At 42.1% G+C, this 121,430-nt stretch overlaps 1 protein-coding gene, 1 long non-coding RNA gene, 1 other non-coding gene and 1 pseudogene across 9 annotated transcripts; 2 read left to right on the top strand and 2 right to left on the bottom strand.

Annotated features, from left to right (window-relative positions):
* Positions 1-11,976: 11,976 nt before the first annotated feature.
* LOC129627055 (TP53-regulated inhibitor of apoptosis 1-like) lies at positions 11,977-12,456 on the bottom strand (annotated as a pseudogene).
* Positions 12,457-23,381: 10,925 nt separating this feature from the next.
* NDUFAF6 (NADH:ubiquinone oxidoreductase complex assembly factor 6) lies at positions 23,382-59,614 on the top strand. 7 transcript variants are annotated; one of them, XM_055546620.1, is made up of 9 exons: positions 23,385-23,652; positions 30,709-30,808; positions 40,753-40,875; positions 44,931-44,987; positions 46,091-46,193; positions 47,873-48,006; positions 48,866-48,967; positions 52,336-52,392; positions 57,125-59,614. In XM_055546620.1, the coding sequence occupies exons 1-9, from the start codon at positions 23,456-23,458 to the stop codon at positions 57,251-57,253; spliced, it is 1,002 nt and encodes a 333-aa protein (XP_055402595.1). In that variant the 5' UTR covers positions 23,385-23,455; the 3' UTR covers positions 57,254-59,614. The 7 variants fall into 7 exon arrangements, with proteins under 7 accessions (XP_055402596.1, XP_055402595.1, XP_055402602.1 ...); XM_055546627.1 differs by having other exon boundaries at positions 23,401-23,677; XM_055546623.1 differs by having other exon boundaries at positions 23,482-23,621; positions 30,709-30,812.
* On the top strand, positions 49,576-49,710 carry LOC129627489 (small nucleolar RNA SNORA14). Its single transcript, XR_008702628.1, has one exon. It is a non-coding gene; the product is annotated as a small nucleolar RNA SNORA14 (small nucleolar RNA).
* A 23,988-nt stretch (positions 59,615-83,602) lies between the features above and the next one.
* LOC129627147 (uncharacterized) lies at positions 83,603-93,111 on the bottom strand. Its single transcript, XR_008702446.1, has 3 exons — positions 92,990-93,111; positions 92,766-92,820; positions 83,603-83,789 (listed from the first exon to the last, which is right to left on the bottom strand). It is a non-coding gene; the product is annotated as an uncharacterized LOC129627147 (long non-coding RNA).
* Positions 93,112-121,430: the final 28,319 nt, after the last annotated feature.

Here is a 121,430-nt window from a genome sequence, read left to right as displayed (position 1 = left end):
TGCGACCCCATAGATGGCAGCCCACCAGGCTCCCCCGTCCCTGGGATTCTCCAGGCAAGAACACTGGAGTGGGTTGCCATTTCCTTCTCCAATGCATGAAAGTGAAAAGTCAAAGTGAAGTCTCTTAGTCATGTCCGACTCTTAACGACCCCGTGGACTGCGGCCCACCAGAGCCCTCCGTCCATGGGATTTTCCAGGCAAGAGTACTGGAGTGGGGTGCCATTGCCTTCTCTGGAGCAACTACTTACTCTACTACAAATCCAGGCAGTAAAAACAAGTAAGACTGAGACTTGTTTCCTTTACTCAAGGTGCTCCCGATCTAGTAGAGTGGGAGCAGACAAGGAGACACCAGGGAAGAAGATGTGTGGGAGTGGAAAAGAATTTAGATCCCTCAACTGAGTGACTAAGAACTGCCCAGATCCCACACACGGGTAAAGATGCTCATTAAATATAAATTGTATTGAACTGATCTTGGAAGTTGTGGTTGCAAAACCTAATGCAAGTGTCAAAAGAGAAGAGAAGAAGAAACAGGAGGAGATGGAGAATGAAGGCCAGAAGAGAAAGAAGGGACATCATAAGCTCTTGGGCTCCTAACTATTCACCTCTATGGCACACTCCATGGGCATTGTTCACAGAGACATCTTCCCCCACCCCTCACCCTTCAAGGGCACTTTATTTAGGGGCTGTGGCTCAGGAAGGAATTGGTAGTCTTTGGTACAAAACTGAAACTCCATTCTTTTCTCTCCCACGTTGGAATACCTTTATCTTATCTGCCAGGATATCTTATCTTATCTTATCTGCCAGGATAACCTGGCATCATCCCTAAATATATTGAAAAGCAAGATATTTTCAAAGTTTGGTTCTTTAATTCTGATTCAAAATACTTTGTGCAGAGACAATCCACCTTAACCACATGGCAACTATAACAGGTCTTGTCTGTGACTTGTGGAGGGGCCACCGCCTATTTTCTTTCTTTGCAGACATGACTTTGTGAAGCATTCAGCAGGTATTATCCCTAAAATGGTTGATGATCTATTTGTGGTAGGTGGGTGAGAACAGAGAGAGAAGCAAACAAACCAGTAGCTTCTGCACTGAAAACTTGGCAATACACAGCCGCAGTGGAAACTGAAGAGCGTAATGGATAAAGCCACAACTGCACTAACACAGTGACAGCTCAGTTCAGTCGCTCAGTCGTGTCCGGCTCTGAGGCCCCATGAACCGCAGCGCGCCAGGCCTCCCTGTCCATCACCAACTCCGGAGTCCAGCCAAACCCATGTCCATTGAATCGGTGATGCCATCCAACCATCATGAGATGGCTGTCGTCCCCTTCTCCTCCTGCCCTCAATCTTTCCCAGCATCAGGGGCTTTTCAAATGAGTCAGCTCTTCGCATCAGGTGACCAAAGTATTGGAGCTTCATCTTCAAAATCAGTCCTTCCAATGAACACCCAGGACTGATCTCCTTTAGGATGGACTGTTTGGATCTCCTTGTAGTCCAAGGGACTCTCAAGAGTCTTCTCCAACATCACAGTTCAAAAGCATCAATTCTTTGGCACTCAGCTTTCTTTATAGTCCAATTCTCATGTCCATACATGACTTCTGGAAAAACCATAGCTGACAAATTTGCCTCTAATTGTTTCTTTTTTGTTTGTTTTCTACTTTTTTGTTTTGGTTGCACCTCTCAACATGTGAGACCCTACTTCCCTGTGCTGCGCTGTGCTAAGTCACTCAGTTGTGTCCTTCTCTTTGCGACCCTATGGATGGTAGCCTGCCAGGCTCCCTGCCACATCTCTTATGTCTCTGGCCTTGGCAGGCGGGTTCTTCACCACCAGCGCCACCTGGGAAGCCCCCTAGTTACCTGACCACAGGTCAAACTGCACCCCCTGCAGTGGAATAGACCCCTACAGTGTCTTAAGGCCCCCAGGAAATCTCTCCTCTTATTGTTTCTGATTGAAATGTATAATAGACACCTTTTTACCAAATGAGAAACTTGCCACCAATGAGGTGTTTGACGCTGGCCAATTTTATTAAAATTTCTAGTGTCTAGTCCATAGTAAGCTATAGCCAGAATTAAAAGCTCAGGAAAAGAACATCAATAGACAACATTTTTTCAGGACTAAACCTGTATACTTGTGTATTTAGAAAAACAGTAATTGAAGATAAGTACACTACACTGAAAAGCATGATGCATTTTGGGCTTCTCTGGTGGTTCAGATGGTAAAGGATCCACCTGCAATGCAAGAGACCCAGGTTCAAAACCTGGGTTGAAAAGATCCCCTAGAGAATGGAATACCTACCCACTCCAGCTTGCCTAGAGAATTCCATGGACAGAGGAGCCTGGTGGGCTAGAGTCCATGGGGTCACAAAGAGTCAGACATGACTGAGAAACTAACACTTTCAACACTTTCTCCAAAATCAGGTAACTGGAAGGTTTAGTGAAATGAGTTGTGGAAACTTTTCACAAGGGGAGCTATTCTTTTCAAGCTCGAATTTCTTCACATTCTGCCATTCTTAAAGTGATTGGTTAGGTCTTCGAACAGAGAATGCAATGGCAACCCACTCCAATACTCTTGCCTGGAAAATCCCATGGACGGAGGGGCCTGGTGGGTTGCAGTCCATGGGGTCGCTAGGAGTAGGACACGACTGAGCAACTTCACTTTATTTTTTCACTTTCATGCATTGGAGAAGAAAATGGCAACTCACTTCAGTGTTATTGCCTGGAGAATCCCAGGGACGGAGGAGCCTGGTGCCTGCCGTCAATGGGGTCACGCAGAGTCGGACACGACTGAAGCGACTTAGCAGTAGCAGCAGGTCTTCCAATAGCAAAAAGTGCAAGTCTATACAGCGTCTTGGTGCAAATTCAGAGGAGGCCCCCCTTGAGGCTCATGCAGCCCTGCCAACTTGTGCCTCTGGGTGAGAGGAAGGAGCCCTTCACACTTGGCAGCCTGAGACCACCACTTACCCCCATGCCCAGGCACGTTTGTGCAGTGCACAAACTGTACAACCAGGTGCCTTGATTTCAGTGCCAAAAAACATCGCTTCAGAACAATGCACTGAACACCTCCCAATGCTGGGCATTCAGCCAGGCACTGGAAATAAAAAAAGGAATAAAACAGAGTCTACTCTTGGAGCCTGGGAAGAGGGCCATGTAAACAGATTACCACAATAAGACCGAATAATGTGATCAAAGAGAAACGTACACACATCGCTACTGAATCACAAATTAAGGAAGCACTCATTTCTCTTGGATGCGGCTGTGGTCAAGGAAAGTTCAGAAAGGAACAGGCATTTGAATGAAGGTTCAGTGGGTGATGAGTGGAAGTCTATGAGGTGGGAAAAGGGGATTGGGAAGCTTGAGTTTCTTATGCTACCCCAAACTCAGGAAAGCCTCAGTTCCAGCTTTATCTCTTGACCTAGGACTTGAATCTCACTACTTCTGTTGGGTTTGTCTATGTCTTTTTTTGGCCTCTGAGGTGATCCAGACAGCTCAGCAGTGGGGCTTATATAAACAGAGTAATAGACAGTGTTTTTTGCCAGCATAGCTCTGTCGGACATCTGAGGAGGCAGGAGGTGACTGGTCAAAGGCTGAATTTGGGAGCATGGCCAAATGGCCTCCTTGTAGACGTAGCACACAAGGACATTCCAGGAAGAGGGAGCACTGTGATCCCACAGTATTTTGTTTGCCAGATGGAAATCTCCTTAGTGACAAACATTTAATTTGCCTGTAGATGTGACCTTTGGTTATACAACAGAGTTGTGAATTAGCTAGAATATCATGTTTGAAAGACCTAGACTGCTTATTTCCCTAGAAGGATCAGTTTGTTTGGCCCAGAAAAGCTGTTCCAAGACCACAGATGACATTTCTAACTCTAGTGAACTTTTCCCCTTGTTGGCACATTGCTGCTGGTTGCTAGAAGACATGGCTCCTCACAAGCCATCGTCACTGTCAGAGAAGCAAGTGTGTGTGTGTGTGTGTGTTCTTTTGGCAGGAAGTCAGAGGCGTCTTTTCTGGGTTGTTAAGGGGGAGAGTCATATGCAGGCATCAGATAGTATTGGGGTACAAGGGTCAGAGGCAGGGAGCTTTATTTCTTCCCCTGGAGTTAGGCACTGTGACTTTGCTGTGATGCTCTGAAACAACCTTGTCCTCCGAACCTGTTTGTGCAGTTCAAGGCGGACAGGAAGCTTCACTGGGCACTGGTCTGTGCAATTGCAACATAATAATAAACTTGCTGACGCTTTTTCTACTGATTAGTTCCAAACTAGCTATTCCAGGCCACATAAACCAAGTTCTCCTTTCATGACCCTAATGTTGAGATAAAAGGTGGTGGTGAGTTATACAGCACCAGCCCTCAGTAAGTGCCCGAGGGCCCTCCTTGCAACAATCTGATAACCACAGAAAGCACCGAGGAGTGCTTCCCCGCCTGTGTGTGATCCCCTGGTGCCCAAAACTCTGCTTCTGAAGCTCCCAGTGACTGAGAAATGGAAAACTAGCCCACATTTGCACCTAGGAAGAAGTCATCAAAGAGAACATGTAGTCAAGCGTACTTTATAAACACAAAGAGAACGTTCCTTCAAAGTAGGCAGGCACATTAAAACATGGCAGGTCAGAGAATGAAGACAAAGGGCTGTGCCAGCCCATATTCAAGGATCCTGTTGAAGGGGGATCCTGTGGTGATGAATATCATTGGGAAAGTATCATATACCAAAATTCCTCAATCACCCTGTAAAGAATTTATATTTTTTAATTCAGGAATGTGAAGATACCTCCATTCCATCAGCTGCTTATGTAAAAAATCTAGGTCATTATTTATTTCTCTCTTTTCTCCATTACCTTCCCCCCACCCATGAACCTGTCTATAAGTCAGCTTCCAAATTACATGTTGATCTGTCCACCTCTGTTTATCTCTAAGCCATGATCCCAGTCCATGCCACAATAATCTGATGCCCAGACGATCTCAAGAGGTTTCTCTGTACTTACTCTGCCTGCCTCCACCTCTGATTTCTGTGTGGGAAGGTCTTTCTAAGTATAAACAAATGGAAGAAATTAACAAATGAAAAGTTCTGTAGATTTGATAAAAAGCTTAAAATTTTAAATGTCAAAAAATGACCACACATACCTTTAGCAGTATGAGAAGGCTCAGTACATATATTTAGTATATATGTTTAAATATATTTATATGTATATATGGTTCTGTATTATTCAGTGAATATATAACTTTTAACATAAAAAATTACATGCAATAATAAATAAAAAATTACATACAATAATACATGTTATACACAACTAAAATTAAGTAACAAACTGGAAAAGTATTTGACAAAAAGATGATAAACACTTAAAATAGATTTGATAGACAATATATATAAGCTCATATAGCTCATTTCGACTTAGAAAAGACCCTGATGCTGGGAAAGATTGAGGGCAGGAGGAGAAGGGGATGACAGAAGATGAGATGGTTGGATGGCATCACTGACTCAATGGACATGAGTCTGAGTAGGATCTGGGAGTTGGTGATGGACAGGGAGGCCTGACATGCTGCAGTCCATGGGGTCACAAAGAGTCGGACACGACTGCGTGATCGAACAACAACAACAACAACAACATATAGCTCAAAAAACCATTTAGGACCATTAGCATTAAAATGGATAAGGAGGACTTCCCTGGTGGCGCAGTGGATAAGAATCCGCCTGCCAGTGCAGTGGACACGGGTTTGACCCCTGGTCCAGGAAGAGCCCACATGCCGTGGAGCAACTAAGCCTGTGCGCCACAACTGAGCCTGGGCTCTAGAGTCTGCGAGCTGCAACCACCAAGCCCACAGAAGCCTAGAGTCGATGCCCTGCAACAGGAGAACTCAGCACAACGAGAAGCCCACGCACTGGAACGAAGAGTAGCCCCCCTCGCTGCAACTAGAGAAAGCCCATGCGCAGCAATGAAGATCCAGAGCAGCCAAAAATACATAAATAAAAATTTTAAAGTGCTCAATAAGTGCTTCTTAAAAAAAATAAATAAAATAACGAGAAAAAAGTATTTTGAAATAAGCTACCAGATTTTTTAACCAAAAATGGATAACGATGCTAATGGTGAATTACTGAAAATTAAATACAAATAAGCAAACAAAAAATTCTGTCTCACTAATAATCAGATAAGTGAAAATTAAAAGTTGAGATGTTACATTTTGGCTATTTGAGTAGCAAGACTTTTTTAAAAATTTAATAAATCTATCATTTTCATCCAGTTTGTAGGAGTATAAATTTCTTTGGTAAGAATTCTGGCAATGACCGCTATCTCAAAAGCTCACATTTTATTTCTAGGAATTTATCATAAGGCAATAATCACAGCTACGGGAAAAGATTCAATTATAATGTAATTGTAGCCATGAAATTAAAAAGATGCTTACTCCTTGGAAGGAAAGTTATGACCAACCTAGATAGCATATTAAAAAGCAGAGACATTACTTTGCCAGCAAAGGTTCGTCTAGTCAAGGCTATGGTTTTCCAGTGGTCATGTATGGATGTGAGAGTTGGACTGTGAAGAAAGCTGAGCACCGAAGAATTGATGCTTTTGAACTGTGGTGTTGGAGAAGACTCTTGAGAGTCCCTTGGACTGCAAGGAGATCCAACCAGTCCATTCTAAAGCAGATCAGTCCTGGGTGTTCATTGGAAGGACTGATGCTAAAGCTGAAACTCAGTACTTTGGCCACCTCATGCGAAGAGTTGACTCATTGGAAAAGACTCTGATGCTGGGAGGGATTGGGGGCAGGAGGAGAAGGGGACGACAGAGGATGAGATGGCTGGATGGCATCACCAACTCGATGCACATGAGTTTGACTGAACTCCAGGAGCTGGTGATGGACAGGGAGGCCTGGTGTGCTTCGATTCATGGGGTTGCAAAGAGTCAGACACGACTGAGTGACTGAACTGAACAACTGAAGAATTATTTATAAAATCAAAAATTGGAGAAAATGTATGTCAGCTATAAGTTTAACATAATTCCAATAAAAACACCCTCAGAATCTTTTTAGTAGAAAAAAACTGATCCAAAAAGTCGAATGAAAAATAAACAGGAATGGCCAGGAAAACTCTGAGAAGAGATAAGAGCAACAAGGACTAACAGTACCAGACACATATGAAAAATATTTTAAATCCTCAATGATTAAAAGAATGTAGCACTAGAATGCTAATAGTGACAAATGGAACAGTATAGACACAAAACACATACATGAATTTATTCTGTGAAAAAGGAAGCATTTCAAATCAGAGGAAAAGGTGGGCTACTGAATAAATGATGGTAAGACAACTAGACAGGTATAAGGAAAAAAGTTGGATCCATGCCTTTGTAACACTTACTCCATCTAAACAAACATATATATATATATATATATACACAAATATAAATATAAACATATATATATGTGTATATATATATAGGACCTGTAGAAGTGCTGCTCAGTTCAGTTCAGTCACTCAGTTGTGTCCGACTGTTTGTGACCCAATGAACTGCAGCACACCAGGCCTCCCTGTCCATCACCAACTCCCGGAGTCCACCCAAACCCATGTCCATTGAATTGGTGATTCAACCCTCTCATCCTCTGTTGTCCCCTTCTCATCCTGCCCTCAATCTTTCCCAGCCATCAGGGTCTTTTCAAATGAGTCAGCTCTTTACATCAGGTGGCCAAAGTATTGGAGCTTCATCTTCAAAATCAGTCCTTCCAATGAACACCCAGGACTGATCTCCTTTAGGATGGACTGCTTGGATCTCCTTGCAGTCCAAGGGACTCTAAAGAGTCTTCTCCAACACCACAGATCAAAAGCATCAATACTTCAGTGCTCAGCTTTCTTTATAGTCCAACTCTCACATCCATACATGACCACTGGAAAAACCATAGCCTTGACTAGATGGACCCTTGTTGACAAAGTAACGTCTTCGCTTTTTAATATGCTATCTAGGTTGGTCATAGCTTTCCTTCCAAGGAGTAAGCGTCTTTTAATTTCATGGCTGCAATCACCATCTGCAGTGATTTTGGAGCCCAGAAAAATAAAGTCAGCCATTGTTTCCACTGTTTCCCTGTCTATTTTCCATGAAGTGATGGGACCGGATGCCATGATCTTAGCTTTCTGAATGTTGAGCTTTAAGCCAACTTTTTCGCTCTCCTCTTTCACTTTCATCAAGAGCCTTTTTAGTTCCTCTTCACTTTCTGCCATAAGGGTGGTATCATCTGCATATGTGAGGTTATTGATATTTCTCCTGGCAATCTTGATTCCAGCTTGTGCTTCCTCCAGCCCAGCGTTTCTCATGATGTACTCTGCATATAAGTTAAATAAGCAGGGTGACAATATATATAGCCTTGACGTACTCCTTTTCCTATTTGGAACCAGTCTGTTGTTCCATATCCAGTTCTAACTGTTTCTTCCTGACCTGCATACAGGTTTCTCAAGAGGCAGGTTAGGTGGTCCAGTATTCCCATCTCTTTCAGAATTTCCCACAGTTTAGAAGGAACCAAAGTACTAGAAGAAAACAGGGGGAAAAAATTAAAACATTTTTAAATCAGAAGGGCCTTTCTAATAATGACACAAAAGGAGCCACAAGAGCAAATACTGATGTTTGAGTATACAAAAATGTATTACAAAATTTCTACACAGCAAGGTTCCACAAGAGAAGTCAAAACCGAAAACAAGCTGGGAAAAAGTTGTGATCCGTCTTGACCATTTCAAGCATACAGGTCTGTAGCATTAAGTCCATGCACGCTGCTGTGAGACCTTCACCACCATCCATTCCCAGATTTCTTTTCATTTTGCAAAACAAACTCTGTTCTCATGAAACAGTAGGGCCCCACCCCTTCCTCTGCAGTCTACTTTCTCTCTCAATGAATCTGATGACTCCAGGTACCTGATGTAAGAGGAATCATGTTGTAAGTGTCCTTTCGTGAACTGGCTTATTTCACTTAACACCATGTCTTCATGGTACATCCATGTTGCAGCATGTGTCAGAATGTCCCCCCTCCTTTTTTAAGGCTGAATAACATTACCCTGTATGTATTTCTCACATTTTCAATCCATTCATCAGTCTATGAACATGTGAATTGCTTGGCAATTTTGAAAAACACTGCTCTGAACTTGGGTGTACAAATACCTCAAGTCCTCACTTGTATACTTTTGTACTTCAAATTTTTTTTGCATCTTGGAAATTGCATTAGTAATCAACTGCTGTATAACACACCCAAAACAGGATGATTTAACAATAATGATTTATTATTTCTCCTGGTTCTGTGGGTTGGCTGGGTTGTTCTTCAATTTGTTTACTTGGCCTCAGTCACACGGTGGAATTCAGATGGGCAGTCTGGTGGGCACAAAGGTCCAAACTGACTTCTTTCGCATGTTTTGCAGTTGGTCTTGGCTTCTCCTGTCTGGTTTTCTTCCATATAACTTTGTATCCTCTAATAGGTTAAACCACTTTCCTTAATGGCACTCAGAGAACTGTTCAAGAGGGGAAAGCAGAAACTGCAAGGTTTCTGAAGTGCAGGCTCCGGCACTTGCACAATGTCACTTCTTCTACCTTCCGCTGGTCAAAGCAAATATCAAAGACAGCTCAGATTCAAGGAGTGGGAAACAGACTGTATCTTTTAGTGAGAATAGCTGCAAAGAATCTGTGGTCATATTTAACCTACCACAGGAATAGATTACCTAATCAAACATATTAAATTAAAATGTTTATAAATAAATCATAATGATATGGGAAAATTCGTGTTATAATATTTTAAGATGCAGAGGGGAAACTTGTATGTAAATTAATAATTTATATTGGTAACACCACTGTCTCCTGGCTTCCCTGCTGCCTCCTTAAATACTCTATTTTCAATCTTTTTTGTTTCTACTAGAGATCATGGCTCAATTCAAAATGGCTTTAATAGTAAGGAATATGGATTATTTCACATAACAAACACTTCTGAAGAAGGGTAACTCCAGTGGTTGAAAATGCATCTGCTTCCTAATGTCAGCAGGGACCCGTGTCAGCATTTCCGCTTGATCCTCAGACAAGTCTCCCTCGTGGCTGAAAGATGGCTGCTTCAGTAACAGGTGTCCCATCCACCCATCCAAAGGAAGAAGAGGTGTTATATTGAAAAACCGTAAACATATTGAAAAGTTGAGAGTGGTGCAACCTAGATTTAACTATTGATAACACTTTGCCACAGGCTTTACAGGTGGCTCCATGGTAAAGAATCTGTCTGCCAATGCAGGAGATGCAGGTTGGATCCCTGGGTTGGGAAGATGCCTTGGAGAAAGAAATGGCAACCCACTCCAGTATTCTCGCCTGGGAAATCCCATGGACGGAGGAGCCTGGTGGGCTACAGTCCATGGGGTTGCAAAAGAGTTGGGCATGACTTAGTGACTAAACATTTTGCAACGTGCCATAATTGCTTAACCTCTCTCTTTCACTCTGTGACTGATACATGTCTACATGTCTACATGTTTAAGTTTTGTTTCCTGTGTCATTTGAAAATCAGGTGCAAATATCACAACTCCACCCCTACATAATTCAGCCTGTATTTCCTAAGAATAAAGATGTCTTCTGTAGAATGACAGTCTCCCACTGAAGAAAAATTAACGGTAATCCTTTAACGTCACTTAATGTTCAGTCCCAAGTTCAACTTTCCTCAGTTATCCCTAAAATGTGTTTTGTACCTTATGTAATTCAAGCCAGAATCCAATCGAGTTGCATATATGGCACTTGGTTTTATGTTTCTTTGGTCCTTTTAAATTCAGGACATTCTCCCAATTTGTTTTTCTTTTTTTTTAATGACAGAAACTAAATGTTACAATTTATTCTGTTTTCATGATTACAGGCGTTACAGGGCAGGGTGAGTAAACAAGGCGAGTCAAGTGACCTTTTTTCTCTCCCCACTCCCCATTTAATCATATGCAGCATTTTGGCATTTTTATGATAAACAGGTGGACTTAATTCATTGACTTAAGTTGAAAGCTGGCAGCAGTAAATCTTTGTAATTTAGGATCTTCTTCCAGAGCCACTCCAAGGATTTTAATTCCTGAAGTACACCATGCGTTCTGAAATGGTGTTCACTGCAGCATTCACGGGAGAAGGCAATGGCACCCCACTCCAGTGCTCTTGCCTGGAAAATCCCATGGATGGAGGAGTCAGATAAGCTGCAGTCCATGGGGTCGCTAAGAGTTGGACATGACTGAGCGACTTCACTTTCACTTTTCACTTTCATGCATTGGAGAAGGAAATGGCAACCCACTCCAGTGTTCTTGCATGGAGAATCTCAGGGACGGAGGAGCCTGGTGGGCTGCCGTCTATGGGGTCACACAGAGTAGGACACGACTGAAGTAACTTAGCAGCAGCAGCAGCAGCATTCATGAAGCTTTCATGTCTTAATAGGAAATCTGACACCACTAGTTAAGGTAGGGAACTGTTGAAAGCCATCTTCCTCTTGGCTAACTCAGTCCACCAGCAATCATAGTAAAATGACTATATAAAAATAAAACTGTGCTCCCAAGCATCGACTGGAACTGTTGTGCTGGGGACCCTTTCTGGAGTATTAGCTTCCTCAGAGAAAAGAGATCTTAACCAGTTGCTTCCATGAACAAATAACCCCTAGAGTGTATGTAATGTCCTTCAAAGAATGACTCAGGGTCAGGCAACCTTAGTCATCCTGACAAGCTTATGCATGTTCTCCTACAAGATATATTTAAAACTGATCCCAGACCAAGTATTGCAACCCTAATCCCAAATAATCCCATTATTTAGAACATGGAGTTCCTACTGAGATGTCAAAGCCAGAAATCTCAAAGCAAAGTGATGGTTCATTATCTTTTAAAAATGAGAGAAAAATAGCAAGGAAGAAAGGAAACTCCTCCCTCCTAAATTCATCAAATCAATGCTCTCTTCAGTTTTAATTGACACGATCCAGAGACCTCAATTTCCTGATTTGAGGAGTCCGCTCTCAAGGTGACAGTCAAGGTCAAGAAGAGCTTTCAGGCTTTTCTTTGCCATGGCCCATGAACTCCAGTCCTTCAATAGGAATCTCCTTCTCCTTTATTGCTTTCTGGATACACTGCCGGTAGTGCATGAAGAGGTTGGGCAAACCCAGTGATTGAAGCACTGGATGTACTTGAGCTTTGTGTAGGTGCAAGCCTCCCCTCGGAGAAGGCCATGGCACCCCTCTCCAGTACTCTTGCCTGGAAAATCCCATGGCAGAGGAGCCTGGTAGGCTGCAGTCCATGGGGTCGCTACCAGTCGGACACGACTGAGCGACTTCACTTTCACTTTTCCCTTTCATGCGTTGGAGAAGGCAATGGCAACCCACTCCAGTGTTCTTGCCTGGAGAATCCCAGGGATGGGGAAGCCTGGTGGGCAGCCGTCTATGGGGTCGCAGAGAGTTGGACACGACTGAAGCGACTTAGCAGCAGCAGCAGCAGCAAGCCTCCCCTATGCTGCTCATGGTGTCAACGTCCTCCCAATTTGTTTTTTTCACTGAGTTTTTCTTTTGAATTATTCTGATATGCTTCCTCATTATGTCATTTATATTGCTCCTCTTATCTCTGCATTTCTTATAAACTTCAAAATTGGATTTAGAAGTTTAAAGAGATTCATGTTAAATCTCTTTGGCAAGAATGTTTCATAAGTAGTATATTTTACCTTATGTCTCCTTTTATCATTGTTGTCCAGTTGCTAAGTTGTGTCCGACTATCTGTGACCCCATGGACTGCAGCACGCCAGGCCTCCCTGTCCTTAAGTATCTCCCAGAGTATGATCAAACTCATGTCCATCGAGTCCATGATGCCATTCAACCATCTCATCCTCTGTCATCCCCTTCTTCTCTTGCCTTCAATCTTTCCCAGCATCAGGGTCTTTTACAATGAATCAGCTCTTCACATTAGGTGGCCAAAGTATTGGAGTTTCAGCTTCAACATCAGTCCTTCCAATGAATATTCAGGACTGATCTCTTTTGGGATTGACCGGGTGGATCTCCTTGCAGTCCAAGGGAATATCAAGAGTCTTCTCCAATACCACAGTTCAAAATCATCAATTCTTTGGTGCTCAACCTTCTTTACGGTCCAACTCTCACATCCATACATGACTACTGGAAAAACCATAGCCTTGACTAAATGGATCTTTGTTGGCAAAGTAGTATCTCTGCTTTTTATACACTGTCTGGATTTGTCATAGCTTTTCTTCAAAGAAGCATCTGTCTTTTAATTCCATGGCTACAGTCACCGTCTACAGTGATTTTGGACCCCAAGAAAATAAAATCTGTCATTGTTTCCACTTTTTCCCCATCTATTTGCCATGAAGTGATGGAACCATATGCCATGACCTTAGTTCTTTGAATGTTGAGTTTCAAGACAGCTTTTCCACTCTCCTTTCACCTTCATCAAGAGCCTGAGGGATCAGAGGGATTTAATCTGCATATCTGAGGTTGTTGATATTTCTCCTGGCAATCTTGATTTCAGCTTGTGCTTCATCCAGCCCAGCATTTTGCATGATGTACTCTGCATATAAGTTAAATAAGCAGAGTGACAATATACAGCCTTGACGCACTCCTTTCCCAATTTGGAACCATTCCATTGTTCCATGTCCAGTTCTAACAGTTGCTTCTTGACCTGCATACAGGTTTCTCAGGAGGCTGGTAAGGTGGTCTGGTTTTCCCATCTCTTTAAGAATTTTCCACGGTTTGTTGTGATCTATACAGTCACAGGCTTTAGAATAGTCAAAAACAATAGATGTTTTTATGGAATTCTCTTGCCTTTTCTATGATCCAACGGATGTAGACAATTTGATCTCTGGTTCCTCTGCCTTTTCTAAATCCAGCTTGAACATCTGGAAGTGCTCGGTTCATGTACTGTTGAAGCCTAGCTTGAAGGATTTGGAGCATTACCTTCCTAGCATGTGAAATGAGCATAATTGTATGGTAATTTGAACATTCCTTGGAATTGTCTTTCTTTGGATTTGGAATGAAAGCTGACCTTTTCCAGTTCTGTGGCCGTTGCTGAGTTTTCCAAATTTGCTGGCATATTGACTGCAGCACTTTAACAACATCATCTTTTAGGATTTGAAATAGCTCAGCTGGAATTCCATCACCTCCACTAGCCTTGTTCATAGTAATGCTTCCTATGGCCCACTTGACTTCCCACTCCAGGATGTCTGGCTCTAGGTGAGTGACCACACCATCATGGTTATCTGGGTCATTAAGACCTTTTTTGAATAGTTCTTTTGTGTATTCCTGCTGCCTCTTCTTAATCTCTTCTGCTTCTGTTTTGTCCATACTGTTTCTGTCCTTTATTGTGCCCATCTTTGCATGAAATGTTCCTTTGATAGCTCCAGTTTTATTGAAGAGATCTCTGGTCTTTCCCATTCTGTTGTTTTCTTCTTTCTTTGCATTCTTCATGTAAGGCTTTCTTATCTCTCCTTGCTATTCTCTGAAACTCTGCATTCAGTTAGGTATATCTTCTGCTTTTGCTTATCTTTTCTCAGCTATTTGTATGGCCTCCTCAGACAACTGTTTTGCCTTCCTGCAATTCTTTTTCTTTGGGATGGTTTTGATCACCAACTCTTGTACAATGTTTCAAACCTCCATGAATAGTTCTTCAGGCACTCTTGCTACCAGATCTAATCCCTTGAATCCATTTGTCACTTCCACCATATAATCATAAGGAATTTGATTTAGGTATACCTGAATGGTCTAGTGGTTTTCCCTACTTTCTTCAATTTATGGCTGAATTTGGCAACAAGGAGCTAATGATCTGAGCCACAGTCAGCTCCTGGTCTTGTTTTTGCTGACTTTATAGAGCTTTGCCATCTTCAGTTGCAAAGAATATAATCAATCTGACTTCAATATTGACCATCTGGTGATGTCTGTGTGTAGTCTTCTCTTGTGTTGTTGGAAGAGGGTGTTTGCCATGACCAGTGTGTTCTCTTGGCAAAACTCTGTTAGCCTTTGCCCTGCTTCATTTTGTACTCCAAGGTCAAACTTGTCTGTTACTCCAGGAATCTCTTAACTTTCTGCTTTTGGATTGCAGTCCCCTAATGAAAGGGATATCTTTTTTTGGTGTTAATTCTAGAAGATCTTGTAGGTCTCCATAGAACCGGTCAACTTCAGCTTCTTTGGCATTAGTGGTTGGGGCATACACTTGGGTAACTGTGATGATGAATGGTTTGCCTTGGAAACAAAATGAGATCATTCTGTCATTTTCGAGACTGAACCCAAGTACTGCATTTCGGACTCTTTCATTGACTATGATGGCTACTCCATTTCTTCTAAGGGATTCTTGCCCATAGTAGTAGCTACAATGGTCATCTGAATTAAATTCGCCCATTCCTGTCCATTTTAGTTTGCTGATTCCTAAAATGTTGATGTTCACTCTTGCCATCTCTTGTTTGACCACTTCCAATTTACCTTGATTCACAGACCTAACATTCCAGGTTCCTATGTAATATTGTTCTTTACAGCACTAGACTTTACTTTCACCACCAGACATATCCACAACAGCCTTGTTTGTGCTTTGACCAGCGTCCTTTTATTAGGGAGGCTTCTTTTTTATTCTCAGAGACGCCATAGTGGACTTTCCCATAAGTGTCCTTGTCCAGAGGAGGTAGACATGCATGGTCCTGGGCCAGTCCCTGGGGATGTACCTGTGCAGACTGAGGACGGTACCTGGCCCCTTTGACACCTGTACAAAGAGGTTTGTCTGGTGGAGGAAGCAGACAGTGCTTTCTCCTGCCCCCTTCTGTGTTCCACTGGTACCATCTTCACCTCATGTCTGACATCCACCGCTTCTCTCGACTTCCACTACTACACCTGTCCAAGTCGCCAACAGCTCTGGCCCGGTTTGCAGCCATGAACTCCTAACCCATCCCACTGTTTCAAATCTATTCACCACAGAGTCATCAGAGTTGTCTTTTAAAACCCAAGTCCCGTTATGTCAACTCCCTGTCGTTCCTTAAATGGCTCCATTATGTCATTCCTTAAATGGCTTCCCAGCACACTTATGATAAAATCCTCCACTCTCAACCTAGCCTACAAAACATCACATCATTTGGCTCCTGCTCACCTCTCCAGTCTCAAACGGTCCACCCTCTTGCACACTCAATGCCAGCTACACAGGCATTTACTCTGTTCTTCGTGTGTGCTTTACTGATTCAGGACTTCTGTACATGAAGGTACACCTTATGGGATGCTACCCCACCCCTCCTTCCTTTGGCAGTAGAATATAGCAGTTGTTACAGCTCAGTTATGCCCTCCTGCCCTCTCATTCATATGTTGAAGTCCAAACCTCCAGTACTTCAGAATCTGACTTTTAGAGACAGGGTCTTGAACAAGGTGATTCCAGGTAAAATGAGATCATCAGGGTGAACCCTAATCTAATATAACTGGTGCATTCATAAAAGATGAGATTAGGACACAGACACACCCAGAGGGAAGACCCTGTGAAGATACAGGCAGGAGGCGGCCATCCAGAAGCCAAGGAGAAAGGCCTCAAAAGACATCAGCTCTGCTAGTACCCTGATTAGGATAGCTAGCCTCCATAAAGGTGAGAAAATAAATTTCTGTTGTTTAAGCCCACCCTGTCTGGGGTATATTGTTAGGCAGTCCTAGGAAACCAACATAGTAGTTAAGCAGTTGAGTTCTAGAGTAACCTTCCCAAGTGTAAATCCTGCCTCTGCCAATTTCTAGCAAATGGTTCAAACTTTTCTTGTCTTAGTTTCTTTTTCTGTAAAATAGGGATGATAACAAGAGTACCAATAGAGTGACAATCATCTAGTATGCTCCAGAGCAAGGGGTTTCCTGGGATGCAGGATTCTCAGTGCTTAAACCTGAATCAAGAGCATACAAGCTCAGTTGTGTCCAACTCTTTGCAACCCCAGGAACTGTAGCCCACCAGGTTCCTCTGTCCATGGAATTCTCCAGGCAAGGATACTAGAGTGGGGTGCCATTCCCTAAAACCTGAATGATCACCCTAAACTAAATATGGCTGTTGTGAGATTGAATGAATATCTAGGAGAATGTCTAATATCTGGTAAGCACTCAATAAGTAACAGGTATTGTTATTATCATTAACTATATTTCAAATCTCAGTTTAACTATCACTTTCTCTTCCTGTAGTCATGTATGGATATGAGAGTTGGAATGTGAAGAAGGCTGAGCGCCGAAGAATTGATGCTTTTGAACTGTGGTGTTGGAGTAGACTCTTGAGAGTCCCTTGGACTGCAAGGAGATCCAACCAGTCCATTCTGAAGGAGATCAGCCCTGGGATTTCTTTGGAAGGAATGATGCTAAAGCTGAAACTGCAGTACTTTGGCCACCTCATGTGAAGAGTTGACTCATTGGAAAAGACTCTGATGCTGGGAGGGATTGGGGGCAGGAGGAGAAGGGGATGACAGAGGATGAGATGGCTGGATGGCATCACTGACTCGAAGGACGTGAGTCTGAGTGATCTCTGGGAGTTGGTGATGGACAGGGAGGCCTGGCGTGCTGTGATTCATGGGGTCGCAAAGAGTCGGACACGACTGAGCGACTGATCTGATCTGATCTGATCACTTTCTCAGAAATACTTTTCTTGACCACATAATCTAGGTTAGGCTCCTAGTTAAATTCTTCCATAGTATATGGTTCTTATTAATTAGGGGTTCTGAATATCCATTTTCTTCATTTTCAATAATAATGGGACCCCTGATTTCTAATGGCACATGTCTGCAGAAATAAAGACTATTTCCAGCTTTTGTTGTAGAAAATTACATTCTAATCAATGGGATATGAGTAGATGGGATATGTGCAAATGTTAGGTTGTGCCATTAAAGCAGAGGGTTCTTAACCCAAGGAAGCTGTGGATAGAATTCACAGTGGTCTATAACCTTGAGTAGGACAAAACCCAAAAAATCTATATCTGTATTTTTACTAACTGCTAACTAAAATTTATCATTGGTTTCAATTACAAATATAGGCAACAAAGTGCAAAAGTATTGGAAGTAATCATGATCTTGTCACCAAATGAAATTGCAAATAGTCTTTTGTGTTGTTTATGTTCATCATGACTATGACACTTGAAATCAGACTCACTGCTAAATATCATTTAATGTTGAGGAAGCACATCTATTGTTACATGCCATGGCACAAAAATGACTAAGGAACTCCCAGAAGAGAAGGGCGTTGTGCCCTTTCCCCTTTGACTCTTACTGCTGACTGGTACATAGACTAGCAAGAGGCCATCTTGGACATGGAGGTAGGAACTGTACCCTTCGGATGATGGAACAACCAGACTGAAAAAGCCAAGGTGTCTGGGATCCTGGAATCTCCGTGCAACCCTAGATTGCTTATACCGGAACTGGTACTTGAAAGAAGAATAAATGTCTACTTTGTTTACAGCCGTGTTATTTTGTATCTTCATCTGAGCAGTGGAATCTATATTATTAGTACAACAGTTACCACATTTTCTAATTGCATATTTAGTTGTGATGATATTTGTTTGTGTAAGTGTTTTTACCACTAAGAATAAGTTCTTGGAGGACGTGGAGCACATTTATTCATTCTGGAATCCTAGCAACTAGTACACTGTAGACACAGAGTAGATTCTCAATAAATGTTTCAAAATGAATGAAACAATAGCATAAGAAAATGCGCATCAGCATGTGAGGCTACTCAAATAACACTGCACAGGCAGTATGTAAAAACAAGTAAAAAGCCTATGCAGAAAGAAAGAGATTGGAAGAAAATACAAAATGTGGATAGTAACTGTTTGAATCATAGGTTTTAGCATGATTTTTTTCTCCTACATTTGCCTATATTTTCCAAATCTCCCTTAATGAGATTTTTTTAAAAAGAAAAAATACATATAATCAAAAATATGTAACAGAACAAAGTGGACTGAGGAGAAGTTAGTTGATCCCTGAGAGCCATGGAGAAGCTGGAGGAGATGGGTGCCGTATTGTCGTCTGGGGAGATTTAACCAAGTGTGGTCTGGCGCCGACCATTCACTATACACTCAAGGTGTCATATAAAAGCCAATAAGTGGGCTTCCCTGGTGGTACAGTGGATAGGAATCTGTCTCCAATGCACCCCTGCACCACAGGTTCGATCCCTGGTCCAGGAAGATTCCACATGCTGCGGAGCAGCTCAGCCCATGCACCTGAACTACTGGAGCCCTCGCTCTAGAGCTCATGCTTTGCAACAAGAGAAGCCACTGCAGTGAGGATCCCCGCTCACCGCAACCAGAGAAAGCTCTAGGGCAGCAACGGAGACCCTAGCGCAACCATAATAAATAAAAGAAAGACTTCAGTAAAAAAATAAAAGCCAGTAAGTCAGCCTGACTCTTATTATAAAAAGTGAAACTCACTTCTTAACAGAGGCCATGTAAAAAATAAGAAGTGATGTAATATTCTGGAACAATGATGCACAGCTCTTTACAATGTAGCAATAACCACAGGACAATCTTTATTGAGCTGAAGCTTGGAAATAAATGCTACTATATTTCATTCACAGCTACACAGATGGATCAGTTATAACCACCAGGGAGAGAGTCATAAACTCAAAGATGACAAAGTAAGCAACTGTCACTGCTAAAGGCCAAGTTAACAAATTGTGCTTCTGTGATCATTTATTTTTTAATGTTAATTTTTGGGTTAAGCACTGAGCTTCTGCCTTGATATAACCTTAAATGAAGAAAAATGCATGCATATTTCAAATATATTGACTTTAATATCAAGAAATTACACTATGGAAATATTTTCATGTACTCACAATTCTAAAAAAATTAACTTCATTATTAGTAATAGATGTTCAATAAATGTTAGTGACAATGTGTTATCCACAGAATAATTTTAAAACGTCTTAATTTTCCTCTATCCCGTTAACTGAAATTGTGCTTTCAGGTTTAAATATCTACAGGCTCAAAAAAAAAAAAAGTCTACAGGCTCATAACATTTATGAGAAATGGTTATATTTTTTGATATAGTTTGATCTGCCTGGAGACAGGAAAAGAAACGGGTCCATCATAAAGATGTGAAACTGGGTACTGGAAACAAAACAAAAGAGAAGTTAATGATAACAAATGATAACTGTTAAAAAATAATTTTTAACAAAACTTTATAGTCTTGATTCTCACACAGATATAAAATCAACACATGTTAAAAATTTCAGGACTTCTCTGGTTGTCCTGTGGTTAAGAATCTGCCTGCCAATGTAGGGGACACTGGTTTGAATCCTGGTTGGGGAAGATTCCCCATGCCTTGGGGCAACTAAGCCCACACGCCGCAACTACTGAAGCCCAGCACACCATAGGGCCCACACTCTGCGACAAGATAAGCCACCACAATGAGACGCCCAGGTGTATCAACTAGACAATAGTCCCAACTCCCTGCAACTAGAGAAAGCCTGCATGCAGCAACCGTGACCCATCATAGCCAAAAATTAAAAAAAAAAATTAAAAATTAAAAATTTAACTTCATTAATTTGTGGGAGAACCAGTAAGATCTTAAAACCAATTCGAAGAAGTATTCAAACTACCAGACATATATAGGCAGTCAGGAAGCTTAAGTCAATCTGTTTAATAGATGAGAAACGGGTAAAATCAGACAATAACCACAGAACACTAATCGACTCAATCTCCTACGGATATAATCTGCATAAGTCACAGACAAGAATTATTTGCATTCTCAATATTCTGCCACTTACAGAATTATGAAACAGTTCAAAGACAGTGAAAAGCACAAAGAACCCATAAAATCAGGCAACCTGGACAGTGTCTAACTTTCCATTAAGACACCCAGAAATCTTTTTGGTCGTTTTAAAGTCTTTCTTAATGTTTTCCCTACATAGATGGCTTGTTTTGAGTGCTATTTATGGGCCAGGCATTGCCCTGGATGCCTTAAAGGTATTAACTTATTTAATTCTCACAAGAACTTTGGCTTCTATTACTATTACCATTTCACAGTGGAGGAATCTGAAGCACAAGAAAAGGTCATTCAAAGTCACAGAGATAACAGGAAGTAGAGCCAGGATCTGATTCCAGGTAGTTTTGGTGTCATGGATGTGAATATATGAAGAAAAAAGAATTGATAAGACCTGACCAGTTAGATTACATTAGTTATACAAGAAAGACTAGGTAACAATGATTCCAAAGTGTTTCCCCTGGTTGTGAGAAGGTGCACACTCTCCAGACAAAAAGACTATCAGTTGAGATTGAAAAGTCCAGCTAGGCAGGAGACCAGAATTGCAGGTGGAGATAAGTGATTTTTTTTTTTTTTTAATTGAGCAGGTTTAAACTTAGTGCTAAAGCACAGAAGCCCAAAGAGAAAAGAGAACATTATGCAGGAGGGACTGAGATCCTGTATAGGCTGAAGACAGACTGTGTCAGGGAAGAAAACCAAAGCAGAGTGAATTGGCTGGAGTTCTTGGGTCCACACAAGCTGGAATCAAGATTGCCGGGAGAAATATCAATAATCTCAGATATGCAGATGACACCACCCTTATGGCAGAGAGTGAAGAGGAACTAAAAAGCCTCTTGATGAAAGTGAAAGTGGAGAGTGAAAAAGTTGGCTTAAAGCTCAACATTCAGAAAACGAAGATCATGGCATCCGGTCCCACCACTTCATGGGAAATAGATGGGGAAACAGTGGAAACAGTGTCAGATTTTATTTTTCTGGGCTCCAGAATCACTGCAGATGGTGACTGCAGCCATGAAATTAAAAGACGCTTACTCTTTGGAAGGAAAGTTATGACCAACCTAGATAGCATATTCAAGAGCAGAGACATTACTTTGCCAGCAAAGGTTCCTCTAGTCAAGGCTATGGTTTTTCCTGTGGTCACGTATGGATGTGAGAGTTGGACTGTGAAGAAAGCTGAGCACCAAAGAATTGATGCTTTTGAACTGTGGTGTTGGAGTAGACTCTTGAGAGTCCCTTGGACTGCAAGGAGATCCAACCAGTCCATTCGGAAGGAGATCAGCCCTGGGATTTCTTTGGAAGGAATGATGCTAAAGCTGAAACTGCAGTACTTTGGCCACCTCATGCGAAGAGTTGACTCATTGGAAAAGACTCTGATGCTGGGAGGGATTGGGGTCAGGAGGAGAAGGGGATGATAGAGGATGAGATGGCTGGATGGCATCACTGACTCGATGGACGTGAGTCTGGGTGAACTCCGGGAGTTGGTGATGGACAGGGAGGCCTGGCATGCTGTGATTCATGGGGTTGCAAAGAGTCGGATACGACTGAGCGATTGATCTGATCTGATCTGATCTTGGGTCCACAAAAGCAGAACTCTCTCCCTTGGATTTAAGGAGAATCATTAAGCTGGAGTTACAAATGCTTGGGTTGAGGCTGAAAGGTAAACAGAGGCTATTGTCATGGAGGAGCTTTATCCAACACTCAGCAAAGTTTGTCAGTCAGGAAAGGATCATGATCAGAAGTACATTTTAGAAAGAGCTAGTGTGGCTCCTTGGAAGAAAAGCTATGACCAACCTAGACAGCATGTTAAAAAGCAGAGACATTACTTTGCTGACAAAGGTTTGTCTAATCAAAGCTATGGTTTTTCTGAAAGTAGTCTTGTGTGGATGCGAGAGTTGGACCCTAAAGAAAGCTAAGCGCTCAAGAATTGATGCTTTTGAACTGTGGCGTTGAAGAAGACTCCTGAGAGTCCCTTGGACTGAAAGGAGATCCAACCAGTCAATCCTAAAGGAAATCAGACCTGAATATTCATTGGAAGGACTGATGCTGAAACTGAAACTCCAGTACTTTGGCCACCTGTTGTGAAGAGAGGACTCATTGGAAAAGACCTCGATGCTGGGGAAGAATTATGGCAGGAGGAGAAGGGGACGACAGAGGATGAGATGGTTGGATGGCATCACAGTCTCGATGGACATGAGTTTGAACAAGCTCCGGGGAGATGGTGATGGACAGGGAGGCCTGGCGTGCTGCAGTCCATGGGGTCGCAAAGAGTCGGACACTAACTGAGCGACTGAACTGAACTGAAGAGTGTGGCGGCATCAGGAAACGTCTGGTCAAACCTGGACGCAGGAGGTGTTACTTGGATCCAGATGTAAGCAGCTTGGACCAGGTCTCAGGTCCTGGCAACTAGACTCAACCGTAACATTTGACCGGCCTGAGGTTAAGAGGGCCTAAGGAGGCTCACATGCCATGTGAATAATTGTTTAAAAGATATAAATCAAGCTAGTAAACTGTCAAATTATTCTCCATTCTCTTATCTCGATAAACACATCTTCAGGAGGGCCTGGAAGGGAAGGGGAGAGCCTGGGCGGAATCCCTGGGACTCAGGCGCGGCTTTCCCTGAGGAGCGCGGCGGCGGACTACAGCGACACCTGGCTCCTCTCCGAGCGGCGCCCAGAGGTCGCCTTCCCGCCGCCTCGCCGCGCTGCGTGACCTGCCGGGGGCGTGGCCGAGCGTAGCCGCGCGCCGAGAACGCGGGTCGAAGGGCAGGCGGCGTCGGTGTCATGGCGGCCTCCACGTTGGGCTCGGCATGGGGACCTCTGCGGCTCGGCGTCCCCGGCCTGTGTCGCCGCCGACCACCCCGGGGCCTGTGGGCGCGCGCACGGCGGCTTTCGGAGCCCGTGGCGTCCGGGAGGAGCGTGGCCGCGGGTAGTGGACTTGGCGCCTCGGGTACTGACCGCTACTGCTTGGAGCTGCTGCGGTGAGAGAACCCGGCCTGCCCCGAGGTCGGGGAGCAAGGCCGGAAGGGACCCTCGTGGGCGCGGCGGGCCTCGAGGCCGAGCTGCCCCTTGGCATTCCAACGCGTGTGCCCTGGGGTCATCCCCGGGTGTGTGGTGGGAGTGAAGCCACAGGAACTTTCACATCGCTCCCAAAACTCTGGCAAAATTACTTCGTCTGTCATGTTGCTTGAGTCTTAACGTTAAGCTTTTTACATGAGTGTTTTTTTTTTTAATGTGAAAGATGACTAGTAATTAATTTTAAGTAAGCAGTGGCTAACTTTGAGTTCTTCTTGTGTGTCAGTCAGGCATTATGCAAAGTATTAGTTTACAAGTAATTTATGTAATCTTCGCCACGAAGTATGACGGACAGTTGTACACTCCGAGTTTTATGAATTAAAGCATTTAGAACAATGTCTGGCACAAAGCCAGGGGTACAGTGAGTACAGTATAAACCGTATTATTTTATCTAGTAGATATGGAAACAGATTTAGAGAGAATTCACGGGATTTACCCGAGTTCAGTGGAATCTAAGCCTCATAAAGTCAGAGGCTTAATGACGATTTTGTTCAGGTAACACGTGAAAAGCACAGAGGAGTGAATTGGATGTTTCAGGTTACCTGATACATCTCGGCAGGGGCCTGTCTTGGATTCCAGGTCTGACTTCAGGGATGAATGGTTTAAAGTACACTGTTCCCCTCCCCGACTCTGCTGCCTTTGATTAATAAAAGCGGCAGAAGGTCTCAAAATATCTGGTCTCAAGGGTTTCTGAGAAGTGCTAGAGTAGTTAACCACCCTGGATGTGATTGGCCTAGTAAATCCCAATTTTTTTGAATTCCATTATAGCAAAATGTAGTATAGTGACAGAATTCCCATGCATTTCAGTGTTTTGTTTTTAATCGCTTTTAAAAATAGTGTACCTATCCCCCCTTGTTTACTTGATTACTTTTGGAGAAACAAGATAGCATTAGTGGAAATCAGGGCATTAACAACTGTAAAAGCCAAAAAAGTTATATTCATTTTTATATAGTTTAAAATGACCACTTTTTGATAATAAGCAGTTTAGGTTACCAAGATGTATACCATCCACATTCGCTTGTTCAGCGCGGTTTTTCTTTGATACCAGTAGTGTCCTCTGACTTTCCTATCCAGGGTTGAGTCGCTCTTACAGATTTCTTATATGTTCTTCTAGTAAGAGTCTGTAGATATCACATAACAGCTTTTCTCAAATACATATTTACAAATGGGGAGACACTTGATCTGTCCATAGTGGTAATTAAGTGGAATGGAGGCTGTTGACTCGAGTGATTTAAAGCAGGCAGACCTTATCTGAGCTTATTAATGCTAGTTGTGTCACTTGGGAAAGTTAACGAAGATTCACCTATTTCCTCATTTGTAGATTTATACTTTTGGAGAAGGCAGTGGCACCCCACTCCAGTACTCTTGCCTGGGAAATCCCATGGAGAGAGGGGCCTGGTAGGCTGCAGTCCGTGAGGTCGCTAAGAGTCAGACACGACTGAGCGACTTCACTTTCACTTTTCACTTTCATGCATTGGAGAAGGACATGGCAACCCACTCCAGTGTTCTTGCCTGGAGAATCCCAGGGACGGGGGAGCCTCGTGGGCTGCCGTCTATGGGGTTGCACAGAGTCGGACATGACTAAAGTGACTTAGCAGCAGATTTATACTTCCACTTTATAAGGTGGTTGTGAGGATTAAATTGCATGATGGGTGTAAAAATTCAGACACATAATGACACTTGAACAGAGGACTAGAAGTTTAAAACAAACTGAAACTTGAACACAAGATAACTTTTAGCTTCTAATTGTCCATTAATCTTTGCAAGATTTGGACTCTGAAATTGTGTGTGCAGGATTGTTTTGGACATGTGTCTTATGCAAAGCTTCCAAATATCAGAAGAGATACCGTATAACTTCAGGTTAGCCCACCGGGGTTCTTCTGGGAATCAAGGTTCTTGGGAAAATTTCAAACCTAATTTATTATATGTAGGCTTCTTGGGGTCTGGTTTTGAGAAACAGTTCTTTAGGCCTTGCCTGTGTGTTAAGTCAGTTCAGTCCTGTCTGACTCTTTTGTGACCCTTTGGACTGTAGCCCGCCAGGCTTCTCTGATGGTGGGATTCTCCAGGCAAGAAGAGTCATGTGGGTTGCCATGCCCTCCTCCAGGGGATCTTCCTGACCCAGGGATGGAACCTGCATCTTTTGTCTTCTGCATTGGCAGGCGTGTTCTTTACCACTAGCCCCACCTGGGAAGCCTCTAGACCTGGGAATTAATGCTCTAATAAGGAGATGAGGTTGCTACTGGTGATATCTGGAAGTGCTCCAGCCTCACTGAGGAACCACTTCTTCCTTTGTGCTTCAGCCGCACAGGTCATTGGAATTAGCATAGCAGTCTTAGCGCTAGATATGCTTGTTTCTCATATGTCTGTCTCTCCCTGCTAGATGAAGTCTGTACCATCTTCAGTGTCTAGCACAGTGCTTGGCACGTTGTAGGCACTGAATGAATGTTTGCATGAATAAATGAAAAGTTATTGACTGTGTTGCTGTATAAAGCTATCACAGTACAGGATTTCTCACGATCTGGTACAGTTCTGAGGTATCTGGACCTTGGTTTGCCACCTACAGGATACCCTTGTATACTAGTAATCTATGTTTATAACAGTGATCCTGAGTGGTGAAGAAATGGGTCAATAGTCAGTGTATTCTATTTAATGTGAAGAAGTGGGTAATATTGTTTAGAAAAATTTCCAACCAAAATATTAGAAAAAAGTTATTAACAGGGCAAATCCTTAGCTGTGTAGAATATCTTTATTTCCCAAGGACTGTTATAGTTCTGTTATGTCATCCTTTTATTTTTCATTTTCCTGTAAGAAGCTTGAAAATACTTCACATATTGGTTATTTTTTAGGAGATATGAAACAGGTAGGTTATCAAGCTTCATTTTATAAGTTAGGAAATAGACATGACTGATATCATTTCTGTCAATAACTAGTTGAATGATGGAAATTAAGATTGTAGTTTTGATTCCTATTCAGTATTTTCTCACTGTTCCATATTAACTTTCAGGTGTTTTAAACACTTTTGATGTTTACAGACTTTTTATAATGAAATTTCAAAATATTTACATCTATATATATTTAAAAGTGTAAGCTATAAAGCTGTTTTGCCCAAACCCTCCATATTATAGCTGAAACTGCAACTGGTGGGATTTTTTAATAGAGCTGTCTTGTGATAGCTAGGTTGCTACTATTCATGGCCTCTCCCTTTAGTCTGTGTGGAAGTTGAGTGGGGATTGTGAAGTTCTCTGTTAGCCACACAGCAAAATGTGAACCACCTGAAAAGTGGGAGTAGTCCGAGTTTCAGAACCTAAACTCTGTGGAATGAGGTTGGACCCATTTAAGGTTGAGTACTGTATTTATAGGAAGTACTGTTAGAGTCAGGTTCCAGTGTATTACAATGAAAGGAGCTTTGTCAGTAGGCAGTCTAGTACTTTAGACTTACATTATCCTAGAATGAATATAGTAAGGACTATATTTTTTTTAACTTTTCAGTTTAAAGTAATTGCAAATTCACATAAAAATTACAGAAACAGCACACAGAGCTTCAATACACTCTTCACTGCAGTTCTCTCACTGTTGACGTTCTGAACCACCTGAGAATAGGATGTAGATGACCCATTATCTCCTTTATTATTTATTGGTGTGTATTTCTTAATACACAAGGATTCTTTCCCATATTATCATTGTACAGCCATCAAAATCAAGATGTTAAAATTGGTCCAATATTACCATCTAATCCAGACTCTGTTCAACTTTTGCTAGTTATTCTGTTATGACTTTCATGCATCCAGGATTATGTGCTACATTTAGTTGTCAAGTCTTTAGTCTTCTCTAATCTGGAACAGTTTTTCATCTTCCATGAACTTAATTTTTTTTTTTTAAGGAGAATCGGCTGGGTTCTCTCAATTTGGGTTTATACTGTTTTTGCAAGAATATTGGAGAACTCACTCTGGTTTTCTCAGTATCTTATCAGGAAGCACAGCATGTTGATTTATCCTATTACTATGGGGTGAACTTTCTGTTACTTGGTTGAGAGGGTGTCTTTCAAGGTTTCTGCCTTTTAAATTTAATTAATAAAAAAGTTAGTAAATAATACTTATTTGGTGAGTAGATACTTTCAGTTCAGTTCAGTTGCTCAGTCATGTCCGACTCCCCACGACCCCATGAATTGCAGCATGCCAGGCCTCCCTGTCCATCACCAACTCCCGAAGTTCACCCAAACTCATGTCCATCGAGTCGGTGATGCCATCCAGCCATCTCATCCTCTGTCGTCCCCTTCTCCTCCTGCCCCCAATCCCTCCCAGCATCAGAGTCTTTTCCAGTGAGTCAGCTCTTTGCATGAGGTGGCCTAAGTATTGGAGCTTCAGCTTTAGCATCATTCCTTCCAAAGAACACCCAGAACTGATCTCCTTTAGAATGGACTGGTTGGATCTCCTTACAGTCCAAGGGACTCTCAAGAGTCTTCTCCAACACCACAGTTCAAAAGCATCAATGCTTTGGCGCTCAGCTTTCTTCACAGTTCAACTCTCACATCCATACATGACTACTGGAAAAACCATAGCCTTGACTAGATGGACCTTTGTTGGCAAAGTAATGTCTCTGCTTTTGAATATGCTATCTAGGTTGGTCATAATTTTCCTTCCAAGGAGTAAACATCTTTTAATTTCATGGCTGCAGTCACCACCTGCAGTGATTCTGGAGCCCCAAAAAATAAAGTCTGACACTGTTTGCACTGTTTCCCCATTTATTTGCCATGAAGTGATGGGACCAGATGCCATGATCTTCGTTTTCTGAATGTTGAGCTTTAAGCCAACTTTTTCACTCTCCTTTTTCACTTTCATCAAGAGGCTTTTCAGTTCTTCACTTTCTGCCAGAAGGGTGGTGTCATCTGCATATCTGAGGTTATTGATATTTCTCCTAGCAGTATTGATTCCAGCTTGTGCTTCTTCCAGCCTAGCGTTTCTCATGATATACTCTGCATGTAAGTTAAATAAGCAGGGTGACAATATACAGCCTTGACGTATTCCTTTTCCTATTTGGAACCAGTCGGTTGTTCCATGTCCAGTTCTAACTGTTGCTTCCTGACCTGCATATAGGTTTCTCAAAGAGGCAGGTCAGGTGGTCTGGTATTCCCATCTCTTTCAGAATTTTCCGCAGTTTATTGTGATCCACACAGTCAAAGGCTTTGGCATAGTCAGTAAAGCAGAAATAGATGTTTTTCTGGAACTCTCTTGCTTTTTCCATGATCCAGCGGATGTTGGCAATTTGATCTCTAGTTCCTTTGCTTTTCTAAAACCAGCTTGAACATCTGGAAGTTCACGGTTCACGTATTGCTGAAGCCTGGCTTGGAGAATTTTGAGCATTACTTTACTAGCGTGTGAGATGAGTGCAGTTGTGCGGTAGTTTGAGCATTCTTTGGCATTGCCTTTCTTTGGGATTGGAATGAAAACTGACCTTTTCCAGTCCTGTAGCCACTGCTGAGTTTTCCAAATTTGCTGGCATATTGAGTGCAGCACTTTCACAGCATCATCTTTCAGGATTTGAAATAGCTCAACTGGAATTCCATCACTTCCACTAGCTTTGTTCGTAGTGATGTTTTCTAAGGCCCACTTGACTTCATATTCCAGGATGTCTGGCTCTAGGTGAGTGATCACACCATCGTGATTATCTTGGTCATGAAGATCTTTTTTGTACAGTTCTGTGTATTCTTGCCACCTCTTCTTAATATCTTCTGCTTCTGTTAGGTCCATACCATTTCTGTCCTTTATTGAGCCCATATTTGCATGAAATGTTCCCTTGGTATGTCTAATTTTCTTGAAGAGATCTCTAGTCTTTCCCATTCTGTTGTTTTCCTCTATTTCTTTGCATTGATCGCTAAGGAAGGCTTTCTTATCTTTTCTTGCTATTCTTTGGAACTCTACATTCAGATGCTTATATCTTTCCTTTTCTCCTTTGCTTTTAGCTTCTCTTCTTTTCACAGTCATACTTTAATACTATGTAAATATCCTTTTCCTGTCAAACTTTCACTTGTTTAACATTTTCAGACACTGATATTTGCCTGAATCAGTGGTTACCTTGGTAGTTAAGAGCTCTCAAATGGTGATGTTAAAAAATTCAGTCATGTCTTCTAGATTTCTCAGTTTCCATGTACTGGTTGTCAAGTTTTTCCTTCTCTTTGTGTTTGTTTACTTACTCATGTGTGTTGGTCTGGGCTCATGGGGTCCTGTTCCAGTCTTTACTCTCAGTGTTTTTTTGGTGCTCAAATGGTGCCCCACTCGGCCAGTGAGAACTTCATCAAGCCAGTTTCTCTGGCCTCTGACAGGGCCCTCCATTCTTTGAATGGTTGTTTACTTTCTACTCAGGAAGATGCTCCAGGCTTATCTTGTATTTTCCGTGCACCAGTCCTGGAATCGCTCATTGCTTCAAGGAGCCTACGTTTCTTGCAGTGGAGAGATCAAGGTGTCAGTTACCGGGTGGAGGGGCGGATGTCATTGTTTCTAGGCTTCTCAACAGATGCTGTAGGGAACCGCGAGTGAGTGTGTGTGCGTACACGTTGGCGCACTCTCCCCGACGGCGCCTGTGTTGTTCTCTGTCTTTATGTCTTACCTATATATAAATATGTGTGTATTCATACCAGGACTTATTGGAACTGTTTTCTAGATTTCTATATCTGTAGCTCATTTGAATTCTTATTACTAAAACCAAAGTGATTCTGAAATAGTTAAAATTATATATATTATATGTCAAAATAAATTAATAGAGATTGATTATTTTAACTGCTCTGAAATTGGAGGCAGATACATTTTTTTTTTTTTTTTTGTAATTGTAGAGAAACAGATGTAAAATATAGGAAACTTAAGGCCCATTTTGAATTGAAGCCATGTTTCCAGTTCATTTTGGTCAGTATTTTTTGTGTGCAACTTGGAAAGTGCAAAATAATTACCTTTTTCTGCTTTTTGTTACAGGAAACGAGATTATGAAGGCTATTTATGTTCCCTGTTACTCCCTGCCGAATCCAGAAGCTCTGCTTTTGCACTGAGAGCCTTCAATGTGGAACTGGCTCAGGCTGGTATTAAAATACCTTATAAATTATTTGCAAAAAATTATGATATAATGTGTTTAATGCTGAATAATAAAGAACTGTAGTTGTAACTTATATGTTGGACATGCTTAAGGTCTCTGCTGGGGACTTCTTTCTCCTGCTTAACAATTCAATTCTAAAAATAAAGGTAGCTAATGAACTTAATTTAATGTTTCTGGAAAGACCATCCTGGAATTTCTTTTTCTAAGGATATTTTAAACTATGCAAGTAACTTTGCACTTTTGTCTATTCATTGAATAGGTTAATCAGAGTATTACTGCTTATTCTCTACAATATTTGCATAATTTGCATGAATATAGCAGTTCTTCAGAGCACTTTTTGAAATGAGTTTTTAACTTTAAAGGGAAATGGAAATTGAAGTAATTATAGCAAACCCAAATCTTATATCATACTAACTCTTGTCTGAAAAATAACAAAGGAAGGAGAGAGTCTTCCTTTTATTAGAATGGAAAGAATGTGTGCTTAGGTATAAGATAAATTGAAATGGAGAGTATCATTGAGGGAGTTGAGATAGAATGGCCTTAATTTTCTCAGTAAATTAAATGGAGACATCAGATATTGAGAGTGAGGGAGCGTGGGAGGGTTGGGGGTCTTGAAGAGTGTGGCCAGTTTTGACGCAGCCTCTGGTGAATACGATAGGAGGTGAGCTAGGAGCGAATGGAAGGCTGTGATTGTAGCACTGAGGCGTGACGAAGCTTAGACTTGATGAATGTGCAGAGTAATTGAGTCCAGCTGTTGTCCTTGGTGTATTTCTAGAAGTCATGGTTCTGTATTTTTTCACTTTTTCCTTTTTCAGGTATAAACTATACTTCAGCATCTTAAGTCAGTCACAGTTTAAAAATAAATAATCTCCATTGTGATCTTCCATTATAACTTTAAAATAATACAAAATTCCATTTTTAATAGATAAGTCCTCCATATTGTCCCTAATTGTCTGCCATCTTATAAGAGTGTCTTGCTGCATTTTTTAATTGAGTGAATTCGATTATGCTGGCGTTTTTGCTCCTGCACTCCAGGCAGCGTGCCCCTGGTTGCCCCTGGTCCTGTGGTCCCTTCACAAGGCTTCCATCTCCCAGCAGCTGTCTGTCTTACTGTTTGTTTTTGCACACACAGACTTGTTCATTCATTCATTCAACAGGTATTGCCCAAAATATGCTAGGCATTATTTTAGGTACTGGCTTATATAGCACTGAGTAAAACATGCAAAGTCCTTGCACTCAAGGAGCAAATAAATTCTGTATAGAAAAGTTAAGGAGGTTAGGGAAGGTTTGGTGTAGCAGGGGTTTCCATAAGAAAAAACCTCTCTAAGGTAGCATTTGAGCAAAGATTAGAAGGAGGCAAAGGAGTGTGAAATATGTGGCTGAATAGTATTCCAGACAAAAGGAGCAGCAAATACAAAGGTCCTGAGGTATGTGTGCCTGACACATTCAAAGAAAAGAAGGCCAGTGTGACACAGCAGAGAGGGAGGGATAGTTTGGGAGATTAGGTTAGAGGCATCTGGGCCAGAAAGGTAAGGTGTTGGAGACCACTGCAGCCACTTTGGCATTTACTCTGAGTGAGACGGGAAACCGCTGGAGGATTCTGAGCAAAGAAAGAGACCATCTCTTGGTCATGTTTTAAAAGGATTACCCTTTAAAAATTTTTTGTAGTAAAATACAGTTGGTTTATAATATTATATTAGTTTCAAGTGTTCAACATAGTGATTTGATATTTTTATAGGTCATACTCCATTTAACATTATCATGAAGTATTGGTTATATTCCCTGTGTTGTATAGTATATCCTTGTATCTTTCTTACTTGAGACATGGTAGTTTGTAGTTCTTACTCCCCTATCGCTATCTTGCTCCTCCCCTCATCCCTCTCCCCACTAGTAGCCACTGCTTTATTCTCTATATGTGTGAGTCTGTTTCTCTTCTTTTCTTGTTGTTATGTTTATTCATTTGTGTTACCTTTTAGACTCTACATGTAAGTGATAACATACAGTATTTGCCTTTCTCTCATTTATTTCACTAAGCATCATATCCTATGGGCCTTTCTTGTTGCAAATGGCAAAATTTTATTCTTTTTTATGGCTGAGTAATATTTCATCGTGTGTGTGTGTGTGTGTGTGTGTGTGTATGTAAACCATATTTTCTCTGTCCATTTATCTGTTGATGGTCACTTAGGTTGCTTCCATATCTTGACTATTGTAAATAATGCTGCTATGAACACTGGGGTGCATATATCTTTTCAAATTAGTGGTTTTGATTTATTTGGATTTATTATATTGGTGCAAAAGTAATTGTAATTTTGCATTGTTGAACTTTGTTCTTTGATACTGGAATACACTCTTAAGTGTGGTTATGTTATACATCAGTTTAATGCATGTTTATCTCTATTTATTTTTTTTTTGCTAATTATTACTTGCTATTTATTTTATATTGATTTCAAACTAGGGAAATGATGTTAGACAAAAAGCAAATTTGAGCAATTTTCTTATTTGAGTTCAAAATGGGTTGTAAAGCAGCAGAGACAATTTGCAACATCAACAATGCATTTGCCCCGAACTGATAATATACAGTGTAGTGATGGTTCAAAAAGTTTTGCAAAGGAGACAGGAACCTTGAAGATGAGGAGCACAGTGGCCAGCTAGCAGAAGTTGACAACTACCAACTGAGAGGATCACTGAAGCTGATCTTTTTATAGCTATACGAGAAATTGCTGAAGAACTCAACATCAATCGTTCTGTGGTTGTTGGCATTTGAAGCAAATTGGAAAGGTGAAAAAGTTCAATAAGTGTGTGCCACATGCTGCTGCTGCTGCTGCTAAGTCACTTCAGTCGTGTCCGACTCTATGTGACCCCACAGACGGCAGCCCACCAGGCTCCCCTGTCCCTGGGATTCTCCAGGCAAGAACACTGGAGTGGGTTGCCATTTCCTTCTCCAGTGCATGAAAGTGAAAAGTGAAAGTGAAGCCGCTCAGTTGTGTCCGACTCTAGCGACCCCATGGACTGCAGCCTACCAGGCTCCTCCGTCCATGGGATTTTCCAGGCAAGAGTACTGGAGTGGGTTGCCATTTCCTTCTCCAGTGCATGAAAGTGAAAAGTGAAAGTGAAGTCTCTCAGTCATGTCCTACTCTTCGCGACCCCATGGACTGCAGCCTACCAGGCTCCTCCGTCCATGGGATTTTCTAGGCAAAAGTACTGGAGTGGGGTGCCATTGCCTTCTCCACATGAGCTGCCTTCAAATCCAAAATTGTTTTTTTGAAGTGTCCTCTTGGTCTGTACAAGAAACCATTTCTTAATTGGATTGTGACATGCAATGAAAAGTGGATTTTATACGACAGCTGGCTATGATCAGCTCAGTGGTTGCACCAACAGTATTTGTGGTCTTTTTGATGATAACCATTCTGCAGATGTGAAATGATATCTCCCTGGTGCTCAGTGGTGTTTTAGCACCTTTTTATGGACCTCTTGGCCATCTATATATCTTTTTGGTAAAGTGTCTATTTAGGTCGTTTGTTTGTTCTTTTGATATCAAGTTGTATGAACTGCTTTTGAATTTTGGCTATTAACTCCTCAAAGGATTATCATTTGCAAATATTTTCTCCCATTCAGTAGGTGGTGCAAATGTAATTATTGATAGGTGTGTACTACTGGACTTCCTGACTTTATTACTTGTTTTCCAGTTGTTTTTGTAGTTTTTCTCTGTTTCATTTCTTCATTTTGTTTCTTCCATTGTGGTTGTGTAATTTTCTTTTATACTATGTTTGGGTTGCTTTCTTACTGGTTTTTGTGTATCATAGGTTTTTATTTTGTGATTACCACGGGATTTGTGTATGTTTTATATGGTAATTATATCTACTGGACTTAAACTAGTCTTTTAAGTTCAAATACATTCTAGACAATTTTTACTTCCACCCCTCATATTTTTATGTTTTTGTTGTTAAACTTTTCATCTGCATGGCTGTCTCTTTACCATTTACTGTATTTATGGTTGCTTTTCCAATTTTAAAAAAAATCTTCATACTAGCTTATTTAAAGTGGTCGATCCACCTTCTTTACTGTAAGATTTGTCTTTACCAGTGGGATTTTTTTTTTTCTCTATGAATTCTTGCTTCTTATAATCTTTTGTTTTCCACTTGAAAAAGACCCTTGATACTTCTTTTAAGGTTGCTTTAGTACTGGTAAACTCAATTTTTGCTCGTCTGAGAAGTTATCTCCTTCAGTTTTGAAAGATAACGTTTCTGGGTAGAGTATCCTAGGCTGTAGGTTTTTTCCTTTTAGCTGTTTAAATATATCATGCTACTCCCTTCTGGCTTTTATAGCTTCTGCAGAAAGTATCAGCTGATAGATAGCCTTACAGGGATTCCCCTGTGTTTGACTGTCTGTTTTTCTCTTGCTGCCTTTAAGTTCTCTTTAACTTTTGCCATTTTAATTATGATGTATTTTGGTGTGGGTCTCATTGGGTTCATCTTGTTTGGGGCTCTTTGTGCTTCCTATAGAAATCTGTCTCCTTCTTCAACTTCAAAAAGTTTTCAGCTATAATTTTATCAAATACATTTTCTACTCTTTTCTCACCCTCTTCTCCTGGGATCCATACAAAGTGAGTGCTAGTACCCTTGATGTTGTCTTAGAGGTCCCTTAAATTATCCTCGTTTTTAAAATTTTGTTTTCTTTTTGCTCTTCTGATGGGTGATTTCCATTTCCCGCCCCCGCTCGTCATGCTAGTCTGCTGTGCATTCCTTCCTGTGCACTTTTCATCTTTAATTGTATTCTTCAGCTCTGACTGGTTCTTTTTAATATTTTCTGGTTCCTTGTTTAAATTCTTAGTGTGTTCATGGATTCTTTTTGCAAATTTAGTTAGCATTCCTTTTACTGTTACTGTGAAACTCTATGGGGTAAATTATTTATCTCAGTATCACCAGAGGTTTTTCTCAGTTTTTTCCCCTTATTCTTTCACTTGAAACATATTCCTTTGTCTTTTCATTTTGTATAACTTTGTATGAAATTAGATGAAGTGGTTACCTGTCCCAGTCTTGAAGGGGCGTCCTTTTGTGGGGCTGTCCCTACGCAGTCTGTTTGTGCCCAGTTATTTTGGTGGGAGAGCTGGATCTGAAGTGAGCGTAGGTCACATCTTCTCTTGGGGTGTGCTGGCAGCTACCACTGTGGTGGGAGGTAGGGCTAAAGATGAAGGGGCTATAGCTAGGCCAGGTGTGAGCTGGGGCTTTTCCTGGGCTCCTCCAGTGGCGGTCATCCCCTTGTCTGGGTGCGATCAGAGCGCAGGGTCCTAGACACAAGCTCTAAGGGTTGGCCTGAGCTCTCAGTGTGTGCACTCCTCTGGCAGGGCACCTCAGCCCTAGTGGAGAGCCAGAGGGGCTCCAGCAGGCAGCTGGGTGGGCTGGGGTGCATGCGGGAACAGTCCCGGGAGCCACGCAGAGCCCCGGGCAGTTTTCAGCCTGCAGCGTGGCGTGCGTGCTAGCTCGGGTCCAGGCTGGCTTCCTTTTCTCTCAGTGTGTGCACACTCCTTGGCAGTGACAGCCTTTGTCTTAGTGGAGGGCAGTGCTGGACAAAAGGGGCTGGAGCAGGCAGCTGGTCAGAGCTGCAGGCACTTTTCCGTCTGCAGCCTTGATGCAAATCCTGGGAGTAAGTAAGCTTGTGCAGAGTCTCTGTTTCTTACAGCCCTCCAGTAAGTCCCACTGGTTTTCATACCAGTGAAGGGTGATTGTCTTCCCAGGGTGGATCCCTGAGCCTATGTGTGATATTCCACTCCTCTTCTGTGTCCCCTGCTAAGGGCCCAGGTCCCAACCTCATATGTGTCCCTACCTTCCTGCCAACTCCTGTGCATTTTTCTTTACAGCCTTGGTTGCAGAAGAGCCTCTCTTTGCCTGTTTCCAGGTTGTTTTCAGCGATGTAGATGTATTTTTGATGGGTTCACTGGGGGAGAAGTGAGCTCAGTGTCCTCCTGAAATGATTAGTCTTTTAAAAAAGTTTTTTTAACTTATTTTTTCTTCTCCATTATGTTTTTTATAGGGTATTGAGTATAGTTCCCTGTGCTATACGACAGGACCTTGTTGTCTGTCCATCCGATACGCTTGCATCTGCTAGTCCCAGATTCCCAATCCATCCTTCCCCCTTGGCAACTACAGGTCTGTTCTCTGTGTGTGCCTGTTTCAGTTTTGTAGATAAGTTTATTTGTGTCGTATTTTAGATTCCACAAATAAGTGGTGTCACATGGTATTTTCTTTGTTTTTCTGACTTCACTTAATCTGATAGTCTCTAGGTTCATCCATGTTGCTGCATATGACATTATTTCATTCTTTTTTATGTCTGAGTAACATTCCATTGTATGTATGTGCCCACATCTTTAAAGGATTACTCTTGATGCTGTATTTAGAATAGATCATATGCCATGGGATCTGAACACTAAACATTGAGAGAGACCCACCCAGCACCAAGACCATTAAAAAATTTTTTTTTTATTTGGAAATACTTTCATGCGCACAGGAGTAAGAATAGTACAAAGAATACCGATACGTCCTTTTGTTAATATTTGGCCACATTTGCTCTATCAAGTTGTTCTCCTTCTCTCTGTCTTCCTTCCTTTCTCTCTCCCTCTCTTTTTCTCTCTCTTTGTATACACGCACATTCATGCACTGTGTTTCTTTTTATGAATCATTTTATTGTAACTATACCATGCCCCTTTACTCATAAACTTGAGCGATATTTCATTAGCATAAGAATATTCTCTTTCATAACACTTACCAGTTTGAGTAAATTTGAGACAGATACACTAGTTTTATTTAATCTGCCTTCTGGTTTCCAGTTTTGTCAAACGATTGAATGATGTTTTTTATGGCATCTTTAAACCCTTCTGTACAGAATCCAAACTAAGATCACATATTACATTTAAGCTTTCATGTCTCTTTTGCCTCCTTTTATCTGGAGCATTTCCACAGCTTTTCTTTGTCTTCTATTAAACACTGACATTAAAAAAAAACGTATTGTTCCTTTTAAGATCTTGAATATTTCTCATTTGGAGTTTTTGTCACACTTATATTATACATTTCTAATCTAATACTTAATGTCTTAATGGTGTATGTCCTTCTCAGGGAATCACAATGAGGCAATACATGGCTGTGTGCCTCTTATTTGTGATAGCAATTTTGGCCACTGGTCAAGATGTTAATATTTTTTTCCTGTTGAATGTGAGGAGGCATTCTAAGACCATGGTCCTCATGAAAATTTACCTCATATACGGCTAATAGGTACATGAGAATGTGTTCAGCGGCACTTTGAGGGAAGCGTGAATCAGAACCACGGTGAGGTCACCGCACACCTGTTAGAATAGCTGTCATCAAAAAGACGAGAGACAGCAAACGCTGAGGCTGTGGAGTAAAGGGAACCCTTTGCACTGTTGGTGGGAGCGCAAATTGGTGCAGCTGCTGTGGAAAATGGTATGAGATTCCTCAAAAGATTAGAACTACTACAAAATCGAGTAATTCCATTTCTGGGTATTTAGCCAAAGGAAATGAAAACACTAATTTGAAAAAAATAGTTGCACCTCCTTGTTCATCACGGCATTATTTACAATAGCCAAGGCATGGAAGCCACCCAAGTATCCGTTGGTGGATGACTGGATAAAGATGTGGTTTATCAGGACTTCCCTCGTGGTACAGTGGATAAGAATCTGCAGTACAGGGGACAGATTGAACCCGTGTTCAATCCCTGGTCCAGGCAGATTCTCCATGCCGTGGGCAACTGAAGCCTATGTGCCACAGCTGTTGAGCCCACGAGCTGCAGCTCCTGAAGCCTGAGCGCCCTAGAGCCTGCCCACGGCAACCCCTGAGTCCACCTGCTGCATCTACTGAAACCCGGCCACCTTGGAGCGTGTGCTCCACCACGGAAGCCACCGCAGTGAGAAGCCTGTGCACTGCACCGGAGAGTCACCCCAGCTCACTGCAACTCGGGAACGCCCGTGGGCAGCAACGAAGACCCAGTGCAGCCGAAAATATAAATATGTAAATGTATTTTTAAAAAGATGAGGTATATCTACACAATGAGTTATTACTTACCATAAAGAAGAAGGAAATCTTGCCATTTGTGACAACACAGATGGACCTTGAGGGCTTCATGCTACGTGAAATGAGTTTGACAAAGACAAATACCATATGATCTCACTTATATGTGGAATCTAAAGCAAAAGCAAAACAAACAAAAAATTCGCAAGCCAATAGATACAGAGAACAGATTGGTGGTCGCCAGAGGCAGGGTTAGGAGATGGGTGAGAGGAGTGATTGTGGTTAAAAAGTAGAAACTTGCCATTGTAAATAAATAAGGCGTGGGCATGTAATGCACAGCTAATACTGTTACTATGCATTTGAAAGTTACTAATAGAGCAGACCTTAAAAGCTCTTGACATACACAGATTTCTAATTTTGTGTGGTGATAATAGATATTCTATGGTGATCTTTCACAATATATAGGTAGGTAGGTAGGTAGGTTTAGTCACTCAGTCATGTCCGACTTTTTGTGACCCCATGGACTGTAGCCCACCACGCTCATATCAAATCATATTGTATACTTAAAACATTGAAACTGTTATGTGTCAATTATAGCTCAGTTAGAAAGAAAAAATTTTCCTTCTAGATTTAGCATGCATTGATGATTCTTGCCAGAACTTAACAAGGCCATTCTTAATCAGTAGTAAGTTAGGGAGAGAGTCTAACAGTCTTTTAAAAAGTTAGTGAATAAACGAGTGAGTTTATTTAAATGTACCACAGTAAAATTCACTTTTTGTGGTACATAGACCCATAGGTTTTGAAAACTGCTTCAAGTCCTGTAGGTACCATCAGAGTCATGATACAGAACAGTTCCATCAGCCTGAGAGATTCCCATACGTGTCCCTTTGCAGTCAGCCCCTGCCCTGGCCACAGTCTTCTCCATGTGCATGAGATAAGCTTCTACCTTTTTGAGCCATAATTTCTGTACTTGTAGAATGAATGTGTTGATAAGGACCCTGTGAGTTTGCTCTGATGATTGTGATCAGGTAACATCTGGTACAGTACCTGCACAGGGCCTGGAACTTGTAGACATTTGATAAATAATATTTCCTAATATTTCCTTCTCTGCTTCCTCTGAAAAGCCTCTGGTTCTATTTACTAGGTTTATCATCAGAGTTAAAAAATATTTTTGCTATCACTAACCAAATTAAGATTGTTTTTCTTCGCTTCCACTTATTTTTTTAAAACTCCACTGGAAAATTTCAATCATATATAGAATGAAGTATGTCCATATACAGAGAGAGAAATATAATGAACCCTCATGTACCCCCTCACCCACCTCCAGCTGTTACCTGCTCAAGGCCAATCTTGTTTTTCATCTTTACTCCTCAGCCACATCATCCCCACCTCCAGGTTATTTTGAAGTTAAGTTTCAGATGAATTTTTCCATCTGCAGATATTTCAATTTGAATCTCTAAAAGAATTCACTTTAAAAAAATAACACTACTATTATTATATATTAAAAATTTAAAATAATTCCTTAATATCATTAAACATCTGGTGTTCAGATTTTCCTAGTTGTCTCTCTCTTTAAATCCGGATTCAAATAGGTCTATATGTGACTGGTTGATCTTTCTTAAATTTTTTTAAAACAAAATGTCCCCCCTACTTTGTTTTTCCTTATAACTTTTTTAGAAGAATTGCTGGTATTTTTGAGTGCAGACCTTGAGGATATTTTTGAATAAGCACCAAGTAATCTGTGGCTTTTACTTAGGTAACTCATAATGGTGACAATTTAACCGATATATAACTTCAAGGAAAACTTAAATGCAGAGAAGACTGAATTACCTGATTTTATGGTTATAAATAGTGATTTCTGAGAGACTGAGTAGTGCAGTTGTTAATGTTTTTAAACCCTGTTTATAGATTAAAGACTCTGTCTCTGAGAAAACAATTGGACTGATGCGAATGCAGTTTTGGAAGAAAACTGTGGATGATATATACGGTGACAATCCACCACATCAGCCTGTGGCCATTGAACTGTGGAAGGTAAAACAGAAACAGCTACTTTTCACTTGTAAGAATGTTATTTAAGCATACATTTTGTTACATACAAGTTGGATAGTGGCAATGGGGAATCTATCCTGAAAATATTCTTGGGCTCATGTAATGTTCAGATATATATTAGTTTTGACAGAATTTAAAATCATTAACAAGTAATTTGCACACATCTTTAGTGTGTTTATTAAAAGAAGAAAGAGGAATTTGGTCTGTTTATGTTATAAATTATTTTCCACCTGTTTGGTTGCAGAATTTAAGCCCTACAAATTTTGAAACAATGACAGGTAAATTTTCTATTCTATCTGCCAAGTAGCTCCTTATTCCAGTGCTTTAGTTCATACTCTGGACTGTAGAAAATGATGCATTGATCTTTTGTGCTCTTATCATTCCTAAAGCTGCCTTGTCTAGTTTCATAGAATTGCCTCTTTGTTGATCAAGTTTAGGTATCTGAGAATGGAAGCCTATGGGCGAGGTTGTTATTTGTACACTAAGATGTATTTGGTAGTTAGTTTTACATTTAAGCTCTATGGATTCCTCATTCACAACTAGCCTTACACAGTTTAAAAATACGTTGAACTAGCAGCAGAGGACAGGGTTTAGGCTCCTTTTGTCATTGATCTGTGTCCCTGTTGTCATATCGTGAGTGCCAGAAGACAGTGTCTATCCCAGGAGCCTCTGACAGACCTGACTGGTACACTCCTTCTCAGGTCTGTGCCCTAACAGAGGCAGGCCCCTTTTCTTGGCCCCAGATTGGCTTCACAGAACCTCAGTAATTGGAGAGCCAGGCCCCTCCATCAGGGACTGGGAAGGAAAAGTGGATGGGAAGCTCTTGAGTATCGGATTAGCTGTTTCCCTTTGGTCATCCTACTTCAAGAACCTCATCCTGGCTGACTCAGTTTAGAGGAAAGTTTCTCTAAAATCCAGAAACTACTTATTTTATATAAAAACTTGACGGCGTTAGAAATTTATGCTAAGGCTTGTATCAAAGATTCTGGCCTTTGTCAGGAAATAACTTGAAAGATCAGAGATTTATTTAACATAACTTTATCTTGTTTTAGCTTCATTTAAATACCAGAAGACATATCTGATTTACAGAATGTTTACATGTATGCCAATTTGTCCGGTTTTAAAAGCTGCTTAAATTTTGATGATTAATGTTGGCCAGCTCTCTGATATGACAGGTATTGCAGATTAACGTGAACATTTGAAAGAAGCAGGTAGTGTTCAGAGCAGTTGTCCTGATTGTGTGTTTTTTTACTTCTTCCCATTCTTCTGGAGCACATGCTTATTGTGCCACTGTCCAGTCAGACTTTCCATTGATTGCTTAAAGAGCTTCAGGTTCTTTAGAAGATTAAATAGGGGAACAGAGAGTACATTCCTGCTGTGCTGTTTCATTGGTGCTTTTAGAGCACAGAATAGATGAATTCCTATAATTTCTAATAATTATAGCCATGATTTTTATTCCATTTGGCTTCTATTTGCAAAGTTTTGATACCTTTATTTAACAGGTTTTCAGCTTATGTGTTTTTTTATCTTGATCTCTGATGTCCTTCAGAATCAGACACTCTGTTTTGTGGTCAAGGAACTGCAGCTGTTGCAGCGTCAGACTTGAGTAAATAGGAGTCTGACTTTTCAGTGGTTTAGTATCTGCTGAGTACTTTATGTGCCAGGAATGGTGCTTGATGGTGTGGTTACAAAGATCAAACAAGCCCTGCCCTACTCAGACATGTACAAAACAAAATGAGAGCAAGACTGAAGTGACTGCGGTATCCCAGGCTGATTCTTGGAACTGGGGAGAGAGGCCTGTGGGAGTGCTGCTGTGTAATTGTAGCAATGCCGAGAGCACTTCCAAACCAGCTCTTTGCAGCTCTCATAGCTTCTGCTGCTTTCCTGTCCGGCAAAGGGGGGTCCATTCTGCACACTTCCATCCTTTGCCACTTGCATGTGTATTGATGAGCCTGTCAGCCTTTACATTAATATCAGTGACATCTTAGAGTCTCAGTTGAAGTGTAGGATATCCTGGAGATTTTATGTTTCACTACTGTATTTCTTGTGAAAATATATTATACTTAGTGTTGACTTGGCAAAAAAGCAGTGTTTACCTTATTTGGAAATAGCTTCAAAATTTTAGGAAGGTTACAAAATTAAAAATCTTGTAAGAACACTTCTATGTCGTTCACTCATATTTACCTGTTGTTAACATTTTATCCTATTTGTTAATCATTTGTGTGTGCCCACTCGTGTGTGTGTGTGTGCTGGCATGATCTCTGTATATTTTCACACATAATTTTTTTAAATCATTTGAATATAAGTTGCATACATCATGTCCCTTTATTTCTCAATACTTAGTATTTCCTAAGAATACAAACAGTCTCTTATTTAACCAGAATAGTTACTGACTTTAGTAAATTTAACTTTGAAATAACTTTCACCTGATTTTCCATTCATATTCCAATTTTGTCAGTTGACCTAATAATATACATTAATGTATTTTTCCCCTCCAGTGTAGGATCCAGTCAGGTATTTTTCAGTCATATCTGTTTAGCCTACTTTAATCTGGAACATTTCCATAGGTTTTCTTTGTCTTCTATGACGTTAACATTTTTGAAGTGTATAACATCTTTTTTTTTTGTAGTAGAACATTCCTCATTTTGGATTTGTCTAATGTTTTCTCCTGCTTAGATGGTTCAGGTTATGCGCTCTTGGCCAGAATACTGCATCAGTGATGTATTCTTGGAGTGTCACATCTGGAGACACATTCTGTCCATCTGTCCTTTATTGCATTGTTCATTTTCATTAACATTCAAGATGTTGTCCGGTTCTCCCAATGTGTAGTCTACTGTATAATTAGAATTTCCCTTGCAACTAATCAACTTTAAGACAGTGCAAATATCCTGCTCCTCATCAGTTTCCTGTGAAACGTAACATTCACTGATGGTTCTTATCCAGTCTTTACTGTTATGATTATGGAATGATAACGTCCCAACTCTAATGCTCTGTTCACATTTACCACTTGGCACGCTACTGTAAGCAACTGCTCTCACTCTCCTGTATTATTTATTTGTTTATTAATTATTGGTATAAACTGCATTTTTTTCCAGTACTTTATAAATCATTGCTTGCATGCATGCTTATTTGCTTAGTTGTGTCCAACTCTTTGAGACCCTATGGACTGTGGCCCACCAAGTTCCTGTCTATAGAATTTCCCAAGCAAGAATACTGGAGCGGGTTGCCATTTCCTCCTCCAAGGGATCTTCCCAACCCAGGGAATGAACCCTTGTCTCTTATGTCTCCTACACTGGCAGGCAGATTATACCTCATTACTGTACTTAATTATTTGGTATTCATATAGTCCCATATTTGGACAAGGAGAGTGCCTTCAGACTGGCTCCTGTGTCCTAAGATGCCTCCTATCTTTTTTTTTTTTTTGCACTTTCTATTTTATGGCACAATAAAATGGTTTGGGATCCTCTCGAATCTCCCTTGTTCCAGCTCTGGAATCCCCTTTTTTAGAGTCTGTTTCCTTTGATGGAAATGGTATTAGAGCCCAAGATCTAAGCACCAAGTGTGCTCTTTCTTAATGGAGTGTCTTTACTTGTAAGATAACACTGTACCCTGCAGATTGTTTTCTTTGGAGCTGTATTAGCCTTTTCTTTTTTATAAAGTGGTTATTTTCATTAAATAGGGTCTTCATTTTATGGAAAAAAGTTTGTAATAAGCATGGAAGTCGAGGCATACCACGTAGAGAAGCTTGCTCTGCTTAATTCTTGTGTTTTTATTTCTTTTGAAAGTGGATTCACTAATTACTAATAGTATAAGGAAAAGAGTAGTGAAAAGTTTTGGATATATTATCTTTACTTGGAAATGTTTTAAAATGTTTTCTAGGGACATTTTCTTTTTCCCTAGGTTTTTAACATAGCTGTCTGGTGATGAGTTATTACAGATGTTCCCTGGCCTGGTTTTGTATTTGGTTTGTTTATGTTATTCAGGTCTACAGAAGTCATTTGTAGTACTTTCCAAAAACTTAAAACTTTTTTTTTTAGGCTGTCAGAAGACATAATCTGACTAAAAGATGGCTTATGAAAATCATTGATGAAAGAGTAAGTTGCAATTGCTCAAGTCTTGTTTTTTCTCCTCTTTTAATCCTTATGCTAATTCTTCAGGGAAGAAGTGTTTTAATATGTATATTCATATTTTGGAGGAAGGAGACTTCTAGAGAACTGTGCCGTTTTATCTATTCTCCATCACTGCATGCCACCTACCTCAGCTCCTACCCGGTACCTGGAGACAGACAGGTGAACGGGCGTCCAGGCAGAGGCATGCATGTGCATATCGTACTCTACTATTTTGGTGTTTTTGTAAAAATAGAAAATGTTCAGACTTATATAAAAGTAGAGAAAATAGTGTAATATACTTTCATGTATCTGCACCCAGCTTTAATAGTTATAAACCCATGTCCAGTGTTATTTCGTTTTTCTTCTACCAACTTCCCTCACTAAACTGTATTTGATTATTTTAAAGTAAACCCCAGACATGTTATCATTTGATCTGTAAATAAAACATGTATAAAACAGATAATCAACAAGGACCTATTGTATAGCACGGGAAACCCAGTTCCGTAATGACTGGATGACTGAACAACAACACAGTCTAAAGTGGGGGCTTCCCTGATGGCTCAGTGGTGAAGAACCTGCGTGCCAATGAAAAAGTCACAGGTTCGATCCCTGGGTCGGGAAGATTCCCTGAAGGCCTCCCTGTCCCTCATCATCTCCCAAAGTTTGCCCAAGTTCATGTCCATTGCATCAGTGATGCCATCCAACCATCTCATCCCCTAAGGCCCCTTCTGTCCTCAGTCTTTCCCAGCATCAGGGACTTTTCCAGTGAGTCAGCTGGAGGAGGAAATGGCAAACCACCACAGTATACTTGCTGTGAGAACCTCATGAACTGTATAAAAAGACCTTAGACTTGAGAAGCAAGTAAAAATTAAGCCAACCCCACGTTCATGGTGATTTGTGCATTTAGATTATTCCTGAGGTATTCTGAGGGGTGATTTGTAAGTAGTGAACATGTAGGATCTTATTTTATTGTGTAATAAACAGTTCATACCAATAGCTTTAATTATTTAATAGTCATTTCTTTAGGGGAAAAATTGTGCATTTTTAAAATAAGTTATTAACCATCAAACAAAATATTTTGTATGTAGGAAAAAAATTTGGATGACAAAGCATATCGTAATATCCAGGAACTAGAAAATTATGCTGAAAATACACAGAGTTCTCTTCTTTATCTAACACTAGAAATATTGGGTAAGTTTTTTTTTTTTTTTCTATTTTATACTTCTCTTTCTTAAAGAAAATACTTTTTTATAATTGAAGTATAGTTGATCTACATTATGTTAATTTCAGGTATATAGGAAGGTGATTCAGTTATATATATACTTTTTTTTTCAGATTCTTTTTCGTTGTAGTTATAAGATCTGAATATAGTTCCCTGTGCTAAACCCTTGTTTATACTATATAATGATGAGCATCTGGCAGTCCCACGCTCCTACTTTGCCCCTCCCACTCCTTCCCCTTTGGTAACCGCCAGTTTGTTTTCTAAGTCTGTAAGTCTGTTTCTGTTTTGTAAATAAGTTCATTTGTATTATTTTTTAGATTCCACATATAAGTGGAATTATATAATATTTGTCTTTGTCTGATTTACTTTACTCAGTATGATAATCCCTAGTCCATCCATGTTGCTGCAAATGGCAGTGTTTCATTCTTCTTTTATGGCTGAGTCGTATTCCATTGTGTGTATGCACCACATTTTCTTATTCTGTTCATCTGCTGATGGACAGTTAGGTTGTTTCTATGTCTTGGCTATTGTAATAGTGTTGCTATGAATATTGGGGTGCATATATCTTTTCAAATGAGAGTTTTTATCTTTTCTGGATATATGCCCAGGCATAAACTTGCTGGATCATATGGTAACTCTGTTATTAGTTTTTTAAGGAACCTCCATACTGTTAACATACAATTTGACAGTCTAACCAGTTTAACGTTAAAATTTTTCTTTGCACCAACTATAAAGGACTAGCTTTTCTGTTTCTTTCAAGGTAGATTGGAAATATAATAAATATATACCTTTCTTTGGAATGGAATGCAGACTAATGAAAATACCCAGATTCTCATAAAAGTACTTTAGCTGCCTCATGCTGTAATTAATAATCTGGTAATTGCAGATGATTTTACTTTTTTATGCAACCCTTACAGTTTGGAAGCCCTATGACCTGACTCCTTTCTTCTTTGTCAATAATACTTTCCCATGTTTAAGACAAAGGTTGAAGAAATAAAACTCTGTAAGTTTTTATGAGATTTTTCTTAAAAAAAAACCCAAAACCCCAAACTATGGAGTTTAGATATTTTTGCTCCTTTGACTCTATTCTAAGTTGGTGAGGGCTTATTGTCATGAGGATTGTAATGGAATTATTTGGGGCAAGGACAATACCATCCATTTGAAGAAAACAATATGTCTTTATGTCAGCCTAAAAGAATAATACAAGTCCTTACCCATTTTCCCAGGCCTGTTCTGCCTGCCCATTCAGTGACATGTTTGCCAACGCAGTGAAAGGAGGGAGCAAAGAGCAGAAAGTTTGTTACGCATATACTTAAAATGAGGTCATATGGAAATTGCACTGAGGAGAAGAAATGCAAGACTTGCAGTGTTTTCCACAAGAGCTGATTAAAATTCCAAATGTGCTCTTGGTATGCTGTCGTCTGAGGAAACCTTCTATTTAAAAGTTGACATTCAGAAACCTGTTACTGGTAAATGATCAGCTTGTCTTTGTGCCCAGTTTTGCTCACATAAATCCTGTTTTTCAGATATGAAACACAGGATAAACACCTTTTACATGTTAAGGTGATTTCCCTATGCTGCTTTGTATTCACTTGTTAGCATTTGAAGAGAAAAGAGCGGCCTAATTGTTAGATTTCTGAAATCACAGGCATAAAGGATCTTCATGCAGACCATGCCGCCAGTCACATCGGAAAAGCACAAGGCATCGTCACTTGCTTGAGAGCCACCCCCTATCACGGGAGCAGAAGAAGGGTGTTCCTTCCCATGGATATCTGTATGCTGGTAAGGCCGTTACTTGGACTCCTAATTATTTACCTTAAGAATATGGGGAGGGACATTCTCTTCTTGTTCTTTAGTCTGTTCTAGAGAAGGCAATGGCAACCCACTCCAGTACTCTTGCCTGGAAAATCCCATGGGCAGAGGAGCCTGGTAGGCAGCAGTCCATGGGGTCGCAAAGAGTCAGACACGACTGAGCGACTTCCCTTTCCCTTTTCACTTTCATGCATTGGAGAAGGAAATGGCAACCCACTCCAGTGTTCTTGCCTGGAGAATCCTAGGGACGGGGGAGCCTGGTGGGCTGCTGTCTGTGGGGTCGCACAGAGTCGGACACGACTGAAGCAACTTAGCAGCAGTAACTTCTTTGAAACACATGCTTCTTGCATTTTTGCTCCAGAGTTACCAAGTCAGAGTTTTATCAGTCAGGCATTTTAGGTCGTGGTGGAGCTGTGCGTAAGAAGGTCCAGAGAACCTCACTTGGTGTAGCCTCATTCCCTTCCAAGCAATTTCATAATTATTCCTAGTGTTCACCTTAGCCTGTTCTTTTATTTTAAAGGAGGAAATAATCCTTAAGAAAAATTACTGTGTATGAGAACCTTTGTTTTCTGGATGAGGTTCATTATTGTCTGTTCTTTTAAATTTCTTATCCGTTTGTTTATTTTGTTCCAGGTACTACTGTTGCTACTTAGCATCTTGTTGCATGTTCTTCTAGGAGAGACAGTGTGTTTGTGTGTGCATATAGCTGTATTTTAAAAACCAAAAGAGCATTTTACTGTACATATTGTTCTATCACCTGTTGTCTTGAGCTGAGTTAGTTTTAAGTGTGCTCTTTGATTCCTAACGTAATGCGCATTTTCCTACGTAGCACGGTGTTTCACAAGAGGATTTTCTACGGAAGAGTCAAGATAGAAATGTGCGAGACGTGGTGTATGACGTGGCCAGCCAGGCACACTTGCATCTAAAGCACGTGAGTAGCCTTCTTTAGCCGAATCGTTTAGGAAACTCGTTTCTAGCTGTGGCTACTCCTGAGGCTTGGTTGTAGCGTTTTCTGTTTAACAGTGTGTATCCATTGCTCAGTGAAATCCCAGCAGATGTATCTCAGGGACTGTTGTAAACTTTTTCCACTCTTTAAGAATCCCCCTTTCTCCTCCTCAGCTTCCTCAGTGAGGCTCCCCTGGGACCTGTCTGCTCACTGTTTCTCTGTCTCTCAGGGGAGAGTGTGTCTTCCTGCCTGGTCAAGGCTGATGCCTCTCCTCTTCTGCCCTTCCAGAACTTTACATCCTCAGCAGTTCCCAGCTGGTGTTTTCAGCTGGCCTCTCTGACAGCTTGCCCCGTTTATCTTCTAGTTTGTTGATACTGTTTTTAGTGAGCAGCCCGTGGGACCCTTCTGTCTCTTACTTTTTCCTCCCAGTTAACCTTTTTTGAATACATGTTCTATGTGTATTTTTACTTCAAGGCCCTCACCACTGTGACCCTGTTCACCGGGCTGTAATTTGGCTTCCATCCTGCATGCTCTTAATAATCATCTCTAGTAAATCATTTCCTATTGCCACATTTGAAAGAGTATCTGATTTATTGCATTCTTAAACCCTCTTGGTAGCTTCAGCCTGATTGCTTCCAGGATATGAGTGAATGCCATAGGAATTGCAGGGGAGTCCAAAGGGCTGTGCCTCTCCTGTGGCTCAGTCTTATTTCGTACCTGCGACATCTCCTGAGAGAGATTTGTAAGGGGGAAATTGTGTCACTGAAACCATGGTGGTCTTTGAATCTTGCAGGTATACTCATTCTCAGTATACAATGTAAGAGCAAATTTGTTGGAGCAAGTATTTTTGTAACTTATCTAGTTTGCTCAGTCAAAATAGTTTCTGAAATTAAAATTTCCACTGAAGTTATTAAAGCCCAGAAAGTACAAAGACGTGATTCTCATATTTAATACTTTGTGATTGTTCAGTTGCTCAGTCGCATCCAACTCTGCAACCCTGTGGACTGCAGCACGCCAGGCTTCCCTGTCCTTCATTATCTCCTGGGGATTGCTCAGACTCATGTCCATTGAGTCGGTGATGCCATCCAACTATCTCATCCTCTGCCATCCCCTTCTCTCGTCTTCAATCTTTCCCAGCTTCAGGGTCTTTTCAATAGTCAGTTCTTTGCGTCAGATGGCCAAAGTATTGGAGTTTCAGCTTCAGCATCAGTTCTTCAAGTGAATATTCAGGGTTAATTTCCTTTAGGATTGACTCGTTTGATCTCCTTGCAGTCCAAGGGACTCTCAAGAGTCTTCTCCAACACCACAGTTCAAAAGCATCAATTCTCTGTCTTGGTCCAATTCTCACATCCGTACATGACTACTGGAAAAACCACAACTTTGATTATATGGATCTTTGTTGGCAAAGTAATGTCTCTGCTTTTTAATATGCTCTCTAGGTTTAATACTTACCAAGTAATTTAATACTTACCAACTAATTCAGCCCTAATAAGTCATTAAAAAATAAAGAGTGTCTGATTTAGGGAGGGTAGATATTTTACATGTATGTATATGAATGTATATACATACATATATACATATAATGAGCTTCCCCAGTGGCTCAGCAGTAAAGAATTCATCTGTGATGCAGGAGATGCGGATTCCATCCCTGGCTGGGGAAATCCCCTAGAGGAGGGCATGGCAACCCACTCTGGTATTCTTGCCTGAAAAATCCTGTGGACAGAGGAGCCTGGTGGGTACAGTCCATGGAGTCGCAAAGAGCTGGACACGACTGCAGCGACTGAGCGCAGCACCAAGCACACACATAACAGAGGAAGAAGCGACTAGACTTGATAACTGATTGGATTGTAGCAGGGTCAGGGAGCAGGAAGGGGAAGGTTTCATGAAGTTCAAATATAGATTGTGCTGGTGCCAGTCAGAGACTGCAGTAGAAAAGCAGTGGTGTGCTGGCTGCTGATCAGTAGTCTTCTGGGCATCACTGAATTTAAGGGGATTCGAGGGCATCTAAGGAAGTGGGCCAAAATGCAGATTGCAGGATGACGACTATAAGAGGAGGTCAGAACTGGAGATACAGCCTGGGGAGTCATTCAGGTGGAAGGCTTAGGGTTAAAGCTCCAGGTGTGGATACGCTGTTGTCCAAAGAGAGTGTATATTTAGACAAGAAGGCCAAAGGCTGAACCTTGAACCCACCTCCAGTTCTCAGGTAGGAAGGAGAACTCGAAGTCAGCGTGTTGGAAACCTAAGGGAGGAGCAGATTCCAAGAACGGGAAATACTAAAGTCCTGCATTCCTCAGAGAGATTGAAGAGAAAAGAGGGATATGCTGATCAGTAAATTGTGAATGATCTCGAAGAGAGCAGTTTTAGTAGATGGAGTAAAACCGGAGTACAGTGGGTTGAGAAGTGAGTCAGGGAGTAGAAGCAGTTTCTGACGATGTAAACAAAGGCCTGTAGACATAAGTGGGCTTGGGGAGGGTGGAGGGTGGGCGTTACTCCGGGTGGGTCGAGGCTTTGTAGTCCAGGGCATTAGGGAGATGGGTTGGATAGGTAAGATTAGATTCAAGATGCGGAGGCCTTTGAATTCTAAGATGAGTAGTTGAGACATGATCTATCAGGGAGTTAAGTTAAACAATGACTTTATGACATTAATTTGGCTAATTGTGTGACATGAATTAACGGTAGGGGAACACAGACGCAGGAAGCGTGGCTGGGAGGGTCTTATAGTCATCTAGGCGAGAGAGGCTGACATCCATGCTGGGGAGGTGCTGGGACTGATGTGCAAATACAGTCGACCCTTGCACAACCACAGGGCTTAGGGTGCCAGCCTTCCACGCAGTTGAAAATCCACACGTCATTTACAGGTGGCCTTCTGTATCCAGGGTTCCTTTGTGTGTGGCGGGGGGCAATGGTGGTCAAAGTGGTGGCAGCTGGAAATGCCAAAACCAAATGTCAGAAAGAGTAGAATTCTTGGGACTTGCCTGGTGGTCCAGTGACTAAAACTACATGTTCCCAACGCAAGGGGCCTGGGTTTGGTCCCTAGTCAGGGAACTAGATCCCATGTGCTGCAACTGAAAATGCTGCATGCCACAATTAAAACCTGGCAGAGTCAAATAAAATAAATAATTTTTTTTTAAAGAAGAATAGAATTCTTAATATAGTACCTTTTCCTGATTTCTTTAGGTTTGGCAAGTTAATCTCAACCAGCAGGAGATAACTGTTTTCTTGTTTTCAAGAAAGGCCCTAGCGATGCTGTTTGAAACTGCTGGTGTTGCTTTGTGTGCACTTTCAGAGGGAGAGGGTTAATTTCCAGAAATACTTGTCTTTCAAACCAGTTTTCTTTTGTTTTCCCTTTTTAGGCTAGGTCCTTCCACAGAAGTGTTCCTGTGAAAGCATTTCCTGCTTTTCTTCAGACTGTAAGTAGATTAACAGAATAAGTTGTTTAATTATTAAAGCAGATGTGTATAGCCTTTTTTTTTTAATAAGGTTTCCAGTACAGTTCTTTAGTCTGTAGTATTTGTTTTTGTTTTCGTCCCTCAGGGTAGGTTTTGTTAGTTAACATTCTGCTCTTGGTGAAGGTCATGCCTGTGTCCCCAGAGGCAGGTGAGTGGAATTGTCATTAGTGCTGACCGCAGCCAGACCACATGGGTTTGAATTTGCTTTGTCACTTACTGTGGAACAAGGTCCTTAATCATTATGTTCCTCAGTTTACTCATAGGTAAAATGGGAATCACAGGAGGAACCACCTCACAGGAGTGTTAGGCTGCTTCTAGCCATATAAGTATGACCTAATGGTGCACTTATTAATTTTTTTCTCAACGGTGACCATATTGTAGCACTGGTTCCTGAAAGTGCAGCTGAGCTGGCTGCATTAGGATCATCTTGGAAAGCCTCTTCAAAAAGACTGATTCCTCGGGTCTTCTTACTAAGACTCAGACTCTTGGGGTTGTGGGGGGTACATTCCTAAGAGGATCTGTGATGGTTTTTATTTTTTTAATTACCCAGGTGATTCTGATGTATAGCCAGGTTCAGGAACCATTGTTGTAAAATACAGTAAAAAATGAGAACAACTTCTGGTTATTAGCACCTAATATGGGAAACAGATTCTGAGCTAGATCATCTTATACATTATTCTTCAATGTGGTTTACTTCATTTTGTAGACCAAGGTTCAAAGATTTGTGATGTTTGAAAATGGAAAACTCAAGCATTTTCTGCAGTACCAAACATCTTCTACCTTTCTCCCTAAAATATGTTCAAAGATGCACTTCTGTTCCTTGACATCTTTTGTCCTAGGTCTCAGATCTGAGTGTTTGAAATCATTTTGTTTCTTTACTGAATTTACTTATTATGAAACTAATACATTAATATTTTAGATGTTCATATAACAAGAGGCAAAAGAAGAAATTGGAATCTTTTCTCAATTCCATCCTTTCCAGAGATAATGTCTGTTCATCTTTTCGGACTTTTTATATTCATATAATTATATATGTGTTTTTGGTATAAATGAGACGTCAAGCCTCGCTTTCTGTGTCAACACGTTCTAAATCACCATTTTTAATTGTTATTTATTTGATCATTTGGTGATGTACCATCACCTATTTTGACTTATAAGCCCCAAGAAGATTAAATACTGTTTTGTTCACTTTTGTGAAAGAAAAGGTTGTTCTCAACTCTGGTTGTCCGTCAGAATCACTTGGGGGAACTTTTAAAACAAAATAATATTGGACTTAACTCTAAACCAACTAAATCACAGTATCTAAGAGGTGGGGTCTAGGCACTGATACCACTTACAAGTTCCCTCAGAAATCATGAAGTGCAGCTAGGCCAACAACCAGTCTCTTGGGCTGGTGGCGTGGTCCCTGGGCTGACAGTATCTGCCTGGGGTCCTATTGGAAATACAGATTTGGGGGTCCGCCGCAGACCTAATGGATCAGAGACTCCTGGGGCTGGAGCTCAGTTCTCAGTTTCCGGACTGTGTGAGGAGAAAGTGGCGGGACTGCATGACAATCCCGGGGAGCTGCTGCTGTCCTACTCCTCATCCCAGCTGGGGCACGCATCACCCCATGTGCTGTGTGTGGGGGGGCATCTGTTAATTACTTTCTTCAAAGAAAAGGTTCTGCTGTTTGAAAATGACTTGAAAATGATTTGTCCGGGGTAGCATATGTTGTTGTCTATAGATGAGGTTTTCAGAAAAGTGAAGTGCTAGTGAAAGTCGCTCAGTCGTGTCCGACTCTTTGCGACCCCATGGACAATACAGTCCATGGAATTCTCCAGACTAGAATACTGGAGTGGGTAGCCTTTCCCTTCTCCAGGGGATCTTCCCAACCCAGGGATCAAAACCAGGTCTCCCGCTTTGCAGGCGGATTCTTTACCAGCTGAGCCACAAGGGAAGCCCAAGAATACTGGAGTGGGTAAGCCTATCCCTTCTCCAGCAGATCTTTCCAACCCAGGAATTGAACTAGGGTCTCCTGCGTTGCAGGCGGATTCTTTACCAGCTGAGCTACCAGAGAAGCCCATGGTTTTCAGAAGCTATATTCAGAAATTATAACATCTTTGAAAATTTCACAATGAATTTGTTACCTTGAACAATTTATTTGCCATTAGCCAGACTTTGCTTGGTGAAGGAAATGGCAGCCCACTCCAGTATTCTTGCCTGGAGAATCCCATTGACAGAGGTGCCTGGTGGGCTGCAGTCCATGGGGTCGCAAAGAGTCAAACATGACTGAGTGACTCAACTCACTCAGACTTTGAACCAAATCCTGATTTGTGAATGCTTAGTTGAGCTCTAATTTTGAGGTCTGTTTCATTTGTATTTCAATGAATTCTTCTCCTGATTATAAAAGCAATATATTCTCATAATAGAGATTTGGATAATATAAAAAGAATATTAGAAGAAAATAACTATCATACCATAAATAGCACAGTTCCTGGACCCAGAGATAAAAGCTATTTACTCTGTTCTTTTTTTTTTAATGAATTTCTGTGTGTATTTAAAAATCACACTTTATATGGTAGTGTCCTATTTATCAAGCATTTAACCACATCATTAAAAATATTTATTAATATTTAATGGCTGTATAATTCTTTATTATGTGCTTACACCTTAATTTCAGTAACTTTTCCTATAATTGGATATTATAAAACTATTAAAATGTACATAATAAAATTCTTAGAAATGAAAAGTTAATCACAATATATTGAGTGATTCAAAAAAGCAGGTTACAGTAGAGTCCAGTGGTTGAGAGTCCTCCTTCCAGTTCAGGGGACACGCAGGTTTGATCCCCGGTCTAGGAAGATTCAACATGCCGCAGGGCAGCTAAGCCGGTCACCACAGCTAGATAAGCCTGCATGCCACACTGACGATCTCACACAGCCGAAGAATGAGTTACAGAACATTATGAATAATATGAGCTTTTTTCCCCCCAAAAACAAAGAGAACATGTGAGAGCCCACTAAAATACCTTCAAAGGTTTTTCTTTTATTCTTCTTTAAAGTGTTTTTTATTTGATATCTACAAATGAATATATCTATATGTATGCACGTATTGTGAAACATAACATAATGAACACCCATGAACTCACTGCTCCATCCAGGACCTAAAATGTTGCTGTTGCATTGCGCTCACATGTTTTCCACATCTCATCCCCTTACTTCTGCCTTCCTCCTCCAGGTAGCTGTCCTGGACTTGGTATTTATTATTCTAAAAATGCTTTTCCCATTTTATATATTCCTAACCAGTATGTTGCTTAGTTTTGTTTTTGAGCTTTATAATAATGGATCATTTTCTGTTTATTTCTTATAGGTTACACACACACACACACATATATAATGTTGCTAAGATTTATCCATATTATTCTATCTAAATACATTTTAATTTCACTGCAGCTTAATATTTCATCATGTGAACATTTTATTTATTTGTTTCTGTCAAAGAACTTCTGGACTGTTTCCAGGTCTTTTGCAGCTGTGTGCGTTCATGCACATACCTGATACGTGTATATAAGTTGAGAGATTCAGAAGTAGAGACTGAATTGATATGTAAACTTATTCATAGTGTATGGGAGAAAACCCAGTCCTGTAGAGGAGCCCCAGCCAGCTGTGGACACCCAGGTTGTGCCGCAGAACTCCAGGGGGCGCTGTGCGCGCGGGTTAGAGGGCGGTGGGGCCGCTTTGCGTTGTGCAGTGCCACCTAGGTGCATCTCTGTGTAATAAGAAGTTATTGCAATATGTTAAAAATTTAAAGATTAGTAACATTGAAAACCATGAAGAGCACTGCCCATCGGCAGTGTTTTCCAACCTGCCCCCCTACCCCCAATCCCAGAGAAAACTTTGCCAAGTTTTGTGTGATGGGGGAGCATGGCGTGACCTCTGAGGGACCTGGGATTGTTCTCCCTGGTTGCAGATTTTCTTCTAACAAGAATATGGAGACTCTGAACTTTTTCACAAAATACTGTTTTAAGCAACTTGGGCTCCCGCTCATGGCACAGTGCATTTCTGTGGAGGGTTGGGCTTGGGGGGCGGTGGTCCTTTTCCTTAATTGAAACACCCCTTTTGTATCGCAGAAGGCGATGGCACCCCACTCCAGTACTTTTGCCTTGAAAATCCCATGGACGGAGGAGCCCGGTAGGCTGCAGTCCATGGGGTCGCTCAGAGTCTGACACGACTGAGCGACTTCACTTTCACTTTTCACCTTCATGCATTGGAGAAGGAAATGGCAACCCACTCCAGTGTTCTCACCTGGAGAATCCCAGGGATGGGGGAGCCTGGTGGGCTGCTGTCTATGGGGTCGTACAGAGTCGGACACGACTGACGGGACTTAGCAGTAGCAGTAGCAGTTTTGTATTCTACAGAATCTAGTAATAAGATAGGGAAAATCATTTCTTTTTTATATTTTGACCAGAACAGTATAAATTATGATCTGAATTGGCTTGATAGTCCTAGCTCTGTGATACAGTTGGCTTCATAACTTCCAAATTTCTTAGAAGATGTCTTTATTTTCTCTCTTTTAAAAATTCTCGTTTACAGTCTTAGCATGCAGAAGACCATCTCAGGAATACTAAAGTAGCCTTAATACCTGCTGGTTTTATTTTTGTTTCTTTAAAAAACTTAATCTATATGATCTGGTGACCATTATTCTCTTTTTCTAGGTTGCTCTGGAGGACTATTTAAAGAAAATTCAACAAGTGGATTTTGATCTATTCCACCCATCTTTACAGCGGAAGAATACTTTGCTCCCATTATCTTTGTATATTCAGTCATGGAGAAAAAGATACTAAAATAATGTCATGGCACTGATATTTATTAGTTTTACGGAAGTGTCCTTAGTTTAGGGTTCTTGTTTACACACAACAGGATCTACTTAAGGAGAAAATGAAATTATCGGGGGAGTGTGTAGGTCACAGAACGGATGAGAAGTTGCTGTGGGGCCAGGGGGCCAGAATTCTGCCCCGCCCGGCCCTTGTGGGCAGCAGCGCAGACCTTCCGGGGAGCGGAGCCCGTCCCAGCTGCACTGAGGCTGCAGGCCGTGCTTCTGCCGCCAGAGGGCAGGGGAGTGGCAGCTCCCCTCCCTCTTTTGCTGTCGAAGAGGAACCGGGAAGGGGCTGAAGTAGGACTGGGTTTGTATGCTGAGCAGCCAGACCCCAGGCATCCAGTACAGCTGGGAAATGCGTTTATTTAGGGATCACGAAGAGTGAAGTGATCATCAGTGTTTGAGGCCTTTATATCTCTTAACATTTATTCTTTCCCACCCTGTGAAAATTTGTCCATGATGATACAATAACTTCTTTAGGGTGGCTGGCTGTCAAGGGCTCCAATCCTAATGTAATTTTAGGTCTGACTTGAAGGCTTTTACTTTTTTGTTTACCTTTTTGCTTCACTCTCTGTCATCGAGTATTATCATCATGAACAAAACTCTTCTTAACAAAATGTGTGTTAATGTAAATTAACAAAATTGTGTTAAAAATTGATTAAGGGGATACTCCATTTTTAAAAACTAGTGGACTAGTTGAGCTTCCCAGTTAAAAAGCTCTGTGCCATGTACTTTGACCAGTGTTCTCATCTGATCTTCAAAACAATGAAACAAGAAACGTTTGGGGATTAAAAGTTTTAATTATAAAATACATACTAATTGCAAAAAGCAGAATTATTTGCATCACTCATAGTTGGCAGATCTGGATTCTGAATGAGTCTCTAGCTCCCAGCACTGGATTCCACCCTGGTTTCCTTTTCTTGTGTTTTTAGTGGTCTTGTCTCCTGCCCACTCCGCCTCCCTTGTACCGTTTCTCTGTCCCATCTCAAGTCTTTGGTTTCAGCTATGAATAAGTGCCTTGGAGAAGGCGATGGCACCCCACTCCAGTACTCTTGCCTGGAAAATCCCATGGACGGAGGAGCCTGGTAGGCTGCAGTCCATGGGGTCACGAAGAGTCAGACACGACTGAGCGACTTCACTTTGACTTTTCACTTTCATGCATTGGAGAAGGAAATGGCAACCCACTCCAGTGTTCTTGCCTGGAGAATCCCAGGGACAGGGGAGCCTGGTGGGCTGCCGTCTATGGGGTCGCACAGAGTTGGACACAACTGAAGCGACTTAGCAGCAGCAGCAGCAGCATGAGTAAGTACCTACTTCAATTGTGAATTAATGATGGCTTAAAATATTACATTTTTGCAAATAAAACTCAACACTGAGAGCTGCTCAAGAGCAGGAATACTTTGTTTTATTCTTCTTGGGATCCCCAGTTCTTAGTATGGCTTCTGATTTAGAGCAAGTGGAGGTTAATAAATGTATAAATGAATTAAGATACAATGCAGTTGTTTATATTATTGTACTTGTGGATTATACTGATGGTGAAAGAAGATCTTCTTACTTAATCCTGAGGCTTTAGAGAGCTAAAAGAGGAAAACCCATGGAAATGGGACACATTTCGTCTTGGAATTCCGAATGGTCCAGAGTTGAAGAGTTCATTAGAGACGGGCTATTACTAAGCATTGTCTTTGGGTCTCAGGTTAAACTTGGCAGCAGTTGGCCACTAAGCATCTTAGTTCCTGTGGAAGAAGGGTTTAAACACTCAACTGGATTACTGGGTTTTTTACTGGCTCAGAAGCCAATTTACTGTTACGCAAATAATTTCAAAATACTTTCTAAGTCCTTTTAAATTTGATGCTTAGAGATTTGGATGAAGTTTCCAGTCTCCTAGAGATTGAGATAGCTTATTCATTCATGTTTACTGTACTATTAATTTCCTGGCATTAAAGATACTCCGCTAGATGGTGCCAACATTGCTTTTTATTTTTCAGATCTGTTTTTTATTAGAGCATTTAAAGGAGTCAGATACATTTTCAAACCATTTAAGACACATTTTGATATTGAATAGGTGGAGAACAACAGATAACAAATGTTAAGTGTTAATCTCAATGTAGGTAATGTTTCTTATCATAAAATACATTGAATAGTTCCCCAATCAACTAGCATTATTGTTTCTGTCCTTTTGGTTAAATCTCTCCTTTTGATGAAAGTTAAATGTCTCCTGAGAAATAAAGCAGCAGTTAACACTTAGCACGAACTTGCACAGGTGATGTGCTCTGCGCCCCTGTGCTTTAATCTTGACAGCGAAGTAGGTCTTTATTTTCCAAAGGATAAAACTGCCTCAGTTCAAGGTCACACAGCCATTAGAACTAGAGTTGGATGCCAAACCCACATTAGTTCAGTGCCAAAGCTCACAACCCATATATATATATTTTACCATTCTAGAAATTGTAAAATAAACAGCCAAGTTTAAAGCTCAAGGGCACAACTTTTTTTTTCCCCAGAAATAAGTATTACTGAATAAATTTAGGTACAAATTGGGCTAAAAAGTATATCTACGTATATTCTTAACTACAGATCAGAGAAGTAAATAGGCAACTGAAATAGATATTACGTGCTGGTTCTGGGTACACACAGGAGGGACACATAACCACCTTGGAGGTCAAAGGTTTCCCAGAGGAGGGGACACGTGAGGAATTTCAGGAAGTTGGGGTAGGAGGCAGGCTTTGGGAAGGGGGTGCAGGTGTTGTGGGGAGGTCCCGGCTGAGGAAGCAGCAGGAACAAAGGCAGGAGGCAGAACTGATGCAGCCTCTAGCAAGAATCTTAAATTTTTTGGCTTCAGCTTACTTAAGTGAAAAGAATATAATGTTCAGAGTTCTTAGGAAAGTTCATGACTAAAAAGTGACTACATCTCCTGATCTAGTGAAATGTTTTAAATTAAGATCACCACCTCAGGAGTTTATATCTTGCCTGTTTCACCAAATGCCTCCATGTCCTTGGATTTGTTTTAGCTGGTATTAATAGGACTTTTCTGAAGACACTGGCCTGATGGATTGCCTTGTCCATAAAGATCCACAGAGGTGTAAACATGCTGACAGTTACTGAAAATCAAATGTTATCCTGCTGTTTGGAGGACTAATAATAAACCACATGCATCCAGAATTGGGAAGGGTATTGGAGATGGACTGGAAGGAAGGGAGGAGGTGGGGAGTGGTTGTGAGAATACCATGAATACCTTAAACACTTCACTCTCGCCACTTTCTCCTGTAGCGAACATGCATTTTTTGGGTATAGCTACAAAGTTCGTTCTAAAGAATTGAATGAAAGTCGCTCAGTCGTGTCTGACTCTTTGTGATCCCATGGACTATACAGTCCATGGAATTCTCCAGGCCAGAATACTGGAGTGGGTAGCCATTCCCTTCTCCAGGGGATCTTCCCGACCCAGGGATTGAACCCAGGTCTCCCGCATTGCAGGCGGCTTCTTTACCAGCTGAGCTACCAGGAGTGGTTGTGAGAATACCATGAATACCTTAAACACTTCACTCTCCACTTTCTCTTGTAGTGAACATGTATATTTTGGGGTAGAACCTTCAAATGAGAAAAATGATTGTAAGCAAGGAATGTGATGAAATTTATCAAACAGTGAACAGATGGACAGATTTTTTTTTGCATTAAGTCTGTATATACCGATTAAAAAGAGTTTGTTCAACAACAAAAAGGAGTGATATTTGGCACATTATTAAATATGTAACTCATTATGTAGTATAAGCTGAATAAAGAAATTTTGAAAGTTTAGATACAGCAGTATAATGCTGTGAAGTACTGCTCCGAAGGAGCCTGACTGCGTTCAATCTCCAGTTTCACCACCCTAACAGCCGTGTAACCTCAGCAAGTTATGAGAATCCTCTGGTGCCTCAGTTGTTCCACTTGTAAAATGGGTAGAATCACAGTATCGGCTTCAACATGTAAAATGCCTAGAAGAGGGACAGGGGCCTACATGGAGTAAACACTAAATGATGTTAACCTTAGTATATAGAAGACAGGCACATTTTGATTTTCAGGCATGGCATTTAAAGAAGAAGAAATTTAATGCCTTTAGATCGGACAGTTATCAGTGTGAACTATTATCTCACTCCCAGCCTGATAAATTTATGTTACCTGCTTGCTCTGTAAGACTTGAGTTCGCAAACAGTGGTTTAGGAGAATTTGTGAATGATGGATTAATAACAAGTGATTACAAATAACTGGAGGCTGGGTCCACTAAGCGTAGCTTTGAGTTCTCCCTGCAAGCAGACTGCATTTTAACTATTGTTTACCTGTCTGTCCCTCACTCATCCAAAGTTCTTGAGTGCAAGACCATGTTCCATTCATCTTTGTATCCCCAGAACCTATTATAGATCCTGTTGCTGCTCCATAAATCCTTATGGTCTGGATGAACGTGCCACAGTATAAGGTGGGGTGGTGGGCTCCAAGGAAGTGTTAATAGATCGGGGCTTATATGTAAGGGATGAACTGGAAGTTCATGTCAGAAGGTGGTGAGTGGACAGTGTATATGGCGTTCAAACGTCTGGACTGTGGGGTAAAATTGAAAAGCAGGGTGTAAGGAAAGAGTAAGGCTGGAAAGATAAATTATGGACACATTAAGATGTTTGGGTTTGAAAAATGACATGAAGTTTGAAAATACTGCGCCATTCACAAATGGTCCATAATACATGTATTTTGTATATATGCTTATGAATATTATTTGCATTATTTCTGGTGTAATCATAGATTTAATAAGCATACCTTTTGAATCAGATTTGAAATAGAATATCAACCCACTCCAGTGTTCTTGCCTGGAGAATCCCAGGGACAGGGGAACCTGGTGGGCTGCTGTCTCTGGGGTCGCAGAGTCAGACACGACTGAAGCAACTTAGCAGCAGCAGTAGCAGCTACTAACAGTCTGGAGAAGGAAATGGCAACCCACTCCAGTGTTCTTGCCTGGAGAATCCCAGGGACGGGGGAACCTGGTGGGCTGCTGTCTCTGGGGTCGCAGAGTCAGACACGACTGAAGCAACTTAGCAGCAGTAGCAGCAGCATCTTTATTCTTACTGGATAAGTCTGTGGATTGACTTTTTATTACCCAGTATAGATACTGTTTTCCTTTGAGTCACCCTTCTCTCATTAAACAGTCCTGCCTTGGTGTGCTGTGTCTTTTCCCTTTTATTTTTAATCACGATTAATCTTCACAGCTGCTTAGTTATATAATAATATCCTGTGTGTTTAAACACAGGCCTACAGATTGAATTTCTCAGAGAGCAAGTTCAAGATCTTTTTAAAACCACAAGATCTCTTTTATGGGTGCTACAAAGATTCTTTAGGAGCGCAACATTAATGATTTGAGAAGCTATTTCATCTATTTTACATTTGTTGCTTGTTTCAGTGGTTTTCATCCTGTGTTAATCTTGTAAGTGGGCTAATAAGCTGAGAAAGTTCTCATTTAACATACAGACACCTGCTCTCTTCCTTTCTTGAAAGCTGTTTAATGTTGTTAGATCTGCTTGAATCTCAGTTTGGAGGAGTGTATAATACTCTCTTTACTGAGCGATCATTTTCTAAATTAATGTATTTATTTTCTTTTTATGCAAGTAACCTACATGTGTTCATTACAGAAATCTTGGGGGGTGGAAATAATGCAAAAGCATAAAGGAAAAACATTTTTAAAATCAACTCGAGGGCTCCCCTGGTGTCTCAGTGGTAGAGTCCACCTGCTGATGCAGGAGACAAGGGTTCGATCCCTGATCTGGGCAGATCCCACGTGCTGCAGAGGAACTAAACTGGTATACCGCGAGTACTGAGCCTGTGCCCTGGACACCAGGAGCTGCAGCTGCTGAGCCCATATGCCACGACTGCTGAAGCCTGTGCACCCTAGAGCCGGTGCTTTGCAACAAGAAAAGCTACCACAGTGAGCAGCCCACACACTGCAACTGGAGAAAGCCCAAGTGGCAGTGAAGATCCAGCACAGCCAAAAACAAATCATAAAATCAATTCTGATTGTACCAGGTAAGAGATAACTACCATTAACATAGTGTTTATGTCTTTCCAATTTTTCCTTGGCACATATATGATATACAAAATTGGTGTATTGTGTATAGTATAGTCTGCATTTTAGCTGAGTAACACAATTTGAAATAGCAATATTCTTTTTATTCATTAGAACACCATTTTAATTCAGTGGTAAAATATTCTCTCTCTTATTTTGCAGTTGTAGTCCAAATGTATCGAAGGCCTCTGAAGTCAAACTTTCCTTTAATAAAGTTTAAGCCACCATCCCACGTAATGTTCTGTGAAAAGCCAGCATGATAGCTTTTTCCAGTATTCATAAGGTTTTCCTGGGTAGAACAGAACACGGGGTTTATGTCCTTACTTCTTGGAACAGCTTCATTTGCCTTTGTTTCATTATGGATGAGTTTGAACATCTTTGCATATATGTAAAAGCCATTTGAAAATATTTTTCTCCCATGATTTTTTTAGTATTTTTTGTGTTTTGATTTCTTACAGTTAGGTCCAAGTGTGTGCTCAGTTGGTCAGTCATGTCTGACTCTCTGTGACCCCATGGACTGTACCCTGCAAGGCTTCTCTGTTTGTGGAATATTCCAGACAAGAATACTGGAGTAGGTTGTCATTTCCTACTCCAGGGGATCTTCCTGACCCAGGGATCAAACCCATGTCTCTTATGCCTCCTGCATCTCCTGCATTGGTAGGAGGATTCTTTACACTGAGCCACCTGGGAAGCCTCACATTTAGGTTCACGTGGAATGAATTTGAAGCAGGATGTGAGGAACAGATCCAAGTGAACTGATAGCATCAGCCGTCTTGAGCATATACTTAATTTCTGTTTTGAATCTGAAGGGTTATTTTAAATGTTAGAGGAGGTCACTTTTTGAAGATGTTCTCATAACTCCTATTATTAAAAATAAAAGGCTCTTGAGGAGTGAGTAGTCACACTTGGCTTGGTCAGTTTTCATGAATCTTTTTTTTTTTTTTAATTGCTGTTTGTCCAAAATGACATATTTTGGAGTATCAGTCAAATTTTAGTCCACCCATCAGCTTTCTCTTTCAACCATCTTGCTTTTCCCCTCCTCAAATAGTGGAAAGGCAAGAGAATAGAGGAGAATAAACTAGAAGCCGGTAAACCACAGTTCACGTTAGCATGTCTCTAAGCAAAAACTTGGAACATAGTTCTAAGTCATCTTGACTCTAAAAGGTTTCCATTTTTTTTTTTCTGATTGGTTAGCTCAGATATGAACCATAATAAACAAAAATGGGCACTGTACTCAACCAAGGAATATGAGGTAGACTAATAATTTAGCCAATCCAAACTAATATTCATTTAAATAAATTTTCAAGATTCATTTAGTTTGGGTGGAGCTGGTGCTGGTAAGGACTATTTTCTCCACTTCTGTGGATGTGGGACAGTTCGTATCTACTGGTTATGTGAGGAGTTGTTTGTGGGACCTGAGTTAATGAAACGTACTTTAGAGTTCATTCTAGTGATGTTTCATGTCCTGTATGCATTGATGCCGCACACAGCTGCTCAGCTCGCCTAGTGAACTTGCTCTGGGGAGTTAGTTGTTATTCTCCCTGACTTTTTCATGTCTGTGCTGGTGAGTGAGAGACGATGGATGAGCAATAGATGTAATTATGTTGTGTCTCCTGAATGTCAGAGGAAAAATTAAACCAGTGTGTGCCTCAGGGTGTATGGGTTCTGATGGACCAATCCAGCTGGGTCCTGGTGAGAAACTGGAGGTCAGAGATACGTATTTTGCTCTCACCAGAGAAGATTTACTACTGCGACTAATCCCCAGCGCAGCTGTCCTGGTCATAGAACGGTTCCTAGAAAAGACATTGAGTAGGATGGAGAAACAGAAGGGCAGGAAATTGGCAGGTGTGCTCTGAGGGATGACTGCTTGGCTGACAGGCCACTCTCCTGTCTTCTCCACGGAGCGCTCCATAGGCCGCTCGGAGGCCTGAGCTTGCATCTGCAGCTGCCCGGAGCATGTTGGTGTTGGGACCTGTCATCTGGGACAGAGGGCATCTTCTTGTCCTTGGGAAGTTTTCTCCCACTATTAAAAAATCCCTTAGCTCTTCCTTTATCTTTTCCCCTCTTTGTTCAAGAGAGAACGCGGAAGGGCCCTTTTTTTTTTTGGTTTTTACATTTTTTAAGTTTAATACAAACTCCCAAGATGGGAAGTAACTCCTTCCCATTACTGGGATACAACTCCTCAGTTATTCAGTAGTGATTTACATCACTATGTAGGTTGACATGGCACTTCCTGTTTGGAGTTTTCTCTGTCCCAAACCAAGGAAGCCACCCTAGGGAGTTAAGAATACAATTAAATGGTAAGTGTGACCCTATCCTGGGGCAGGCCTTTTCATTCTTCTGGCAAACGTCCACAATTTCTTCTGCTATTGTGGTCACTCCATGCACATTGGTGAGCAAATTGATGGTTACAACTGCTCAATGTCTACACCTAGAATGAGTTGCCAGTAAGTTTTGTTAGAATCCTTAGCAACCTGACTACCCTGCTAGGAGCTGGGGAAGCAAAAATGTCTATGAAACTAGGGTCTAGTAGAAAGAGAGCTGCTTCCCAAGTGGCGCTAGTGTTAAAGAACTCGCTGGCCAATGCAGGAGATGTAAGAGACACGAGTTTGATCCCTGGGTGGGGAAGATCTGGAGAAGAGCATGGCAGCCCACTCCAGTGTTCTTGCCTGAAGGGTCCCGTGGACAGAGGAGCCTGGCAGGCGCTACTGTCCATGGGGTCACAAAGTCAGACATGACAGAAGCAACTTATGCATGCAGAAAGAAATGTAAACAAATAAGCAAAATAAAGCATCATTAGATCCATGATACAGGTATATGGAGGAATGTGGGGATCTGAAGAACAGTGTTAAACTCTATTATGAGAACATACTAGGAAAAAATTCTTAGAGGAAATGATGCTTAAATGGAACCTGTAATGTAAAGTAGGCATTCATCAGGAGGATGAGGATTTGAAAAGGTGTTTGTGGTGGATGGAACCATGTGACTATAGCAGATCTACCATGCTGTTTTATGAACCAGCATCACTCTCATTCCTGAAATTATTTGAGCTGGAGCTGGGGACACACGGATGACAAGAGTCATGAGTCTCAGGAACCACTGGTGGCCATGTTTTCAGTCTCGTGGAAATCTGAGAAATGAAATTCCTATTGAGAAGTAGAAATCAAGAAAAGAGAGTGGAAGACATCTAATCATGGTTCCATGTCTTTGATTTCCACTAACTCCTTGTCCAGCCAATAGTTTGGTTTTATGAGTCTTCCAGGAAATTCTTCCCTTTTGCTTAAGTGAGTTTGTCATTATGTCATGTCCCTCTGAATCTCTGGTAAATGTCTTTGCTCTAAAGAAATAATAAATAATATCCATTTCTTTTTGCGTGCTCAGTCACTTCAGCCATGTCCCGCCTCTCTGCGACCCCGTGGACTGTAGCCTGCCAGGCTCCTCTGTCCATGGGATTCTCCAGGCAAGAGTACTGGAGTGGGTTGCCATTTTCTTTACAATTACTTTACTTTCTTTTGATTAATGAATGTTTGGATGATACATCTTTTTCTATCCTTTTACTTGCAACCTACCTATAAAGTCACATTTAGATGAGTTTCTTATAGGAATATTCAGTTGGGTCATGTTTCCTAACCCATTTTGCCAATCTCTGTCTTTCAGTTGGGGTATGTATGTATGTATTTTTTCATTTGGTGTATTTAGGTCACTTACGTTTAATGTAATTATTGACGTTAGAACTTAAACCTGCCGTTTTATTGTTTTCTGCTCTATTTCTTATGCTTCTGTCTTATTTTTCTTGCCTTTTTATGGATCACTTGAACTTTTTTTTGAATTCTATTTTTTATGATCTATACAGTTTTATGGCTATAGGGTTTCTGCGTGTATCTCTTTGTAGCTTTTTTAGTAATTGCTCCAGGTATTACTTTACATATGTACAATTTATTACAGTCTGATGGTGTTAGTATTTTATCAGTTCAAGTGTAGAAACCTTACCTCCCTTTATAGCTCTTTGCCTTTCCCAGGTTATAGTTGTCTTAAATATTTCCTCTACTCATATTTATAACTATAGCATGCAGTTATAATTTATGTTTCAATCATCAAATAATTTAGAAACTTAGAAGGAAGTGTTTTTACTCATAGTTTTTACTCTGTGTGTGGTTTCTTCCTTTTTCATATTCCTAGATTCCTTCCTTTTCCTTTTCATTTCTGTTTAGAGAACTTCCTTTAGCCATTTTCTTAAGATAATTCTGCTGCTGATGAACTGAACTTTCTTAGTTTTTCTTTAGCTGATGTCTTGATTTTCTTTCATTCTTGAAGGATAGTTTCACTGGATATAGGATTATAGGTTGACAGTTACTTCATTTCAGCACTTCACAAATGTTATGCCACCCCCTTCTTGCTTCTGTGATTTGTGATGAGAAATCTGCCATTATTCAAGCTGTTTTTCTTCTTTATGTAAGGTGTTGCTTCTCTCAGCTTTCAAGATCCTTTGTTTTTAGGGTTGGTTTGTTGTTCAAATTTTTTATTATATTCAGCAGCATAAAATTACACTTCAATAAATATAAGAAGAATACTGTGTTTATTTTTGTAAAGTTTAACTTGATATGGGGTTTCTTTAGGCTTATCCTGTTTGTGATTTACTTAACTTGTCATGATTTACTTAATCTATAGGCTTATGTTTTTTTTTTTGCCAAATTTGGAAAGTTTTCAGTCATTATTTACTCGAGTAATTTTTCAGCCTTGCTCTCTTTCTCCTCTCCTATTGGGATTCAGACAACATAAAGTTAGATTTTTGCTGTGGGTCTATAAATCACTGAGGCTCTGTTCATTCCCCCACCCCACCCCATTCTGTTTTCTCTGTATTGTGCAGATTGGGCAATTACTATTGCTCTATATTCCAAGTCACAGATTTTTTTCCCTCCGACCCCTCCATTCCACTGTTGAGCTCATCCACTGAATCTTCAGTTTTATATTTTTCAGTTCTTAAATTTCCACTTTTTTCTTTTTTATATCTCCTCTATGCTGAGAGTTCCCACTTATTTGCTCAAACTTTTCTATTTTATCATGTTTCAAGCACATTCATAATTGCTTTTTGAAGCGCTGAGATGGCTGCTTTAGAATCTGTCTCAGTTAATTGTGATATCTCTGTCATTTTAGAGTTGGCACCTATTGATGATCTTTTCTCTTTCAAGTTTAGATTTTCCTGATTCTTGGTGTGATGTGTAATTTTCAGTTGAAATGTGGACATTTTGGGTATTACATTATGAGACTCTGGATCTTACTTAAACTTTCTGTTATAACTGGTTCTTCTAATTCCTGGTAGAGGAAGGGAAGGGCACTGCCTTGTTGCTTCCAGGTTGGGGTAGAAGTCCAGTTCACGTGACCTCTGCTGACACTGGAGAGGAAAGGGGCTCCTATGAACTGCTTGGCAGGGGTGGGAGGTTTGGATCCCACGAGGCAGCCACCAATACCTTAGGAATTGGTACCAATTCCACCATTGGGAATTCCTTGTTACTGCTCCCCATGGGGCCACTACTGACCTTTAGAAGGTAGTGATCAGCCTCATTATCTCTGGGTGGTGGTGAAAATCCTGACTCTTTACTCTGCCTCCTTTGACGCCACCCCAGCTGGGATGGAGAGGCATACCTTGTTACTGTTGTAAATGGAGTTCAGATGCCCCAAGTGGTCTCCTGACAGCACAGGGGCAGGGCCCACTACTGTCCTGTGGGGATGAAAGTCTGGCTCCCTGCAGACTTCTCTGATACCATCTCAGTGTGTGTAGGGCGGGGGGTGGGGGTACAGTTGGGGTCCTTTGATATACCCCACTAGCAGGAAGTCTAGGGTTCCACTCCTTTGATGGTTTGGGTGGGAATGGAGTCACCATTTTTATCTGTGGTTTTTAGCTGGAGTAAGTTGGTTAAAAGTTCTTTGTCTTGTTAGACTTCTCCTTTCTTGTTATTTTGACTTTTGTTGGGGACTTTTTGCTTGTTTATTTGCTCCTTTTGGCATTTCTAGGATGCCAGCTTCTTCAGCTCCAGGTCTGGGAACCATGAAGCTAAAAGAAAGCACAGGCAACTCATCACCAGATTGTGCCTCAGATCTCAAAGTCCCTAGCCTGTCTGCATTTTTCTCTCTTCTCATGTCTTATATATAATGTCTAGGGTTTTTGTTGTTGTTGTCCAGTCGCTCAGTTGTGTCTGACTCTTTGTGACCCCATGGACTGCAGCACACCAGGCCTCCCTCCTCCCCTACCTTCCAGAGTTTGCTCGAGTTCATGTCCATTGAGTCAATGATGCCATCCAACCATCTCATCCTCTGTTACCCCCGCCCCCCTTCTCATCATGCCCTCAATCTTTCACAACATCAGAGTCTTTTAAAATGAGTCAGCTCTTTGTATCAGGTAGCCAAAATATTGGAGCTTCAGCTTCAGTATCAGTCCTTCCAATGAATATTAAGGACTGATTTCCTTCAGGATGGACTGGTTTGATCTCCTTGCTGTCCAAGGGACCCTCAAGAGCCTTCTCCAGCACCACAATTTGAAAGCATCAGTTCTTCATTGCTCAGTCTTCTTTATGGTCCAGCTCTCACATCCATACATGACTACTGGAAAAACCATAGCTTTGAGTAGACGGACCTTTGTTAGCAAAGTGATATCTTTGTTAGCAAAGTGATATCTTTGCTTTTTAATAGCTGTCTAGGTTTGTCATCTGTCAGATATGCAGATGACACCACCCTAATGGCAGAAAGTGAAAGGAACTAGAGAGCCTATTGATGAAGGTGAAAGAGGAGAGTGAAAAATCTGGCTTAAAACTAAACATTCAAAAAACTAGGGCTTCCCTCGTGGCTCACAGGTTAAAGTGTCTGCCTGCAATGTGGGAGACCCAGGTTCGATCCCTGGGTTGGGAAGATCCCCTGGAGAAGGAAATGGCAACCCACTCCAGTACTCTTGCCTGGAGAATCCCATGGAGGGAGGAGCCTGGTAGGCTACAGTCCATGGGGTCGCAAAGAGCTGGACATGACTGAGTGAGTTCACTATACTATACTAGGTTTGTCATAGCTTTTCTTCCAAGGAGCAAGCGTCTTTTAATTTCGTGGTTGCAGTCAGCATCTGCAGTGAATTTGGAGCCCAAGAAAATAAAGTCTGAAAACAAAAGAAAAAAAAAAGCTAAAAGAAAAAGGAATAGAACAGCAACAACAACAACAAATAAAGTCTGTCCCTGTTTCCATTTTTTCCTCATCTATTTGCCTTGAAGTGATGGGACTGGATGCCATGATCTTAGTTTTTTGAATGTTTAGTTTTAAACCAGCTTTTTCACTCTCCTCTTTCACCTTCATCAAGAGGCTCTCTAGTTCCTTTCACTTTCTGCCGTTAGGGTGGTGTCATCTGCATATCTGAGTTTATTGACATTTTTCCTGGCAATCTTGATTCCCGCTTGTGCTTCATCCAGCCCAGCATTTTGCATGATGTACTCTGCATATAAGTTAAATAATCAGGCTGACAATATACAGCCCTGACTTACTCCTTTCCCAATTTTGAACCAGTTCGTTGTTCCATGTCCGGTTCTAACTGTTGCTTCTTGACCTGCATACAGGTTTCTCCGGAGGCAGGTCAGGTGGTCTGGTATTCCCATCTCTTTCAGAATTTTCCACAGTTTATTGTGATCCACACAGTCAAAGGCTTTGGTGTAATCAGTAAAGCAGAAGTAGATGTTTTTCTGGAATTCCCTTGCTTTTTGAACCTTGATCTCTGGTTCCTCTTACCTTTTCTGAATCCAGCTTGTACATCAGGAAGTTCTTAGTGCACATACTGTGTAGTTGTGCAGTAGTTTGAACATTCTTTGGCATTGCCCTTCCTTGGGATTGGAATGAAAGCTGACCTTTTCCAGTCCCGTGGCCATTGCCGAGTTTTCCAAATTTGCTGGCATATTGAGTGCAGCACTTTAATAGCATCATCTTTTAGGATTTGAAATAGCTCAACTGGCATTCCATCACTTCCACTAGCTTTGTTTGTAATAATGCTTCCTAAGGTCCACTTGACTTCACATTCCAGGATGTCTGGCTCAAGATGAGTGACCACACCATTGTAGTTATTCAGGTCAGCAAGAACTTTTTTGTACAGTTTTGTGTATTTTTGCCACCTCTTCTTAATCTCTTCTGCTTCCATTAGGTCCATACCATTTCTGTCCTTTATTGAGCCCATCTTTGCATGAAATGTTCCCTTGGCATCTCTAATTTTCTTGAGATCTCTAGTCTTTGCCATTCTATTGTTTTCTTCTATTTCTTTGCACTGTTCATTTAAGAAGACTTTCTTATCTCTTCTTGCAATTCTTTGGAACTCTGCATTCAGATGGGTATATCTTTCCTTTTTTCCCTTGCCTTTTGTGCTCTTCTTTTCAGAGAACCATTTTGCCTTCTTGCATTTCTTTTTCTTGGGGATGGTTTTGGTCATCACCTCCTATACAGAGTTTCAAAGCTCCATCCATAGTTCTTTAAGCACTCTGTCTTTTAGATCTAATCCCTTGAATCTATTTGTCACTTCCACTATACAATCGTAAAGGATTTGATTTAGGTCATATCTGAATGACCTAGTGGTTTTTCCTACTTTCTTCAATTTAAGCCTGAATTTTGCAATAACAAGCTCATGATCTGAGCCACAGTCAGCTCCCAGCCTTTTTTTGCTGACTGTATAGATAGAGCTTCTCCATCTTTGACTGCAAAGAATATAATCAGTCTGATTCCTGTATTGATCATCTGGTGATGTCCATGTGTAGAGTTGTCTCTTGTGTTGTTAGAAGAGAGTGTTTGGTACAACCAGTGCATTTTGTTGGCAAAACTCTGTTGGTCTTCACCCTGCTTCATTTTGTACTCCAAGGCCAAACTTGCCTGTTACTCCAGGTATTTCTTAACTTCCTACTTTTGCATTCCAGTCCCCTATGATGAAAAGGACATTTTTTTTTTTGCTGTTAGTTCTAGAAGGTCTTGTAGGTCTTCGTAGAACCATTCAACTTCCATCTTCTTCGGCATTAGTCGTTGGGATATAGACTTGGATTACTGTGATGTTGAATGGTTTGCCTTGGAAATGAACTGAGATCATTCTGTCATTTTTGAGATTGTATCCAAGTACTGCATTTTGTTGACTATGAGGGCTACTCCCTTTCTTCTAAAGGATTCTCGCCCACAGTAGTAAATATAATGGTCATTTGAATTAAATTTGCCTATTCTGGTCCATTTTAGTTTGCTGATTTAAATGTTGATGTTCACTCTTGCCATCTCCTGTTTGACCACTTCTAGGGTTTTAAGTTGTATTTAATGGGGGCAACATTAAATACAAGTTAAAGAAAGCTGAGCACTGAAGAATTGATGCTTTTGAACTGTGGTGTTGGAGAAGACTCTTGAGAGTCACTTGGACTGCAAGGAGATCAAAGCAGTCAGTCCTAAAAGAAATTAGTCCTGAATATTCATTGGAAGGACTGATGCTGAAGCTGAAACTCCAATACTTTGGCCACCTGATGTGAAGAGCTGACTCATTAGAAAAGACCCTGATGCTGGGAAAGACTGAAGGCAAGAGGAGAAGGGGCCGACAGAGGATGAGATGGTTGGATGGCATCACTGACTCAATGGACATAAGTTTGAGTAAGCTCCAGGAGTTGGTGAAGGACAGGGATGCATGGCATGCTTCAGTCCATGGGGTCGCAAAGAGTCAGACACGACTGAGCAACTGAACTGAACTGAATGGGGCAACAAAGAAAAGTACATCTACTCCATCTTCCTGTTAACAGAAATCAAGATATAAAATATCATGAAATGAAATATCTTATTTTGTAAAATAGTTGGCTTCATGTTTTTGGAATTGTACAGAGATTTATTTATTGCAGGTATGTTGACTCCCCCACTAGAACTGTTTCTGGCACATGGTAGGAACTTAAAAATATTCAGTGACTGAATCTCTACTTCAGTGAGAAAGCTTAAGGACTTAAGTAATTTCTTCTTCAACTGGTAACTTCTCAAGTAATTTCTTCTTCAAACACCCAACACAGTTGGGTCGAGTAAAGAGTGTGGTTAAAGAATCAGTGTAGTTAAAAATAATGCTGGTGAGAAATTTAATAAATTTATTATACTCAGACAGTGGAACATCTCTCTGCACGATCTGAATTTGGACTGTCTGATTCCAAAGCCTGAGCTCTCAGACGCATCACTGGGGCACTCATGAAAGTCAAGGCCCCTTTTGTTCCTTTAGGACAAAGGATGGGTGAGAGGGAGCCCCCACTTGAGACAATGACAAAGTGACGACACAACACTTTCCCACTGAGTTAACAATGCCCTTGCCGTCTACAGGCAACTGCCCAGTGCTGTCAGCTCCTTCTGCTCAATGCTGGGCTTCCTGCCTAGTGTCCTAATTACTCCTTGATTCCTGTGCAAATGGGGTTCCACTCCAATTTCTCTCTTGCAGCTGCATTTTTTTCAGCCCCCCCCCCCCCAAAAAACCCAAATGCAATAGTGCTTTCCCATTTATCTGCAGTGTTTCCTAATGCTACTGACCACTTCCCAGATTTCTCCCTACTCTTGACTTTCAGGATCCTTCACTTCTTGATTTGCCTCCGTCCCTGTGATTACTTTCTGACTTCTCTTTACTCCCATCCTCCGACTGGTGCACTTCCTCAAGATTCTTCCTTTCCTGTCCTTGTCCGTAGTCTCATTCTCAGCTTATTGAAGCTCATAGCTTCAATGAGTCTGGTAAATACACTCATTCATTCATTCAGTGTTCATTTATCAAGCACCTGCTGTGTACCAGGCATTGTTCTATAGCAGGGAACAGGAAAAACAATGTCATTATTCCAGTGGAAGACACAGCAAACAAAAACAGCAACAAAATTAGTTGGTTTTGGAGCCTTACAGCATTTCAACAGTATTAATCAATTTTCTAACTTTTCATGTACATAATCTCAATTATCTATTCCAAAATTATTGAAAATAAGAATTTTGTTTTTTCATAAAGCTAATGCTTCCACCTTATTTTTATGCATGAGGTCTACTTTAAAGTTGTGCTTTCACACAGTTGGTGATTTTTAAACCTTTTTATTTGTGTATTTAGCTGTGTTGGGTCTTAGTTGCCTCATGCTGGATCTTTGGTTGCAGCGTGTGAACTCTTAGTTGTAGCATGTGGAATCTAGTTCCCTGACCAGGGTTTGAACCCTGGCCCCCTGTGTTGGGAGCATGGAGTCTTAGCCACTGGATGACCACCAAGGAAATTGCCATAGTTGGTGACCTTAAAAGTCTGTTGATTTAAAAATATTGCTGATTATTAATTTTTTCTAAGGAGACTTTATTTACAAATATCTCAAGGCAATTAAATGTATTCTTGATGTTACACAATGACTCTGGAGCCTGCCCAGCCACATACCAGCCACACAGTCTGGAACAAGTGACTCAGCCTCTCTGCACCTTCATTACTCTTGCCTCCAGGAGCCCCTCAACTTACGAACCTCATGTCCAGACCAGGACTCAACTCACGAGTTCAAAGCAGTTCCCCTGAAGGACCGGTGTGTCCTAAGGGGAAGATCCTTTTTAGTTTTGAAAGTCATAGCAATGGGACAAGAATGTGGCTCTGGAACCAGGCAACTTGGTTTTATGTCCTGGTTCCTCTGCTTCCTAGGGTTTATCCCTTAGCAAGTTATCTAACCTCTCTGTACCTCAATTTTTTCATCCATAAAATGGAATAATGCTAGTGTCTCCTCTGTAGAATTTTTATATTGATGAAATAATAACTATGAAAGTACTTAGAACAGTGCCTGGTATTTAATAAGAGCTACATTAATGAGTATTTGCTGTTTTAATCTATTTATACACATAGTTCTGTCTCTTTAAGAGAAAACCAGGTCACTAGATTTTATCTGTTGGTCTCTTAGACTGCCATTAAGGTATGAAACTTGGACTTCTATGTTTTGAATGCTTTAATGAATTCATATTATCGAACAACCTTAAGAGAAGAAAATACATTAAAAAAAAATCTCTTTCAACTTTAGAGAATGAGCTTCTAAAAATGAATACTTGGTTTCTTTCCACTTTGAAGTATAAACAAAACCCCCCAAATTTTGTTATAATAAACCAAACAAAAAGCACATAAAATCCCTTAATTCAGAGCTATATTTAGAAGATAGGGCAGATGGCAGATAATTCATATACACTACAACCGTTAATGTCACACACAAGAATTAAAATGTGTCAACAACCAGCAGCTGGGCAGAGCATTCCTGGCATCATAGTTCACTTCTACAGCGCTGTGCTGTGCAATTCAACTGCAGTTACAAACAGAAAAACCCTCACGTCTCCTTTTCCTCAGATTTGTGGTTTTAAAGCGTATCTCCCATGATTCCTTCCCATATTCTTCCCCCTCTAATCACCTTCCCTTTATTATTTGTCCAAATCAGAGGGAGAAAATAATTTTTAGAAAAGCGACAAGCTGTAAAAAGCAATGCCTTTAACAGGAAAACAATACTGGTGAAAATCCAAATCACCCAGAAGTTACACCTACCCTCCTTGCCCAGTCAAACCAAGGGGCGTTGCATCTGTTAGTACCATATGGTGGGTTATCCGAGAGCCGAACAGAACTTCCGCAGCACAGAGGCCCATTAGCCAGTCTGCCTTGCAGGCGTGCATATGAACCAAGGCTGTGCCGGGGGCCCTGGGCCTGCAGGGGGGTATTGGCTGCTTATCAGGCCTGACCCCATGGCCTTTGCAGCTTCTCTGTGAGGGCTTCAGGGAACTTGCATGCTGTTCAGTGGGCACAGGGAGAAGGGTTCACGTCCTGGAAATACCTTGCATGATGGCTCCAATGGCCAGCAAGTAATTTCCGCAGAATTCCTCCAGAGATGCCTTTGGATGGGGAGACGTGTCCTTCCTTTAAGAGGCGGGGGTTGAGGGCCCTGCAGGAGTCTTGAGAGCCTGGGGCTGAAGTCATTACTGACCCAGGGCTCAGCTCCAGCAACACCCAGGCACCTCTGGACAAGCCGGGTCCACAGGTCCCCCCCTGTGCCCTGGGCCTTGTTTGTGGCTGAGATCCTCTTAGGGGGCTTTTGGTGAGGACATGAGCTGTGTTGGCAGGGGTTCAGTGCAAGGCAGAGGAGGGTTTCCTGTGGTTGGCATCCACTCTTTCAAGACTTCTTTCACTCTACACAGACTGGCTTTACCTTATGGTGAAAGTGAAAGTGAAGTAGCTCAGTTGTGTCCGACTCTTTGCGACCCCATGGACTGTAGCCTACCAGGCTCCTCCATCCATGGGATTTTCCAGGCAAGAATACTGGAGTGGGTTGCCATTTCCTTCTCCAGGAGATCTTCCCGACCCAGGGATTCAACCCGGATCTCCCGCACTATAGGCAGATGCTTTACCGTCTGAGCCACCAGGGAAGTCCTTACCTTATGGGGAGAGGAATAACAAAAATTGTCCGTCTCCACCTCAGTGGTTTTTAACGCTCCCCTGCCCAGAAGTTAGTCTTTATGTGTATATCAGCACCAGCATAACTCCTTTCTCCATGTTCAATAAGATGATAAGTTTCGTTTCCTTCCACCTCTCCTGCCTCCCCAGTCCTGGCCATTTACTAAGAGCCAGGGGCTTCCCTGGTTGCTTGGTCGATAAAGAGTCTGCCTTCAGTGCAGGAGACCTGGGCTCAATCTCTGGGTCGGGAAGATCCCCTGGAGAAGGGAATGGCAACCCGCTCCAGTATTCTTGCCTGGAGAATTACATGGACGGAGGAGCCTGGCGGGCTACAGTCCATGAATTCGCAGAGTTGGACGTGACTGAGCGATTGAACAACACAACAAGGGCCCCTGAGCAGTGAGGGAAAGCAGGCATCCCTGGGATCTCTCCAGCACCTGAAGGGGGAGCCTGGCACCAGCTGGGAAAGGACACCCCTTGTGTAGGAGGGCACTGGGCGGGTGAGTGGGCGAGGGTGTAATTGCAAAGGCAGCTGCAGGGACTGTTGCAAGAGGTGGGCACACTGGGGGCCAGGAGGACCCTGTCTGGCCCCGTCATGTGACGGGGTATCGGGCATCAAGCCCGGCTGCCCCTTCCTCCAAAGGGACGCTAGATCAAAGCCCCCGGGAGCTGTGCTTGTTCGGTTCTCAGCTTGGTTCTTGCGTGGCACACACATCTGGCGGTGTTTGTGCCTGTTTTCTCCCCAGGGCCACCCGAAGCCCCTGCAGAAGAACCTTTGCTTTCGACTGCAGGTAATTCCGGGTAAGTAACTCTACCACAGCCGGAGTGAAGACACCTGCGCGCTCCACCACCTGGGCTGAGCTTCAGCCTTGGCCTGGCCGCGCCTCTGCCCCTGGTTCCCAGGTGTCTCTTTCTTTGCCTGCCCCTCAAATGTCACTCTTGCTAAGGGGCCTCAGGGGCCTCAGACCCCTCTCAGTTCACACTTTTCCCTGCTGATTGTATCTGCTGCCCTGACTCCCTACAACACCCTTCACTGGACATCTTTTTACATAACCTTCAAAATGAAGATGGGTCTAAATCTCATCAGGGCTTCCAGGTTACAGGACATAAACAGGAGGACATAAACAGACACCAGGGGAATGCAACGAGCAAGACCCAGAGTGTGGGAAATTCTATGGGCAAACAGATTTACTTATTCAAAGATAAACAAGAAGAGGAGTAGGGAGTGGGGATCAGAGAGGGCATGGAGGGAGAGAATCCATAGAGTAAAAGAGTCTTAAGAGTCTATCATTGATCCCAATCTGTGGTCTAATGTGAATCCTAATTCAAATAAACTTTTATAAAAAATGAAAATTTGAACCTGACTTGGTATTTGATTTAAAAAAGTATATTGTTAATTTTTAAGGCATGATAATGGTATTGTGCTTTTTTTTTTTTTTGAGTCCATTTGAAATTCTTCCATTTTGAAAGTCCTTATCTTCTGAAATATGTATTGGGAAAGCTATGAGGTCTGGAACTTGCTTCAAAATAATGCAGGGAGAAATGGATGAGGGTCGAGATGAAACAAGGTAAACCACAATCTGATCAGTGTTGAAGTTAGGTGATAGGAAGACGGGTTCGTCATATTATTTCTACTTTTATTTTTAAAATGTTCTGTAGTAAGAAGTTAAAGAAAAGAGGAAAGAAAAAAATAGATCTATTTCAGCTGCTTAGTATCAGCACTTTCTGGGCCACATACAGGAATGGGAAGATCACCTGGGAAGCCTTTCTGTCGGTGACTTGTGCGGCCCCTCTTGCGCCCTCTGACCCCTAACTGGGCCTGGGGTTTCCACTTCTCTGCACTTCCCCTCCTGAATATTAACTAGAAGGGAGGCGGTTTCCTGTCTTGTCTGATCTCAGCGTGTCTGAAACTGTCCAGCACCAGGCCCTAACCCCCAGCTTCTCCTTTTCTGTTACTGGTTGAGCATTTCCTTTGCCTCTATCATGGATTAAAGGCATCTGGCCATCTCTCACTCTCCCTTCCTCTTCTCTCAGTAAATCCACTTAGTCACCAAGCTCTATGCGTTCTTTCACAATGTTTCTCAGACTCGTCTCTTCCCACTCCCGTAGCTTTCATCCAATGCCAGTTGCGGTTTCCCCTGTATGTGACTGCCTTGCCCATTTCCTACCATTACTGATCTCCTTCCAGCCTTTTCTCCCTGCCACCAACCGTTAGAGAGACCACTGGGGCAAGAGCCTTGTATTAAGAGGGGACAGCATGATCTGGACTTTCAAACCCTAATTTCCTGCCCTCCCAATCTCGAGAGTCCCATGCAAAGAAGGTTGGAATGATGATTATCAGGCAGATAGCAAAAAAGACCTCACACCTCAAACAGAGTAAGCAAACACATCTTTCATCCATTGTTGGTAGGTCAACAACACCTGGACTTGGACAATCAACAGAATCTAAGGTCACGAAGATCCTGTTCAACTGGATCAATAGATAAATGAAAAGCTCGAATGACAGAAGTAAAGAAGAAAGTCAGAGATTCTTGCTAATTTTGCTAGTGTGCTCAACAGTAGAGCAAGACGCCAGGCTTTGTTTTATTTTTTAAACCAAGGACATAAGATTTGACAGATGAATCTAAAATTTAGTCACTCATTCATATGAAGCTGTACAAAAGTGTTCAAAAACAAATCATGCTTCAGTTCAGTTCAGTCACTCAGTCATGTCTGACTCTTTGCGACCCCATGAACCGCATCACACCAGGCCTCCCTGTCCATCACCAACTCCCGGAGTTCACCCAAACCCATGTCCATCGAGTCGGTGATGCTATCCAAGCATCTCATTCTCTGTTGTCCCCTTCTCCTCTTGCCCTCAATCTTTCCCAGCCATCAGGGTCTTTTCAAATGAGTCAGCTCTTTGCATCAGGTGGCCAAAGTATTGGAGTTTCAGCTTCAACATCAGTCCTTCCAATGAACACCCAGGACTGATCTCCTTTAGGATGGACTGGTTGGATCTCCTTGCAGTCCAAGGGACTCTGAGGAGTCCTTTCCAACACCACAGTTGAAAAGCATCAATTCTTCGGCGCTCAGCTTTCTTCACAATCCAACTCTCACATCCATACTGACCACTGGAAAAACCATAGCCTTGTCTAGACAGATCTTTGTTGGCAAAGTAATGTCTCTACTTTTGAATATGCTATCTAGGTTGGTCATAACTTTCCTTCCAGGGAATAAGCTCCTCTTAATTTCATGGCTGCAATCACCATCTGCAGTGATTTTGGAGCCCAGAAAAATAAAGTTTGACACTGTTTCCACTGTTTCCCCATCTATTTCCCATGAAATGATAGGACCAGATGCCATGATCTTCGTTTTCTGAATGTTGAGCTTTAAGCCAACTTTTTCACTCTCCTTTTTCACTTTCATCAAGAGGCACTTTAGTTCTTCTTCACTTTCTGCCATAAGGGTGGTGTCATCTGCATATCTGAGTTTATTGATATTTCTTCTGGCAATCTTGATTCCAGCTTGTGCTTCTTCCAGCCCAGCATTTCTCATGATATACTCTGCATGTAAGTTAAATAAGCAGGGTGACAATATATAGCCTTGACGCACTCCTTTCCCGATTTGGAACCAGTCTTGTTCCATGTCCAGTTCTAACTGTTGCTTCCTGACCTGCATACAGATTTCTCAAGGGGCAGGTCAGGTGGTCTGGTATTCCCATCTCTTTCAAAATTTTCCACAGTTGATTGTGATCCACACAGTCAAAGGCTTTGGCATAGTCAGTAAACCAGAAATAGAGGTTTTTCTGGAACTCTCTGGCTTTTTCGATGATCCAGCGGATGTTCCCAACATCACAGCTTTCACAATAAATATTTCAGTGTGAATTTCAAAAGATAAGGACTCTTAAAAAAAAAAGCACAATCGTATTACCCTGTCTTAAACATTAACAGTGTTTTCTTATATTATCAAATATCAAGTCAGGTGGAAATTTTTATTTTTTAAAGCACATTTTATTTGAACTGGGATTCAAGTTAGATCACGGTTGAGGTTGACAGAGTCTTAAATTCCTCTAGTGAGGAAGGCAAGTAAATTAAGGCTGTACCCACTCCGGCTGTGAGTCTCATACAGACAGCCCTCCTGAGAGAGTGAAGCCAGCACAAGAGCGGTTTGAGAAGCAGAGTTCCTGGTTCCAGGCATGCCCAAGGTCAGCTGCACCCCATCTCACCAGGTACTTATGCCTGGAAATCTTTCTGCTTTGCCAGCTCCAGGGCTTTTTCAGTTAATCACCATGAGGAAATCTTGGACAAACACAGCTCAGGGGTTTTGTGAGCAGGGCAAGGTAACCACACAAAATCAAGACAATAAAAGACAGAACCTCCTGCTCCGGCCATCTCCCAGAGGACCAGTGGAATAAACCCAACTCTTGGAAAGCTCTAGACAAGGGTGGTGACCTACCCCTCCTAGAAACTGACCTGATCTGGGGAGCGTGCTGATGGCCAGTGATGTGCTGAACCAAGCACGTCTCTCTCAGCAGATGGAGCCAGCTGGAAGCAGCTCAGAGCCACTGAGAGATGGCAGAGGTCATTCGTAAACCAAAGCCACGCGGCACAGAGAGATGAGAACAAGCAGGCAGCCGGGGCAGAAGGGGCCGGTGGGGAGACTCAGAGGTGCGAGTGTGGCCTCAGACACCCGGAGCTTTGAGGGCTCCCGGTGAGGCACTGCCCGCCTGGGAGGCCGGCTCTGCCGCTGATCAGCCTGCCGGCTCTGCCGTTTGAAATCTTTCTTTTCCTCAGTGGTCAGGAGAGGACTTTTAAGCACAGCCAGTTACATTTGAGACCCTTGTCCCTTTTTGTGTCTTTCTCTCCAGACTCAGCACATCTCCCCAGACTGGCTAGATGACTGGAGAAGAGGGACGCGAAGGCCAGGGCATTTGCCCACCGTGCCCCTACCAGGCGCTGGCCTCCTGTGCCCCCGCCTCTGCCTGGCAAGCCTTCCTGTCCCCTCCCATTCTTTGGAACTCACCAAAGCCTCACTTCCCCCAGGACAGTACATCCCTCGCTTGGTAGTGTGTGTTAAAGTTGGGATTATTTGCATTTGCTTATAATCCGCCTGCAATGCGGGAGACCTGGGTTCGATCCCTGGGTTGGGAAAATCCCCTGGAGAAGGGAAAGGCTACCCATTCCAGTATTGTGGCCTGGAGAATTCCATGGAATGTAAAGTCCATGGGGTCACAAAGAGTCGGACATGACTGAGCGACTTGCACTTTCACCTTTCACATGACAGAACTTGATTAATTATTCATAATGTTAATTATTGTGGACCACAAACCCCATGGGGGGACAGAGGCCACTTTGCACTCCTCTGTCTTCCCAGGACTCAGCACAGGGCCTGGTCCACAATAGATTGTTGGTGAAGGACTAGATTCCAGTGATACATATAAGGGAAAGTGAGTTAGGTTTGCTCAAAGTCACGTATCTAACAAGTGACCTGAGGGGAAAGTCAGATGAATGCTACTTAACCAGCATTTGGACTAACACATGATACCGAGCCCCTCTGGGGGTTCCTGGGCACAAGGCCTATCTGTGTCCTCCGCTTCTTTCATTACAAGAAACAGCCTTCATCCATGACCTTCCCTAGTTTCCAAGGGGCAGATTCAAGCAGTTACTAATTAGGGAAGGGAGGGGGATGGGAGACCGAGGAGAAACAGTCAAGAGCAGCCTTGGGGCAAGGTCCTGTTTCCCCATCAGTGGAACAATGTCTGAGCTGTTTTGCAGAGACCAAAACCGCTTCCAGGTAGGAGAAGTTCACCATCAGTGATGATAGGCTGCCCACAAATATGGAGACCCTAGACTAGCTGGACCTGAAGGTGGATGCTGGACTCCTACTTGCCTCATCACCAACCCATCAGAAGAATGTCCGTGAGCTGATCTAGCCCTCGTTAAACAATTGCTGTAAAACTTGTCACTATCTTCCCTAAGCGAGGACACATGATTTTGAAGGCATTAGTCGACTGTGGCCCCTTTTGCCTGGAAAAGCAATAAAGCTGTCCTTTTCTTCTTTACCCAAAACTGTCTCTGAGATTTGATTTGCCAGTGGTGTACACAGAAGCTGAACTTTTGGCATCACACACAGCCACACAGCCCCCAAACTTCCCCAGACCCCACTATGGGCCTTTTCTCATGAGAATGGAATATATTATGATTAAAGTCACTAGCTGACAGACAGAGGTGGAGGGGCCCACTTGTTGCAAAAGCAGTACTTAAGTTTTAACTAATGACAGTGTGGAGAAGGCAATGGCACCCAACTCCAGTACTCTTGCCTGGAAAATCCCATGGACGGAGGAGCCTGGTGGGCTGCAGTCCATGGGGTCGCTAAGAGTCAGACACGACTGAGCAACTTCCCTTTCACTTTTCACTTTCATGCACTGGAGAAGGAAATGGCAACCGACTCCAGTGTTCTTGCCTGGAGAAACCCAGGGACAGGGGAGCCTGGTGGGCTTCTTTCTGTCTATGGGGTCGCACAGAGTCAGACAAGACTGAAGCGACTTAGCAGCAGCAGCAGCAGCAGCAGTAATGACAGTGTAAAATTGACTGCTAAATATACGCCCCACAAGAAAATGAAAGTTGAAATTAATCAAGAGAAAGCTGTCCTCAAAAAGTCCCCATGGAAATGAAATATATAGGGGTTTTCAGCCTTTTTTTTTTTGGAGTGGAGGGGCAGAAACATACACCCTGTTTTAAAAATAAACTTCTAATTACATTATTAACTAAAAAGATCATAGTTGATTCATGTTTTTACTTAACGTCTCTTTTCTGTTCCAGGATCCCATCCAGGGACCATATTACATGCGGTTATCAGTCTGCTTAGGCTCCTCTTGGCGTGACAATTTCTGACTTTCCTTGTTTTTGTAAACCTTCACAGTTTGGAAGAGTTGATGATATCAGTATTTTGTAGAATATCCCTCAACTGATATTTGTCTGATGTTTTTCTCATGATTGGATGAGGGTTATGGGTTTTCTGGAGGAAGATCAAAGAAGTACCATTCTCATCACATCTTATCAAGGGTACATCAACAAGACTTACCACCGCTGATTGGGTCTTGATTACCCGGCTGAGGTCGTTTTGTCAAGTTTCTGCACTCTGAAGTCACCACCACCACTCCTAAGTTCCTCCCCGCCCCCGCCACCCCCATCTTTTCATATCGTGCTCTTTGGAAGGAAGTCACCACGTGCAGCTCACATTCCAGGAGTGAGCATTATGTTCCACTCCTTAAGGGCAAAGTATCTACATAAATGTTTTGAAATCCTTCTGCATGGGAGATTTGTCCCTTCTCTCCCATTTTAAAATTTATTCAATCTTTTATTTAAATCAGCCTAGACTCATGGATACTTCCTTTATACTTTGCGTTATAATCCAACGGTACCTTATTTTCTTGCTCAAATTATTCCAGCTTTGGCCATGGGAATGCTCTCAGTTGACCTGTGTCCCTTCATTGGGTGCGCATGGGTGTTTTCTTTCACTCTCTCTTCCTCGCTCCCTTGTATCTTTCAGGAACACTTATTTACTTTCTGGGACTGCAGGCTGCTCTAGGTTTATCTTGTATTTTCTGCCCCAGTCCTAGAATCAGCTATTTCTCCAAAGAGCCCTGATTTCTTTGATTAGAGAATGGTATTAGAAACCCAAATCTGGGCAGTAGGTGCAATCATGGCTAGTGGAAGGTTGACTCTAGGTCCCCTCAGCTGACAGAACAAAGAAAAATGCATGTATAGTTAGCCTTGTATGTATTACATATATTTATATTTCTACATGAAACCTTCCATATCTATATTAATCTAATCATGAGTTCATACTCAACTCAATGTACCTAATATTCCTGTGTCTGTTTCTACAGGCTCTGGAGAATGGGGGTGGAACCTGTTCTTGACACAAATCTGAGTAAATTTGTCCCTTGGTTGAGAGATAGACTATGCACCCTGGTCATAATCTATTCACTAGTATTTGTCTGTGTTGCAGAATTCAATCGTGTGACCCCCAGAACCCAAATGCTAACGCACAGCTATTGTCCGATCAGATATCCGTAGTTTCTCAGACAGCAGAAGGAATGAGAAGCTTTCTTTTATCTGCCTGTACATGAGGTTCTCTGAACGGTTGTTGTTCTCAGTTGCTAAGTCATGTCCAACTCTTTGTGACCCCATGGACTGCAGTACACCAGGCTTCCTTTTCACTATCTTCTGGAGCTTGCTCAAACTCATGTCCACTGAGTTAGTGATGCCATCCAACCATCTCATCCTCTGTCATCCCCATCTTCTCCTGCCTTCAATCTTTCCCAGCATCAGGGTCTTTTCCAATGAGTAGGCTCTTTGAATTAAGTGACCAATATTGGAGCTTCAACTTCAGCATCAGTCCTTCCAATGAATATTCAGGATTGATTTCCTTTAGGATTGACTGGTTTGGTCTTCTTGTTGTCCAAGGGACTCTCAAGAGTTTTTGTCAGCACCACAGTTTGAAAGCATCAATTCTTCAGCGCTCAGCTTTCTGTATGGTCCAACTCTCACATCCCTACACGACTACTGGAGAAACCATGCACCTGCTGCTAAGTCACGTCAGTCGTGTCCTACTCTGTGCGACTGCATAGATGGCAGCCCACCAGGATCCTGTCCCTGGGATTCTCCAGGCAAGAATAGCTTTGGCTATATGCACCTTTGTTGGCAAACTGATATCTCTGCTTTCTAATATGCTGCAGTCTAGGTTTGTTATAGCTTTTCTTCCAAAGAGTAAGGGTCTCTTAATTTGCTGGCTGCAATCACCATCCGCAGTGATTCAGGACCCCGGGAAAATAAAATCTGTCTCTGAACTGCCTTTAGGGGTCAATTCTGGATTATGAGGAAGATCTGGGTTTCACTGCAGATGGTGATTGCAGCCATGAAATTAAAAGATGCTTGTTCTTTGGAAGAAAAGCTATGATAAACCTAGACAGTATATTAAAAAGCAGAGACATTACTTTGCCAACAAAGGCCTGTCTAGTCAAAGCTATGGTTTTTCCAGTGGTCATGTATGGATGTGAGAGTTGGACCATAAAGAAGGATGAATGCTGAAGAATTGATGCTTCTGAACTGTGGTGTTGGAGCAGACTCCTGAGAATCCCTTGGACTTCAAGGAGATCCAACCAGTCAATCCTAAAGGAAACCAATCCTGAGTATTCATTGGAAGCACTGATGCTGAAGCTCCAATATTTTGGCCACCTGATGTGAAGAGCTGACTCATTGGAAAAGACCCTGATGCTGGGAGAGATTGAAGGCTGGAAGAGAAGGGGACAACAGAGAAAGAGATGGTTGGATGGTATCACCGACTCAATGGACATGAGTTTGAGCAAGCTCTGGGAGATGGTGAAGGACAGGGAAGCCTGGAGTGCTGCAGTCCATGGGGTCGCAAAGAGTCGGAGACGACTGAGCGGCTGAATAACAACAACTGGATTTCACAGAATAATGTCCTAAAGCCTGACATTGTTTACCCTTGGTCAAGATGGGGCTGAAAGAAAAAACCTAACCAATACTGAAAGAATAACGTGAGAAAGGAAACTGAGAAAGGAAAAAGTAGCCCTGTGTTTAACCACTAGGCTGGGAGGACAGAGACAGAAAAGACCAGCTGCAATGAACAGAAAACATCTTTTGTTCTCAAAGTTGGAAAATGCCATAATAACCAGTCACGGACCCACTTACCTATTTTCACTTATTACCGTGGATGGCCCATGGCTTAGCCACAAATAGCATTCAATCCTTAGTTAATCCCTGCTTCTCCTAATCTGGCCTGAGAAATAGCAAGCAACCCAGGAATGGCCCCTTCCCTTAGGTGCCCCCTCAGAATCCTTTGTTGGGAATGCAAGCCTGACATAAATGCTTCCCTCCGTTCTTGGCTCCTGTGGAGTGCTCTCCCAGCCTGCAATCGGGAAATGCATTCTAAAGTCCCCAGAGGAAGTCTGTGGCTGTGGGGTGGTGACTGTCATCTCCTGAGGGAGGGGTGTGCCATCCACTGCGTGTGCCAGCAGCAGGTTATGGGAGTTACCAGATCCAAATGAAACTTCGTTCTTAAACGTTCATCTTTCTCCTCCATATACGTATTCCTACTTCTGGCAGCTGCTTATACCTTTATAGGAGTCCACATTTCTGCTACCCAAAGATTCTTCCAAAGAGCTTCCCAGGTGGTGCTAGTGGTAAAGAACCTGCCTGCTAATGCAGGAGACAGAAAAAATGTGGGTTCAATCCCTGGATTGGGAAGATCCCCTGGAGGAGGAAATGGTAACCCACTCCAGTATTCTTGCCTGGAGAATCCCATGGACAGAGGAGCCTGGCGGGCTACAGTCCATGGGTCGCAAACAGTCGGAGACGACTGAAGCAATTTAGCATGCGAAGATTCTGCATCCCCATCTCTGTGATTCTTTGTACAATTTTTTCTTTCTTGAAGTAAGACAGTTTGTTTCCCTTCCCATCTCTCCTAAAGTTCCCTGGACCTTTGTCTTGGCTCATCATGTGCCTCTGTCAGTGTTCTCTGCATTTTCTAGCTGCCTTTTGCTTTCTCTACCTTGGTTTCCTGGGCACGTGCTTCCATTTAAACGTCTGTGCAGCCAGGAATCTATTGGCTGTTTAAAAGCTTTGACTTTCTCCTTTTCTTAGCATTTTTATTTTAAACATTTAAAGAAAATTTCTCACCATTCTGTGCCTCCTTGAAAAGGTGATCCCCAATTCCTTCCCTTGTCCCTTTATTTGGTTTTACTTTGCATTTCTCTATGGCACACGGTTGCTAAGCGGCCCGTCACCCAGCTTCTGAGACCATAGTTGCACTAGAACTCAACACGGAACTGCAGTCAGCAGGGACTTCTGAGTTGCGTTTCACAACTTCCAGTCTTTCTTGCACATTTGATTCAGGCTTGGGGTGTGGCACGTGGATGATGACAACAAAACTTAGTTTCTTAAGATGCCCCTCCCGCTAATTAACTGAAAACCCCAGCCTGCATCTGCTGTGTTCAGAGCAGCTTTGGGAGTGGAGGGAAGCCAACAATCAGCGCTCATCAAACTCTGCCTGGCAGTGCCCAGGAGCCAGCCCTGCAGGTGCCTCGGGCCAGCAGCCATCAACCAGCGAGGGGTCTCCACTCAGGTGCTTGCACTTGGGGGCCTGCTGTCTGCAGTGCCATCAGCAGCCCTAATTGCTGCAAGGATGCTAGAGTCCAGTACGCCCACCAGAGTTGGCAGTGTTGAAAAGGTGACTGCTTTTCCTCCCACCTCTGTCCCACACTCACGCATCTCTGACCCCGAGTGCCCTGGCAGGACTGGAGAGGGACAGCTATATCCATCATATAAGGTCCCGACACAAGGCTCCAGGTTCTTTCAGCTTCCCTCTGGAAACTGGAACTGGCAGGATCAACATCGTTACCACTCCCAAACTGGGCAACAGTGAATATTCTTCCACTGTGCTTTGTTTGGCTGGACTCATCCTTTCTACCCCAATTTATTCCCATCCCCGAAACTTGCCTGCTGCATGGGCAGTCTCCCACATACTGTAACCCTACCAAGAGGGGCCTGCAGAGGCAGCTCCTTTCTGTCAATTTCCCTTATCCATATGTGCCCTATGGGCCCTGTATTTTTACATGATGACCTAAGGCTTGGCTTCAGAGGTCAACTTTAGCTTATTTTCAGCTGAATCACTTTCCTAAGGATCCCTTTGAAATACCTTTCCAGTAATGTTACCACGAGTCCAAACTCCATCTGCTAGCTGCAGGACATGCCAAGTAACCAAGACACAAAGTGTTGAGGCAAGGAATATGACTTTGTTTGGAATGCTTACTGACTGGAGAAGGTGGCAGACTAATGTCCCCAAACAACCATCTTATCAGAAGCTGGATGCCAGTTCTTTTATAAGACAGAGAAGGGGAGGAGTTGAGGAAGTAAAGACCATAAAAGATGATGCTGTTAAAGTACTGCACTCAATATGCCAGCAAATTTGGAAAACTCAGCAGTGGCCACAGGACTGGAAAAGGTCAATTCTCATTCCAATCCCAAAGAAGAGCAATGCCAAAGAATGTTCAAACTACCGCACAATTGTGCTCATTCCACATGCTAGCAAGGTAATGCTCAAAATCCTTCAAGCTAGGCCTCAATAGTATGTGCACCAACAACTTCCAGATGTACACGCTGGATTTAGAAAAGGCAGAAGAACTGGAGATCAAATTGCCAACATCCATTCGCTCATTGAAAAAGCAAGGGAATTCCAGAAAAACATCTACTTCTGCTTCATTGACTAAAGCCTTTGACTGTGTGGATCACAACAAACTGTGGAAAATCTTAGACAGATGGGAATACCAGACCACCTTATGTATCTGTTGAGAAAACTGTATGCAGGTAAGAAGCAACAGTAAGAACCAGACATGGAACAACAAGCTGGTTCAAAATTGGGAAAGGAATTCGTCAAGGCTGTATATTGTCACCCTGCTTATATAACTTATATGCAGAGTATATCATGCAAAATGCCTGGCTGGATGAAGCACAAGCTGGAATCAAGATTGCCAGGAGAAATATCAATAACCTCAGATATGCAGATGACACCACCCTTATGACAGAAAGTGAAGAGGAACTAAAAAGCCTCTTGATGAAAGTGAAAGAAGAGAGTGGAAAAAGTTGGCTTAAAGCTCAACATTCAGAAAACTAAGATCATGGCATCTGGTCCCATCACTTCATGGCAAATAGATGGGGAATAAATGGAAATAGCGGTAGACTATATTTTCTTGGTCTCCAAAATCACTGCAGATGGTGATTGCAGCTATGAAATTAAAAGACACATGCTTCTTGGAAGAAAAGCTATGACAAACCTAGACATTGTATTAAAAAGCAGAGATATCAGTTTGCCAAAAAAGGTCTGTCTAGTCAGAGGTATGATTTTTCCAGCAGTCGTGTGGAAATGTGAGAGTTGGACCATAAAGAAGGCTGAGAGCTGAAGAATTGATGCCTTTGAACTGTGGTGTTGAAGAAGACTCTAGAGAGTTCCTTGGACAGGAAGGAGATCAAACCAGTCCATCCTAAAGGAGATCAGTCCTGAATATTCATTGGAAGGACTGATGTTGAAGCTGAAACTCCAGTACTTTGACCACCTGATGCGAAGAGCTGACTCATTGGAAAAGATACTGATGCTGGGAAAGATTGAAGGCAGGAGGAGAAGGGGACAACAGAGGATGAGATGGTTGGATGGCATCACCGGCTCAATAGACATGAGCTTGAGCAAATTCTCTGATCTAGTGAAGAACAGGGAAGACTGGCGTGCTGCAGTCCATGGGATCACAAAGAGTTGGACATGCTGAGCCACTGAACAAAAACAGTCTTGCAAATGTCTCTTGGAATGGCCAACTTCAGGGAGGGAATGTGTTAATCTCTTCAGGCAGAGGAGTAAGGCTCCCCAAGGCAGGTTATTATATATGATTATAAAAACAAAAACAATGAAAATCAAAGGGTAAAGCCAAAGAAATATATCCATCATGGAGTCAGAGTCCCTTCCCTGCAACAGTATCTCCTTATACAGAAGAAATGTAATTACAGTATAAATTATGTTTAGGAGAAAAAGGAAGGGGGGAGTTATCAATATTCTTACTTTTTTCCCTCCAGAGTTTTTACCTCCAACTATTCTCTTAAACCTCAGCGCTTAAGTGTATTTAGAGTGGATGGAGGCAGGAAGCTACTGCATAGTTGCGCCAGCTGCTCACTCCCTCAAACTCCCATAAAATGAACTGGAATGAACAACAGTTGGCACTGGGTATCTCTCTGGAACCAGCCAAATCTCCTAACTGGGAGTGGGGCGAGGGCAGTAGCTCAATGCCTAGGGATCATTTGCGCATGCTCAATGCAGTGTGGGGTCAGCTGGGCTCAGAATGAGCATCTCTTGTGTGTATTTTTTTGCACAAATATTTGGAAAAGTATTATTCTTTTCTTTTTTTTTTTTAAAATTCAAACAAGTAAGTGCCTTTATTCCACCTCTATTTGGCTTTGCTATTTATTTGTATTTTTGACTGTGTGGGGTCTTCCTTGAGGCATGCAGCGTGTGGGATCCTTTGCTGCGGTGCGTGGGCTCAGTAGCTGCGGTGCTGGGCCTTGGTCACCCCAAGGCATATGGTATCTTTAGTTCTCTGATCAGGGATGGAACCCTCTTTCCTCAGTATTGAAGGTGGATTCTTAACCCCTGGACCACCAGGCAAGTCCTGAAAAATACTATTCTCAAATTGACTTCATAATGGTGGGGCCTGTGTTTTGTGTTTAAATATCGGGCCCCATTGGCTGCACTATTGTGCGGTGAGTTTTACTGTACTTTTGGGTAAACACCTGCCACCCTGAGGGTCCCCCTGGCTTGGGCCCTTCCAAGCCCTTCCCCTGAACACCTTCCTCCACTCCTGGTCCTGGTCCTGGCGCTGCGTGAGGACAGGACCCCAGGCCCTCCTGTGTGACTGGTGTGGGAGGTGCTCCTTGTTAAATGGTCATACCTGGTTCTACCCAGGGTGCGCCCCTTCCAAATAACCCACTGTGGGGAGAACCTCTCAGCTGTCTCTCTTTGTATGGCATTGGAGTTCTACCTACTTGAAGCTCCCTCTCTAGAATTTTCCTTTCCTACAGCTGATACTTTCGTGGCATGGCCCCACTAGCTACTGAAGCATTATAACGTTAATATCTGATTCTATTTACTCCGTTCTTTAGCTCATGCTCTGGATTTCTCTTCTCCTCCTGCATTTGACTTATCCTATTCTGGTCTTTCCAGGCGGTGCTAGTGGTAAATAACCCGCCAGCCAATGCAGGGGACATAAGAGACTCGGGTTTCATCCCTGAGTCCAGAAGGTCCCCTGGAGAAAGGCATGGCAACCCACTCCAGTATTCCTGCCTGGAGAATCCCAGGGACAGAGGAACTCAGCGAGCTACAGTCCATAGGGTCGCACAGAGTTGGACACGACTGAAGCGACTGAGCACGCACAAGCACGTTCCTCTTTTATCTCAGCTTCTGCTAGCGGCTCCCGCTCTGTGCTCTGAGACTTCTTTCCGTGGAGACTGGGGTTCCTGCGGTGAAGCTCTGACTCTTGTCTTCCCTCACCTTTTCCTATTGATTCCTCCCCTCCACCCTTCTCCTCCTGTGCAGGCTTGACATAAAGTTGAGTCATGGTCCTTTCATTTCCTCTCAAGTGCTATTTTCTGCCACTTTCTATTTCTTGCTATCACTCTGGTTCATTGCTCAATATTATTGAAAGTCATCTGTTCCATTCTCCAAACACCCACCACAAGCTTAAATCCATCTTCTTTATTTTGCCCTGGAAGCTCTTCCAGAAAACCTCCCCTTAATTTATGTCTGCCCTACCTCCCCTAAAAAAAAAAAATCTCTTCCTGGCATTCTTCAGACAAATGAAAATAACTCATTTGTTCCTCTTCCCTTTTCTTCTGGGTGCCCTTAAAACAAACCCAACTCTACCCCCCTCCTTCTTACTACGTCATGCTCTTGGGCAGTCTGCCTAACTGCGTGTTGTTACCTGCAAACAGGTGGCAGTGCAGACCTTTCACATTTACACCTTTCTTATTTGCACCTGGGCCACTGTTCCCACCTTTACATTGCACTCAAGAGTTTTGAATCACACTGGTACATGTTCCACTGTCTCTAAATGGAGTTGTCTGGCATGTGGTTAACCCCAAGTTCCCCTTTGACATAATTTGATTCCATGCTAATCATCTGCAGGCCAGACCCCAAACTGGTCAGCATCTTTTACTAGGGTTATTTAATACCTCAGGAAGTCTTTTAAGTAAATAACAAAATCTCCTGTATCCATCCTTACGTGTAGAAACAGTATCCAGAATTAAATCCATTTTCTCTGCTGATCTGCAATTTCGTGAGAACATTTGTTCCTAAAGCATCTGAATTATAGAAAACATATGTTGAGTTTACTGAGTTTGTTCTAACCAAATCCATGGCCACAGTGCCCACCTTGTGCTGCTCAGTGGGTAGCTTTCCTTTTCTCTGGAACCATCAAGTAGGAAGCCTAGGGAAGGGGGAAATAGGGAGGGCAGATGATGCTTAGGTTCTAGGTAGCTACGGTAGACTTGTGTCCTGGCCCCATCCCAGCAGGGACTGTGAACAACTCACTTCATCTATGCCCCCATCAGCAACACTCTGCACCCCCCACCCCCACCGCCCACCAAAGTACCTACCTTTTGGGGTTGTCAGAAGGCTTAAACAAGATAAGATGCAATGTCCTTAAAACGAGTTCTTAACACAGAGGAAGTGTTCAGTAAATGTTAGCTAGAATTTTTAGTGCCAAGCATCTTCCCTTCAGAGTCCACTCATAGTTCCTCCCTCACTAAATTAGCTATTCTCTTTTGTTTTCCCTTTCTCAAGTCTTTCTTTAAAAAAAAAAAAAAAGAAATGATTGGTTGATTGATTTTTGCTGGGTCTTCATCGCTGAGCAGGCTCTCCCTAGCTGCCGTGAGCTGGGGCCATTCTTTGTCGCCGTGAGCAGACTTCTCACCGAGCTGGTTTCTGTGGGCTCCAGAGGTTGTGGCTGCCAGGCTCTGGAGTGCAGGTTCCACCGCTGTGGCACACGGGCTTAGTTGCTCCTCGGCGTGTAGAATCTTCCTGGACCGGGGATTGAACCCGTGTCTCCTGCATCGACAGGCGGATTCTTTACCTCTGAGCCACCAGGGAAGCCCCCCTGCCAGGGTCTTCTTTAGACCTTAAAGAAATACCCCTTTTCTCCCTTTCCCCCTCCACTTCCTTCTGAGCACCCTGTCCCTACTTTTTCCACAACTTTCTATGACTCCTAAGTTTGTTTGTACCTGACAGGAGACAACTACCATCCAGTTAGAGTTGAGGGTGGGGAATAAACAAAAAAGTATGTGGGACTTCCCTGGGGCTCCAGTGGTTAAGATGGCACTTCCATTGCAGGGCGTCAGGGTTCGATCCCTCATCTCATAACTAAGAAACCACAAATCCCACAAGCCTCCTGCCGCCGCCGCCGCCATGTCGCTTCAGTCGTGTCCAACTCTGTGCGACCCCAGAAGTGGCAGCCCACCAGGCTCCCCTGTCCCTGGGATTCTCCAGGCAAGAACACTGGAGTGGGTTGCCATTTCCTTCTCCAATGCATGAAAGTGAAAAGTCAAAGTGAAGTCGGTCAGTCGTGTCCGACTCTTAGCGACCCCATGGACTGCAGCCCACCAGGCTCCTCTGTCCATGGGATTTTCCAGGCAAGAGTACTGGAGTGGGGTGCCATTGCCTTCTCCGACAAGCCTCCCAGCACGGCAGAAAAAAAAAAAAAAAAGTGACTCCACATGTCTAAGTTTGACCCATGATTGTAGAAGATACTGTCTGTCTTGCATGCAGGCATCTAGGCTTAATTTGCAAACTATGCCTCAGTGGGTGAAAGAGGAGAATCAGGTGATCTGGGCAAACCCAGCGACCCATGGGAAGACTGTCACCTTTGTGCTGTCAGAGGAAGAAGGATATTGGGATTGGGACATGGGACATCTTAATGGAGAAGGGGCGTAGGGTCAGTCACCCCCAGCCACTCCCTGTGGCCCCATTCTCTTAACAAAGTGACAATCTAAAGGCAATTGACCTTTGAGCTCCAGGGTGGGGTGCCAAGGCAGGCAGGGCATGGAAAGGCCAATCCATCAAGACTGTCCTAGGCTCTAGCCCAAGGCAGGTAATCCCTGGTGGCTGGCTGCTCCTCAGTACCTCTCACTTTTCTTCCAAGTCCTCTGTGATCCGTGCCCTCCTCCGCCCAGCTCAGTCAACGTCAGGGCTTCTTGAGTGTCTGTAAAAAGCCCATTTAGTCTTTAAATTTAAAATGGATATTCTGTTTATAACTTTTATTATAAATAACAACTTTTTGTATTATATTTTTGTGTTTTTGTAACTTTTTGTATTTTAGTATTATAAAAAACTTCTTAAAAATTTTTTTAAATGTATTTATTTTTTAGTTGAAGGATAATTGCTTTACAGAATTTTGATGTTTTCTGTCAAACATCAACATGAATCAGTCATAGGGGACACATGTCCCCTCCCTCCTGAACCTCCCTTCCATCTCCCTCCCCATCCCACCTCTCCAGGTTGATACAGTGGCCCTGTTTGAGTTTCCTGAGTCATACAGCAAATTCCCATCGGCTATCTATTTTACATATGGTAATATAAGTTTCTGTGTTACTCTATCCATACATCTCACCCACTCCTCCCGCCTCCCTGTGTCCATAAGTTTGTTCTCTATGTCTGTTTCTCCATTGCTGCCCTGCAAATAATTTGATCAGTACCATCCTTCTAGATTCTAGCTTCAACTTAAGTTTTTAAGTTCAGCTTATGAATCTTTGTAAATGTAGCAGGTTTGAACAATTATTTTTAAGAGGTGTTTGATCAGCCAGTCAGTTCAGTCACTCAGTCGTGTCTGACTCTTTGCGACCCCATGGACTGAAGCATGCCAGGCCTCCCTGTCCATCAACTCCTGGAGCCTATACAAACTCATGTCCATCGTGTCGGTGATGCCATCCAGCCATCTCATCCTCTGTCATCCCCTTCTCCTCCTGCCTTCGATCTTTCCCAGCATCAAGGTCTTTTCCAATGAGTCGGCTCTTTGCATCAGGTAGCCAAAGTATTGGAGTTTCAGCTTCAGCATCAGTCCTTCCAATGAACACCCAGGGCTGATCTCCTTTAGGATGGACTGGTTGGATCTCCTTGCAGTCCAAGGGACTCTCAGGAGTCCTTTCCAACACCACAGTTCAAAAGCATCAATTCTTCGGCACTCAGCTTTCTTTATAGTCCAACTCTCACATCCATACATGACCACTGGAAAAACCATAGCTTTGACTAGACAGACCTTTGTTGGCAAAGTAATGTCTCTGCCTTTTAATATGCTGTCTAGGTTGGTCATAACTTTTCTTCCAAGGAGCAAGCATCTTTTATTTTCATGGCTGCAGTCACCATCTACAGTGACCGTATGCCATAATCTTAGTTTTCTGAATGTTGAGTTTTAAGCCAGCTTTTTCACTCTCCTCTTTCACTTTCATCAAGAGGCTCTTTAGTTCTTCTTCACTTTCTGCCATAAGGGTGGTGTCATCTGTATATCTGAGGTTATTGACATTTCTCCCGGCAATCTTGATTCCAGCTTGTTCTTCATCCAGCCCAGCATTTCTCATGATATACTCTGCATATAAGTTAAATAAGCAGGGTGACAATATACAGCCTTGACGCACTCCTTTCCCGATTTGGAACCAGTCTGTTGTTCCATGTCCAGTTCTAACTGTTGCTTCTTGACCTGCATACAGATTTCTCAGGAGTCAAGTCAAGTGGTCTAGTATTCCCATCTCTTGAAGAATTTTCCACAGTTTGCTGTGACCCATACAGTCAAAGGCTTTAGCATAGTCAATGAAGCAGAAGTAGATATTTTTCTGGAACTCTCTTGCTATTTTGATGATCCAACAGATGGTGGCAATTTGATCTCTGGTTCCTCTGCCTTTTCTAAATCCAGTTGAACATCAGGAAGTTCATGGGTCATAAATTACTTTGCTAGTGTGTGAGATGAGTGCAATTGTGCGGCAGTTTGAACATTCTTTGACATTGCCTTTCTTTGGGATCAGAATGAAAACTGACCTTTTTCAGTCCTGTGGCCACTGCTGAGTTTTCCAAATTTGTGGCATGTTGAGTGCAGCACTTTCACAGCATCATCTTTTAGGATTTGAAATAGCTAAACTGGAATTCCATCACCTCCACTAGCTTTGTTTGTAGTGATGTTTCCTAAGGCCCACTTGACTTCACATTCCAGGATGTCTGGCTCTAGGTGAGTGATCACACCATCGTGGTTATCTGGGTCATGAAGATCTTTTTTGTATAGTTCTTCTGTGTATTGTTGCCACTTCTTAATATCTTCTGCTTCCATTAGGTCCACACAATTTCTGTCATTTATTGTGCTCATTTTTGTATGAAATGTTCCCTTAGTATCTCTAATTTTCTTGAAGAGATCTCTAGTCTTTCCCATTCTATTGTTTCCCTCTATTTCTTTGCATTGATCGCTGAGGAAGACTTTCTTATGTCTCCTTGCTATTCTTTGGAGTTCTGCTTTCAAATGGGTATATCTTTCCTTTTCTCTTTTGCTTTTAGCTTCTCTTCTTGTCTCAGCTATTTATAAGGCCTCCTCAGACAACCATTTTGCCTTTTTTGCATTTCTTTTTCTTGGGATGGTCTTGATCACTACCTCCATCCATAGTTCTTCAAGCACTCTGTCTATCAGATCTAATCCCTTGAATCTATTTGTCACTTCCACTGTATAATCGTAAGGGATTTGATTTAGGTCATACCTGAATGACCTAGTGGTTTTCCCTACTTTCTTCAATTTAAGTCTGAATTTGGCAATAAGGAGTTCATGATCTGAGCTACAGTCAGCTCCTGGTCTTGTTTTTGCTGACTGTAGGTGTTTAATACTTGACTCAATTTACCGATAGTTTAATCGCCAATTTGGGTCAAACCAAGATGCAAGTGCTCCTTATTTAGAAGTGTGTGCACATTTGGGAGCTGTGGGCAGTGGGGACAGAAACTTGGGGTGGGAGAGGGTCAGAAGGTGAAGAATGCAAAGGGGAGGGACATCACAGCCGGGACTTAGAAGAAATTACTGGGCCTTGCAGGAGGTCATGCTGACAAGGTGTGTTTCTCTGCAAATTTATGAACAATTTAAGTAATCAAAATGAATAGGGATGAAAAGGGGTCCTTGGTTAATAGACTAAGAACAACAGCTGATAAAAGAAAGAATTAATATTATTAAGCAGACATTGCTCATTAGGCTTCTCTATAACCTTAAGAGGCCAGCATTATTCTTCCCATTTCATGGATGTGGAAACTGCAGAGCTAGTAAGTAGTGGAGACTATAGTCATCCAGTAAATTTTAAGATACGTATGTCTTAATAATAACTATAAGTATAAACATCTTGCCAAAGTATTGGAACTATCTAACCCAAACTGGATCATGTTGTGACCTTTTCACCTTTATCATCTTCTCTGAGCCCCTGGTCCACATTGATTTTTTTTTTTCCCCCAAAGCTTCCATCTCAGTCAGTATCTGAGACTCCATGGACCAAAAGCAGGCAAGTCTAATTCTGAGGATTTCATGTGAGGAAAGCTGCAGGACGGAGCTGGTTCTGCTATTACTGTTATTGCAATTGCCAAAGTGGGAGCCAAGATATTGCACACTTGGAGATGGAGAAGTCTCTGGTGGCATTGTTCATTGGTAGCAATGCTGGTGGAATCCCATCTAAAAAGGCCTGACCAGGGACGTAGAGTGAGTGAGTGAGTGAAGTCGCTCAGTCGTGTCCGACTCTTTGCGACCCCGTGGCCTGTAGCCTACCAGGCTTCTCCATCCATGGGATTCTCCAGGCAAGAATACTGGAGTGGGTTACCATTTCCTTCTCCAGACAGGGAGGTAAGGAGTCACCTAAACTTTGCAGATCGTAGAGCCCTTGGGTCCAGGAACAAACTCATTTTCCCGTTTTTACGCATGACTGGATATGTTTTCCCTTTTCAAAGCACCTTATAGACTCAGAGAGAATCTTCTTTACAAGGATTCATGGGAAATGACCAAAATATGTGATGCACTATTTCCCAAATTTCCAAATGGAAAATTGCCTCTGCCACAGTCCTTGACTGCACATGAAATGAAGTTAAGAATGAATAACAAAGATTAAATCATGACATCTTGATTTGAGAATTTGAAAGTACTTCCCTTATTAGTAATGGCATAATTACCATTACCATAAAAGGAAAAAATTAGGAACAATGGAAATGTTCAACAATAGATGTAGAATGCTATGCAGTTGTTAAAATAATGTTTCATATTTTTATCTTTTAATAGTTTTATGACAATAATGTTTATATTATTGATGCTGAGATGAAAATTAAACTTTTGGAAGTTGATGTGCTCACAAAAGAACTTCCTTCCAAGATTCATTTATTGAAATGGTAGTCCTTTGTTTCCGACAACTCCTTGCTTGCAAAGAGTTTCAGGTGAGAGCAGCTTATGCCTTAGCAGTGATATGCTGATCACGACTGTTCTGCTTTCCCAAAGTAAATTTTCTTAACAGATTAAAAAAGGAAAAAAAGAGTGTCTATTATTACAGCTTGAGTGCTCAGAATTGAGGAGAGATGTGTAGAGCACAGAATAATGACTCAGTGAACTGACGGCAGTCATGGCGAAAGGTGTGAAACCTCATCTGTCACCGTGATTCTTAAACCACAGAGGGAGGAGATGGGAGAAAATGCAGAGAAAATTAGGTTGGCAAAGGCCATGGAGAAGCTGGAAAACTTTATGGGTATAGTGACCACACCCTCTGAATTAAAAATTGACATGACGACTATAAGGATGGAACTGAAATCTCTTGGACTATTTGGGAGATCAGTTTTTCTAATTCTATGAAATCTGAATGGGAAATTCTACAGATTGTGTCCCAAGAAGAAGAAAGCTTAGTAGCTGTGCTTGGGGAAATCTTGAAGAAGTTGCTAAGTAGACTGATGATTTGAGAAATCTAAGAAAGCTGGAGTTTGAAGAGAGGTGTTTTAAATTATGTTTTTATTAAAAAATAGTTGCTGTGGAAAATCATAAAGAAAATAAACCATCTATAATTCCGCCACTCTGAAATAATGACTTCTGGAGTTTTATTGTATTTTTGTCTAGACTTTTAACTTGGATATATAATTTTAAAAATTATAGTAAAATATACATAACATAAAATTTAGGGACTTTGCTGGTGGTCCAGTGGCTAACTCTCTATGTTCCCAGTACAAGGGGCCTGGATTCAATCCCTGGTCAGAAAATGAGATCCCACTAGGAGTTTGCATGCCACGACTAAAAGTCCACATTTCAACATGAAGATTAAACATCCTATGTACCCCACCTAAGACCCAGCACAGCCAAATAAATTTTAAAAAATGATCATTTTCCCCACAGTTAAGTGTCCAGTTCAGTGGCATTAGGTAGTTTCACATCCTTGTGCAGACCTCACCACTAATCATCTCTAAAACTCTTTCATTTTGTGAAACTGAAACTCTATACCTGTTCATCACTAACACCTCATTCTCCCCTCCCCCCAGCCGCTGACAACTACCATTCTATTTTCCACCCATATGATTTTTAATTAAGCACATAATATTTATTTAAAATTAAAATTACACTGCATATTATAGAGGTTTGTGCGCCGCTCTCCTTAATTAATATTAGATCTCTCATATCAATACATAGTCTCACCAGCATCATTTTGCAATATATTCTGTATGGATGTTTTTTCATTTTTTTTTAATTTTAAAATTGTCCATAAACATACTTACATATAAAGTCTTATGAGTAAGCAACATTCTGTAGAATATTTTAAATAACCCCATACAATTAACAATTGTTGAAACTTGTTTGACAAAATAAGGTGAATACGATCATATGGTTTCTCACTTTTCTATTTTGGTAGAGAAGCTACACTTGTTAGAATAGAAACAAAAGAAAAATGGTTGACTAATCTATTGTTTAGCCAATTTTCTGAGAGCACCTAATAATGATAAACGTGTGCACCATCAGTCTACATTTTTTCCAAGTGTGATAAAACACAAAAGAACCTACCACTGTTAATGTATGTTTGTTGCTCAGACTCTTTGCAACCACATGGACTGTAGCCTAGAGGCTTCCATTTCATGGAATTCTCCAGACAAGAATACTGGAGCGGGTAGCCTTTCCCTTCTCTAGGAGATCTTCCCAACCCAGGGATTGAACCCGGGTTTCCCGCATTGCAGGCAGGTGCTTTACCATCTGAGCTACCAGGGAAACCAAAAGAACCTACACATATGAAAAATACTATCTTTCCTAAGAGCGTTATAAGATTTCTGGCTTCACTTTCACCATTTCTTGTTTGGGCCAATTTAGACTGAGTGAGTGAGTGGAGTGAAAGTCATTCAGTTGTATCCAACTGTGTGCGATCCTGTGGACTACACAGTCCCTGGCATTCTCCAGGCCACAATGCTGAAGTGGGTAGCCTTTTCCTTCTTCAGGGGAACTTCCCAACCCAGGGATCAAACCCAGGTCTCCCGCATTGCAGGCGCATTCTTTACCAGCTGAGCCAATTTAGACTAAATGCAAGGAAACCTGGGTGTAGGTTGCTTTTAACCTGAAAGCACCCACTGAGAGGAATACTTTTCACTTTGTGACTTGAGAACAGAAGCAGGCCGATCTTCCTTCAGAGGCTCTGGTAACAAGGCAGAGACCTGGTTTTGTCTCCTCCCATCCCCTTCAACTCTTGGCTCATCTATTCAGGGGTTAACATGAGTTCTGTGTGCTGTGATCTCTGCAGCAGGCACTGAGCTACGTGGTACCTGGACCTGGTCATGCCCTTCTTTGGGACTGGAGTGCACCCCCCATCCTCGCCCACCAGAAGGAAAGAGCCAAACTTCTAGTTGTGGTGAAGGGGGTGGGGAGGGGTTGTTGTTGTTGTTTAGTCACTCAGTCACGTCCAGTGCTTTTGCAACCCCATGGACCATAGCCCGCCAGGCTCCTCTGTCCATGGAATTCTCCAGGCAAGAATACTGGAGTGGGTTGCCATATCCTTCTCCAGGGGATCTTCCCGACCCAGGGATCGAACCTGTAGCTCCTGCATTGGCGGGTGGGTTCTTTACCACTGAGAAGGTGGGGTAGAATCCCTGAATCCAAAAATCCTATTTCCTCCCAGGGCCTCATTTTCCAGCAAGCCCTTCCTTATGACTGTGTGCTAAGAAAGGAGCAACATGTCTCTGTCCTTGAAACCTTCGAAGATACATGCTCATGTTTAATGTCTTGTTCCGAGCGTGTGACAAGAGGCCAGTGCTGATGTTAAACTGCAGCGCGAGCCATCCACGACGCGGTGACCTCAAACCTTAAGGCCTCTCTTCATGTCGATGCCACAATACTGCCAACATTGTGAGGGCAACTCTCTAATCCAGAGAGACCCATTTCCCCTGAAAGTGGCTTCCCTCTCAAGGCGTGTTCCTATGGGACCCCGCCAGCCCCGACCAGTTCTCCTGGGTTTCCGTGTTGGCCGACAAAGATGGCCATGCTCACGGTGATTGCCTTTACATTCTCTGCACACCTTCCCTTCCACTGCCTGGCCAAAACTTCCATGGTTTATGCAAGGTGTGGCCTAGGAAGGCTTCCTAGTACTTTCCCTGCGCTAACCAGAGAGGAGAGCTCCTCTTAGGTGTTCTGCCCCTCCTGTCTCTTCACCTCAGGTTACAGAGCCCAAGCCTTCTCACTGGGATTCGCTAGAGGCACACCCCACCTATTCTCTTTATTCCTGGCCACTTGCTCTGTCTTCTCGCCTCTAAAGCATTACCTATACTACAGCGTCTGCAAGTGCCTATTAAATAAACTATTAGTGGAAGTTTGGCCTCTAATGCTTCCTCTGGTACCTCTTTCATTGCTCCAGGCTTCAGGAGAATCTCTGCAACTGTGCTGTCCCAGACCCTTTTCCTCTAGGACAGAGGGTGTTGAGGCTCTGCTGTGTTGGTCTGGGCTGCAGATAACAATCCCTAAGTCATACACGGGGCTTTGGAGTGAACTAAATACGAATGGGTCCACCTGACCTAGAAATTGATTTTAATTGATCAGGGAAGTCAGATTGTAAGGCTCAATCCAGGGGCAGTCCCTACCTTTCCTGGCTCCTAATCAATTCCTGCCTTCCCTCAGTCTGTGTAAATAAATAAAATGTCCTTGAAATGAGGATATCTGTAAGAATTAGGTTTTAAAATGATTTCCTGCTCAGGATGCAGTCTGCATGCAAAGAATAAATAGAAGAAACAATAGTAAATAGAAGGACAAATTAAGTAATTAAACTTGAAAGCAAGTTTTGCTCCATAAAACCTGTGATGGAGCTGTGGTTGGAATTCTTTTTTTCCTCTTAAAGAAAAGGAAAAAAAAAAAGGTCGATAGTGAAAAGGAAGTGATCTGATTTGCTGAAATGTTTGGTCTAGAGGCCTATTCCGTATATAGTCAGATGCAACGTTGCCTCTGACTTCCTGAATATATTATGTCTTTGAGTACACTGTGTTTCTGATTTTTTAAAATATATTTTAGTTTCACTTTCTTTCTTTTTTTAGGTATATGTTAAACCAATTTGTCCTACATGCTAGAACTGGCTAGTTTTGATTGAGATAACTTTAAAAGTTGTATTAATTCAGAAGCTGTTGGGAAATATTGGCTGAATAATGCAGCTTTCAGTGTAATTTATTCCCAGAAACCTCTGCACTGAAAGATTCTGACTCAAAATATCTATTATGTTCATAGACAAATACATTGTTTTCTATTTTTGCAGGCATTTCCTGTTTAACTTTCACATACTCTGCGATGTAGGTGTGACTACTGTTTTGTTGATTCTTGTACTTGGACAAGCCAAACCTCAGCAAAATCAAGTTCTTTTTATTTTTTCTCTTCCCCTCCCCCTTGCCCCAAGCTCACTATAAAAAGCAGGACTAGAGTCAATGTTGGCTGCCTCCCAGCTTAATGTTCCATACCTTGGGTGAAGCCGGATCTTGGAGTGCTTTTCATTTACCTTCTCGTTCAAGCAATCTGAATCGGGTAAATATGCTCAAACCAAATTAAAACCAAGGTTTTAATATGTTTATTTTTAGAATGATTTTATTTACAGTAATTGCTTTCCTGTTTTTCATGCAAGACATTGTGTTCTGAGCAGGGCAAAGAAATCTGTTTAAACACCCCTATCTGGTGACTTAGTCCCTTTTCTTTGCATCTGATGATAACATCTGGCAGTACCGAAGTTCCAATCCCAAGTGGTTCACATAACGCACAAAGTTGCCCTTGTCTGGTTTTTCTCTTAACTGGGACTGACTAATAGGATTTGGGCTAAGGAATTTCCACAATCTCACAGTAGAATCTTAGACTTGGGAAAGACTTTACAGGTCATTTAGTTGAATGTCTTACCCAATGCAAGCATCCCTTCCGTAGCATACCTGAGAGTGAGTCACCCACCTCGTGTACCCCAACCCCTCCAGGGATAGAGCCCTCCCAAAGGACAAGGCAGTTCATTCCACTTTTGAATATTGAATTGCTGAAAAGTTTCCCTTATGCTGTCATGGTGAATTGAGATTTTGTCTCTCTGTAACTACTACCCATTGGTTCTAATTTGGTCATCGGATGACAAATTATGTTAGTTAGTGTTAGTCCTCCGTCGTGTGGTCATCAGGTGACAAATTATATTATGGTCATATAATTCAAACTGATCATAATATGCAAATTGTTTCACACAATGGAAATGTAAATGGTTCTCATACTGCCTTCTAGGAAGGTGACTTTTTTCCCAGGTAAAAATTTCTTGTTCCTTTAATTGTTCCTTCTCCTTTTGTGGCTTATGTAATTGAGATTCTTTAATTTGCCAGAGGCAGAAAACCTAGTTCAACATGGATCCATTAAGGAAAAAAAATGTATTGGCCTACAAAACTGAAAAGTCCAGAGGAAGAGCAGGCCTCTAGCCCAGCCAGTGTCATCAGGGCCTGATCCCCGCCAACCCGCCCTCTGCACCCCCCAGCCCAAACTGTGTCATTCAGGGTCCCACCAGGAGAGAGAAGTCACAAGATCATTTGAACAGGTTAAAGTTCAGTCTACAGAATTCTTCACTTTGCTGTCCATCTAAAACCAACTGCATCTCAATAAGAATTATAAAAAAGTGAAAAAAAGAATTATTAACTATAGCAGGGTATGTTAAACATCAGATTGGCTAGGGAAAAGTAGAGTCCTAAAGAATGCAGGGAGAGTGGGTATATGGAGCAATCCTGCCCCAGGGCTGACAGAGCATCTGAGAAAGACCGAAGCATTTCCATCTCCTCACCTACAGCTGGATCCAGACCTTGTTGGAAAGGGCACAGCTGTGTCTCTCTGATGGAGGAACAAGTCACTGTCATGCTATTTCATTGGAACTTGCTGGAAATCTTGCCCTGAAATTTACTGGAAATTTATTCCCATGGTGCTGGGGAAAGCTGTTCATGAGGAAGTATACCTGATTGATTCCTACCCTGTCATTCCAGGTAGCCTGGTTCAACCACACTTATCTGTACTCTTTTAGGTGGAGCTGGTAAATACTTACCAAGTACAGCCTAGAAAGACCCAGGCAAAGACTGGTCTGTTTCTAAAACTCTCAAAAGAATAAAATGACAGTAGGTGTCTTACCTTTGCATTTAAGCATTGCTGCAGTGGTCCATTATAATCAGCATGCAAAAAGATTTTAGAATGTCCACTTTTATGTTTATGAACATCAGATTATAGCACACACAATAAAGCCCTATGGTCCTCATAGTTCAGTTCAGTCTCTCAGTTGTGTCTGACTCTTTGCAACTCCACGGACTGCAGCCCACCAGGCCTCCCTGTCCATCACCAACTCCCGGAGTTTACTTGAACTCATGTCCATTGAGCTGGGGATGCCATCCAACCATCTCATCCTCTGTCGTCCCCTTCTCCTCCCGCCTTCAATCTTTCCCAGCATCAGGGTATTTATACAAAAAGGTTAGGAAGTGGAATTTGCTAGTAAGTTCTGTGTGTGTGCTCAGTCACTCAGTCGTGTCTGGCTTTTTGAGACTCCATAGCTTGTCAAGCTCCTCTGTCTATGGAATTTTCCAGGCAAGAATATTGGAGTGGGTTGCCATTTCCTACTCCAGGGGATCTTCCTGACCCAAGGATGGAACCTGTGTCTCCTGCATTGGCAGGCAGATTCTTTACCACTCAGCCCCCACGGAGTATGTGTCTTTTAATTTCATGGCTGCAATCATCATCTGCAGTGATTTTGGAGACCAAGAAAATAAAGTCTGCCACTGTTTCCCCATCTATTTCCCATGAAGTGGTGGGACCGGATGCCATGATCTTCGTTTTCTGAATGTTGAGCTTTAAGCCAACTTTTTCACTCTCCACTTTCACTTTCATCAAGAGGCTTTTTAGTTCCTCTTCACTTTCTGCCAGAAGGGTGGTGTCATCTGCATATCTGAGGTTATTGATATTTCTCCCGGCAATCTTGATTCCAGCTTGTGCTTCATCCAGCCAGGCATTTTGCATGATAGATTCTGCATACAAGTTATATAAGCAGGGTGACAATATACAGCCTTGACGAATTCCTTTCCCAATTTTGAACCTGCTCATTGTTCCATGTCTGGTTCTTACTGTTGCTTCTTACCTGCATACAGTTCAAAAGCATCAATTCTTCAGTGTTCAGCTTTCTTCACAGTCAAACTCTCACATCCATACATGACCACCGGAAAAACCACAGCCTTGTGAACACTAGCAAAAAATTTTGTGAAATTTGAAAAAAATCTGTACTTTAGTTAATAATACTATATCACATGTTAATTTCTTATGGTTGTTTTTTTTCTCTACAGCATAGTATTTCTTTATATTCTCAGAATTGGATTAGAAGTTTCAGGCGGCAGAGTAAATGGGATACTTCTTATTACAGATCCTCTAAGATAGTCTTTCTAATAATGTGCTATGTGAGATTCTGAGTGTTTCACATAAGAAAGCATTTGGTCTTCCAGTAGGCTGATCTAGGTCACCATCTACACCTCCATCTCTTGGTTAGTAAGGAAACTGAAACTGGTAAAATGAAAAGTGACTTATCCAAGATTATGCATGTTTGTCTGTCTCTGCCTCTTTTTATGTGATATTTTGTCTCAGTTCCAAGCAATTCAAAGTTGTGTATCAACATGTTCTTATATGGATTCTTTTCCTATTTTCTTTGAATTATCCTTATCCAATCCCCTGGGTGGTGGTAAAATGCATTCTTATGTATTCAGGAATGGGATCCTAAAGACCTAACATATGTTGACTATGGCTGTGTAATTTCCCCAATAAGGAGATCAATAGTCCAATAATACTCAGTAATGGTCACCAGATGTCCTTCGGGGCAGTGGCTTATGCTTGAGAGATGGTTGGAGACTTCACTCTTCTTCCCTGTGATCTCATTAGCATCTTGCTGCACCAACAAACCATGCACCAGACAGAGCATGCTTCAATCCAGCGACAGTCAAGATGCCTTCATGGAGCTTATATCAGTAGATAAAATTGCAATGCTCTGTGAGCTTTGGTTCATGGGCGCCACTTATTTGAGAAGCCAGATAGCTTATCTAAGCAGTTTTCCATGTCAGTGATGTACAGTGTTGGATGTATTTCAGTAAAAATAATAATGGCTAACACACATTGAGTTCTTGCTACATTCCAGGTACTGTTCTGAGTGCTTTTATATATTTACTCATTTAATCTTCAAAACAACCCAATAAAGTAAGGTACTATTATTATCTAGACTGAGAAGGTATAGAAACTAAGATAAAGAGTGGTTAAATCACTTGTTCAAAAGCATCAGTGGCAGAGCTAGAGCTGGAGCTCAGAAAATCTGAGTTCAGGATGCTTGCGTTTTTGAATCTTTACCCTATTCTGCCCTGCTCCCCAGTGCCAGGCTGTATGGTTTGATGCAATGGACAACTGTACATCACAACCATACTGTTGTCCTGTCTCCTGATGGACATTTTGGGCTTCTTGATGTTTGTTTCATTTTCCTCATCAAGGTGTCATCGGATAATATCCTTTCTGGATCCCAATATTCAGTGTCAGCTCTAAGATTTGTGTTGCTATGAAAAATTTCTCACTGAGCACAATTTTTCTTATACTAGTTGGTAAATAACTTGTAACTTTTCCAGGCAATGTGTTTCTGGAAAGGAATTATTATCTAGTCTCTCTGATCCCTACTTGGAGTTGAAACCTGCTGGCTGGCCTGGCTGGTCTGACTTTGAGTGACACGGGCAGGGAGCCTGCTTACCTGTATCTGTGAAGGGCGAGCCAGGATTCCTGGACCAGCCAGTGGGCTCAGGAGCTTTATTCTAACAGATCATCTAAACGAGGTAGTATGGAGGCTGTAAAGAGAGTGGAAGCAGGAGGAATGGGATCAGAAACCAGTGAAGAGAGGAGCAGGGAAAGCCGACCCTAAAGGAGTCTCTGGAAGGCATTCTGAGTAATTCTGAGCAAGATCAGAGACAGGAAGCTGTTGCCAGAAGCCCAGGTGTGTTGGAATGAACTTCCCAAACTTTAGAGAGAAGTTAAACCTTTATTAAAATTTTTAGTGATTTACATATTCTTTAAACACACATGTAATCCATACAAACAGTTCAGTGTACTCTTTGTACTTAGTGTTAATAAAGCATTTCTGGCAATCAACGTGATCCACATTTCTGGATTTCTGAAAGTTTCACGGCATTCCTTCCTATGGCTGTTTGACCATTTCCTTGTTCCTGAATTGGTTTCAGTATCTTTCCCTATGGGACAACACTTGGATGGTAACTGTGTCTACTAAAACAGCATTACCCCAGGCACACATACACCTGGTCTCCTCATAATGGGTGTAGAATCTTGACCCGAATAGTCATCTGGTCCACCTGTAATGATAACCAAAGGCATCCTGGGACTCGGGGCTTCACGAAAACTTCCAAGGACCCAAACCAGTTTTCCTACACATGGCCAGCTAGCTTATAAGTTTAAATGTGTTGTATAAGTTGCTTTTAAACTTTAAAACCCTCTGGTCATGGCTAGTCCTTTTGTCTCTGCTATTTAGTATGATTCTTCTGCTTGTATCATAGACTAGTTCTGCTGGTTTCAATCCCTTCCTTGAAACCCATTGGGTCCTATTGCTCTTAGAATGAAACCCAAGTTCCCAACTCTGGTTAACAGAACAATAACACCTCAATCTGGAACCCAACTGTACAGAAAAGAATCTTTGCAGATAAGATTAAACGAAGGATCTTGTGGTAGGACAATTATCCTGGACTATCTGGGTGAGAATCCTTATCAAAGGGAGGCAGGAAGGTCAGAGTGAGAGAGAGAAGATGTGATGGTAAGTGGAGGAGCGAGTGATGTGGGGCCAAGAGCCAAGGAATGCGGGTGGCTTCCAGAAGCTGGAAAAGATGAGGAGACAGATTCCCTGCTAGAGCAGAGCAGCAGAATGCTTCTGGGGAGCATTTCTGGGTAGGCACCAAGGCTCCCACCTCACACTCTTCCATGTCATAGAATTACAGTCTTCTGAAAATTATCAACCACAATGAAGATATGTATCAGCTACAGTGTTTATTAAGTGCCATCTATGTGCAAAGCCTTCTGCTTTTGTGTATAACTGCGGTGGGGTGATAGTAGAGAATAGTGGCCCCCCCCTCAAAGATATGTCCAAGTTTTCACCCCCAAAACCTGTGAATTGAACTTACCTTGAGAAAAGGTCTTTGCAGATATAATTAAGGCTCTCAAAATGAGATCATCCTGGTTTAACTCCAGTGACAGATGTCCTTCCAAGAGAAAGGCCAAGGGAGATTTGAGACACAGAAACTCACCGAGCAAAGCCATGTGAAGAGGAAGGCAGAGATTGGTGTGATGCTGCCACGAGCCAATGAACACTTGCAGCCACCGGAAGTTGGAAGAGGCAAGAAAGGATGCTCTTCTAGAATCTTCAGAGGGAGCATGGCCCTGCCAAGACTTGCAGAGGCAGTTTGGACTTCTGGCTTCCCAAACTGTAAGAGAATAAATTTCTTTTGTTTTTAAGCCCAGTTCATGGTCATTCATTATGGGTAGCCACAGAAGGTAATACAACAGTCTTCCTGAGCTTCTCTATTAGGCTGGAAGCCGTTAAATCGTGTTTGCCTATCATGGTACAGACAAAAGCCACCTTACCATCTGCTCCCTCCCATCCCCTCCCATCCCTTCTGCTTGCGATTCCTGTCTCGCCTTGCCCACACTTTAAAGACCCATTAGCACATACTTCTCTAGGTGACTAAGCTTTCAGTACTTACAGTACAACCAGCATGAAGATTGAAAATGTTTGGCAACCATGGATGGTTGCCAACTGGTGGATGGTTGCCAAGGTGTCAACTGGTCAAAACAGTCACCAGCTGCAATGATGGAGCAAAATCCAGGAGGCTCCTGCCATGCCAGGCATTATTCCTTTACGTATGGGAGTGTGGCTACCAGATAGATATTGGCAAGAGTTCTGGTGTTAATTCTTTTTTTTTTTTTTAATTTTTACTGAAGTATGGTTTCTTTACAATGTTGTGTTAGTTTCCGCTGTGCAGCAAAGTGAATCAGTTGTTCATACACATATACCTCCCCCCATCCCTCTTTTAAAAGATATCCTTCCCATTTAGGTCATCACAGAGTACTGAGTAGAGCTCTTTGCTGGTGTTAATTCTTCAGTTCAGTTCAGTCACTCAGTCGTGTCTGACTCTTTGCAACCCCATGAACCACAGCATGCCAGGCCTCCTGGCATGTCCATCACCAACTCCTGGAGTCCACCCAGATTCATGTCTATTGAGTTGGTGATGCCATCCAGCCATCTCATCCTCTGTCATCCCTTTCTCCTCCTGGCCTCAATCTTTCCCAGCATCAGGGTGTTTTCAAATGAGTCAGCTCTTCGCATCAGGTGGCCACAGTATTGGAGTTTCAGCTTCAGCATCAATCCTTCCAATGAACACCCAGGACTCATCTCCTTTAGGATGGACTGGTTGGATCTCCTTGCAGTCCAAGGGACTCTCAAGAGTCTTCTCCAACACCATAGTTCAAAAGCATCAATTCTTCAGCGCTCAGCTTTCTTTATAATCATGTTCCAAAATCAGTGCTATGTGGACTATGTCTTTGAGACCTTACCACAGTTCCATGGGCAAGGAAACTGAGGCTTAAAGGGGTTCCATGGTGTGCCCGAGAGCATGCAGGGAGCAAACCAGTGACAGAGTAAGGTCTGAAGACAGACCGCCTGACTCTGCTCTACTGTGAGCTGTGTGAGGAAAGGCCTGCAGAGAGTTGTTTTTCTATGGAGTAGGGAGTACATAGGAAGATGTGTCCTTGGTCTGAGGACGCCTCGGAAAAGTGAATTTTCAACTTCAGAAAATGATGTCAGAGGGGATACCAGTTGGTTCCGTCATTCGGTCCTGACTGGAACTGCAGGCCCAGGAATGCATCGGCCCTGGGGGAGAGGAGGCAGGAATGTGGGGCTCTCACCCGTCCCCTGCTCCACACCAGAGAGAGGTGAGCCCTGTCCTCCTGGCACTGGTCAGTGCCGAGGACTCAGGGTGTGCAGAGGCCGAGGGATGTCTGGGGGAGCCAGGACTCCAGAGGTGGGGCCCTGGGAAGTTTTCCTGAGCCCTGAGGCATCCCCACACTTGCTGTTCTTTCCCCGTGTGCTCCCTTGAACCAGTCCTCCGTGAAGCCTTGACTTGGAAAGGACGCGTGTGCTTCTGTGAGCGAGGAGCTGATACCGGGTGAAACAAGCGGATGTGGATCTTCAGCCTCGAAGGAGCCGAATGGAGCCAGAGATGAAACACGCGGGGCTGGCTGGAAAGAGGAAAGGCCCCGGCATACAGGAGAGATGAAAGGAGAGATGAAACACGCGGGGCTGGCTGGAAAGAGGAAAGGGCCCAGCATGCAGGTGAGATGGAAGGAGAGCCCGGGAGGCCACCCTCAGCCTCAGCAGGGGCCCTGGGGCTCCGCCTCTGAACGCCCCGTGCTCGCCAGACGGGTAGGTGGAAGGCAAGGTGAGGGGGACCTCATTAAAGCAAGGGCAGCTGGTGCCCTGGCATCGACCAGTGGGTGACCGCCCTGCTGCTCCCCCACCCTCCCGCCCCCTCAGACTGATAGCCATTTTTGCTGAAAGTCAGCGGCAGGTACTACATACGTAGGTGCACTGGACAGGAGCTGTTAAACAAATCTAGGCCCAAGTGATTCAGTATTCTGTTACATTAGTTAGTTGTTGGCGGACGCGTCACACCACATACAAAAGCTGAGCTATTTCAGTGCCTGTACTTATGAGTCATCTTGCCCACTTTCTGTGTATATTTTCCTCCACTGTTCTAGAATCGCCTTCTTTCATTCTGTGTATACAGGTGAGGATTATGCTCTTACCTTCACCTACATTCTTTTCTTGCTGTGAGATCAAAATAGCAACGACAACAAAAAAGGCAGATACGGCTTTCTTTGATAGTTCATGGAGATTTATAAAACTAACCTTGACACTAGGGCTTCTGAAATTACCCAAAAGTTAACATAAAGGCCCTTCTGAGATTTGCAGTAAGCAAAAGTGTATATCAAGATAGGCCTGCATTTGAAGGACCTATCAGATCATGTGCCCATCTTGCAAACTGCTAAATCTTTAAAAATTCTTTTTTACATTTAATGGATCTGCTTTACCTATCATTACCACAGAAGCCTAGAAAGTTCTTCTTTTAATGTCTTAGTATTTGTCAACACCAAGTAGAGAGGAAAAAAGAAAATATGGTGACCCAAGAGAAGATGGGTTTGTATGATAGAAAAGACCACAAACCACGTATTTCATTCACTCCATAATCTCTGGAAGTTCTCCCTTGACATTTTATGTTGTTACATCATCCTATCTTGGAGGCTTCTCCAGTTGCTCAAATGTGGTAAGAGGACGGGAGAATTAGAAATATGAATGAAAGGGAGAATATGACTCCCTGGATTTAAAAATGTTCCTCCATTTCCCCTTTTTATGTTACCTTGAAGCCTCTAGGTTGACTCAGTCACACTGTTTGGAGCTGCATAGCACATACTCGGACTTCCCCATTCAAACCACACGGCAAGAAGTTAGAAGCCTTTGACTCCACACGAGTTTTTCTGTCTGCCTGCTCTCCATTCAGGGGTGGTCAGGCCTCGGATGAGGTTTTCACAAGACACCAAGGTTTCTTTTCAGTGGCGTCCAACCCGATTGCTCGGCAGATGGTTTTGAGAAAAGCTTGGAGTGCAGAGAGCTGCCCATGGTCATTTGTCCTGGCAGATGCCAACCAGTCAACACTTGAGGAATGACACTCCTCAGCAGCTGGAAATCTGGAGTGTTCTCAATTGTGAAAATGTTTTCTAGATGCTGCAGATGGTGATTTTGCTCAACTGCCAGCTGGGTTGTTCTTTTTATGGTGATTATGCTCTATACATTTTGAGTTCAGTTTAACTATATTTTGAAGTAAAAAATGTGTGTATTTTTCACTCGAGGTGGCTGGGTCATTGTGTTGGTATTATTAATTAGGAGTCTTTTGGTTGAATGCAACAGAAAACCCAGCTTCACTGACCTAAACACTGAAGGGAATTCATTAACTCACCTAAAGAGGCCAGAGGTGGTTCAGGCTGTAGATGAGGCTTGTCAGTATCAAGGTCTCATTTCTTTTCCTCTCTCTGGCTTCCACTATATGATCTGCATCCTAGGGAGACATCCTTCATGGTCCTAAGATAGATACCAAAAGTCCTGAGGTTATGTGATTCCTTGTTCATGTTCCCAGGAGAAAGTACATCACTTTTTTCAATTATCAAATAAAATTCCTGGGCTTCATTCTTTTGTTGTTGTTCAGTTGCTAAGTCTTGTCTGACTCTTGGCAACTCCATGGACTGCAGCATGCCAGGCTTCCCTGTCCTTCACTATCTCCCAGAGTTTGCTTAAACTCATGTCCACTGAGTTGGTGATACCATCCATCCATCTCATCCTCTGTTGTCCCCTTCTTCTGCCCTCAGTCTTTCCCAATATCAGGGTCTTTTCCAAAGAGTCGGCTCTCTGCATCAGTTAGCCAAAGTACTGGAGCTACAGCTTCAATATAAGTCCTTCCAATGAATATTCAGGGTTCATTTCCTTTAGGACTGACTGGTTTGATCTCCTTGTTGTCCAAGGGACTCAAGAATCTTCTCCAGCACCACAGTGTGAAAGCATCAGTTCTTCAGTGCTCAACTTTCTTTAGGGTCCAACTCTTACATCCACATATGACTACTGGAAAAACTATGAAAGTGAAAGTGTTAGTTGCTCAGTCCTGTCTGACTCTTTGTGACCCCTTAGACTGTAGCCTGCCAGGCTCTTTTGTCCATGGAATTCTCCAGGCAAGGATACTAGAGTGGGTTGCCATTTCCTTCTTCAGGGGATCTTCCCAACCCAGGGATTGAACCCAGGTTTCCCACATTGCAGGCAGATTCTTTACCATCTGATCTACCAGGGAAGCTTTGACTATGTGCACCTTTGTTGACAAAGTGATGTCTCTGCTTTTTAACACACTGCTGTCTAGGTTTGTCATAGCTTTCCTTCCAAGAAACAAGTGTCTTTTAATTTCATGGCTGCAGTCGCTCTCAGCGGTGATTTTGGAGCCCAAGAAAATAAAATCTTAAAAAAAGAAAAGAAAAGAAAATCTTTTACTGTTTCCACTGTTTCCCCATCTGTATGCAGGTCAAGAAGCAACAGTTAGAACCAGACGTAGAACAATGGATTGGTTCCAAATTGGGAAAGGAGTGTGTTAAGGCTGTATTGTCACCCCGATTATTTAATTTACATGCAGAGCACATCATGCAAAATGCTGGACTCGATGAATCACAAGCTGGAATCAAGATTGCCAGGAGAAATATCAATAACCTTAGATATGCAGATGTCACTGTTCTAATGGCAGAAAGCAAAGAGGAACTAAAGAGCCTCCTGATGAAGATGAAAGAGGAGAGTGCAAGTTCAGTTCAGTTCAGTTTAGTTGCTCAGTCATGTCTGACTCTTTGTGACCCCATGGACTGCAGCACTCCAGGCCTCTCCATCCATCACCAACTCCTGGAGTTTACTCACACTCATGTCCATTGAGTCAGTGATGCCATCCAACATCTCATCCTCTGTCGTCCCCTTCTCTTCCTGCCTTTAATCTTTCCCAACCTCAGGGTCTTTTCAAATGAGTCAGCTTTTCACATCAGGTGGCCAAAGTATTGGAACTTCAGTTTCAGCATCAGTCTTTCCAATGAATATTCAGGATTGATTTCCTTTAGGATGGACTGGTTGGATCTCCTTGCAGTCCAAGGGACTCTCAAGAGTCTTCTCCAACACCACAGTTCAAAAGCATCAATTCTTCGGTGCTCAGCCTTCTTTATAGTCCAATTCTCAGGTCCATACATGACTACTGGAAAAACCATATCTTTGACTAGACAGACCTTTGTTGGCAAAGTAATGTCTCTGCCTTTTAATATGCTGTCTAGGTTGGTCATAACTTTTCTTCCAAGGAGTGTCTTTTAATTTCATGACTGCAGTCACCATCTGCAGTGATTATGGAGCCCCCCAAAATAAAGTCTCTCACTGTTTCTACTGTTTCCCCATCTATTTGCCATGAAGTGATGGGCCCAGATGCCATGATCTTAGTTTTCTGAATGTTGAGTTTTAAGCCAACTTTTTCACTCTCCTCTTTCACTTTCATCAAGAGGCTCTTTAGTTCTTCTTTACTTTCTGCCATAAGGGTGGTGTCATCTGTATATCTGAGGTTATTGATATTTCTTCTGGCAATCTTGATTCCAGCTTGTGCTTCATCCAGCCCAGCATTTCTCATAATATACTCTGCATATAAGTTAAATAAGCAGGGTGACAATATACAGCCTTGACATACTCCTTTCCCAATTTGGAACCAGTCTGTGGTTCCATGTCCAGTTCTAACTGTCGCTTCTTGACCTGCATACAGATTTCTTAAGAGGCAGGTCAGGTGGTCTGTTATTCCCATCTCTTTAAGAATTTTCCAGTTTGTTGTGATCCACACAGTCAAAGGTTTTGGCATAGTCAATAAAGCAGAAATTTTCTGGAGAATGCAAAAGCTAGTTTAAAACTCAACATTAAAAAAACCAAGATCATGGCACCCTGTCCCATCACTTCCTGGCAAATAGATGGGAAAAAAATGGAAACTGGCAGATTTTCTTTTCCTGGGCTCCAAAATCACTGTGGATGTTGACTGCAGCATTGAAATTAAAAGACACTTGCTCCTTAGAAGGAAAGCTATGACGAACCCAGACAATGTATTAAAAAGCAGAGATACTGGGACTTCCCTGGTGGTCCAGTGGGTAAGATGCCAAACTCCCATGAAGGGGACCTGGGTTTGATCCCTGGTCAGGGAACTAGATCCCACATGCTGCAAAGAAAGCCCATTTAATAAATAAAAAGCAGCCAAATAAATAAATATTAAAAAAAGAAAAAAGCAGAGATACCACTTTGCTGACAAAGGTGCATATCGTCAAAGTTATGGTTTTTACAGTACTCAAGTACATATGTGAGAGTTAGACCATAAAGAAGGCTGAGCGCCAAACAATTGATGCTTTCAAACTGTGGTGCTGAAAAAGACTCTTGAGAGTCCCTTTGATAGCAAGAAGATCAAACCAGTTCAATCCTAAAGGAAATCAACCCTGAATATTCATTGCAAGGACTGGTGCTGAAGCTGAAGTTCCAAAACTATCCACTTGATATGAAGAGCCGACTCTTTGGAGAAGAGCCTGATGCTGGGAAAGATTGAGGGCAGGAGAAGAAGAAGATGGCAGAGAATGAGATGGTTGGATGGCATCACTGACTCAATGGACATGAGTTTGAGCAAACTCTGGGACATAGTGAAGGACAGGGAAGCCTAGTGTGCTGCAGTCCATGGGATTACAAAGAGTTGTACATGACTTAGTGACTAAACAACAGCAATAAAGCTGATTAAAAGAATAGAAATTGCAGAAAATATTAGAAAGATTAAAGTAGAACAACAATTAACCTTTCATAAGTTTCCTTATTGTCTTCTGTCCCTAATTTTATATAGTTATCATGCCATATAAACAAATTTAGTGTCTTCCTCACATTGTAATATATAGCTACAGTCTATGGGGTACCAAAAGAGTCAGACATGACGTAGCAACTAAACAACAACACACTCTCCTGCTTACCACCTTTCAGTTCGAGCCCTTCTGGTTCAGGTAAGAACTCTTATGGCCTTTGTCTACCTCACTAAGCTTGATACGTCTGCTTCTCCCTGAGCTATACTGGGGTTCCCAGGTGGCGCTAGTGGTAAAGATCCTGTCTGCCAATGCAGAAGACTCGAGAGACAGGTTCTATCCCTGGGTTGGGAAGATCCCCTGGAGGAGGAAATGGCAACCCTCTCCAGTAGTCATGCCTGGGAAATCCCATAGACAGAGGAGCCTGGCAGGCTACCGTCCTTGGGGTTGCAAAGAGTTGGACATGACTGAGCACACATATGCATTTGCCACACTGATCTTTTTTCTAGCTCTTTCAAGAGCTACTTCTTTCTCATCCTTCAATGCAATTGTCATCTCCTTAGTGAGGCTGAATGAATCATCCTTTCTAAAATAGCCAATTATTTTCCATTAAAAACTCTGTAGATGGCTCCAAAATTTTTATAGAAGATTAGTTTAGGGACAGTAATCTGGTTGAGAGTATGTGAAGGTGGGAGGAGTTGGTGGTGGCTTTCGTCTAAGAAACTTGTTTTGAAGATGTGTTTGCACAGTGACTTACATAATATTGAGAAGCTACCAATTGTCCTTTGCAAGGATGAGTAATGGTGGTGGGGTTGATGAATATTATGAAGTTAAAGTGTCCCCCACTGGGTTTCCCTGGTGGCTCAGTGGTAAAGAATGTCTGCCAATGGAGGAGACATGGGTTCAATCACTAGGTTGCGAAGATCTCTTGGAGGAGGAAATGGTAACCCAATCCAGTATTCTTGCCTTAGAAATCCCATGGACAGAGGAACCTGGAGGGCTACAGTTCATGGGGTTGCAAAAGAGTCAGACACAACTTAGTGACTTAACAACAACAACAACGCCATAAATAGTCCTGGGTGATGTCATGGTACTTCCCGTGTGTATTTCTTTTATTGCATTTTATCACTGTCTGCAATTGTCATGTTTATTATCTGTCTTTTCTCCCCTTGCTGGAATGTACATGGTCCTTGTTTGTCTTCTCTACATACCCTATGCCATCTTCCACTCTAAGAACAATTCCTCGCTTATAGCAGTCAAGAGTAGTTTTTGAGTAAACAAGTGAATTGCCATTTAAATAAATAAGGCTAATTCACTTCCCACCTGGACCATTTCCTCAAGTGGAAGGTGTCTGTGGATTATTTTGGTCTTCAAATCCGTGATGATGTACATATTTGTATTTCTATACATAGACATGACTTCCCATGTAGGTCAGTTGGTAAAGCATCTGCCTGCAATGCAGGAGACCTGAGTTCACTTCCTGGGTAGAGAAGTTCCCCTGGAGAAGGAAATGGCAACCCATCCCAGTATTCTTGCCTGGAGAATCCCATGGACAGAGGAGCCTGGAAGGCTTCTGTTCATGGGATCGCAAGAGTCAGACACGACTTAGCACTATCTTATACATAGACACAGGTGGCGCTAGTGGTAAAGAACCTGTCTGCCCAGGCAGGAGACTTAAGAGATGTGGGTTCTATCCCTAGGTTGGGAAGATCCCTTGGAGGAGGTCATGGCAGCCCACTCCAGTATTCTTGCCTGGAGAATCCCATGGCCAGAGAAGCCTGGTGAGCTACAATCCATGGGGTCACAAAAAGTCGGACACAACTGTAGTGATTAAGCATGCATGTGTACATAGACAGTACTCCATTTCTGGGAAAGGAGACTGTGTATCAGGATCCTCCTACAGAAAAGTAGAGGCTGGGAGAAAATAAAAAGATATGCTGGAAATGCTATGGAGGAAAAGTAAGTGGAAAAAAGTTCAGCACTTGGAGGAAGTGAGAAGAAGGTACTGCGTGATGGGATGAGGCCATTCATAACTTTGCATTACCATCAAAAAGCTCTGCAGTGTTTTCCAGATCAAAACATCCTTTCCAACCCTTAGGAGTTTTGACCTCTGCACCAAGTCCTGCTGTGAGCCTATATCTCTTGCTCTGTTCCCTGCTTCTCGGATGCTTTGGCTCCCTTGCCACTCAGTTTCACTTCCAAATTTGGACTTCCTTATGCGTGAGTCATAACAAAATGGGCACTGATTGTGTGTGCTGAGGCCCAGTTGCAGTGGAGCAAGGCAACTGTGCTGCAAGCAGTTTGGACCTTTTCTCTTGGTCCAGCCACCTTGCCTCTCTTCTAGAACCTGTTCTATCTGTCCTGCCTGTCCTGGTGCCTACCAGGCCTGGTGGCTGGAAGTAAAGAAAGAAGAAAAAAAGTAAGAAGTAAAGAAACCTGTGGGTGGCGTGGGCAGTAGAGGCTGCAGAAGAGTGTTGGGGGTGACTTCACACAGAGTCCGAGGGAGACCAGGTGAGAAGCACAGTCTGGTGACTGCAGCTGAATGACCACTTGTCACTTAAGATGTATGCTGCTTGTGAACTTTCCTTGTTTGTTCTCAGTTGTAAGTGTACAGAGAGGCACAAATATGGAGGAGGTCTCTTTGCATGTATTGGCCAGGGATCTGTGAATCAGGCACAACAAGGTTTAATATACTACTTTCTGCCTTTTCATGTAAGTGGTAAAATTTTGACTTTGTTAATCATTTCAATAACAACAATTTGGAAATTCCCTTGTTGTCCTCAGTGCTCTCACTGCCAAGGGCCTGGGTTCCATCCCCGGTTGGGGAACTAAAATCTAACAAGCCACATGCTAAGGTCCAAAAAAAAGGGAAAACATTTACTATTACAACTATTAACCCCACATCCACTGTGTACTGAGCACCTGTTATTTGCTAAGTGCTTTACTCACATTACCCCTAATCTTTACACTCCTAGGGAGCAGGGATTATTGTTCATATTTTACAAATTTTACTAATAAGAAAATTGAGGTACAGAATAGTTAACCCATTTACACAAGGTTATTTAGTTAATATGTTGCAGTATCAGAATCTGAACCCAGGTCTATCTGGCTCCAAATTGTAAAAGTTGTAATTTTTATTTGAAAATGAATTTTTAATGAATCATGCTTAAATTTTTTTCTCTTTATATAAACTTATTATAAACTATGTTCATGTAAACTATGAGCCACCTATTTATACAAGTATTCTAGAAAAAATATATTGCTCTTTAAAGTAGATTCCCTTGATAATATATGGATTTACAGTTTTGGATGAATTTTTTGTTCCAACTTTGCACATTCTATACTTATTTTGAGCTAGTTCTATAAATGGTAAGCTTACTCGATAACTGCGTGTTGAAGTTAATGTTTTATTTGCCATTTACAGATGTTAATGTTGAGAAATAAGGCATTCGTTATATAATTTCCTACCACTGGCAGAGAAGGTAATATGTAAATCATTTAGGAATTTTTCTATCAAAGAAAGCAGCCATTGTGTCTCTTTGTGTACAAGTATTTGAATATGATTCATACTTCATTCAAATACTTACCCATGACTATGCCTTGAATGTTTTTTACAAAAATAAAACAATATGTACTTATTATAGAAGATTGGTAAATTACAGAGAAGAAGAAAAAGAATCATGCATAATCCTACCAAAGATAGTTAAGTATTTTATATGGCTTTTTAATTAAAAAGTTTAAGTGTTTTACATTGTAAGTCACCTTGTGCATGATAGGTCATTTTCCCATAGCCAAGGAGCTATGTCTTCTTCTTTCCTTGTCTTCTTCAAGTAAATTTACATTTTGTTCACTGGTGAATTACTAATAGAAAAAAAAGTATAAAATGCATTGTTTTTTAATTGTAGCTGTCAGTCTGGGCCTATTTTGAGATCAGATATTTAAGACAATTATTCTAGTTTGTCATGCATTAATCAGTTTCAGTTCGGTTCAGTTCAGTTGAGTCGCTCAGTCGTGTCCGACTCTTTGCGACCGCATGAATCGCAGCATGCCAGGCCTCCCTGTCCATCACCAACTCCCGGAGTTCACTCAGAGTCACGTCCATCGAGTCGGTGATGCCATCCAGCCATCTCATCCTCTGTCATCCCCTTCTCCTCCTGCCCAGTCCCTCCCAGCATCAGAGTCTTATCCCATGAGTCAACTCTTCACATGAGGTGGCCAAAGTACTGAAGTTTCAGCTTTAGCATCATTCCTTCCAAAGAATACCCAAGACTGATCTCCTTTAGAATGGACTGGTTTAGTTTATTTAATACTTCATCATATAGATATTTTAACTATTGTTTTTTGGGGGAATAACTTCAAATTTACATTTTGCAAGAATAGAAACCGTACCTATATATTCATATACTCTACACAAATTCACCTGCTAATATTTTACTCCATTTACTTTATCACTTACATAGGTGATTTCTCTCTTTTATATTTAACCTCTAAGTTATATATATTAAATTTTTTTCTGAATTATTTGCAGATAGGTTATACATATCATAGTCCTTTACCCCTAAATATTTCAGTGTGTGTATCCTAAAAGTAGGGATATTCTCTGGTTATTATTCTTAGCCCAGAACAATAAATTTAACTCTGATATAACACTTTTTACCTAGTTTTCTGTTCACATTCCAATTTTGTCTGTTGACCCAATGATATCCTCTGTAGCATTCTCCCCTTTCAGTGTCAGTTCAGGACCCAGCACATGGTCAGATACAGTCATATCTCCTTATCCGCAGGGGGCATTGGTTCCAGGAAGCCCTCCCTCCCCCACCTTGCTGTGTGCAGATACTGAAATCCGCAGGTGCTCAAGTCCCTTGTATAAAATGGCATAATAGTCAGACCCCTGTATCCTCAGACTTGGCATCTGCAGATCTAGAGGGCTGACTATATTGCATTTAGTTATTATGTCTCTTCTGCCTCTTTTAATCTGGAACATTTCTACTGCCCTTTTTCAGAATTTGGCCCCCTCCCCCACCTTTAGAAAATAGAATGGCCTTTTTTTTCAGGTTTGTCTCATA

Source organism: Bubalus kerabau, chromosome 14 (genome assembly GCF_029407905.1).
Source record: "Bubalus kerabau isolate K-KA32 ecotype Philippines breed swamp buffalo chromosome 14, PCC_UOA_SB_1v2, whole genome shotgun sequence".
NCBI classification, from domain to species: domain Eukaryota; kingdom Metazoa; phylum Chordata; class Mammalia; order Artiodactyla; family Bovidae; genus Bubalus; species Bubalus kerabau.
Note: the sequence above shows the minus strand (reverse complement) of the source record. Positions and strands in the feature narration are given on the sequence as shown.

What these genes read in the sequence shown, in the direction of transcription:
- NDUFAF6 (XM_055546620.1), top strand. Translation starts at nt 23,456, where the DNA reads ATGGCGGCCTCCACGTTGGGCTCGGCATGGGGACCTCTGCGGCTCGGC. An exon ending in TCAATGTGGAACTGGCTCAG is followed by an intron (nt 30,809 to 40,752) that starts GCTGGTATTAAA and finishes CCCTGTTTATAG; the next exon opens with ATTAAAGACTCTGTCTCTGA. An exon ending in CCATGGATATCTGTATGCTG is followed by an intron (nt 48,007 to 48,865) that starts GTAAGGCCGTTA and finishes TTTCCTACGTAG; the next exon opens with CACGGTGTTTCACAAGAGGA.